This window comes from Aquarana catesbeiana, linkage group LG08, assembly GCF_042186555.1.
Source record: "Aquarana catesbeiana isolate 2022-GZ linkage group LG08, ASM4218655v1, whole genome shotgun sequence".
NCBI classification, from domain to species: Eukaryota; Metazoa; Chordata; class Amphibia; order Anura; family Ranidae; genus Aquarana; species Aquarana catesbeiana.
Genome location: NC_133331.1, coordinates 161,604,094 through 161,748,272, shown reverse-complemented (window position 1 = coordinate 161,748,272; position 144,179 = coordinate 161,604,094).

Here is a 144,179-nt window from a genome sequence, read left to right as displayed (position 1 = left end):
ATCTGGGGTCAAAAAAGACCTCAGATCTCATATTTACACTAAAATTAAAAAAAAAAAAAAAAAAAAAGTAATTTAAAAAAATGACATTGAAAAAAATGTGCCTTTAAGAGGCGTGGGCGGACGTGAAGTTTTGACGTCGCTTCCGCTCAGCAGTGTCATGGAGATGAGTGGGCGCCATCTTAGCCTCACTCATCTCCAGGCACAGAAGGGAGACGTACGCGATCGCCTCCACCGCTACCAACGGCTCCGGTACGCGGTGGAGGGCACTGGATCGCGCCGGGAGGGGGGCCCCTCTCCCGCCACCGATAAAAGTGATCTCACGGCAAATCCGCCGCAGGGACCACTTTTATCTGAAAGCCAACCGCCACACAAAAACGGGGATACTGGGGTTATGGCAGCTAGCTGCTGCCATAACAACGATATCCACCGCCAAAGTTTGGACATATATAGGTATGCGGCGGTCGGCAAGTGGTTAGAGAGCGTCATTGATCACCTATTGTTATTAACACAATGTCCACTAGATGGCTCTGTCCATTACTTTATTATTGTATGTTCACCTTTGGCCACTAGATGGCACTTCTTATTGAGAGCCATCTTTGTATCAATTCTATACATGCCCACCAGATGGCCCCTCTTCACACATTCACTCATTCATTGATGGTTCATTCTTTCACCACTAGATGGCCTTTCCTAACAGTAATGAAGGCATCTTTATTAAATTTGTTTTATTTTCATATCTGCTATTCTTCTATTAGCCTTATTGATGTTTCCCATATCTAAACTGTCTACTGTTTAGAGAGTAGATTGTAAGCACCCTTGAGCTATTAGCAGGTGGTCAACTCATTTAGAAATCAGGAGATCTGAAGTAAGGGTATAAATGTCCTCATCCAATATGGTGGATTTAGAGATTTCTGATTATGGCCCATTGATTGGCTGAAACGCGCCGAGCCATTATCGTGTCACCACGGCACACTTCTGCACACACTTCTCCCTGGGATTCGAGCCGGAGCGTGGCTAGTGGCACAATTTGTGGTCTGATTTCCCAAACAATCACCTGCTATAATATAAAGGTAAGTTACTACTGTGCTGTCAAGATGAAGGTGAAGAAAGGGGGCTAAATACACTGCAGCAAGCACCTGATTAACTGACCCTAAACAGAAAAAATATATAAATGTATACGTCATGACGTTGCGCTGTGTGTGGTATACAAATATGTATCAACTCAATATACAATATATAAAATACCATGTGATGAAAAAAAAAAGTCTAGAACCAAATATATCAAATCTATATAACAAAATGTGACATTAAGAAATAAGTGAACAAATGAATAAACAGTGTAATAAAGTCCAACATGCACCACTGAGTGTGCAATAAAGCTGGATAAAACCAATATAGTCTGGTAGTGAGAGTGATAAAACAAGAAACAATCTTCTAATGGTGGCACCTCAGCTAATCTTTTAATGGTGGCACAAGCCTCTCACCTTACTGCCGTAAGGTATACGGCATTGAAGGAGTTATAGGTGATGTTCAAGCGTCCTTTTGCCCAGCTCCAGTGAACTTAAACGATCGTGGTCTCAGTATGTGGGGTTTAGATAAAAAAGAAAAAAAGACAGCCCATAGCGTAATCCCATATGACGTAGTTTGTGGTGACACGCATAATAAATGAACTCACTTATTATACAATAATAGCTGGCATCAATCCACGAGCGCCGAACTGGTATCCTTATGCCCAGATTTTGTAGTTAGATGTTCAAGTCCCTCTGTTAAAATCCTCAGTATGCAGGGGGAGTTTTAGGCACAAAAAAAGGAAATGCCCATAGTGTAAGCCCGTATAACAAGGTTTATTAAACACTAGCAGAGTAAAAGCAAACACTCACGTTTAAAAGCAGCAAAATAGCAGCAAACCAAGAGCACCAAGCTCGTATGTACAGCCAGTTCCTGGTAAACCTATTGCTCAAATCCTGACACGTATCATCACATCACGTGACTTCATCAGAGGATCACCTGCTATACACGCTGGGTGCCAGGATTTAGGCACCATTTCACATGAGTGTAACTTTTAACTGGTTTTACCAATAAACTTTTCTACGGTATTGCACAATGAGGCTTTTTTATTATTCCATTCATATATATGAGGCAACTTACTGCAAGAGGCACCAACACGGATCTTTCCAGGGCTCTCCCTACATTCCTGAACGATCATACTAGAGATAGTTGGTCAACTCCTAGGGGTGAGTGTACATCTATGTGGGGCACCCAGTCTGAGCACCTTGGAACACGAATTTACTAATGAGCACGAGCACTTTATACATCACCATATTAGGACTGTTAAGATTTCATATATTGTTTACACCTAGCACGGTGGATTGTTCCCTTTTTCATAAAAATAAACAGCCACAAGGGCCTCATTGTTCCAAGCAACCTCTGCTGGCAGAGTACAGGATTCAATGGCGGACATGAGGCTCTTGGCAGCAGAAGTGGAGCAAGCAGGAATGTCAAATACCCTTTTAAAGGACACCACAAACTCAGGGGAACTCAGCACAAAGCTCTATCAGAAAGCAAAAAAATAATGAACTTTGCTTCTGTCCGTGGGGAATGCCTGGGGCAGCATCACAAAGTATATACCAACCTGGTCGAGAAACCCTCTGCATTAAACTGGATCTCCCCCAAATCGCTGGGGGAAGCAGAGGGGAACCAGACATATCTCTTATAGAGGTAATATTCAAGGTGGGTGCGTGCACAGAGCCTGGAGCAGCAGCAGGGACAACCTGCAACACTGGTTGTACCGGAACAGCCACAGTAGGAGGATCCAGGTGAGCAGTGCGAATCAGTAGCATCTGTAACGCTATGGCAAACTGATCCATGCGGTTGTCCTGCTCATCCAATCTGGAAAAAATATTACCACTAGGTGAATTACCTGCATCTTCTGAATTCACGACCTTTGCCTACTGTTAGGAACCATGAATCAGACTGAAAAAGAAATACAGTAAATATCGCACCTTTTAATATAATGGTAAAAATGATACAGATCAGTAAACGTTGTCTAAACATAAGCCAGGGATCAGTACCAAAGCGGGAAGTCAGTAACATGGAAACCAGAGATCAGCCTAGTCGGAGGCAGTAGAACAGGATCAGGAACCAGAAGGGACGTCAGCCAGGCAAAGTCTTTCACAGGAACACAGCAAAGATTCTCCAGTTATGTTGACCAAGGTAAAGGCAGGAAAGTAATGAACAAGGCAGTTTAAATAGCCAGAAGGGGCTGGCTGTAGGTGGGACTGACAAGCAGATGATGATAACCAGGTGAGCCACTGAGGGATCAATGATTGCTGATGATTATCCGGCAGCTGAGCAGCCTGAGCACAGAGAAGGAAGCTGCTAAGAGCCCAGCCCTGACATATGAATCTATAAGGTAATAAGGTAAGTGTCTGGGCCTTCTTCACACTGACATACTAAGGTGAGCCCATTATTGTGTTCAAGGTTTCCTATAAGAATGATTTAAAGCTCACCGCAGGTGAGGTGAAGCCTGGTGCTTGTGTCACCCTCAATTGGTAAATCCATCTCACTCCCTCTGCAAGATGAGGCGATCCCAGTCGCCTCCTCATGCATCTTTGTGTATCCATTCTAAGGCAAAGAACCTGATACAGTTTGGATTTTTGTTGTGTGTCCATGTTCCATGCCTCCCAATAGGTGACATAATGTCAATGCCCTTGATGGCAGATACATGGTCGTATATTTGTTGGCAAAAATGGCACTTGGTCTTACCCATATATTATCTGCCACATAGGCATGTCTTTAGAAAAATGCTTTGCTTGATGAGTTTCCCCATTTGGTAGTGTGTGTGTGTCTTTCCAGGCCAGATGTATTGGTAGTATGAACATCCGCTACATCTGTGAGTGCCTGGATATTTGTAATTTCTGCCATTTTTGTTGTAATGTCTTTGTACTAACTGATCTCGTATTGAGTTGTTTTTGCAGAATACAATTTCCGCTCTGTCCTTAATGCAGTCCGCTATTTGTGGGTTGGCCTTCAATGGATACCAATATTTCTCTATAATGTGTCTAATTTGGTATTGTTGTCTAGAGTATCTCAATATTAATTTAGTCGTTTGTTCTGTGTCTTTATTGTGAATAGTTTGTTGAAAAATGAAGTCATCCCTTTTCTTACTCTTAGCTCTTTGATATGCTTTTTTGAGGATTTTTTTGGGAATATCCTCGGCCAGAAGTCTATCTCTTAGATCAGGGATAGGCAATTAGCGGACCTCCAGCTGTTGCAGAACTACAAGTCCCATGAGGCATAGCAAGACTCTGATAGCCACAAGCATGACACCCAGAGGCAGAGGAATGATGAGACTTGTAGTTTTGCAACAGCTGGAGGTCCGCTAATTGCATATCCCTGTCTTAGATCATTGGCTTGTTTATGAAAGTCCTCTTCTGATGAGCAATTGCATTTGATACGCAAGTATTGCCCATAGGGGATGGACTTAACCAAACTATTCAAATGCCCACTGTTTGCTCTTAGAATTGTGTTTCCTGCAGTGGGTTTCTAAAAGAGATTTATACCCAGGGTCATATCTGTCTTGACATACAGTATCTCACAAAAGTGAGTACACCCCTCACATTTTTGTAAATATTTTATTATATCTTTTCATGTGACAATACTGAAGAAATTACACTTTGCTACAATGTAAGGTATTGGGTGTACAGCTTGTATAACAGTGTAAATTTGCTGCCCCCTCAAAATAACTCAACACACAGCCATTAATGTCTAAACCGCTGGCAACAAAAGTGAGTACACCCCTACATGAAAATGTCCAAATTGGGCCCCAAGTGTCAAAATTTTGTGTGGCCACCATTATTTTCCAGCACTGCCTTAACCCTCTTAAGCATGGAGTTCACCAGAGCTTCACAGGTTGCTACTGGAGCTACTGGAGTCCTCTTCCACTCCTCCATGACGACATCACTTCCATTTGAGGATGCCCCACAGATTTTTAAAAGGGTTTAGGTCTGGAGACATGCTTGGCTTGACAACATCATGGAGCTGGTGGATGTTAGAGACTTTGCGCACATTTCAGGATGCCCCACAGATGCTCAATAGGGTTTAGGTCTGGAGACATGCTTGGCCAGTCCATCACCTTTACCCTCAGCTTCTTTAGCAAGGCAGTGGTCGTCTTGGAGGTGTGTTTGGGATCTTTATCATGTTGGAATACTGCCCTGCGGCCCAGTCTCTGAAAGGAGGGATCATGCTTTGCTACAGTATGTCACATTACATGTTGGCATTCATGGTTCCCTCAATGAACTGTAGCTTCCCAGTGGTGGCAGTACTCATACCCCAGACAATGACACTCCTACCACCTAGCTTGACTGTAGGCAAGACACACTTGTCTTTTTACTCCTCACCTGGTTGCCGCCACGCACGCTTGACACCATCTGAACCAAATAAGTTTATCTTGGTCTCATCAGACCACAGGACATGGTTCTAGTAATCCATGTCCTTAGTCTGCTTATCTTCAGCAAACTGTTTGCAGGCTTTCTTGTGCATCATCTTTAGAAGAGGCTTCTTTCTGGGATGACAGCCATGCAGACCAATTTGATGCAGTGTGCAACGTACGGTCTGAGTTCTGACAGGCTGACCCCCCCATCCCTTCAACCTCTGCAGCAATGCTGGCAGCACTCATACGTCTATTTCCCAAAGACAACCTCTGGATATGATGCTGAGCATGTGCGCTCAACTTCTTTGGTCGACCATGGTGGGGCCTGTTCTGAGTGGAACCTGTCCTGTTAAGCTTCTGTATGGTCTTGGCCACCATACTGCAGCTCCGTTTCAGGTTCTTGGCAATCTTCTTATAGCCTAGGCCATCGTTATGTAGAGCAACGGTTCTTTTTTCAGATCCTCAGAGAGTTCTTTACCATGGGGTGCCATGTTGAATTTCCAGTGACCAGTATGAGAGAGTGAGAGCAATAACACCAAATTTAACACACCTGCTTCCCATTCACACCTGAGACTAAGACTAAAGAGTCACATGATACCGGGGAGGGAAAATGGCTAATTGGGCCTAATTAGCCATTGGGCCCAACCTTGTCATCAACCTTGTCCTCAAAGCCCACTGACAGGCCAGGTTTTATGTATTACCTTGGGGAGATGCAGACTAGAATACTGCAATCACTGAGCAGCAAATTATATCACCTGTGATGTATTTCAGTTATCTTGCAAACCTGGCCTGTTAGTGGTTCCTGAGGACAGGGTTGATGACCACTGCCTTGGACCATCCCAGAGGATAAGTATGTCATCGATGTACCTGTGCCATGACAGTATATGGCACAGGTACATCGAGAGGGACTCATCACTCATATGAGATGCTCCCACCCCCCCAGGTACAGGTTGGCATATGATGAGGCACAGGAAGTCCCCATCGCTACCCCCTGTATCTGAAGGTAGTGGAAGCCATCAAATAGAAATAGACTGGGATTGCCTCATCTTGAAGAGGGAGGAGAGATGGATTTACCAATTGGGGGCGACACAAGCACCAGGCCTCAATGATGTGGGGAGCTTGGTGAGGAACCCCTCAACACAATAATGAGCTCACCTTAGTATGTCAATGTAAAGAAGGTTCAGACACTTACCTTATAGATTCATATTGGGGATGTATATGTTTTGTATTATATGATGTTCATTAATGTAATTTCCGTGTTCTATTTTAGTTCTATGTTTGTATCAATGTTGCTGTATTTGTTGACAGGTATAATAAATTTTGTGATCCTAATCTGAAAATGACTAGCTGTTGCCTCCTTTTGGGATGGTGAGGTCCATAATCTCTTCATTTGTTTTTGTGGGTGTCCTCTTTTTCCTGGGATAGAATTATGGCCCTTGGGGTGAGTCTTTGGGTTTGGCTGTGGGGAGTCTATGCATTTACTGGCCTAATTCTCGAGACGCCGGAAGTGGGAGTGGCTTAGAGTATTGGACTTGACTGCCCTACTGTTGCACTGGAATGGCTGGGCGGTCTCCATGTGGATGTCGGCCTTTGCCAGTGTTCACAGGAGCGCATGCATGTATTCTGGCTGGCAGATGGTTGGCCGGGATGCGTGGAGTCCAGGACTGGCCTCGCATTGCCGGTGCACTGTAGTGTTACTGTGGCTGCGCATGCGTGAACATATGGACACATTGCTTGGCCACGCATCATGGACGTCCTTGGATGATGCGGTTGCCGCGCATGTGCGGCATTGATTGTGCCAAACGTTGAATCAATGGTATGACACACACGGGTGCGGCCCATCAAGCAGCACCTAATGCAGGTGCCCACCTCCTCCCTATTTATAAATCTAGGTGATCTGTAACAGCTAGGAACTGCATTATCATGCTGGCAAGGAAGGGGGATACTGAGTAGCTCACCCCTCCTCATATTACCAGCTGACAAATAACTCTAGGATCACACCAACTATCTTTTGATCTTTGATTTGACATATCAGGTAAAGGGGCACTGGATTGCTTTTCTCTCCTTGCACACATGTATAGAGATTCCCATGTATATTTTTTTGCATAGGAGGTGGTATAGGGATATATGGATAATTAGGCTTTTGGTGGATTACATATTGTGAGAGGGCCATGTACTAATCAGTAGGACAGAATTTTTATTTTAAAAGATTAGAGATGATAGACATCATAGTATCATAATAACCCTGGATAGCCCATATTGAACAGTTTTTCTCATGATGGGGAGTAGAGGTGTAGTTGGAAATATAAAAGGCTTTCTATCATGGAGGATTATTGGAAATGTCCTAACTAAATTTCTGAATCCCCTCTATTTTATACCTATATCTATTTATCCACTAGAAAACCTTGGTATTACTTCATAAAACTTGCTGTTGTAGATAATCACAGCTTCACGTGTGTTGGTGACTTAAGCTTTGATGACTTATGCATGAGGCCCTTTCTGGATCACTCCATCAACCAAGTGAGTTGGCAACAGCTGGTCATAGAAAATAATGTTTGACACTGTTTATGCTGATGTTTATATACACTGAGGTATGTGTAGTGCCTACATCTGAGGCTTCATACTCTAGTCTACAATGAAAATATTGAAATTGCTAACTGTATATGTTCTATTTTAGAGCTTGACTATAATCTCCTTGCCTGAAGAAGTGGGCAGCGACCCATGAAATGCAACTGTGTCGGAAGTCACAGCAAGCCATTCATCACCTGATTCCAATAGGGTTGAAGATTCAGTTTTATACTGTTTAGCACAAATACAATCTATATATGGAATTGTGTGTTATGTTATGTCTTGAATATATGTTTTAATGATTTAAAGTTTTGTACAATACATTTTTGACACTTTTTAATCAAGTGGTACCATTAAAGTCCTTAATACCAGTCTTTAGGTTTTTTTTGTGTAACTTCTTTGATAGGACATTGTACCAGACATTTTTGTCCAAACTTTAGAGGGGCCTCCTTGGTGGACTCTCCTCCCACTTTTTTTCCTGAGTAAAATAAGTATTTGATCCCTTACCAACCAACCGTAATTTTGGCTTCCACAGACTGGCTATGGAATGTGCTCATGTGGTACACAGATTAGTCCTGTCAACTTAAGAAGCTGCTCCTAATGAAAACTCATTATGTGTATAAAATACACCTGTCCACAGAATCTCTTTCTTCTATTCAACCCTCAACATCATGGGCAAGACCAAAGAGCTGTCAAAAGACGTCAGGGACAAGATTGTAGACCTATACAAGACTGGAATGGGCTACAAGACCATCAAGAAGAAGTTGGGTGAGAAGGAGACATCTGTTGAATTGATTATTCACAAATGGAAGAAATACAAAATAACCATCAATTGCCCCCGGTCTGGAGCTCCATGCAGGATTTCGCCTCATGGGGTACAGATGATCATGAGAAAAGTGAGGGATCAGCCCAGAACTACAGGGGAGAAGCTTTTGAATGATCTCAAGGCAGTTAGGACCACAGTCACCAAACAAACCATTGGTAACACAATACATCACCATGGATTGAAATCCTGCAGAGCCCATAAGTTCCCCCTCCTCAAGAAGGCACATGTACAAACCCATTTGAAGTCTGCCAATGAACATCTAAATGATTCAAAGAAGGATTGGGAAAAGGTTATGTGGTTAGATAGGACCAAAATTGAACTCTTTGGCATTAACTCGACTTGCTATGTTTAAAGAAAGAAAAATGCTGACTATGACCCTAAGAATGACATCCCTGTAGTGAAGCAAGGAGGTAGAAACATTATGCTCTGGGGCTGTTTCTCTGCTAAAGGTACAGGCCGACTTTGCCGCATTGAGTGGCCAATGGATGGGGTCATGTATTGTAAAATCTTGGATGAGAAAATATACATATATATACTCATATCAAAAGCAACACATTCCGCCCTTGATTTTTTTCTCAGACTAAACACAGACAATCTCTTCATTACTGGCAACTCATTCTACACATTAATTTTCCTTGAATGCAACCCCTCCCATATTTCTGTCACGGAGAAGGTGTTTCAGTCGTTGGATAAAAGTTCATTAGAAAGTCCATTCTAAAGTATTTTAGAAACAACAAGTCCAAGCTTGTAATACATCAAAGGCCTTGCTCTCCACAGCTCTTGTAGTCTTCCATTATTCTGTCCATCATGAAAACACTTTTCTCTGGTCTTCCTATGGATCAAATCGGAGACAGCCTGTGAAGTGGAAAACAAAGTGGATTATCTGTTCCTTCTAATAATACATAAACAGTAGATTCCAGTCCGTCAGCTACAATCTCTCCTCTAACTGGCTTCTTGCCTGGATATCTGACCAACACTTTGCCACCTGCCTGTATCCACTTCTCATCCTCCCAAAGAACATCAATAGGGAGGAGAGGAAATATACTGATAATTCCCAGAAGATCACTGCTGTTTATTTTGGAAGGCTTGATGTTATGTAGCCTCACTTTCCACTCTTGCTGAGAAGTATCCACTAACCAGTCAGAGTCCCAGCCACTGTCTTGAAGCTCATCTGCCAATGCAAATAGAACTTCAAACCTTCTTGCCAGATCCCATCTCATTCCTAGATAGGCTTCAGCTTCAGAAATGTCACTCTTGGTTTCTATGTCATGGGAAGCAGTAACATGGTATCTGTTAAGCCCTGTTCTTTCAGGAACCTTACATAAATACTGAACTCTGCACTCCAGCTGTGGAATCTGGGCCCCAGCCCCTACCATCCCCTTATATGGTGTGCTTTTGGCCATTGGCCTAGAATTTAACAACATGACTGCCTGTGTGAGGACCCGATCCCACACCCTTAGTGTATATGTGGGTGTAAGTTTGCATATCTGGTCCTTCAATAGCCCGTTGTATCTTTCAATCAAACCAGCTGCCTGTGGATGGTATGGAATATGGCACAACCAGTACACTCCTGAATCTTTGGCCCACTACTGTACCGTTGATCCAGTGAAGTGTGAGCCATTATAACTTTGGACTTGTTTGGGACAGCCATAAGCAACGACAAGTTTCTGGAGCAGTTGAAGCATGGCAGCTTGATCTGCACATTTTGCAAAGATGAACAAGCAAAAGTCCTGAATAAGTGTTCACTGCAGTACAACAATATCTCAGTCCATTCTTTCCCCTGGGCAGGTGACTGATGAAGTCAATCTGTCAGTTCTCTGCAGGCCTCTCACCCCTCTTAATCGACCCAGTGGAGTACTTTTGCAATGGCCATTGTTGCACTTTTCCACACACTGTGCAATTCCCTATTACAGTCTTTATCGTTTCCATGGATATAGGCGATCCTCTCTGCTGTGCCCATTCATATGTCGCTTTCTGCCCCAAATGTCCAGATTGCTTGTGGGCCCAGTTGGCAGGATCAATTGGCACAAATGCTTTCACTTTGGCAATTTCACCTGCCACACTGTTATAGTTCTCAAATTCTGGGACCAGGGGCACATGCGCGTCAACATGCCCCACTTTTATGGTGCGGGCGTAAGCTTCCTTCCAGATGTAGTCCGAGACTTTCTTGCCTCCCCACACCACCTTTCCATGAATTATCTATTCATTGGACTTCCACATGGGCATCCAAGTTGTCAGTCCTTTAAATACCGTCCAGAGGTCATTTACGCCCAGACGAGGCAACTATAGCTGAACCATCAGTGAACCACGCTGATTCCTTCATGTCTTCTGACAGAGACTCCAGAGACTCAAAGGATGGAGCCTCTTGAATGGGGGATGACTGCAGCACAGGAGTTTCTTCTTCTGGCTGGGTGCTGGTAAAAGTAACAAGCCCTGCCAACTGTTTTGAAATGTCTCTAACTTCCACAACTGTAATACCCCCTCTTTCTTGAAGGTACCACTTCCATTTCATCAGTGTCTGGTTCTGGGCTACAGCTGTCCTAGTGGTCAGTCCATTATCTCTCACCCATCCTGCTATTGGAAATGCAGTATATGTGGTAACTGTGTCCTTTCCTGTAATAGTCTCTACATGTTGAAGTGCTGTGTAGGCCCCAAACAGGTACTTCTCTAGGGGTGTATCTCTTCTGTGCCCCTGTCAGTTGTTTGGACCAAAATCCAATGGGTATTGCTCTCAGTTCTTTCTTTTCATTTGGCTGCCACAGACTCCAAGATATGGTACCATTCTGTTCCACTACATCTAGCTGAAACGGTACTCCTTGTCTCACGGGTCACAATCCCTGATGCTGCAAAATGGCTTCTTTAGCAGCAAGAAATGCGGTCCACTGCTCTGGACCCCATGAGAACTCAGTCTTTTTCATTGTAACATTGTATATAAGCCTTAGAATCAGTCCAAGATGTGGGATGGACGATCTCCAGAATCCCACAACTCAAATGAACTTCTGTGCCTCCTTTTTGGTAGTAGGGGGCGACAGCACCTGAATAGTTTGCACAACTGTCTCTGGAATTGTTCTCTTTGGCCCAGTCCATATCATTCCAAAGAATTTCAGCTCTGTGGCAGGTCCTTGGACTTTGTCTCTGTTGGTAGCCCACCCTTTGTTCTCCAAGTGCTGTATCAGCAGCTACAGTGCTTCAGTTATATATTCTTTTGTCCTAGAGATCATGATGTCATCAGTGTAGTGAAACACATTAACTTTTCAAATTCAGGGTACCTAATAGGGATGAGCTTCGTGTTCGAGTCAAACCCATGTTCGACTCGAACATCGTCTGTTCGATCGTTCGCCGAATTGCGAACGATATGGGCCATTCGCGCCAAATTCGTGTGGTGCGTCACGGCCCATAATTCACTGCGGCATCGCAGTGCATTGCTGGCTGATGATTGGCCAAGCATGCACTATGACCCGCATGCTTGGCCAATCACAGCGCCGTCTGAACAGAGAGCCGTAATTGGCCAAAGCCAAGGAGGCTTTGGCCAATTATGGCTCAGGGGATTTAGTACACGCCCCACACTATATAAGGCCGCCTGCACAGCGGCCCTGTGTAGTGTGTGTTCCGGCGTTGAAAGAGATAGACGGAGAGACAGTGTCATTTGATTTGAGTTAGATAGATTAGGCAGAACAGTCAGTCAGTTTAGCTGCACTTACAGTGTATTGTATATATATATGCATCCCAGGTGTTGCATATATATATATACACTGTATTCAGTTTAGCTAGATCCGTTCCTGTTATCTTCCTACTGACAGGCAGGCTTGTCTTGTTACACTATTTACAGCTACCTGAAGAAAATTGCTGGTGTTCTTTTGATCCTATTAGTACCACAGTCAGGCAGCCTGACTATTTACAGTTAGTGCAGTGCGTCCTGCTCACAGTGTTCAGCTAGATCCGTTCCTGTTATCTTCCTACTGACAGGCAGGCTTGTCTTGTTACAGTATATACAGCTACCTGAAGAAAATTACTGGTGTTCTTTTGATCCTATTAGTACCACAGTCAGGCAGCTAGACTATTTACAGTTAGTGCAGTGCGTCCTGCTCACAGTGTTCAGCTAGATCCGTTCCTGTTATCTTCTTACTGACAGGCAGGCCTGTCTTGTTACAGTATATACAGCTACCTGAAGAAAATTACTGGTGTTCTTTTGATCCTATTAGTACCACAGTCAGGCAGCTAGACTATTTACAGTTAGTGCAGTGCATCCTGCTGAGAGTGTTCAGCTAAACCTACAAGTTAGTGGGGTGCGTCCTGCTCACAGTGTTCAGCTAAACCTACAAGTTAGTGTGGTGCGTCCACCTCACAGTGTTCAGCTAAACCTACAAGTTAGTGTGGTGCGTCCTGCTCACAGTGTTCAGCTAAAACTACAAGTTAGTGGGGTGCGTCCTGCTCACAGTGTTCAGCTAAACCTACAAGTTAGTGGGGTGCGTCCTGCTCACAGGGTTCAGCTAAACCTACAGGTTAGTGGGGTGCGTCCTGCTCACAGTGTTCAGCTAAACCTACAAGTTGGTGTAGTGAGACCTCTGCACAGTGTTCATCTAAAGCTACAAGTTAGTGCAGTGCGTCCTGCTCACAGTGTTCAGCTAGATCCGTTCCTGTTATCTTCTTACTGACAGGCAGGCTTGTCTTGTTACAGTATTTACAGCTACCTGAATAAAATTGCTGGTGTTCTTTTGATCCTATTAGTACCACAGTCAGGCAGCTAGACTATTTACAGTTAGTGCAGTGCGTCCTGCTCACAGTGTTCAGCTAAACCTACAAGTTGGTGTAGTGAGACCTCTGCACAGTGTTCATCTAAAGCTACAAGTTAGTGCAGTGCGTCCTGCTCACAGTGTTCAGCTAAAACTACAAGTTAGTGCTGTGCGTCCTGCTCACAGTGTTCAGCTAAACCTATAAGTTGGTGTAGTGAGACCTCTGCACAGTGTTCATCTAAAGCTACAAGTTAGTGCAGTGCGTCCTGCTCACAGTGTTCAGCTAGATCCGTTCCTGTTATCTTCTTACTGACAGGCAGGCTTGTCTTGTTACAGTATTTACAGCTACCTGAATAAAATTGCTGGTGTTCTTCTGATCCTATTAGTACCACAGTCAGGCATTGAAAGAGATAGACAGAGAGACAGTGTCATTTGATTTGAGTTAGATAGATTAGGCAGAACAGTCAGTCAGTTTAGCTGCACTTACAGTGTATTGTATATATATATGCATCCCAGGTGTTGCATATATATATATACACTGTATTCAGTTTAGCTAGATCCGTTCCTGTTATCTTCCTACTGACAGGCAGGCTTGTCTTGTTACACTATTTACAGCTACCTGAAGAAAATTGCTGGTGTTCTTTTGATCCTATTAGTACCACAGTCAGGCAGCTAGACTATTTACAGTTAGTGCAGTGCGTCCTGCTCACAGTGTTCAGCTAGATCCGTTCCTGTTATCTTCCTACTGACAGGCAGGCTTGTCTTGTTACAGTATATACAGCTACCTGAAGAAAATTACTGGTGTTCTTTTGATCCTATTAGTACCACAGTCAGGCAGCTAGACTATTTACAGTTAGTGCAGTGCGTCCTGCTCACAGTGTTCAGCTAGATCCGTTCCTGTTATCTTCTTACTGACAGGCAGGCCTGTCTTGTTACAGTATATACAGCTACCTGAAGAAAATTACTGGTGTTCTTTTGATCCTATTAGTACCACAGTCAGGCAGCTAGACTATTTACAGTTAGTGCAGTGCATCCTGCTGACAGTGTTCAGCTAAACCTACAAGTTAGTGGGGTGCGTCCTGCTCACAGTGTTCAGCTAAACCTACAAGTTAGTGTGGTGCGTCCACCTCACAGTGTTCAGCTAAACCTACAAGTTAGTGCGGTGCGTCCTGCTCACAGTGTTCAGCTAAAACTACAAGTTAGTGGGGTGCGTCCTGCTCACAGTGTTCAGCTAAACCTACAAGTTAGTGGGGTGCGTCCTGCTCACAGTGTTCAGCTAAACCTACAGGTTAGTGGGGTGCGTCCTGCTCACAGTGTTCAGCTAAACCTACAAGTTGGTGTAGTGAGACCTCTGCACAGTGTTCATCTAAAGCTACAAGTTAGTGCAGTGCATCCTGCTCACAGTGTTCAGCTAGATCCGTTCCTGTTATCTTCTTACTGACAGGCAGGCTTGTCTTGTTACAGTATTTACAGCTACCTGAATAAAATTGCTGGTGTTCTTTTGATCCTATTAGTACCACAGTCAGGCAGCTAGACTATTTACAGTTAGTGCAGTGCGTCCTGCTCACAGTGTTCAGCTAAACCTACAAGTTGGTGTAGTGAGACCTCTGCACAGTGTTCATCTAAAGCTACAAGTTAGTGCAGTGCGTCCTGCTCACAGTGTTCAGCTAAAACTACAAGTTAGTGCTGTGCGTCCTGCTCACAGTGTTCAGTTAAACCTACAAGTTGGTGTAGTGAGACCTCTGCACAGTGTTCATCTAAAGCTACAAGTTAGTGCAGTGCGTCCTGCTCACAGTGTTCAGCTAGATCCGTTCCTGTTATCTTCTTACTGACAGGCAGGCTTGTCTTGTTACAGTATTTACAGCTACCTGAATAAAATTGCTGGTGTTCTTCTGATCCTATTAGTACCACAGTCAGGCAGCTAGACTATTTACAGTTAGTGCAGTGCGTCCTGCTCATAGTGTTCAGCTAAACCTACAAGTTAGTGGGGTGCGTCCTGCTCACAGTGTTCAGCTAAAACTACAAGTTAGTGTGGTGCGTCCACCTCACAGTGTTCAGCTAAACCTACAAGTTGGTGTAGTGAGACCTCTGCACAGTGTTCATCTAAAGCTACAAGTTAGTGCAGTGCGTCCTGCTCACAGTGTTCAGCTAAAACTACAAGTTAGTGCTGTGCGTCCTGCTCACAGTGTTCAGCTAAAAATACAAGTTAGTGCTGTGCATCCTGCTCACAGTGTTCAGCTAAACCTACAAGTTGGTGTAGTGAGACCTCTGCACAGTGTTCATCTAAAGCTACAAGTTAGTGCAGTGCGTCCTGCTCACAGTGTTCAGCTAAACCTACAAGTTGGTGTAGTGAGACCTCTGCACAGTGTTCATCTAAAGCTACAAGTTAGTGCAGTGCGTCCTGCTCACAGTGTTCAGCTAAAACTACAAGTTAGTGCTGTGCGTCCTGCTCACAGTGTTCAGCTAAAAATACAAGTTAGTGCTGTGCGTCCTGCTCACAGTGTTCAGCTAAACCTACAAGTTGGTGTAGTGAGACCTCTGCACAGTGTTCATTTAAAGCTACAAGTTAGTGCAGTGCGTCCTGCTCACAGTGTTCAGCTAAAACTACAAGTTAGTGCTGTGCGTCCTGCTTACAGTGTTCAGCTAAAACTACAAGTTAGTGTGGTGCGTCCACCTCACAGTGTTCAGCTAAACCTACAAGTTATTTTTTTGCGAGCTCTGCACAGTGTTCACCTAAAGCTACCTGTAGAAAGTTGGTGGTGTTTTCCTGATCCTATCACTACCGCAGGCACACGCAGGGACACGCAGGCAGCTGAAAAAGCTACAAGTTAGTTTTTTGTGAGCTCTGCACAGTGTTCAGCTAAAGCTACCTGTAGAAGGTTAGTGGTGTTCTCATACTACAGGCAGGCAGTTGATGATTTTGCTAGCTGCAGTATCAGTACATATATATATATATATATATATATATATATATATATATATATATATATATCCCAGCTTAGTGCAGCTACAGGCCATTAGTATGTCTGGAAGGCCAAGAAGGAGAGGCAGACAGTCACAAGCCAATAAGAGAGGGCAAGCAGGCTCTGTGTCTAGTGCTGGTCGTGGAGACGGTGCATCCTCATCAGCACGTGGCCGTTGGACACGCTTGGCCTTTTTTTCGGCAGCTGGCCGTGTTGAGCAGCAACATGCGGAAGACTTGGTCGAGTGGATGACCAAGCCGTCCTCATCCTCCTCATCCTCTCTCACCCATGCCCAGGGTACTTTGTCTGGCAAAGCAGCGGCCTCTTCCCTCAGCTCAATGTCATCAGTGACTCCTTGCCTAGCCGCACCATGTCCTTCTGAGGAGTCCCTCGAACTGTTTGACCACAGTGTTGGGTACATGCTCCAGGAGGATGCCCAGCATTTGGAAGGCTTTGATGATGATACTGAGCTCGATGAAGGCAGTAACATGAGCACGGACAGAGGGGGTGCCCAAGAAGGACAGCAATCTGGCAGTCATGCTCCCCCTGCTGCAGCATACTGCCAGGTTTGCTCCAGTGATGAGGAGGGAGGGGATGATGAGGTCACTGACTCAACGTGGGTGCCTGATAGGAGAGAGGAAGAGGAGGAGGAGGAGCACATCACCAACGAGGCAGGATGCCCTCCAGGGGCCAGCCTAAGGGCAGCACATTGACTGCATCACACCCCAAAGCTCCACATTTGCAGGGCGCTGCAGTCTCTGCGTGTTATTCAAAAAGTTCTTTGGTGTGGGCCTTTTTTGAGACGAGTGCATCAGATTGCACCGCTGCTATTTGCAACATATGTCTCAAGCGTATCTCGCGTGGCCAAAACATCTCCCGCTTGGGTACCACATGCTTGACCAGACATATGTTGACCTGCCATGCAGTTCGTTGGCAAGCATATCTAAAAGACCCACACCAAAGAACAAAGAGGACCTCTCCTTGCTCCTCATCAGCTGAGATCTCCAACCCCACTATACCTTCAGTCCTCTCTGAGACCTGCACTGAGAGGAATGAAGGTGTAGAATTAGGTGTGTCACAGCCAAGTACTTGTGGGCAATCTGCTTTTGGTACACCGATGTCAGATTGTACCAGGCAAATTTCCCTGCCCCAGCTGCTGCACCGCTGAAAGAAGTTTGCTCCCAGCCATCCACATGCGCAGCGGTTGAATTCTAGCTTGGCAAAATTGCTAGCACATCAACTGCTGCCTTTTCAGTTGGTAGACTCTGCCCCCTTCCGTGAGTTTGTGGAATGTGCGGTTCCTCAGTGGCAGGTACCCAAACGCCACTTTTTCTCACGGAAGGCGATTCCGGCTCTCTACTGCCATGTGGAAGGCAATGTCCATGCCTCGCTGGACAGGGCGGTCAGGGTAAGGTGCATATTACCGCTGACTCATGGTCCAGCAGGCATGGACAGGGACGTTACCTAAGTTTCACCGCGCATTGGGTGACTCTGCTGGCAGCTGGGAAGGATGCAGGACAAGGTGCAGTAGTGTTGGAGGTTGTTCCGCCACCACGCCTCCAAAATGCTAATGATTGTGACACACCTCTCTCCTCCACCTCCTCCTCTTCTTCTTCCTCTATGGCCTCTTCCTGTGCTTTGTCCTCGGAACCAGCGGTGCTCCGTAGCCGTTCAAGGGGCTACGCAAGTACGCAGGCCAAAAGATGCCATGCGGTGCTTGAGCTGGTGTGCTTGGGGGACAGGAGCCACACTGGGGCAGAGGTTCTGTCAGCTCTGCAGGGGCAGGTTCAGAGGTGGTTGACGCCACGCCAACTTAAGGCAAGAATGGTGGTTTGCGACAATGGCACCAACCTCCTCTCTGCCCTCCGACAGGGACAAATGACCCATGTGCCCTGTTTGGCTCACATCCTTAACTTGGTGGTGCAGTGGTTCTTGGGCAGGTACCCGGGCTTAAAGGATGTCCTGAGGCAGGCCAGGAAAGTCTGTGTGCATTTCCGCCGGTCATATAATGCCAGTGCTCGGCTGACGGACCTCCAAAAGCAGTTTAACCTGCCCAAGAACCGCCTAATCTGTGACATGCCCACCAGGTGGAACTCAACGTTGGCCATGCTGCAGCGGCTGCACACGCAGCAGAGGGCCATCAATGAGTACCTGTGCGACTATGGCACCAGGACAGGGTCAGGGGAGCTTGGTTTTTTTTCCCCACGCCAGTGGGCCATGATCAGGGATGCATGCACTGTCCAGTCACCATTTGAGGAGGCCACGAGGATGGTGAGCAGTGACAGTGCATGCATCAGTGACACTGTCCCCCTTGTCCACCTGTTGGAGCACACACTGCATGGAATAATGGACAGGGCACTTGAGGCAGAACAGAGGCAGGAAGAGGAGGACTTCCTTAGCTTTCAAGGCCCCCTTTATCCAGACAGTGTTCCTGTGTGCCCGCCGATCACACAGGAAGAGGACGAGGAGGAGGAGGAGGAGGAAGATTGTGTCAGTATGGAGGTGGAGCCTGGCACTCAGCATCAGCAGCAGTCTTTAAGGGATCAGTCCCAAAAAACACATGGACTTGTACGTGGCTGGGAGGAGGTGGCTGCGCACCATGTCGTCCTTAGTGACCCAGAGGACTCCGGACCGAATGCCTCAGCAAACCTACGCTGCATGGCCTCCCTGATCCTGCAAAGCCTGCGTAAGGATCCTCGTATTCGTGGTATCAAGGAGAAGGACCAATACTGGCTAGCAACCCTCCTTGATCCACGTTACAAGGGTAAGGTTGCAGACCTTATCTTGCCATCGCAGAGGGAGCAGAGGATGAAACATCTTCGGGAGGCCTTGCAGAAAGGTCTGTGCAACGCATTCCCAGAGACTGGGAGGTTACAAACTCCTGTTTCTGGACAACGTGTTGCTGAGGCTTCGGGCAGTCAAAGAAGGAGCGGTGGAGAAGGTGGCCGTCTGACCGATGCGTTCAGACAATTTTTTGGTCCGCAGCCCCAAGGTATGATCGGTTCCAGCAACCATCGCCAGCGTCTATTTTACATGGTGCAGGAATACCTAGGGGCAAGATCTGACTTGGACACCTTTCCCACCAAAAATCCTCTGGGTTACTGGGTCTTGAGGATAGATCACTGGCCAGAGCTTGCACAGTATGCATTTGAGCTACTGGCCTGTCCTGCATCCAGCGTTCTTTCGGAATGCACATTCAGTGCTGCTGGAGGCTTTGTAACCGATCACAGGGTGCGTCTGTCCACCGACTCGGTCGATCGACTGACCTTCATAAAAATGAATCAGTCTTGGATCACCACCAGCTACCAACACCTGATGCTGATGTAACCGAATAATTTTTTTGAAATCTCAGATCCCTTCAAAGACTGCCTATACTGATGCTGATTGACTATCCCTGAGAAATTATCCTCTGCCTTCTCAATCATCACGCTGATAGCTTGTAAGAACATTTTTGGTTCTGGGCGCCACCACCAGTGCCTAAGGCCCAATTTTTCAGCCCTTGTTTAACAGGGGCGTGTAATTACAATTTTTGATGCAATACTTTGCAGCAGGGCTCGTTCCTGCGTTCCAACTAGAGTGTCTGTGAGGGGTTGCAGTGTTGTGGCACCAGCACCAGTGCCTAAGGCCTAATTTTTCAGACCCTGTTCAACAGGGGCATGTAATTACAATTCTTGATCTAATATTTCACAGCAGGGCCCATTTCTGCAATCACCAAGAGCGAGTGAGGACTTACAGTGTTGTGGCACCAGCACCACCACCACCACCACCAAAGGCCCAATTTTTCTGCCCCTGTTCAACAGGGGCATGTAATTACAATTCTTGATCTAATATTTCACAGCAAGGCCCTGTGAGGGCTTACAGTGTTGTGGCCACAACAACACCTAAGGCCCAAATTTCTGCTGATTATATAGGGCAGGCCCCTACTTTCAAACATCTAACTTACAAAGGACTCCTACGGAAGGAGACAACAGGAAGTGAGATGAAATCTACCCCTAGGAATTCTCTCCTGTAAGAGTTAATATGGGAAAAACATTTCTCCTTTCCACTGATGCTTTCCAATCCTTGTTCCACAAAAAAACCCAAATTTTCAAAAAAAATTTGTCATTGGGACAAAAAGTGAGGTGAAATCTTCTGAAGAGGAGGAAAGACAGCAAAACAAATGTCACAGGGGTGATAACCCTTCCCTATGTTTTCCAAAAAGCTTAAAAAAGATTTTTTGGCTGGAGCTAAACACGTTAAAAATGTACCCTTTCAAAATTACAAACAGATTCTACTTAACAACAAACCTACAGTCCCTGTCTTGTTTGCACCGCCTGTATACTGCTGCTCAGAGTATATAGGGCCTGGTGGCCCCACACCTTTCCTTATTTTAATTTGGGTGCGGGGTTTAAGACCCAAAGGGCCTGGTAATGGACTGGGGGGTACCCATGCCGTTTGTCTCACTGATCATCCATATTGCCAGGACCGGACATTACATTAAACCCGCAAGCAGTTTTAATGACATTTGATGCAGGGACTGTTCTAAACACGGGAAACACGCGCCACTTTACAGGCATACTATAGACACCCCCAGGTACGATATTTAAAGGAATATTTCACTTTTTTTTTTTTACTTTAAGCATCATTAAAATCACTGCTCCCGAAAAACGGCCGTTTTTAAAAGTTTTTTGTGCATTGATACATGTCCCCTGGGGTAGGACCCGGGTCCCCAAACCTTTTTAGGACAATACCATGCAAATTAGCCTTTAAAATGAGCACTTTTGATTTCGAACGTTCGAGTCCCATAGACGTCAATGGGGTTCTAACGTTCATGCAAATTTTCAGTCCGTTCGCAGGTTCTGGTGCGAACCGAACCGGGGGGTGTTCGGCTCATCCCTAGTACCTAAATCTCAGGCAATAAGTCCATGACAAGTCGTTGGAGAATGAACATAGTCTTCAGGAAGCACGGTGAAAGTGTACTGGCGGCTGTCCCACACCATAGCAAACTGGTCTTGACACTCTGGGTCTATCAAAATCGAAAAGAAAGCATTAGCCAGGTCTATCACAGCATGATATTCTCCTGCCTCTTTAGCAATTTTCTCAACAATTGAGATCATATCAGGTACAGCTGACTTCAATGGAGGAGTGTCAGAAACCATGAATCAGACTGAGACAGCAGTACAGTTAAATCACACTTGTTTAATAATAATAAAAAAAGGTCAACAGAGTAAAAGCAGTCAAAACATAGCCAGAGTTCAGGAACTGCAACAGATAGTCAGACAAGCAAAAATGTCAGGGAGCCAGAGATGAGCAAAGAAGAACAGCAAGCAGGATCTGGAGCCAGAAGGAATGAGAGCCAAGCAAGTCTTTAACAGGAACACAGGAGAGCGTCTCTAGAGATTTGACCAAGGCGAAGGTAGAGATCATCTGGACTGGACAGCTTAAGTAGACAGGACTGACTAACAGGATATCATCAACAGGTGAGTCATTGTGGAGAGATAGGAGCTGGCAATTAGGCAACAGCTGAGCGGCCAGCTTTGAGAAGGAAGGGCTGAGCCCACCCCTGACAGTACCCCATCCTCAATGACCCCTCCCCCTCAGAGGACCACCAGGCTTGAGGGGAAAATGTCTATGGAAATCACAGAGGAGGATAGGGGCATGTATGTCCAAGGATGAGACCCAAGAGCGTTCCTCTGGACCGTACCCTTTCCAATGCACCAGCTACTGTATGCGCCCATGGAACCTATGGGAGTCAACAATGGACTGTACTTACTCCTCATGATTCTCAACCTGTACAGGATGAGGACGAGTCACCAAGGTGGTAGATCGGTTGCAGACCAAAGGTTTTAATAAGGAGACATTAAAAACATTTGAAATATGCATATGAGAAAAAGCAGCCACAAAGGCCTCATTGTTCCAAGCAACCTCTGCTGCCAGAGTACGGAATTCAGTGGCATAATCGGCAACAGTTCTCATACTCTGATGGGAATGAGGCACTTGGCAGCAGAAGCAGAGCATGCGGTAACGTCACATACCCTTTTAAAAGAAGTCATAGACTCAGAGTAACTCAAAACAACGGGTTTTTGCATCTCCCATTGAGGGTTTGCCCCCAAGGCTCTCTCAGAAATCAAAGATATCACAAAACCTACTTTGCTTCTGTCCGTGGGAAACGCCTGTGGCAGCATCTCAAAGTATATCTCAACCTGGTTGAGAAACCCTCTGCATTGGCCTGGATTGCCCCCAAATTGCTGGGGAAGTGGAGCGGAATCAGACATACTTCTTATAGAGGTAATACTCGAGGTGGGTGCCTGCACAGAGACTGGAGCAGCAGCAGGGATGGCCTGCGATTCAGGTTGTACCAGAGCAGCCACAGTGGGAGATTCCAGCTGAACCTTGTGACTCAGGAGCATTTGTAATGCCATGGAAAACTGATCCATGCGGTGATCCTGCTCATCCAATCTGGAAAAATTTTACCAACAAGTGGATTGACTGCATCTTCTGAATTCATGGCCTTTGCCTACTGTCAGAAACCATGAATCAGACTGAGACAGAAGTACAGTTAAATCACATTTGTTTAATAATAAAAAAGGTCAACAGAGTAAACGTAGTCAAAACATAGCCAGAGTTCAGGAACCAAAACGGATAGTCAGACAAGCCAAAACGTCAGGGAGCCAGAGATGAACGTAGTAGAACAGCAAGCAGGATCTGGAGCCAGAAGGAATGTCAGCCAAGCAAGTCTTTAACAGGAATACAGGGGAGCGTCTCTAGAGATGTGACCTGGGCTGGACGGCTTACATAGGCAGGACTGATGAGCAGGATATCATCAACAGCTGAGTAGCTGGGAGCTGGCAATTAGCCGACAGCTGAGCAGCCAGCTTTGAGAAGGAAGGGCTGAGCCCAGCCCTGACAAGGAGCCACTTTGTTTAGACCTCTGTAATCCACAGTCATTCTATATGTCCCATCAGGCTTCTTTACTGGGAACTAGGGATGAGCTTCGATTTCGAGTAAAACTCATGTTCGACTCAAACATTGGCTATTCGCCAGTTCGCCAAACAATTTGAGGTGTTCGCGGCAAATTCGAAAGCTGCGGAACACCCTTTAAAAGTCTATGGGAAAAATCAAAAGTGCTAATTTTAAAGGCTTATATGCATGGTATTGTCATAAAAAGTGTTTGGGGACCTTGGTCCTGCCCAAGGGGACATGGATCAATGCAAAAAAAAGTTTTAAAAATGGACGTTTTTTTGGGAGCAGTGATTTTAACAATGCCTAAAGTGAAACAATAAAAGTGTAATATTCCTTTAAATTTCGTACCTGGGGGGTGTCTATAGTAGGCCTGAAAAGTGGCGCATGTTTCCCGTGTTTAAAACAAGCTGACAGCAAAATGCCATTTCAAAGGAAAAAAAGTCATTTAAAACTACTCGCGGCTATTAATGAATTGTCGGTCCGGCAATACACATAAAAGTTCATTGACAAAAACGGCATGGGATTTCCCCACAAGGGACCCTGAAACAAAATTAAAAAAAAAAATAGCGTGGGGGGGGTCCCCCTAAATTCCATACCAGGCCCTTCAGGAATGTATGGATATTAAGGGGAACCCCGCGCCAAAATAAAAAAAAAAATGGCATGGGGTCCCCCCAAAAATCCATACCAGATCCTTATCCGAGCACGCAACCTGGCAGGCCGCAGGAAAAGAGGGGGGTGAGAGAACGCCCCCCCTCCTGAACTGTACCAGGCCACATGCCCTCAACATTGGGAGGGTGCTTTGGGGTCCCCATGGGGACAAGGGCCTCATCCCCACAATGTCATAGGGGCGGGGTCATCCGGTTACATAACGAGTGACCCCGCCCCCCTCTGACATCATGGGGAAACCCATAGTGAAGTCCCTGTCAAGTCCCCGTGCGTCAGAGGGGGCGGGGTCACTGGGTGGCCCCACCCTTCGTTATTTAAGAAGTGTCAGAAGACGAGAAGTGTCACACAGCGGGAGCCTCCCATCATAGATGCAGAGTGGCCCGAGAACGAAGAAGGGAAGAAGGGAAGGGAAGGGAAGAAGACACCGCCGAACGAGAACACCAGAGCAAGAAGCAGAGGATCGGAGGAAGAACCAGAGGAAGAAAAAGATGGAGGAAGAAACCGAAGTAAGATAGAAGAAAGAAGATAGAAGAAAAAAGATGGAAAGAAAAAGACTTTAAATAAAGGAATTGTCAAAAACTATCTCTTGTCATTTTTAACATTTTTGACACTTTTTTGTGAAATGGTAGGGGTACTTTTGTACCCCCTTATCATTTCACACAGGGGAGGGCCAGGATCTGGGGGTCCCCTTGTTAAAGGTGGCTTCAATATTCCGATAAGCCCCCTGCCCGCAGACCCCCACAACCACCAGGCAAGGGTTGTGGCGATGAGGCCCTTGTCCCCATCAAAATTTAAAGGAATATTACACTTTTATTGTTTCACTTTAAGCATATTAAAATCACTGCTCCCGAAAAAACGTCCGTTTTTAAAACTTTTTTGCATTGATCCATGTCCCCTGGGGCAGGACCCAGGTCCCCAAACACTTTTTATGACAATAACTTGCATATAAGCCTTTAAAATTAGCACTTTTGATTATTCATGTTCGAGTCCTATAGACTTTTTTTGTACTTCAAGTTTTATTCAATTTTCAACAGTTACAAAAAGGTAACAAAAAGATTATTACAAAGATACATATTCAAGCTATGGTATGTATACACTTAGGTGCGTATCTAGAACATGCAAAAAATGTGTTGCATATATGTGCTAATAAAGGAGCTATAGCATGCATATACTTGGTCTTATATAGGTAGTAACCAAAAGAGAAAACAACGTTATCGATTTTAGATTTAACTTAATCCTTATTCTTGCTATCTACAGGGAGTGGGACCAGCAGACAGTCACACATGTAGTTATATTTTACTACGTGGGGAAACTGGTCGCATAATGCTGAGATGTGTAGACTGCCTACTAATTATTGAGAAATAAAGATTATAAATGGAGTCGTGAGATTTTTGTGAGTAAAGGAGGAATCAGTCCAGCTGTATACTTCTAGGGTCATTGATCCATAAAGTCTAATTCTTGAAGAATTTTTCAGTGGTGAGATGGGCTTTGGAGAAGCCGTGTTCCATTTTGAAGTTTTCGTTTAGGATTGTGATTGCTTCCTTGATGTCAGGAGGATGACTACTTTTCCATTTCCTTGCAAGTGCCAACCTTGCAGCGATGAGGATGTGGGTGGCCACTGTTTGAAATTTCCTGGGTCATGTGGGAATCATCAGATCCAGGAGAAGGTCAGTGGGAGATAGATTATTTGTTGTGAGTGTTAATGATTGGAACATTTTTAGTACTTGGTTCCAAAAGACTTTGAGGTGTGGGCACTCCCACCAAATATGGAGTAGAGTTCCTGAAAGACCGCAGTTTCTCCAGCATAAATGAAATGTGTTGGGGTGCATCTTGGCAATTCTGGTGGGAGTGTAGTACCAGTGTTGAAAGAGCTTTTGTAAGGATTCCCAATGCGTGGTGCAGTGAGAGAGTTTCGATGGTAAGGATAAAGCCTTGTGCCATTGATTAGATGGAGGGGCTGAAGGAATGTGTTTAGACCACTGCAGGATTTGGGTTTGAGTTGATTTCTTAGCAGGCTGAGAGAGCAAGCCATAAATATATGATATTCCCTTAAGTATGCTTTTAGTGGAAGCAAGATATTGTATCATGGGAGATAAAATCTCGTCTTGTGTTATCCATTGTGTTTTATTGAGAAGAGATCTGATCCTGAGGTATATATGGAAAGTTCTTGTTGAGAGACCGAAGGTATCTTGAAGGTCGTTGAATGGGATTAAACTGGACGCATTGAAGAGTTGACCAATGGTGTGAATACCTGCGTCAGTCCATGTACATAGTTGAAGATCTGGTAGAATTATTGAGCAAGCTTTGATTGGAATGAATTGTAGAATGGCTTGAGGTAACCCCTGCAGAAATTGAGGAATAGATGTCCATACTCTTAGGGAGGCCGTTATTGTGTCCATAGGAAAGCATTTGGGGTTTGGGGCAAGAAGTGAGGCACAAAGGTATAGTTTCAGGTCTTTGGTTAGCATTTCTGATTCTATTTGTGTCCAGTTGGAAGGAATGGATGAGTTCCACCATAATTTCAGTTGGTCTAGAATGACTGCTTTGTAGTATAGGCTAACGTTAGGAGCTCCCAATCCCCCCATTCGTGCTGGAGTCATTAAATTGTGTTATTTTATCCTGGCCCGTTTGTGCTGCCAGATAAAGGAGTTGATGAGAGATTGGAGATTTCATAATTGTGTTGAAAGGAAAGGCACTGGTAACGTGCAGAAGACATATAGAATATGTGGGAGCATGAACATTTTAGCTAATGCAATTCTACCAGCCCATGATACGAAGGGATGATGTATATCACTAGAAATTCTTTTAAGCTTTTCTACCAGGTCTACCAAATTTGTGCGTATAGTATGTCTGCATGTTGGGAGCATGCTTCTTTCCAAAGAAAAGTTCTCTTAAAGGGGGAATTAAGCCCTTTGGCATTTATAGATGTGACCTTGAGTGTCATAATTGTAGGCGTTAGAGGTTGGTCTGCAGGAATTGAGCGCGACTATAATCTTGTATACAGCTGGCTGCTATAAAGAATAGTTATTGGACAGTAGTAAGAATTGAGAGTTATAACAAACAACTTAATAGCTCTTAGTAACTGAAAGAAGGTAACACAACCATTGCAACTCAAAGTGTGACTAATACAGATTATGGATATTTCACACTATTAGAAATAAGAACAAAAGAAAAACAATATAGACAGTTCTCAGATAACGTATTGAGTGAAAAATTGTAAATAAACGTTTGACTAAGTGTGCACGGCAAACTATAAAGTGGTGGGAGGTGGATACTAATAAATCGCCCAAGCAGGATATATTTGAGCTGGGGACTAGTAGCCCTAAGGTAGCATTAGGTTTTATCCGCCTTGTTTGGTTGGCGTTGAGCAGGAGAATTTGGAGATGCATCCTGGTTGTGTGGCCAGTGGGACGTCGCAGGGATGGGTAGTAGGCCCCAGTTAGTTAGTTTCTTATATCCATCTTTAGGCGATAGATTTGGGACTGTTTTTTGCTGGTATGTGACCAGAAGCTTGGTGGGGTATCCCCAGCAATAGATGATTTTATGCTCCTGTAGAATTGAAGTGACCGGGGTGTATGCTCTATGTAGTTCCATAGTAGCTGGTGACAGATCCACAAAGAGGGCTATTTTAGAGTAGGGTGCTGGTAAGGGTCTGAGATTCCTCGCCGTGTAAAGGATTTGTTCCTTTATGTGGAAAAAATGGATTCTGGCTAGGACATCTCTGGCAATCTCTGCTGGTAGGTGGTCTGGTTTTGCGATTCTGTGTGCACGATCGATGAGTAGGTCGTGAGGAGAGGGATTAGGAAGCAGGGTGATAAAGAGCTGCCGTAGGTATTTTTTGAGCTCATTGGGTGGCACTGACTCGGGGATCCCTCTGTTTTTTAATATTATTTCTTCTGGACCTGTCCTCGAGGTCTGCCAGCTTCAGTTTAATTTTTTGGATCTCATCCTTGTGATGATCATGCGCATCGAGAAGCTCATTATGAGCTTTACTCATTTCAGATATATGTTCCTCAGTGATGTCAGCTCTGTCTTCCAGACAGTCAAGCCTGTCATGTGCCTGTGATAAAGATAGCTGCAGCTCCCTGTGTAAATCTTTTTGTAGAGTGAGTAGCATTGACTTTAACATGCTTTCTGACACTGGGTTGTCAGTTACAGGGATATTTTCTAAGGAGGATGGGATTGTGGAGCTGAGAGAGGTGGATTCTGAGGAGTTCCCATGGTGTTTTTTGGCCTGGGGGGTTTTGGTAGGTAAGTTGCAGGGAGAAGAGGCGAGTCTCTTACCTCTGTCCTGCTGTATCTCTGTTCCATGGGGCCGAAATATTCAGTCAGGCGGCGGGGTTGTGGCGGCGGATTATGCCTCCTTGACATGCCGGTTCGTGTCCTGCTGTTCTCCCCTCGCTACTCGGGGAGAGGGGAGAAGCTTGTAGCTGTGTGTTGCTGTATATCCCAGCTATGGAGCAGGGCTCGTGATTCAAGCTTCCATCTCGCTCCGTGGCTAGCGACGCCCCCCGAGTCCTATAGACTTTAACGGTGTTCGCGTGTTCGAACAAATTTTTTGCCTGTTTGCATGTTCTGGTGTGAACCGAACAGGGGGGTGTTCGGCTCATCCCTACTGGGAACACCGGAGATGAGAAAAGACTTACAGCAGGTCTAAGGGTCCCTACTCTCAACAGTTCTTGAATAGTCTCCCCAATTCTTTTGTGGCCTCCAGGAAGTCTGTACTGCTTGAGACAGACTGGCTTCTCTGGTGGAGGAATGTAGACAGGGGTCCATTTCTCATGACCTCTGACCACAGCCTTCACCGTCCTAACCAGATACGCTTTATCAGGATACCCGAATGTGAATGTACCTCTTTCAGTCTGAATTGACTGACCTTGAAGTACATCCATCCCAAGAATATTTTCGGGTAACTGATACCAAAATATTTGTCATAATTCCTGATCCCTTGCCAATAGCTAATTCCACCCGTATCCTAACTGCTGGTGTAGTTTGCCCTCCCAAACTTTCTACATAAATTAATTCTCCATTGTGATGGGAAGGATTTCCTTGCAAAAGTGTAACTTCAGCTCTGCTATCAACTAAAGCCATTACATGTGTAGGAGAAGATGACTTCCCCCACCATACAGTGACAGGTGCATATGGGCGCCTGTTTCCTCCTGTCACTGTCCTCACTGCTATTACAGGAGACTCACCTTCCCTTCATAAAGGATAAGGAACCTCCCAATCCCCTTTTTTGATTCTCTCTAACTCCTCCCCAGGATAAAGGGATTTGGGTTTGGGTTCATCTTCAGTTTTGGGAATTGGTTTGGGGCTAACAGGAGGGGTCTGTTCTGTTTTCTCTAGGTCTAGGCTGATGTTATCTTCACTAGGAGTAGTGTTTCTAACCCTATCAGTTTTCCCCACTAAATGTTTCCACCTCTTCAGCATTTCTGCAGTAGAAATCCCATCTATCTCATCTTTAGGTACTCCTGCCTTTAATAGGTCCACATTTCTTTCCTAGAAATAACTAGCCTGATTTTCTCTTCACCTCCTGTCTTCTCTCCCACATTCCCTTTGTTCTCAGTAAAAGTTATTTTCTGCTTGTATTCTTCCTGTCTGACCTTGACCTTATCTACTGCCCTGACAGGTTTTGTTTTAGTCTCCTCTAGCTCCCCCAACTAGCTTAAAAAAAGGGTAGTGGCTTCATGAATCTTGCTGTTTAATCTCAGGCCTCCCAGCAATGACAATAAAGGAGCCCTGAGATTAAATGGCGCAGACTTCATCAGCTTAGAGCGCAGAGCAGACATAAAGGGTTCCATATCTGGACCCATCCATTCGGGAAATGTATTTAATCTGGTTATACAACCCATCTCACATAACCTTCTCCCATTGTTCTCCAGGAGTAAGTATTTAATAGATCACTAGGACTAGCGTATACTCTTTTTTTTAAATCAGAAAGGTTTTTATTATGCATAATAAACAAAAATATATAACATACAGGTTAAAATACACAATGTATACACATCTTGGAGTTCTCCCACATCACTTTATGGATACAGTTATCAGCTTCCCAAGGTTACTATAAGGAGGCTCTATTTACATTCTATCAAGAGTATAAACTAGTATACTGTCATCTTTTAACAGTAGACCCAGTGTGTAATATAACTCGCAAAGAGTATGTATCTAGATATAGTGTAATATAATCAAGTTCCAACTAAGATAGTATTACCGCTATATAATGAGAACTCCAATGATCTACAGTAGCCTTAAGCTATGAAAAGAGAACATAACGATCGTCTGACCAGATCATTGGGATCGACTCCACTACATTATGACTCTATTAACCCTGTTTAGGTTCGGTATATTTAACTCAGTATAATATTCAGTAGTAGAGGAGAAGAAGTGAAAGAAAAAGAGAAAAGAAGAGAAAAGAGAAAAACAGAAGCAAAACAAAACAAAACTATGCCATACATTACAATATAACATACTCTGCCTTGTACCTCACAGGAAATGTATCGTCCTGTATATCTTTCTCCTTTGCATGTGCTTAATTTCCATACGATAGTCAAGTCTGCATCAACCCAAGAGTAATCTGTCTTTAATTAATTGGTGTGGGGCCAGACCAGGAACGTCTAACCACGCCTGCCATATTGAAAGAAACTTTTGTGGGACCTTTCTATGTTGGTAGGCAATCTTTTCTCTTATTAGGAGTCTGTTAACACTGTCTATCCATTGCCTCCTGGTGGGAACTCGTGGAGTAATCCACCACTGAGCAATTAGTTTCCTTGCCATGTATAATAGGCGAATAAGCGCTATGCGAATGGGTGGGGGTGCTAACTCATCGTCTATTCCCCCCAGTAGACAAATTACTGGGGTTCTTGCAAGAGGTATCATATATACTTCCGAGATCGTGTCCAGTACTTCCTTCCAATATCTGAACAGTTTGGGGCATTTCCAGACCATATGGAGCAAGTCCCCATGGTCGTGTTCACATTTTGGGCACAGAGGTGAATCTCTAATTCCCCATTTATAAAGTTGAAGGGGGGTTCTGTATGCCCTATGCAGTAAATAGAGGTGTGAGAGTTTCTGGGACGCAGATATGGATACCAGGGGGGCATTCGCAAGACATATATCCCAACTGTCTCCATCCATCACACCTATATCCTCCTCCCAGCGCTGTCTACATGGTAGTCTAGAGGGGTCCTGTATTCGTGCAAGGAGAATGTTATAACATCTAGATATCATACCCTTTTTAACTTCATCCATAAAAACATCCTGAATAATCGGATGTTCTGTTTGTTGAATCCTGACAGTTCTATTCTGAGTTTGCAAGGCATGACGCAGTTGGAGATATTTATAGAAATTATTATGCGGGATCTCAAACTCCATTTGGATCTGCTGAAATGATTTGAGGGTGTTATCTTGGTATAATTGTGAGATATATTGAATACCTGCATCCTCCCAGCTCTTAAAGCCTTTTAATTTTTGTATTTCTTTAAGTTGTCTGTTTCGCCAAAGAGGCGTGCAGGACAAAAAACCTGTAATGCCTAGCAATTTCTTAACAAAGGACCAGAGCAAAATCAACAATTTAATCGTAGGAGCTTCCGTGTCTAAGTGTAAGAATCCCGCCTCCAAATTTGCCAGTGCTGAACAATTATTTTCATCTAATGTTATAAGCCTACGAATCGGGTCTTTTGGATCTAGGAAACCCCATCCTCCTAGCTGTTGTAATTGGGATGCTAGATAGTACATTCTGGGGTGAGGGACTGCAAGTCCCCCCTCCTCCTTGCCGTATTGTAATGTCGATAATTTTATCCTTGCTATTTTTTTCCTCCAAATTAGCTCTCTAAATTGGGTCTCTATCCTATCGAACCATCTTTTAGGTATCCATATCGGGGAGTTATTAAAAATATATAACAGTTGTGGTGCCCAAACCATTTTAATAAGGTTAATTCTACCAACTACAGACAGGGACAGTTTACACCAAGCTCTGCACTTTTCTCGGAATTTAGTTAACAAAGGTGTCAGATTTTGATCAATATAGGTAGCCGGGTCTGAAGTCACCTGAATCCCCAGGTAACGAAACAAGCTCACCTGTTGTACCATCTCTGCACCTAAGGGCAGTGGAGTATTCAGGGGGTCAAGCGGCATCAGCACCGACTTATCCCAATTGATGGAGAAGCCCGATAATTCTCCAAAATCCTTAATGAGGGACATGACCGTCTGTAATGTATCTTTTGTGTCCCCTAAATACAGTAAGGTATCATCCGCATACATGGACACTACATCCTTATCCATACCTCTCTGGAAACCTGCTGTTCTTGAGTCTCCTCTAATTTTTGCCCCCAAGGGTTCCAGGGCCAAGGCAAACAGCAGGGGCGACAGTGGGCACCCCTGTCTGGTGCCCCTAAATAATGGAAAAGGTTCCGAAAGTTCCCCATTAATCCATATCCTGACAGTGGGTGCGGCATACAGAAGCTGTATCCAGCGAATAAAGGTGTCCCCTAGTCCCATGTTTTGTAACGTCTTCCACAGATAAGGCCATTCGACACTGTCGAAGGCCTTAGCTGCGTCTAGTGAAAAAATTGCTCTGTTGCCTGTATTGTCCACTGGGAGTTGTAGGTTCAGGAATAATCGTCTTATATTTTGGGCCGTGGATCTCGTGGGGATGAACCCGGATTGGTCTCTATGTACTATTTTATGGATTACCTTGGCTAATCTATTTGCTAGCACCCGAGCCAGCAGCTTGATATCAGATGTGAGCAGAGATATGGGTCTATAGGAGCCAGGGGAGTTCGCATCCTTACCCGGTTTTAATATGACAACAATTATCACCTCATTCATCGAGTTTGGGAGGGAGCCCTCTCCTAATGCCTCATTGTAAACTTTCAGGAATGTGGGAAGCATGGAGTCTGCATAGCGTTTGTATATCTCCGACGGGAGGCCATCTATACCTGGTGATTTGTTATTTTTAGTTTGGGATAAGGCAATGTCTAGTTCCTCTGCTGTTAAAGGGGGATTAAGCATGGTCCGATCTTCTATTGGCACATTGGGGAGCTCACAGCTTCCTAAGAAATCTTCTATTGCACTGTCAGTGGGTGTAACTTTGGAAGTGTAGAGATCAGCATAGAAATCGCTAAAAACTTTTAGGATATCAGAAGTGGAGCGTTTCAAAGTTCCCTGCTCATCACAGATGGCGGGGATGAGAGAGGATGATTGCTGAGACCTTGACAGTACTGCAAGCATATGACCAGTTGTCTCCCCCTCCTCAAAATGTGATTGTTGCAAAAAAAACGTTTGTTCTCCGCTAACTGCAGCACTAGCTGCCCAGACATTGTCTGCGCGCTTAACCATGCTCTCTTGGTATCTTCTGTGGGGTTATTAGTGTAAGTGTTCTCAGTCTCGGTGACCATATTCCGTACCAATAATTCCCAGGCCTTAGTGTCAGTTTTAATCTGTGATATTGTTTTGATAAGCTGTCCTCTCAAAAAGGCCTTCGCTGCATCCCAAATCACCCCTAATTTAGCAGTACCAATATTATCCTGCAAAAACAGCTTGAGCGCGCTTCGTATGGGGTCTGGTTCAGCGAACAGCGAAAGCCAGAAGGGATTAAGCCTCCAGATTGGGCGTCTGATCTTAATTGGCAATGAAATGGTCACCCAGAAAGCGGAATGATCAGATACATGTCTATCTGCATATCCCGATTCCAATATTAAATGTAGCATTTTGTCATTCCCCAGGCCCAAATCTATTCTAGATAATCCACCATATGAGGCTGAATAACAGGAGTATTTTTTGTCATCGGGATGTTTACACCTCCACACATCTATCAGTGCCATTTCTCCAAGCATTTTAGCGAAGGGGGTATTACCCTTTACCTGACATGCACTAGTAACGGGTACAGGTAATTTATCCTTGATGGAGTGTAGAAAGTTGTTATAGTCTCCCATTGCTAGTACGGGTACCTCAGGGTATTGGGCCATGAAACTTGCCAGGTGCCTGATAATCTCTGAGGTATACGGTGGGGGAATGTAAATGCTGGCAAGAATACATCTTAGGCCCGAGATTGTGCATAGAAGAAATACATATCTGCCAGCCGGGTCTATGCATTTTCTGATACAATTAAATTGAACATCCTTCCTGATCAGTATACTTGCTCCCCTAGAATAGGTGGAGTAAGTTGCATGAAACTGATGCATATACAACTGTGGGCTAAAGCTGGGAGCAGGGTCTGCAGAGAAATGGGTCTCTTGAAAGTAAACCACACCCGCATTTAGCAACTTGATATGCCTAAGGACCGCCATCCGTTTCACAGGATTACCCAGTCCTCTGACATTCCAAGTCACAGTGGTCAATTTAGCCATCCCTATCTTGTTTTAAAAACATTGGCCAGTCTAGCATATCCCCCATTAGGTCTCTCAAGTTACATATCAGCATAATACCTGGAAGAAAAAAAAAAAAGGGGGGGGGGGGGGGGCTATAAACATGGACCTGTAAACATGGAATCAGATTACAAAGCAAAAAAAAATACTCTAGCAGGTTAACGTACAAGCACAGAGGACAGTAAATTTTTAACCTAATGTACATTGCTCTGTATGGCATAACTCTAACGGTCTGCAGTTCACGCAGCCGCAGTGACTGCAGTATTAACATTTCCAACACAACAGGTGTGGGGGGGGGTAAAAGCCTTGAAAACTCCCAGTTAACCAATAAGTTAGTTCTTGCAGGGGTTTTACAACTATGGCAGGCACATAGTCCTTCCTTGATTGCAATCAAAAAAGAAAAAAGGAGTTGAAACAAACAGTACTCCTCGTCCGCCTGAGCAACGAATGTGAGTGCAGGAACTGTCCACATCAATCAGCAAACTCAAATCTTAAGGCCCTCCCACAACCCAGGCATCCACCTCAGAAGGAGAAGCCGGGCCTTGTCGGCCTGTTGCAAATATATGACTCATCACTTAAGCAGGAACATCTCTTTGTGGTCTGGCAGCTTTAAGGGCTCGGTCTTCTCGATCTAGCCATTGAGCCGCCATGTCCGGGCGATCAAAAAAACGAGTTTCCCCGAGTGCGACCACACAGAGGCGGGCAGGATACAGCATCGCATATGACAAGTTAAGGTCTCTTAATCTTCGCTTAACATCCGTGAACTTTGCACGCTGCTTCTGGAGTTCAGCCGAGAAATCTGGGAACAGGGATTTCTTGGAGTTGTCAACAGCTAGCTTACCTCCCATGGTTCTGGCTTTGGCAAGAATGGCATCTCTACCTTTGTAGTTGAGGAGCTTAAACAGAAAAGCGTGAGGGTGGTTGCCAGGGGGTAGTGGGTGGGATGGCACACTATGCGCTCTTTCAACCGCAAATAGCGGAGAGAAAGCCTCTTTTCCAAATGTAGTGAGAAGCCATTGTTCAATGAAGGTGACCGGATCTTTACCCTCTATCCTTTCCGGGAATCCCAGGGCACGGATATTGTTGCGACGCATGCGATTTTCTAAATCATCCAGGCGAGCTGCATGCTGGTCTGTGAGATGACAGTTATACTTTAAGTCTCTCTGCATGGGCACTAAGTCATCTTCAATCACACTAACCCTACTCTCTATTGCAGCTGTGCGCTCTCTTAACTTTTGCATGTCCTGTCTCACAAAGGATATCTCAGCTTTAACGCCTTTAACTTCATCTGTCAGAGTTGAGATGGATCTGTTACATATAGTCACTGCTGAGAGTATGTCTCTGAGAGTGGGTTCAGCATTATCCAGGGGCAGGGTTGGTGTCTGAGTGCCCTGATATGAGTGTGAAGCTGTACTTACTGCGGCCCAGTCAGCAGGAGATCCAGTGCCATCCTCCAGTGGAATAGTATTATGCATCTCCAGCTGGCCTCCTTCCTCTTCACTAAGGTCGGATGTGGGTGAGGGTAGTTCCTTGGAGGTTTTATTACCAAATAGGAGTCTCTGGGCAGCCTCCTTGTATTTCTCCTTCTGCGATCTCTGTGGCAAAGCACCATCTTGGGCCTGAGCCGCGGGCGGGCCGCCGCCATCCTTGCCCCGTTTTGGCATGTTATTCAGCCGCAGATCGAGCAGTGAGATGGACCGGCTGGGGCACAAATAGTGTGCGGTTCCGACCGGGGGTATCGTCGGGTTGGATGGGCAGTCCGCAGGATTAAGAACAGGATTCTCGGCGGAGCAGAGGAGACTTGCGTCCTGCTACATGCGCTGCCTGGCCACGCCCCACTAGTGTATACTCTGACTATTCCATCTCTCACAAGGTCCACCAGTGAAAAATTCACACTAAACTCTCTGGCTTTTCACATTGCCTGACGCAATTGTGGATCACGGGTTAACACTCCCATAGCCACTGCTTCCTTACCTGACAAAACAACACTGTCATCCCACAAGAGTAGGAACCAACTCAATATGGGCTCCCCGAACCTTTGTTTGTATTGTTTTGCCAGCTCATGGAGTTTAGTTTGTGTAAATTCCCATACTTTTTCAAATTCAACATCTCTGGGGTTGTGATAATGTATCTCCCCATCTGCCATATCCTCTCTATCATGTTGCCGTTTCCTATGCTTAGTAATGCGAGGTCTCGCATGTTTTTTTATTTCCCACTAGCAGATCATCATCTGAATTATCAAACTCTATCTCCTCATCCTCACTATTATTTGAGGAGAGCACATCCTCGCAATCCCAGTTTTGGGATGTGACAATGGCATACACCCTGGCTTTACTAACAGGTTTACGGCCCTTCCTTTTCCTTAAAGCATTTATTGATTTGGTCATGAGGGCTGCACACCGCTCTTGCAAATCATCAGCCCGACTAGAAGTTGAACATAAACACTCTGAAGCAACTGCTAGCTGGTCTTTTAATACCCTAACTACTGCCTCTGCCTTCTCCCTTCTATGTGATTCAGTATAAATAACATTAAGAAAGTACCAACCCACTCTGGACACTGTCCTCTTCTCTGCTTTACTTAAATCCAACCCCTTAAGGCTAAAATCTACAAAATGATCTGAGACTTTATCACCCCAAGTCTTATTCAAGGGAGAAGCGTACTTCACAAATTCTTTAGCAAGAGGCTCCCACTCATTGGCTCTGGCCCAGATAGGTAAGCTGCACATTTCCTTCTGGCCGCCACAACCCTCTGCAGCCTTGCTTTTTCTATGCAGCATTTCTATATAGCACAAATTACACATCACACCACAGAAAAAAAACAGGTCTGCCTCAGTTGAATTATAGCACAGATCACGACACAAGCCCCCAAATGTTTTACTTGCGTCTATCTAGCAAGGTTACTTTGTGGTATAAGCAAGAAAGCAGAGACCTCTGCAGTGTGTAAATGTGCTTTTACTAAACAAAAATGCTGTACATACAAAGCTATCACAATATTAGGAATACAGTACAAGACTGACAGATATCTATAACAAGCAAAATGCCTAGCAAAAAAACAGCCTATGGTCTGTAACAGTAGAAATACATTTAAAAGTTACTTAACTCCAGTTACTGTGTTCGTGATCTCCAGTGACAACGAGGACTCAGTTGGTAGTTATTGGAGAATCAGGCGAAAGCATCTTTTTCCTTCAATGGCTGCTTACAAATGAGTCTTTTGGTGTTAAAGCATGATGAGCCCTCCTAGCTTATTCCTGAAACCCCCTTTTATGTGTCAGGCTGTTTGCCATAGTAACCAAACAACAGAAAGCATACCTATTTACTGTAGCTGTAGAGGCAATGGACTGCTGAAACTGTCAACAGTTCCCATTTTTTTGGACAGCCAATGTATTCGTTACCAAAACATTTGTTTGAGAAACAGCCTCAAACAAACTTGAACAAAACCTTATTTCTGTTTCTGTGAAAACTGATTGAGAAAAATAATTAATTCAATATATATATATATATATATATATATATATATATATATATATATATATATATATATACACACACACAGTATCTCACTTTTGTGCGTACACCCCTCACATTTTTGTAAATATTTCATTATATCTTTTCATGTGACAACAAAGGAGAAATTACACTTTGCTACAATGCAAAGTAGTGAGTGCACAGCTTGTATAACAGTGTAAATTTACTGTCCCCTCAAAATAACTCAACACACAGCCATTAATGTCGAAACCGCTGGCAACAAAAGTGAGTACACCCCTAAGTGAAAACGTTCAAATTGGTCTCAAAGTGTCAATATTTTGTGTGGCCACCATTATTTTCCAGCACTGCCTTAACCCTCTTGGACATGGAGTTTACCAGAGCTTAACAGGTTGCTACTGGAGATACTGGAGTCCTCTTCCACCCCTCCATGACGACATCACTTCCATTTGAGGATGCCCCACAGATTTTTAAAAGGGTTTAGGTCTGGAGACATGCTTGGCCAGTCCATCACCTTTACCCTCAGCTTCTTTAGCAAGGCAGTGGTCATCTTGTAGGTGTGTTTGGGGTTGTTATCATGTTGGAATACTGCCCTGCGGCCCAGGCTCCAAAGGGGATCATGCTCTGCTTCAGTATGTCACAGTACATGTTGGCATCCATGGTTCCCTCAATGAACTGTAGCACCCCAGTGCCGACAGCACTCATGCAGCCCCAGACCATGACACTCCCACCACCATGCTTGACTGTAGGCAAGACACGCTTGTCTTTGTACTCCTCATCTGGTTGCCGCCACACACGCTTGACACCATCTGAACCAAATAAGTTTATCTTGGTCTCATCTAACCACAGGACATGGTTCCAGTAATCCATGTCCTTAGTCTGCTTCTTTTCAGCAAACTGTTTGCAGGCTTTCTAGTGCATCATCTTTAGAAGAGCCTTCCTTCTGGGATGACAGACATGCAGACCAACTTGATGCAGTGTGCAGCATATGTTCTGAGCACTGACAGGCTGACCCCCACCCCTTCAAACTCTGCAGCAATGCTGGCAGCACTCATACGTTTATTTCCCAAAGACAACCTCTGGATATGACGCTGAGCACGTGCACTCAACTTCTTGGGTCAACCATGGTAAGGCCTGTTCTGAGTGGAACCTGTCCTGTTAAACTGCTGCATGGTCTTGGCCACCGTGCTGCAGCTCAGTTTCAGGGTCTTGGCAATCTTCTTATAGCCTAGGCCATCTTTATGTAAAGCAACAATTCTCAGATCCATAGAGAGTTCTTTGCCATGAAGTGTTGAACTTCCAGTGACCAGTGTGAGAGAGTGATAACACCAAATTTAACACACCCGCTCCTCATTCACACCTGAGACCTTGTAACACTAATGAGTCACGTGACACTGGGGAGGGAAAATGGCTAATTGGGCCCAATTTGGATATTTTCACAGGGGTGTACTTCTGTTTCCAGCTCTTTAGACATTAATGACTGTGTGCTGACTTATTTTGAGGGGACATCACATTTACACTATTATACAAGCTGTATACTCACTACTTTATATTGTAGCAAAGTGTCATTTCTTCAGTGTTGTCACATGAAAAGATGTAATAAAATATTTTCAAAAATGAGAGGCGTGTACTCACTTTTGTGAGATACTGTATATATATATATATATATATACTCATATCAAGCGCAACTCACCATATAAGGTCTAGACAAGCAGACCTTTGTATTGAAATTGGTATTATTCACTCATATAATTACTGCTTTCTTTTTTTCCCATACGTGTCTGACATGCTCAATCTCGCGCCTTGCCAAAATTTACTGTCATGTTCTTTTGTTTGAATCATGTTGTTCCACTGTTTAAATAAAGGCTTTGTACATTTTGTATAAATGTTTTCATAATTTACTTTAAAACTCAATAAAGATATATTGTTCTAAATTATCATCTGCTAAAACATTGAGTATTATATTCCTAATCTGCCAGGTAGGGAGAAGACACATTGTATTCGTTTAAAATTAGCCTAGAGTTAGGCTTTAAGACATCAGAGGTTTCAAAGTTTGCTTGTTGTAGACTTATACAGTACATCATTTATCCTGCCTGTTTTTGTTCTCCTTTTGAAATACAAGTTAAGACCAGAAAGGGAAATATATGGAAAGAAACTTTTTTATTTGTAGAACCAGAGACAAAAATATATTGTAGGATACGATTTTGATTTTTTTTTTTCATTTTCAGGCAGAAATATGAGTGAGAGTAAATTTGCCTGTAAATTCAACTCATTTTCTGATTCATAATGGGTTCACAGCACAGGCTGAAAAATAGGAGAGAGCATATTTCTTGTGAAGTGCATTGCTTAGGTCTGCAAATTATAGAAAGCACATTACTAAGCTCCTACAGTAAAGAAAAAAATGAAATAAAAAGCGGAGCCCTATTGAATAGACTTCTATTGCGATCCGCTGGGCTGTGAAATCAGTCAATGTGGAAAGTGAAAGTGCTATTGTAAGGAATTAAGAGCCTTAAACTTGGTTCAAGAGCACTCTCTCGTCTATTGGATTTAGTCATGGGGCTGGCGTTCAAGAACAAGATTATGGAGTAATTCAATATGCTCCATGGTGGCTGATTGTGGTATTCTAATCATTATACATGTCCTCAGATGTAATGTAACTCATACCCTTGGAGAGCAGGCTAAGAATTTTAGCTACTTAAGGATTCTGAATATACATATTTACTTATAGCTTGAAAATGTAAGACTACTGAGTTTTTGGAGAACCAAATAGCAGATCCATACTTACATAAAAAAAAAAAAAAAAAAACTTAAATGTGATTTTCTAAAGTATCTGAAACATTAAGGGAATTTTAAACATATATTGCAAGTTGATCACATTTATACACACTCGTGTATACAAAAAATGCCTATAAGTTGTTATACCTCATATATTAGAAAAGATATTAGTAATATAGAGGATGGAGATTCCAACACATAGTTAACTTTCTGTCTAGTGATCCCACAGAAGAATATTAGCTACTGTCAATTCTTACTTTTGCATGACATGACAGCAGAGACAGCTGAGAGGCGCTACAGTTGTTAAATAGCTAATTTTCTGTGCATCTGTGGGTACTTTCACACTTATTTTTTCGTGTGACCAGGCTGCACTGAAACTACACTTAAAAATATGAGATGTGTACATCTTCAATTAAAGTTTTTTGGGGGGAAGCTATTGCATTGCCTGGTGGTCATATGTAGCAAGAGAGTTTTAACACATTAAACATCAAGTCACATACAGTAATCTATCACAATACTCTGAGACATCTGCATGTGTGTGTTGTGTATGTCTGCATGGCTGTATGCTCCCAACATCTCTAATGACTTGGAGCAGCCTTGCTTCAAGATACATCTGTCTTGCAATGAGCTCTGCTTCTTTGCTGTCAGATATCTATAAATCACTCTGCATAAGGTTTTTCAGTAATAACCTAATCCCTCTTTACCATATTGTTCTAATTCTTTTGCCATATTCTTTTAAAGACAAAGCAAAAAAAAAAAAAAAACGGAAGCTGTATTTTCATTTTACAATAAAAGACAAGACAGCTAAAATAATAAATGTGAGTATTGATGTGATTGCAAAAGATCACTTTGTAAAACAACCCATTCCATTTAAAATGGAAATAGATGGCAAAACATTTGTGTATAGATATTTAAAAAAATAACAAATACCCTTTTCCCCCTTTTTTATAAGTGATCACATAATCTCTATTATCAGCTACATAAGAGCTGGGGAGAGGAGAAACAGCATTACACTTATCTTCCCAGTGAAAGATTGTTTGGGGGGAGTAGGGGGTGTCAAGACAAATCTGATCATTGGAGGAGAGCAGGATGAGTTCCCAGCATAGCTAGAGAACTGACCACAGTGTGTTCTTCTGCTTAGTGTCAGTTTATAATAGGACAGAGGGACTGGCAGGAACACCAGGGATTTCACACAAAGAAAGCAATACAAAGAGAACAGGATACTTTTTCATACAAGTACATGGTACAGCAGGCACAAATCAGGAATATGAAATGTTAGGGTTGAGGGGAGATGGGCGGAGCCTAGCGGAGCAGACATGCATTGTTAGAGCTCCGCACCGCTGAGGAGAGAAGAGAAGGACAAAGTGGAGCCTGCAGGCTCAAAAGGTATCCATTTGAACCTTTTTGCCCCAGGGAACAAACTGTGAAAGTTTGGGCAGGAAATATGGTACTGGGAGGAAACGGTGGCAGAAATAAAAATCACCTCACAAAGAGCTCACAGGCACTCACTGCAGCTGAAGCAGCTCCAGTCACCTCACAAGATACAATTTCAGGGCGCTCTCACAGACAGAAAATGTCACAGCAAGACTCTCCATTTGAGTCAGATACAGAACAAATCCTCTCACAAACTTCTCCACAAGCCTCCTCAGCATCCCCAGTAATATTATTACAATTTGAAAAGATGCTTCACAAGGCTTTAAAACAAACCTCAGACCAAATAACAAAAAGCCTAACCAAAGAAATAAGAGAGCTGGGAAACCGCACCGCAGCCTTAGAAATAAAAATGGATGAAATTGAAATTACAACCCAAGAAAATATAACAGAATTGGAACAATTAAAAAAAGAGAATTTAATACTTCAAACTAAGCTCGAAGATTACGAAAATAGAGCCAGACGTTCAAACTTGCGCATAAGGGGAATACCTGAAACTGTGACAGACCTGCAATCTACTATTACTGCTCTATTACAAGAACTAAAGCCAGATATCCCTATTGAACATTTAGAACTGGACAGAGTACACAGAGCCCTCACAGCCAAAAAGAAAGATGGACCCCCACGTGATATAATCACAAAATTTCATTATTACAGAACGAAAGAACAAATACTAATTGCTGCAAGAGAAAAAAAGGAACTTCATTTTCAAGGACACAATTATCAAATTTTTGCTGACCTATCCCAACTTACTATTACTAAAAGACGATCCATGAAACCCCAACTAATGGAACTGCAACGCCACAACATTATGTATCAATGGGGCTTCCCCTTTTCAGTCAGATTTAACTACCAAGGTACAATTTACAGAAGCAGATCAGCAGATGAACTACAACAAACCCTTTTAAAATTAAATCTGACAGAACCCACAAGCAGCAACTCTCCCACACGCAGAAGAATGGCATCATCTTCACCTTCAAGCAGCACTCAGAAAATTTCAGAACAAAATGGGAATCATCATTCTCACAAAAGAGGCCGTTATGCCACATCATCCATGGACCAAGAAGATTCAATGGACTGACATCCTAATTCCTGATATCTCTTCATTTATTATACTAAGAGATGGTTCTCTATAAAAAAACCTGTATTTATAACTGAATGTAACTGCATTCTGATAGTCACACACTGTGTGGGATCATGTTACATTCCAGTTATATTTCTTATTACTTCTGATTCATATAGCCTTAGAATATATAAGTGAAATAAGGAAATTCTTGTTCAGTTATATATTATCAGGTAATAACAATAGATTTATTACTTTTTAGGACAAATATGTTCAATAATCCAGAAGTAATGGAAGCTTTTTCTTTCTTTTCTTAAAACAAATATATTATTACCTAACTAGTTCCTAGAATTATGTTTTTGTTTATTCTAATCTGAAGCAATACAACCTCAATTTTATGAGTTAACATATCTAAACAGTTACATATGAATAAAATATGTAATTGTTTACTCTAAAAGGGTTAAAATCCCAAAATAATTCAAACTATCTTCATCAATACCAAAGTTATTAACAGTACCTTTCTAACTGAATTATTTAGCCTAGGGCAAGACTAACCATATACAACCACCCTGGAATAAATAATTTCAACAAAAACTATATTCTGCACTCCAATTAATGAAACATCATTTTGATGTCTTTTGACATAGCACTTCTCTCCTGTAAGCGGAAGATCCGTGCACCCCCATTAGCCCTCCTCATTCTCCCAACCATATTATGTGGGAGTGTGACGAAGGCACTTATTCCCCTGAGAGAGATATTTATTCTCTTTCACGGGTAAATTGTGATTACTTGCAAAAAATAATTTATACAATGTATCATCTAATCTCATATGTTTTTTGTTTACTCTTTACTCCAGAATTCACTGGTTTCTTTTCTATCTATTCATCTCTTCAGTCCACACAGGTTGATCTGCGCAGTCAGCTCTGCATAACAAAAAGTAAGTCAAAACTATTTGATCTGTTGCCATGGCACCACTGAATATACTTTCCCTGAATGTTCAGAGAATAAATGTCCCTCAAAACAGGACCAAAGCCTTCCGTACTTTCCATAACAAGAAGGCTCACATAGTATGCCTTCAAGAAACACACTTCACCAAAGATTCTACTCCAAAATATATTTCTCCTTTTTATCAACAAATTTACTTGGCTTCTGCCTGTACCAAGCAAAGGGGAACTCTAATTGCATTTCCCCGATCCACACCATTCACCTTATCATTAGAAATTAAAGACCCAGAAGGTAGATACCTGATACTCATGGGTTATATAATGGATACAGCAATCACGGTGATTTCCTACTACGCTCCTAACAAACAACCTACACCATTCCTCTCACATATATTACAAGTGATTAATACACACAAAATAGGAACAGTGATAATGTGTGGGGATTCGAACCAGGTCCTCCTCCCATTTCTAGATAAATCACCTTTTACACCATCCAAAATAACCTCTAGATTACCTTTTTCTCAACTTCTTTCCAAATACAATCTGGTAGATTCGTGGAGAGAAAGTAACCCAATGAAAAAGAAATTCACTTATTTCTCACACCCTCATCAAACCTTCACCAGAATAGATCATATTTTTCTAACAATAGGAATGATACCAGAAATTATTGCATCAGATATAATTCCGATTCCGTGGTCTGACCATAATGCAGTATACACTACTATAGCCTCAGCCATACCAAAAGCGCATGACCCAACGTGGTACTTACCGGACATAATGCTCAAACACCCACTACATCAGATGGCCATTGAACAAGCTTTAAAGGAATACATATCAATTAATAATACAACAGACGTCTCCCCAATAACACTGTGGGAAGCTCATAAGCCTGTCTTGCGTGGTACAATACAAAGACAAATGGCAATATTTAAACGGGAATGCAAAAATCTAGCAAAAAAACTAGAACTCAATTTTAATGCAGCCTACATATCATTTCAAGATAATCCATCTCAGAGTACAAAATCTCATCTGGAAAAATCTAGATTGGAATACGATCTATTTCTCACTGAGTCAGTTGATAAATCCCTCAAACGCTCAAAACACAATTTCTACATGAATATAAACAAACCAGGTACATATTTGGCTCAGGCATTAAATTCAACTAACAAATCTTTCAAACCAATACGTTTGAAATTATCAAAAAATGTTTACACTTGTAATCCAGTTAAAATAGTCCATAAATTTCACTCACATCTCGCAACTTTATACAAGACAAACAATGAATTTAATCCTACAGAGGCTGAATCCTTCTTCTCAAAAATAACCTTACCTGAGTTATCTCAGAATCAAAAAAGCAGTTTGGATGAGCCTATAACTATAGATGAAGTTGCTAACGCCATAAAAGACCTAAAACTTAACAAAAGACCAGGCCCAGACGGCTACTCGGCTTTATACTATAAAACATTCTCAGAAATACTCTCTCCCATTCTCACTGAAACTTTTAACAAACTTCTAGATGGACATTCTTTTCGGCAAGAAACACTAATGGCAATTGTTTGTATGATCCCAAAACCCCTTTCTGATGATACTTCCTGTGTGAATTATCGGCCTATCTCTCTGTTAAACCTCGATATTAAATTATTAGCAAAAATAATAGCAAAACGCCTCAATAGCATTATAGGAAAATTAATACATAGAGATCAAGTAGGCTTCATGCCAAATAGACAGGCAGGCGATAATATACGCAGGGCAGTGTTCTTGGCACATATTGCTAAAAAACGGAAAATCCCTTTATGTTTTCTATCTCTCGATATTAAGAGGGCATTTGACACAGTATCCTGGCAATATATGCATTATTCATTACAAAAATGGGGTTTTGGACCCCACTTTTTAACATGGATCAAAGCATTATATAATAAACCCAAAGCCTATATAAAATATGCTGGATACAAATCTGATGCCTTTAATATCGAAAGAGGTACCCGACAGGGTTGCCCATTATCTCCATTATTATTTGCCCTTATACTCGAACCCATGGCCCAATACATCAGAACAAACCAAACTATAACTGGCATTGAAGTAGGAGGTATTACACACAAATTATGTATATTTGCAGACAATATATTACTTTTTCTATCATCACCACAGGTCTCTGGTCCTAACTTAATACCAGCTCTTGATGGATTTGCAGCCCTATCCGGCCTTATGATTAATCCTAAGAAATGCCTAGTGCTTAATATTTCACTCACAAACATGGAATTGATCCCGGCTAGGGCTGCACTCCCATTCACATGGGCAGAAAAATCAATCCCATATCTTGGAATTCATTTAACAGCATCTCATTCTGACTTATTCTCAACCAATTATCCTCCTGTATTAAGACAGATCACAAATCTAATAAAACAATGGTCGCAACTTCCTTTATCCTGGATAGGGAAGATTAATGCAATCAAAATGACTATTCTACCCAAATTGCTTTATCTATTCAGAGTCCTCCCTATTCCAATTCCTTCCTATTTTTTGAGAATAGTACAAAAAAGAGCAACTTCGTTTATATGGGGCTCTTCTAAACCACGTATACCTATACACACACTACATCTTCCCAAAAATAAAGGAGGCCTGGGATACCCTAATTTTACTAACTACTACAGAGCAGCACATTTGGCCAGTCTGTCCAAATACCATGCAAAACAGGAAATCCCATTATGGGTATTTATAGAGGCTTCAGAAAATGACCCTCTATTAATATCAAATTTATTATGGCTTGATCCTAAAGACCGCTTTAAAATTCATAATCCCATAACTAAACACTTCTTATCTCTCTGGGATAAACTAAAAACCAAATATCAGTTACAATCTCCACACAATCCTCTCCTTTCTTTTATCAGAAATCCGGCCTTTTATCCGGCATGGATCTACCCAAATTCTTTTAAAGCTTGGACAACATCAGGCATTCAGACACTAAATGACTTCATAGCATCTAAATCATTCCTTTCATTCCCATCGCTTAGAGAAAAATATGATCTACCAAACTCTAAGATATTTAGATATCTCCAAATCAAAAATTTCTATACACCATTCCTAAAGGGGGATACACCATTATCCCAATTATCCATTTTTGAATCAATCTGTACAAAAGATCCATTTGCTAAAGGTGCAATTTCATCACTTTATAATCAATTATATGGAGTAGCAAATCTTAACAGACCCTCTTACGTTCAGAGGTGGGAGGAGGACCTGGGACGAACTTTTGAAGACACGGACTGGTCTAACATATGGCTCACATCTAAGTCATCTTCACCCAACATCTTAGCACTGGAGACAAATTATAAAGTCCTAACTCGCTGGTACCTTGTACCCGCTAGAGTGGCAAAATATTCACCTAATACCTCAGCTCTTTGTTTTCGAGGATGCCCAGAAATAGGCACATATTTACACATATGGTGGACGTGCCCAGTAATCCAAACCTTCTGGAAGGAAGTCTTCGTGATTGCATCTAAAATATTTAAAAAAATAATACAACCAGATCCATATTTAACTTTACTTAATCTAAAACCGGAATGGTTAACACTCTCTCAATTCAAACTTATGATCCAACTAATAACGGCTGCAAAACAAACAGTGGCCAAGGCATGGAAATCTCCTACATTGGTACTAGCAGAAACAATTCACAGAATGAATAATACAATGTCCCATGCTAAGATGGTAGCCATCGATCAAAATCAAATTCCAAAATTTGAAAAACTTTGGCATCCTTGGATAAAACAACAGTTCCAGTCAAACTTCAATGACTCTGTCCTGATGCCATGGTAACAGATTAAATGACTTACAGAGACACCCATTCTAAGGCTTCAAAGAGAACTAAAAAGAATAATAAACTGACGAGCGGGACAACCTTGTGGACCATACCTCTACCTTTCAACCCTTTTTCTTCTTTCTCTTTCCTTTTCTCCACCTTACGATTAAAGCTCATTATCAGAATTTATTTGACCTATATACACTCTACTTGTAAACAATATGTATAGTAGGTATAAATCATTTAAATACCTACAAAAGTAACTAAGGAAATGATATATATCTTTAATTTAGGTTTACGTGAACCCAATGTTTAATATTTGAAATTTCATGATATTTACCTATATAAACCCTACTGTAAAACAATGAGCTTACTTTATAGATCCTTGTAAACTTACTTTATGTATCTTTATAATATTGTATACTCAATAAACTTCTTTTGACAAGGAAATGTTAGGGTTTACATATTCTTTAATGTACAATGATTTTTATATTCACTATTTATTTTGCACACAACTCCAGAAAACAGCATGTTATCCATCTACTGTATCTGTGGGTTTACTTAAAACACAGAAAGACGTGCATAAATTTGCTGTCATGTGATCCTCTGTGGTGCAATTTTCGATAGTGGTGACCAGTGATTCAAAATTGCTCTCTAGCTGTCCAGTTCTGTTGTCGTGGTCAGGGGTCAGGCTCAGAGACCAGTAGCTATAGCAGTAGAGAGGCTCCCACCAACCAGCAGGATGGGTACACAAGCAGGTTACTGTGGCAGATGGCGCAGGCTCACCCATGGTTCGGGGTCTAAGCACTAACTGGTATTTACCAGAGTTCCTGATGGTGGAGATGTTTTGCTGCATGTTAGTGCCAGGTTATGGTCCTCAGAATCACCCTACCAAGAATTGTGCAAGCTGCTGTTCAGTAGCAGATATAGCAGGTAGGGATCAAGCAGTCAAACACAATAGAAATCTCTCCTGCGCTCAGTGGTCTAGTTCCTCAATGTGTGGTGTGACCGAATACATTCAGTAGTATCCGCCATCTTGCAGCCCTCCTCAGAATAATGGGTATTCACAGGCTAAAGAAAAAAGAGAAAAGGAGGGCGAACCGATGTAGTGCATTACCACTGGTAAAACTTTATTGAAGTAAAAAACAGCAAAATATATACGGACAATGTTACAGGTACGCAGTTCTGAACATTGACAGATCAGGGCCTGACGTCAAGTGGATATAGCGATGGCTGACGCGTTTCAGGGGAGAATCCCCTTTCTCAGAGCCTAAGCGGGCAATGGCTGCTCACATGTACGGTCTCCTCTATATATGTGTGTGTGTGTGTGTCTGTGCATCCCAATCACCACCAGCACCCACCCACACAAGTCACGCCCACCTACACAAGTCCCATTCCCCCACACCTCTCTACATTAAGGGCACTCCCTGAACTGCACCCAGTCTTCAGAATGTAGCACCATAGAGTTTAAGGCCAGTAACCCCATACATGCATGGCCAGTGATTAAATTGGTGAATTACCATAATCCTAATGGACTGGTGAAGAATCCATGGGGAGGCTGTTTGGCCTCCCATTCGGAGGTGGTCAGGCATAAAATATACCTGTACCACCCCCACATCTACCACATAATATGGGGATAGTGGGGTGACACATACCAGATAGAGTGGCGCCTTCTGCTGCCGTCCTTCGCCGGTGGAACGCGTGCAGGTATATATGCGTACATGTGAGCAGCCATTGCCCGCTTAGGCTCTGAGGAAGGGGGTTCTCCCCTGAAACGCGTCAGCCATCGCTATATCCACTTGACATCAGGCCCTGATCTGTTGATGTTCAGAACTGTGTACCTGTAACATTGTCCATGCCTGTTATCCATGCTCGTTTGTGAGTATATATTTTGCTGTTGTATACTTCAATAAAGTTTTACCAGTGGTAATGCACTAGGTCGGTGCGCCCAAAAGGTCAGTAACAAGTAGTAGGAGATAAGGACAACTGCAGGTACACAAAGGAGAAAGATATTAGCTGGAGAGAGCACAATAATCTGGCAAACAGGAAGCACAGAGGCATGGCTTAAATCAGGAAGTTCATGTTCAAGGTTAACCAGAAACAAGAGACAAGGCAAGGTTGTCCTAAGAGATCAAACAGAGAGCTATCCAGCATCTCAGGTGGTACAGCAAGAAGAGCCACAGCCAGATGTTGCAGGTTCTGATCCAGACCCTGACAGTACTCTTCTCTTTCCATGACTGCCCTGGACATCTTAGGGCCTGGTCTGTGGGGAAACCCCTGGTGGAAGTCTTTTGTCAATCTGGGAGCATGAAGGTTTTCCTCATGTTTCCAAGAATTTTCCTGTGGTCCATATCCTGTCCATTGAACCAGATATTGTAATTTGTTCCTAAAGATCCTGGAATCAAGAATTCTTTCAACCACAATTTCTTCTTCACCCTGCACCTCAACAGGTAGAAGAGGTGGAAGAAATCTTCAAAAAAAATGATTTTTTATTAAACAGTTTGAGTAGGGATACGTGAAAAACAAGGTGAATCTTCATACTGTCATGAAGTTTCAAGTGAAAGATGACTGGGTTGATTGGAGCAGAAACTTGGAAAGGTCCCACAAATGTTTGACCCATCTTAGCAGATAGAACAAGAATATTCACATTTTTGGTAGATAAACAAACTTTGTCACCTACATGAAAAGTAGGGAATGGTTTGCAATGTTAGTCAGCAGCCTTCTTGTAATATTCCTGAGCTTTCTTTAAAGTATCGATCATTTTGAATTCCAAATGTTTATAACCAGTGTAAACAGTTACAGGATGATTAGTCCCTTCCAGCAGATGCCTCCATTCAGAAAAGGCTTCCTTATTTGCCAGCAACTCTTTTATTTGCCAATGGCATAATTGTTTTTAGCTGAAGACAAGCAAGAGAAATACACACAAGAATGAAGCCTCCACTTCCATGATAAAAGGTAGTTCAGGAATAGGATGTACCAATATTGGTGCAGAAGTGAAAAGAGTCCTTAGCTTACTAAAGGCAGTCTTTACCTCAGGTGACCACACAAAGGGTATTCCTTTCTTTGTCAACTGTTGCCTTAAATGCGCAAGCCAAGCTGTGCTTTGTGAATGGTCCTGCAGTCTTCTGGGACCTTTGATGTGTCCCAGAAGGCTGTGGGGGAAGGAGGGGGGCTGAAATTCTGCAAAGATCACCACGGCGATCTTACCTGAAGTGAGATTGGGTACCTGTTAAAACCAGGGAGGATGCAAACAAGTGCAACTTCCCCTTTTGGGTGAAGTTTTGCTGTAAATATTGTGGCTACATAAATTTTCTCTCTTAAGGCTAGGAACATTTTTCAAGGCCACTTCTTGAGGAAGGTGTGCAAAAACACTATATAAAAATTGTATAAGGTGGCAAAGAGAAAACAGTCCATTGGGAGAAAATGTCTATAAATAATACAATTTAATTATTTGGCGTTGGTTCTTTTAAGAAGCAAAAGCCTATAATAAAAGGAATCACAAATGTCATTTGTGTATTGTAATTCATATTGCAGAAAGATAGTTCATGGGAATATATAAATAAATACTGTTGTATTATGTTTATATCTATATCTATATATTTATATCTTAGAGGAATTACATTTAAACAATGCAGATGTTGAGGTAATAAAATGATAATTTTGAAAATGATGAATAAAATATGTTTTGGTTAAAAAAAAAAAGAAATATTAAGTATAACACACTATTTCTATGGCTGGCTGATGATACATTTGTATTCAAAAAAAGAAAAAAAAAAGTACAATAGAAAGGGGGATGAATTAAAGAGCTAATTTATTTATACACAAACCAACGAATAAACAATAATGTAATAAATGTTTTAAACATATGTCAAGAACTATTTTATTATAGAGTAAGGGCCAGTTCACACCATTGAAACACAGTCTGGATGCGTTCCAGATGCTTTTTTGCATGGGCGTTTTTGACACGTTCCAGTGTGGTTTTGGTGTGTTTTTTATGCAGTTCAGTGCAGTTTTTATAAATAATGATATTTGAAGCGCTTCACAATGTGCATGAAAATGAATATATAAGAATAAATATAAATATAAATAGTCAAATAAATCCAGCGGTGAGTAAAAATTCCTAAAAAATCCAGCAATCAAAATAGTGTAAAATTATAAAAAATTAGTGACACCAAATGTGTAAAAAAATTCACATAAAAAATCCACATAAAAATAAATATATAGGGATGTATTCAGAAGGTTCAATTATACAGGTGTAGAATCCTGATTGGTATAGAGCTTTTGATCACTAGCAAAGCTGTTTAAAAACACTTGCTTAATCAAGGTGCTCATTGACCTTCATAGAAACAATGTGCTTTTTGCTTCTATTCACAACCAATGTGAGAATCATAAACAAGCAGATAAGAGAAAAAAACCAATCATTGTGCAATAGTTAGGATACCAAGGTACACAGGCAAACTTCAATCCACTCACGTGTGCCTTATAATGATAAGGCATATGTAGGTTTTACTATAGCAGTCAGCCGCCTTAGACAGGAGCAGATTCAGTGCAGTACACTGTGTGATACTGCTGATCTGCACAGAGCGTCCTTGGCTCCTCCCACACGTTACATCACAGTCACGTGACTTTTTCAAGGATAATACAAGCTCTGACGGACTCAGCTTTATAGCACAACAGAAGAGTGGTTGCCATGGCTACAGCATGAGTTTGTCATCATTCTGCTTCCTGCATATACTTCAATCCTGTTAAAACCTACTTTTATTAGACATGTAATTCATATGAATATCATTGGTTTATCAAAACCACGATTCCATGTGTAAAAAACACAGTGTGTAAAAAGTAAAAAATATATATATTGATATCTCTAATCACGTTTACTTTTTCAACTCCCTCCAGTGGTCACAATTGGTATAACATCTCACAGAGGGAATATATGGCAAAGCGTTGTCTCTAATGGTTTTGATAATTGACCAGTGCCCCATGATATCACAAAAATGGGGTATCCACATGCTCTGCTCATAAATGTATGGAAAACGGAGTAAACAAGATGACATGATATATATATATATATATATATATATATATATATATATATATATATATATATATATATATAAAATATACATATATAGAATTAAAATAAGATATGATATAAGAAATAGGGAAATAATATTAAAATGTAAAATTAAAATCTAAAAATTCCATGATAGAATATTGCAAAAATGGATGATGACCATTATTTATATGCTAGAACTGAACCAAATATTGCCACTCAGAAAAAACTGGTATTGGACAAATAATGAGAATATTGGACCAAAAAATAAAAAATAAAAAATAAAATATAAAAAATAAAATTAAAATATATATCATAAAAATATATATATAAATCTGAAAAATCTCTAAAAATCAGAAATAAAACAATTCAGGTCGAATTCAATGTTCAAACCATGGGGTTCTAATGTACCCATCTGGAATATCCATTTGGATTCATTCTTGCTGAGTTCCCTCACTTTATGGGAACCCCTCCAATGAGCCTTATACTTTTGAATAGCCCAGAATTGGAGACCCCTAGGGTCTCCGTTATGATACCTATCAAAATGTTTTGAAACACTGTGTTTTGGATAGCCTTTTCTAATGTTCTGGATATGCTCTCTTATTCTCTTCCACATTGGTCGCTTCGTTCTGCCAATGTATTGGAGGGAGCAGGAGCACTGTAAAGCATATACCACCCCCTCAGTCCTGCAAGATATAAAATCCTTTATTTCAAATTCTTGTCCAGTATTTGTTGAAGAAAATTTCTGACATTTGTATCCATTTTGATTAGTATTTATGCAGGCATAACACCTTTTACAGGGATAGAATCCTTTACCCTGAAAAAAGGTTAAATCAGTTATTCTCTTGGGTGGGTTGGGTACATTTTTAGCTATGATGTCCCTTAGAGTTGGAGCTCGTCTATAAATGAATCTCGGTTTTTCTGGGAGTATATTTGCCAAAGTAGTGTCAGTTTTTAAAATAGACCAATGTCTTTTTATAATCCTCTCCATCCTCCTGTGTTGTATACTGAAGTCCATTATCAGAGGTATGTCATCTGTTTTGTCATTTACCTTGATTTTATCTTGGATTAGCGCTTCCCTTGAGGTTTGATTGACTTCTGTTATTTTTTCTTCTATAAAACATTTATTGTACCCCTTTTCTTCAAACCTCTTACCTATCCACTGAGCTTGTTTAAGATAGTCACTATTTTCTGAACAATTTCTCCGTAAGCGAATAAACTGGCCCTTCGGAATGTTGATTAACCATGGCTCATAGTGGCAACTCGTTACTGGTATATAGCTGTTCCTTTCCACCGGTTTGAAGAAAGTTTTAGTGCTGATGATATTGGCTGTTAGTTTTATTTCAAGATCAAGGAACTGGATTTTAGTCTCACTAATTTGATGTTCAAGTTTAATATTTTTTTGGTTCATATTCAAACGTTGGAAAAAGGATCTTAAACTCAGTTCATCACCCTTCCAAATAATAATACAATCGTCTATGAATCTTTTATATAGAACCAGTTCCTTCGGAGTATTTAAAAAGATGGCATCCTCCTCCCATTTTGCCATGAATATGTTGGCTACACTTGGGGCATATTTAGCTCCCATCCCAATACCCGTTAGTTGTCGAAAATAATTGTCATTATACCAGAAGTAGTTATGTTGAATACCAAAGGCCAGGCTTCTAAGAAGAAATCTTTTCTGTTTAGAAATGAGATGGCTGAATGAATCCATAGCCCATTTAGATGCTTCTATTGCATCGCTATGTTCAATTATTGTGTACAGTGAAGCAACATCAGCAGTTGCTAACAGATATCTTCCATTAGGGTCCAGGGTCAGAGATTTTAATATTTGTAATAAATGTTTGGTATCACGCAGATAGGCTTTGGTGTTAGGTACTAGGGGTTGCAAGAATTTGTCCACATATTCCCCTAGTCTTGCATTGATCGATTGAATCCCATTAATGATGGGTCTTCCTGGTGGTGCCTCAGCATTCTTATGGATCTTCGGGATGGTGTAAATGATTGGAACTCTACATGTATCTGGTACTAAATATCTAGATTCTTTTTTGGATAGAATATTTTTGTTGATTCATTTTTGAATCAAAGAGGACTGATCTCGTTTGTATTCTCTAGTAGGATTGCTACTGAGTTTCAGATATGTGTTATTATCGTTAAGTTGTCCCATCAGTTCCTGGTGGTAGTATTCCTTAGTTAGTACTACAATGGCGCCCCCTTTGTCGGCCGGTCTAATTATAATATCTTTATTTGCTTCCAATTGTTTTATACCTTGTTGTATATGCTGGGATTCCGAGATTCTACTGAACTTGAGTTGTTCCAGGTCTTTGATCACCATTTTTTAAACACCTCAATATGTTCATTATTTGTAGAGGGTGGATTGAATAGTGACTTATTTCTTAAATCACTATGCTGTACTCCTCTGCCAAGTTCCACTCCTTTGTTCAATGTAGATGGTGGTCTGGATAATAAGTATTTCTTGATATTCAATTTCCTGGTGTATTTTTGTATGTCAATATACATCTGGAATTTGTCCAGATTCTTTTTTGGTGCATATTTAAGGCCTTTGTCCAGTGTGATTAATTCCGCTCGTGTGAGCTCTTTGCCGCTGAGGTTGTAGATGCCTTCCCCTAGTGCTCTCTTTTTCTTTTGGGTTTGCCATCCTGCTCTGCATCCCCTTTTATGGTGTTTGGACTTCTTTCTCTGTTTGTATATTCCTGTAGGGGTGGGGGATCTTCGTTTCTGCGGAAATCTAAAAAAGATCTTGACTGTTCTTCCTCTATGTAATTTCGAAGAGGCTCGTATCTATTGGTGGTAGGCAATGGGCTCCTCCTATCAGGATATCTGTATTGGTGGTATTCTCTGGTCCCATTCCTATTACCATTGGACTGGTGGTCTCGAGATTCACCATTGCTCTGTTGATAGTCCCTATGATCTCTCCTATCCTGATCATACAGATAATCCCTTGGCTGATCCCTATAAGGTTGTTGGTAGGAGTTTCTGGGGTCATTTCTGGAATTATATTGATTTTCTCTTGGTTCAGTTCTAGTTGAATGTTGATAGTATCCTTGTTCCCCATACCTGGGGTACCTGCCATTTTCCACCTGATCATATTGCGATTCATTACCTGATTGGTGCGATCTTGATTGATTGTAGGGTGGATAGTGGGGTTTGTTTGGTCTTTTATTGGCATTATTTTTCCAGTAAGGTCTTCTTGGTGATTTATTTTTTGTTTTGTTCCTCCACCAAGGTTTTGGTGTTCTTGATCCATTGTCATGTGTGTTACTTTGTTCCCATTGTTTCTGTTGGTTATATCTTGGGGTTTCTGGTGTCCTGGATCTCCTTTCTGGAGTCCTATAATATGTATTTCTCCTGGGGCTAACTATCCTCACCTCTCTATCTGGTGATGAGGCTATAGACCCAGTTTTACCTTGTTTGGCATTGATTTGCCAATTGAAAACCTGTTCTAACTGATAATCATTGGTATCTCTGAGGTATTTTCTCTTTTTCCTTTGTTTCAATTCAACATCTTTCTGTTCTAACACTTTATTCAGTTGTTGAGTTAGTGATGAAAAAGGTGCTGTCTCTTTAAAAGGGTCCAGTGTGGTTTTGCATTCAGCAATTTGCTGGTTAATCATGTTTAATTTCCTTTGTTTCCTTTTTAAGGCAAAATGTACTAGATCCAGACCTTTATCGTTAAAAAATTTATACCACTCATTAGTTGCGTCTTGATCTGTCAAACCATCACAGATAGGTACATCCCATCTCAATCTTCTCGGGACAATTTTATCTTTAATGTATTGTTCATGAGCAGCTATGTCCCACCATAGGCTCACCTTTTTTTCCATTAGGTGGCCGAATTTCCTAAAATTGGTGTCTAGATCACCCTTATCGGTGCTAGGTGCAGTGGAAAAAACATTTTCCAAATTAATTGTGCGTTTTTCAATAAAATCAAAAATATCCATCACTGCAGCTATATGTGAAAAAACTGAAAAATAAGTGGAAAAAATATATATAAAACACAAAGCGCTGTGATGCTAAATAGCTGATAATTACACATAAAACCAAGTGAGGCTGCTATCAAAAGAGAGTGTTTTCAGAGTCACTTAAAAAGAATAAATAATGATATTTGAAGCGCTTCACAATGTGCATGAAAATGAATATATAAGAATAAATATAAATATAAATAGTCAAATAAATCCAGCGGTGAGTAAAAATTCCTAAAAAATCCAGCAATCAAAATAGTGTAAAATTATAAAAAATTTGTGACACCAAATGTGTAAAAAAATTCACATAAAAAATCCACATAAAAATAAATATATAGGGATGTATTCAGAAGGTTCAATTATACAGGTGTAGAATCCTGATTGGTATAGAGCTTTTGATCACTAGCAAAGCTGTTTAAAAACACTTGCTTAATCAAGGTGCTCATTGACCTTCATAGTAACAATGTGCTTTTTGCTTCTATTCACAACCAATGTGAGAATCATAAACAGGCAGATAAGAGAAAAAAACCAATCATTGTGCAATAGTTAGGATACCAAGGTACACAGGCAAACTTCAATCCACTCACGTGTGCCTTATAATGATAAGGCATATACAGGTTTTACTATAGCAGTCAGCCGCCTTAGACAGGAGCAGATTCAGTGCAGTACACTGTGTGATACTGCTGATCTGCACAGAGCGTCCTTGGCTCCTCCCACGCGTTACATCACAGTCACGTGACTTTTTCAAGGATAATACAAGCTCTGACGGACTCAGCTTTATAGCACAACAGCAGAGTGGTTGCCATGGCTACAGCATGAGTTTGTCATCATTCTGCTTCCTGCATATACTTCAATCCTGTTAAAACCTACTTTTATTAGACATGTAATTCATATGAATATCGTTGGTTTATCAAAACCACGATTCCATGTGTAAAAAACACAGTGTGTAAAAAGTAAAAAATATATATATTGATATCTCTAATCACGTTTACTTTTTCAACTCCCTCCAGTGGTCACAATTGGTATAACATCTCACAGAGGGAATATATGGCAAAGCGTTGTCTCTAATGGTTTTGATAATTGACCAGTGCCCCATGATATCACAAAAATGGGGTATCCACATGCTCTGCTCATAAATGTATGGAAAACGGAGTAAACAAGATGACATGATATATATATATATATATATATATATATATATATATATATATATATATAAAATATACATATATAAAATTAAAATAAGATATGATATAAGAAATAGGGAAATAATATTAAAATGTAAAATTAAAATCTAAAAATTCCATGATAGAATATTGCAAAAATGGATGATGACCATTATTTATATGCTAGAACTGAACCAAATATTGCCACTCAGAAAAAACTGGTATTGGACAAATAATGAGAATAATGGACCAAAAAATAAAAAATAAAATATAAAAAATAAAATTAAAATATATACCATAAAAATATATATATAAATCTGAAAAATCTCTAAAAATCAGAAATAAAACAATTCAGGTCGAATTCAATGTTCAAACCATGGGGTTCTAATGTACCCATCTGGAATATCCATTTGGATTCATTCTTGCTGAGTTCCCTCACTTTATGGGAACCCCTCCAATGAGCCTTATACTTTTGAATAGCCCAGAATTGGAGACCCCTAGGGTCTCTGTTATGATACCTATCAAAATGTTTTGAAACACTGTGTTTTGGATAGCCTTTTCTAATGTTCTGGATATGCTCTCTTATTCTCTTTCACATTGGTCGCTTTGTTCTGCCAATGTATTGGAGGGAGCAGGAGCACTGTAAAGCATATACCACCCCCTCAGTCCTGCAAGATATAAAATCCTTTATTTCAAATTCTTGTCCAGTATTTGTTGAAGAAAATTTCTGACATTTGTATCCATTTTGATTAGTATTTATGCAGGCATAACACCTTTTACAGGGATAGAATCCTTTACCCTGAAAAAAGGTTAAGGTCAGTTCTAGCATATAAATAATGGTCATCATCCATTTTTGCAATATTCTATCATGGAATTTTTAGATTTTAATTTTACATTTTAATATTATTTCCCTATTTCTTATATCATATCTTATTTTAATTTTATATATGTATATTTTATATATATATATATATATATATATATATATATATATATATATATATATCATGTCATCTTGTTTACTCCGTTTTCCATACATTTATGAGCAGAGCATGTGGATACCCCATTTTTGTGATATCATGGGGCACTGGTCAATTATCAAAACCATTAGAGACAACGCTTTGCCATATATTCCCTCTGTGAGATGTTATACCAATTGTGACCACTGGAGGGAGTTGAAAAAGTAAACGTGATTAGAGATATCAATATATATATTGTTTACTTTTTACACACTGTGTTTTTTACACATGGAATCGTGGTTTTGATAAACCAATGATATTCATATGAATTACATGTCTAATAAAAGTAGGTTTTAACAGGATTGAAGTATATGCAGGAAGCAGAATGATGACAAACTCATGCTGTAGCCATGGCAACCACTCTGCTGTTGTGCTATAAAGCTGAGTCCGTCAGAGCTTGTATTATCCTTGAAAAAGTCACGTGACTGTGATGTAACGTGTGGGAGGAGCCAAGGACGCTCTGTGCAGATCAGCAGTATCACACAGTGTACTGCACTGAATCTGCTCCTGTCTAAGGCGACTGACTGCTATAGTAAAACCTGCATATGCCTTATCATTATAAGGCACACGTGAGTGGATTGAAGTTTGCCTGTGTACCTTGGTATCCTAACTATTGCACAATGATTGGTTTTTTTCTCTTATCTGCCTGTTTATGATTCTCACATTGGTTGTGAATAGAAGCAAAAAGCACATTGTTACTATGAAGGTCAATGAGCACCTTGATTAAGCAAGTGTTTTTAAACAGCTTTGCTAGTGATCAAAAGCTCTATACCAATCAGGATTCTACACCTGTATAATTGAACCTTCTGAATACATCCCTATATATTTATTTATTTATTTTTTTTTAAATTTATTTTTATTCAAATTTTCCTTATAAGACACAAAGACATAAAGACATATACAAATTGGTTGTCTAGCTTGTACAGGTAATATCGCAAGTACATCAGGTAAAAAAAAAGAAAAAAAAAAAAAAAAAAATGAAAGGGAAAGAAAAAGAGAGGAATACATCCATGCAATACAATTTTAACATGTAAGTGAAAAGGGGATTTTTGGAATTTTTGGGCCGCCCCCCCACTGCCCATAAAGGCCTATACCTATTAACTAGGAATTACATTTAATCGTTGATTCTTGGTATCGTAACTGAAGCTAGTCCAACATTAGTAAGCAATGTTCATTTCCTCCAGCCACCCACTCCAAACCTTATTAAATTTCAATTGGCAGCCTCTATTAAGATAGGTATCTTTATATAGTGGAAGATTATCGTTAACCAAACGTTTCCACTGGACATTTGTGGGGGGATAGGGCTTCTTCCATTGAAATGTTATGGTTTTCCTAGCGTAAAATAGAAGCAAGCCAATCATCGTGCGTTTAGCTACAGCAGGAACTAATTTTTTTATAAGGCCCAACATACAAATCTCCATAGACAGTGGTAGATTAGTGGATGCAATTTTATTGATTAGGCCTAGTACCTCCCCCCAGAATTGTTGTATCTTTGGACAATGCCAAAAGATATGGGAAAAATCTCCGGGGGTGTAGCTACATCTCCAACACTTAGGGGAGTGGGCAGGATTTATCAAATGAAGTCTGTGGGGAGTGAAATACGCCCGGTGGACTATTTTAAATTGGACTAACTTGTCACGTATAGAGACTAGCGAACTAAAAGGGAAGTCCCAAACACCATCCCAATCTTCGCCACTCAAAGCTGGAATGTCACGCTGCCAACGGGACAAAAGGCTGTCCAACGGAGGCAAGGACTCATAGATTAAATGCTGATATATGTGAGATATAGGTTTTTTTGTACAACCGGATCTAAGAGTAGTCTCCAGTTTAGACTGTATTAATATACAGGACGAACGTGGGAATTGGGCTTCGAAAGCATGCGAAAGTTGAAGATAACGGAACTGATAGTGCTGCGGAAGATTATACTGGGAGGAAAGCTGACAAAAAGAAAGCAGTGAGGTGCAAGACACCACTTGTGAGATTAATTTTATACCATATCTAGTCCATATCTGGGGGTCAATAGATTTGTAAAAATGTGGTAAATTGGGGTTTAGCCATAGGGGTGTATTAGGGGAAATTCCCATCTGGCTGTGTTTTTCAATAGCCAAGCCCATTTTCCAGGCCCGTAAAGTAGTAAGCATAGACGGAGTTAATAAGTGTGGGGCACATGGGCCTCTGTAAATTAGGTATTGAAGAGATTCCCAGGAGCCTGCCACAGTGGCCTCCAAAGCGGAGGCCACATTGGTTTTATCAGGATTTAGCCACCAGACCACTGTCACCAGCTGTGTCGCCAAAAAGTACTTATAGCAATCTGGAAAGGCCATACCACCCTGCGATAGTGGCCTCATTAATGTAGTTAACTTATATCTCGGTGGTAAGGAGCCCCAGAGAAACTCTGAAAAGCGTTGGTTTAGTTTAGTAAAGAAGGATTTAGGAATCCACTGCGGGGAATGGCGGAATAAATATATGAATTTGGGGATGACCTTCATTTTAAGCAAGTTGACCCTTCCCCATACCGATAGGGGGAGATTATTCCATGCCTTGAGTTTAGCTTTCATATCCCCCACTACCGGATCCAAGTTTAATTTAAGAAAATCTGAGGCTTGTGCAGAGACACAAACCCCAAGATATTTAAAGGAGTCAACCCACTTTAATGGGCTATCTGGAGAGGATGTCAATTTGGCTGCTTGATCTATTGGAAATAGAGTAGATTTTGGCCAGTTTACCCGGAGGCCCGTTACCATGGAGAAAGTGTTGAGGAGTGACAGAGCACCCTGAAGTGATGGACCCGCGTCCCCCAAAAATAAAACCATGTCGTCAGCATACAGGGCTACTCTCTCCTCCAGCATGCCTATCCTAAGCCCCTTAATATGAGGCGATGTACGGAGAGCCTCTGCAACTGGCTCTATAGCTAGAGCAAATAGAGCCGGAGAAAGAGGGCAGCCCTGTCTAGTTCCCCGAAACAGTTGAAATGGAGTTGAGAGTCTGGAGCCCAAACGAATCGATGAGATGGGACACCTATAGATCACCTGCAACCATGATATAAACCGTAGTGGAAAACCCATTCGACGTAGAGTCTCCCACAAAAAGGGCCACTCCACAGTGTCGAATGCCTTTTCTATATCTAGTAGGGCAATAGCTCTGGTACCGGAGTTATTGTGTTGGGCATGAATATTGGTAAAGAGTCTCCTAAGATTAACGTCGGTTGACCTTTTAGGCATAAATCCTGTTTGATCAGAGTCAATAACCGAAGGTAATAATGGATATAGACGGGTAGCCAGCAGTTTGGTTAAGATTTTCAGGTCATTATTCAATAGGGCTATTGGCCTATATGAGGCACATAGCTCTGGGTCCTTAAGGTCCTTATGGATCAAAGTAAGATAGGCCTGGTGCATTGAAAGGGGCAGATCACCCTTGGATAGGCAGAGGGTGTATAATTGGGCCAGGATGGGTGCCAAAAATGCTGCATGTGCCCTATAAAATTCTATAGGAAGACCATCCGGCCCTGGCGCCTTGCCCAAAGGGAAGGATCGTATAATTTTTAAAACCTCTAAGGCCGAAATAGGGCGTACCAACGATTCTCGTTCCTCATTCGACAGCCAGCCAAGTGCTAGTGGATCTAAAAGGTTTTGCAACATCTCTGGCTGGAAGTCGGGGGGAAGAGCAGAGGTATAAAGAGTTTGGTAAAAGGCTTTAAACATTTGTAAGATTTCTACCTGAGAGGTCACCTTATCCCCAGTTGAAGACCGCAGGCCCGAAACCACTGTGGATGGATATTCATGCTGTGCCAACATGGCCAGGAAACGACCATTCTTGTCCCCCTGTTCAAATAGTCGCTGTCTACCTTTATGCATATCCAATCTTGTAACTTCCGTTAAATGTAAATTTAGTGAACTGCGGGCGGCATTTAATGCGTCAAAATGAGCTGCTGTAGGATCTGTACTATAGATTAATGTTTGATCCTCTACCATCTGTTGTAACCTGTAAGTTTCCCGGCCCTGCTGTTTCTTGACACTAGCGATAATAGAGATATATTGCCCTCTTGTATAGGCCTTAAAGGTGTCCCAGACCGTCTGTGGGGTCGAGGAGCCTTCATTAAGTTCCCAAAACTCAACTAGTCTGGGTGGGATAGTGTCAGCCACCTCAGGGTGGGAAATCCACTGTGCCCCCAGCCTCCACAGGGCCGCATCTCGGCGTGCAGGCGAGCGAAGCTCGATTACCAGTGGGCTATGATCGGACAACCCACTGGGTAGGTATTTAGCCCCTATTACATCCGTCAACAGGATTGAATTAGAGAAGGCTAGGTCAATCCGTGAGGCAGTCCTATGTGAGGCCGAAAAGCATGAGTATGCCCTAATAGCCGGGTGTTTCCATCTCCATATCTCCTGTAGCCCCATTGCCTGTGCCCATATAGATAGTTCAGAGCTATAGTTTTTTGATGGGACTGGTCTGTCCAAATCTGGGGAGATAGTAGAGTTGAAATCCCCCATCACCAGCAATTTCGCTGGATAAAAAGGAGCTGCTTTTTCCAAAACCTTATATAATAAATCATGTGTAAAAGGTGGAGGAATATAAACATTTATGATTATATATCGCTGAGACCAGTGTGAAAACACCACCATTGCAAACTTGCCCTGGGGGTCCGTGCACACGTCCTCAATAACACAGGGGAATTTCTTGTGTATTAGGATTGAGACCCCTCTAGCATAAGAGGAGTAAGTCGCATGGATGGCCCTCTGAATCCAGGGTTTTTTTAGAGTTAAAACCTTGCTGCCTGTGAGGTGGGTTTCCTGTAGGAGAATAAAATGTGGAGAGTGGGTTTTTAGATATCTCATCAACAGTGCCCGTTTAAATTTAGAATTAAGACCTCTCACATTCCATGAAAGGACCGAAAAGGTTTCAGCTAAGGAAGTGGCCATATAGGTTTAGGAAGCCATGGCCAAGTAAAATGACTAGGGGAACACCATTTGGGGTAACTCACAAGCAGCAAGATTTTTACAATATACCATGTACCAGCAATGTTAATTTTTAAGGCAATTTTTGAAACAAGCTTATACAAACCATGACAAAGACCAACATAAAACAACAAAAAAATATATATACCCAAGCACGAAGTGCTTATCCGACTAAGTCCCATCTCCTCTCAAAAAACAAAAAAAGGAGGAGGAGAGTTGGGATTAGTTTTCTCCCAAAAAAAAAAAAAGAACACACACGCAAGCTGCAACTGTATTGCAACTATATTGCAGATATACCCCTAAAAGGGGATATCGTACTACTACTACTATTTGTTCAGGCACCCCATGGCCGAACAAATATATAAAAAAGAAAAAAAGGAAAAACCTATCCAATACCTATCCAAAAAAAAAAAAAAAAAAAAAGGGGACGGGATGGGGAGAAAAGGGCAGGAGGGGGAAGGAAAAAAAAAAAAAAAAAAAGAAGAGAAAAAAGGAGACAAAAAAGGAAGCAACAGAGAGTAATTGAGGTGGGGTTGGGTTCTAATTTTCTAACTCTTGACTCTTAGTGTAAGAGATATAGTCCAAGTCCAAGTCCAAGTCCAAAGGGCTGAGCATTCCAACTCCAAATAAAGTACATTTATCTAAGCATTCATTAGGAGACCACAGAATAGCAAGAAAATTTTAGACACTATAGGGGTGCACTATAATGGACTATAGTAGACTATAGTAGACTATAGTAGTAAGGATGGTACAAAAAAAAAAAAAAAAAAACACATGCGTCACCCACGGCCATCTAACCAGGATATAGCGGCCTCCGGATTGGTGAAAAAGAATGTTCGGTCCCCGTCTGCAACTCGAAGCTTGCTGGGATATAATAAGCTAAATTTAAGACCTTTATCCCTTAGGCGTCTTCTGACCTCTGTAAAGGCCCGGCGTCGCTGCTGGACTTCAGGGGAGTAATCAGGAAACAACATGATTTTTGCATTATTAAACCGCAGTTCTTGTTTATCTCTAGCTGCAGCTAATATCTTATCTCTGTCTCTGAAATTCAAAAGTTTCAATAAAAGAGGCCTGGGAGGATTACCAGGGGCTGGAGGGGTTGGTGGAATCCTATGCGCCCTCTCTACCACGAATGTAGGGGGCATAGCAGGTAAGTCCAACAATGATATAAGAAAGGATTCCACAAACTCAGCTGGTTTATTACCTTCTGTTTTTTCCGGTAGGCCTACGATCCTTAGATTGTTTCTCCTCATGCGATTTTCTGTGTCTATCGACTTATCTTGTAGGGCTTTTACCTGCAGCTGCAAAGCGCGAAGGTTCCTGGAGTCTGCACTGGTAACGTCCTCCAGTTGTGAGATCCGACTCTCAGCCTCTACGAAGCGGGATCTAAATTTGTCCATATCATGCCGAATTAAGCTGATATCTGAAGCCAAATGGTCTATTTTAACCATCACCTTTTCATTTCCAGCTTTAATTGCTGCCAGCAGCTCAGCATGGGAGGCCGCGTGAGAGGCTACAGGTGGAGACGGATCAGGGAGCGTCTGCGTGCTAACTGACATGTTTGGTATGGGAAGCCTCGGAGGTAATATCGCGGCGGCGGCAGCAGGCACAACAACAGCAGCAGGCTTAGCAGGCTTAACAGAGCCAAGAGCAGCAGCAGCAGAGGCAGCAGAGGCGGCAGGGGTGGTGGTGGAGACCGCAGGCACTGTGGAGGACCGGAGCCTACCCGGAGATATGGTGGGACCTCGCGGTGCACCGAAAGCCTTTTTCTTTCCCAGGGTGCCTGTATACGAACGGATCTGGTGAGAATCGGAACTGAGAGTCGCTGGAAGTCAGAGAGTCAGCCCGGCCAGTGCCAGAGAAATTTCAGGATGAATGGTTGGAGCGGAGCTCAGCCCGCACACGTCCTCTCACTCACTCACTCTCTCTCACATCCCCACAGTCGATTTTTAATTTTTTATAATTTTACACTATTTTGATTGCTGGATTTTTTAGGAATTTTTACTCACCGCTGGATTTATTTGACTATTTATATTTATATTTATTCTTATATATTCATTTTCATGCACATTGTGAAGCGCTTCAAATATCATTATTTATTCTTTTTAAGTGACTCTGAAAACACTCTCTTTTGATAGCAGCCTCACTTGGTTTTTTGTGTAATTATCAGCTATTTAGCATCACAGCGCTTTGTGTTATATATATATTTTTTCCACTTATTTTTCAGTGCAGTTTTTCCCCCTCTTTTGTAACCTTAAGAACCAGTTCACACCACATGCAGTCCAGTGTTTTTATGCATCAAAAATACATGGAATGTAGGTAATATGGTTTTCAATGGCATAGTTCACACCAGTGCTTTCAGTTTCAGTGCATTCCAGTTCCAGATAAAAAGTAGAACATGTTGCATATTTCCTGCACTGGACTCTACGGGAACTCTGTCAAATGCATCAAAAAAACACTGGAATGCTGTAAAATGCACCAAAAATGCACTGGAACACACATGTCCTAATTTAATTTAAGGTTAAGAAAAAAGAGGGGGGGGGGATGAACTGGACTGCATCAAAAACGCACTGAAACGCATCAAATAAGTGTCAAAAACGCACATGCAGAAAAGCATCTGGAGCACATTTGGACTGCATTTCTATGGTGTGAAATGGCCCTAAATAAGAACATGTGTGTTTCAGTGCATTTTTTGGTGTGTTTTTATGTGTTTTACAGTGTTCCAGTGCAGGAAAAATGCAGCACGTTCTACTTTTTTTCTGGAACGCCCTGGAATTGCAAGCACTGGTGTGAACTATGCCACTGAACACCATATAACCTACTTTCCAATGCATTTTTGATGCAGAAAAAAATGAACTGGACTGCATGTGGTATGAACTGGCCCTGAGACTAGTATAGGATCAGGATTTGGAGATAAATATGGAATAAGGTATTTTAGACAGTTTATTCATAAGTAAAGTGCAGTTCTTCTCTGCAGCTTCTTAATGTGTCTAGAGGCATGCTGTTTTACCAGCTAGTGTGCTTTTCAAGGGGAGGGCAGATCCAGGTGTGTTTTGCATCACAGCCAAATCATGCACATAGTTGAAGCTGGCTCACAAAGGAGGGGAAGGTTTCCTGGGAAATCTCATGTATACAATGCAAGATCACAAGATTTCTGGCAAAGACATTTTTTTCTTTACTCAGATGATATCTAGTGTCACATGGGCAAGGTGGATGGGTTAGAAATCCAATGCCTTTTAAAAAAAAAATGACAGCAGAGAAGCGAGTGCTGGAGAGATGGTGAGAAAATCTTCTGAATGAATGGGTTAAAACAGGGAAAATCAACACTTCATTAAATTAGAAGTGAAGTGAAAATTCACTGACTCGCCCCTATTGAGGAGTGGGGGATCCCGGAGTTCAGTAATAGGCTGAAAAAGATGGGAGGAAGAACTTGGATATAGAAATATACCAAGAGAGAGTAACTGCAAAAGGAAACACACAGCTGTGTAATAGTCACAAAAATGACTATGATGAAACTCACATCATGTGAGTGAAATGCATTGGTGTTTCAACATCATCTGACTCGGTCTCACCTGCATCTGCACGGCTCCTTTCATCTGCCTCCCCACCTGATCAATTGATCAACTCTCAGCACGTACAGCCATCTGCTTTTATGGCGCACACCAAGCTGTTGAAGCTTTAAAGATTGGAGAAGTGCTATCAGCATCTTATACACCTCCACGTCCACATCAGCTCTCATGCTAATCCGCTGACTCGGCAGTCTGTGGAACTCTGAAAGAGACTACACTGGCGGCCCACTACCTACATTAATAGATCTGTCAGTGAGGAAGGAGCATTAGCGTGGCCTTGGGTGAGCTTGTTCCAGGGACACAGTTCCCATTCTTTTCATACTTACTGCACTGCGGAAGGATTGGTTATACTCATTGTTTTCAAGGACTATTTTTGATGTGTCTAAACCATTGGTCTAGCTAGATTCATAATTGTTTCAGCAATTCCTTGCCCATCAGTGCTTTCAACTAAGTGCCTCATCCCTGCATACAGTTGACTGCTGGTATGATAGTGGGTAATGCATGTGAGCCCGGGTTTTTTCTTTGCTTTTAAAACTAATGACAATGTTGTCTTTTATGTTTTAAAGTTTTATTGGTTTTTCAAAAGGATAACATGGAATATCATAACAATCAGAATATCAGTTGGAAAATAGGTTCAATGTACAAAATAGGTCAATAACTTCTAGGTCAATAATGTTCACCACGGAGAGGACAGTCTTTAGGAAGACCTTGTGCGACCTGAGTGATTTAAAGAGGCGGTTATTAATCCGTCTCAGGCCTCTAAATGTCCGATGACTTTATTTACCACCTCGTCTCCTAACACCCCAGTAGGGAGCTCACTGTGTCAGGAGAGGAAGACCACATCTTGCTACTAGAGGCCTCGAGTCGGGCAAGGTATTAGTTATGTCTTCTATTTTTCTGGTGTGGATTGTCTGAGTTATTAACAATCAAAACCAGATATAGAGATCAATCCAGAGTTAATCCAGGTAAAGTAACAAAATACAGAGAAATCAGTATATAATTAAAACAACGAAAATATGTCCCGGTTTCAACTTAACACACGTTCTGATGTTGGTTATAATTACCATGGGACATGACCCGAGTTATCCCGTAAGGGGATAAGGAGGCAAGTGGGGGGGAAGGTAAGAAGGAAAAGAGGTGAAAGATAGACAGAGAGAGAGCGATAAGAGTTAGTCATCTGCCCGTCCATTCCTGAGTTTATTCATTACTATTAACTTTTAGTGAGGAAACACCCACTCCGACGTATTTAGCCCATGGTTCCCAGGTCTTCTCAAACTGTACTGAGGTGTCTAGCATGGAACTCACCATCTTCTCTTGGGCCATTATCCATGAGATTTTGCGTTTCGCTGCTATAACAGAGACCTTAGGAAGCTTCCATGCTTTGGCCAAAGTGAGTTTGGCACCAAGCAGGATGAAGAATATTAGTTTATGCTTGTATTTCGGTGCCCCTGGAATTTGGTGGTTGAGAAGAGCCGTCAGAGGAGACCTGGGGACCGTCAGGGCTGTGACTTTAGAGATTATTTGAAAGATTTTAGTCCAAAAGCTTCTAATTTTAGGACATTCCCACCAGATGTGTATCATGGTACCCTTCATGTTGCAGCCGCGGAAACAAAGTGGAGATACCGAGGGGTACATGATGGAAAGTCTGGAGGGAGTTAGATACCATCTAGTGATGACCTTCAAGCTAGCTTCAATTAAAGAGATGTTTAGTATGCCTTTAAAGGATCTAAAGAAGGTTTTGTGCCAGTGTTCCAGGTCCCAGGATTCCTGAAAATCCTTCTCCCATTCCAGCATGAATTTTGTTTTCCTGTCGTTTGTTGCAAGCGAGGAGTAGATTATGGAGATCCCCCCCCTCTGCTCCAGAAGCTGCCCACACCATAATTCATATGGGGTAAATTGGGGAGGGTCCGGCTTAGAGACCCAGATGGAGTGAAGAAAATGTGATAGTTGCATATATCTGAACCTCTCCGACATGGGCAGGTCCAGATGTTTAATGCAATGGGCTAGAGAAATTGGTCCGGCTGAGGTAAAATAGTTCCCGATCCGATACAATCCCCTATCCAACCACCATCTAAACGCTTTAATATCTAGGCCCGGGGGGAAATCTGGGTTACGGAAAACATGAGCCAGAGGTTTGCTTTGTGAGACTAGAGAGGGGTCCTTCCTAAGGGTATCCCAGATTCTCAATGACTGTGACAAGGAGGGGGATAGGATGGGAGGCCTAGACTGTGGGGGGCACCAGAGGAGAAAATCTATCGTGTAAGAAGGAGCCGCTTGTCTCTCCATTTCTACCCAGTCAGGTTTGGCTGATTTAGCATAGACAGTGGAAAGCTGAGCTAGCCTGGCAGCTTGGTAGTACCAAAAGAAGTTTGGAAGGCCTAGGCCCCCCCTTTTCCTCAGATTATATAAGGACTGTCTTGCCAGTCGGTGGCCCAACTTTCCCCAAATGAATTTAACCACCTTATTTTGGAACGCTAGGAGATGATCCTTGTTGATGGCAATCGGGAGCGAGCGAAATATATATAATAATCTTGGGAGTAGGGTCATTTTGATAGAATTTATCTTACCTAGCCAGGAAATTTTGTGCGGGGACCATTGTTTAAGATCTGATTCCAATTTTTTGTAGATTGGGGGGTAATTAGCCTGGTATAGTTGTTCAAATTTAGGTGTGAGATTGATACCAAGGTATCGTATGGAGGACTCGCTCCACGGAAAGCGGAAGGAGGTCTTTAACCGGGAAACTAGTGACTCTGGGAGTGACACATTGAGCGCTTGAGATTTAGAATAGTTGACATGTAGTCCTGAAGTCTTGGCAAATTGTTCCAGGAGTTTACAGACCACAGGGAGGGAAGTAATCGGGGACGTAAGGTAGAGAATGAGATCATCGGCAAATAAGCCGCATTTGTGAATTTTGGGGCCACACCTGACCCCTGCTATGTCTGGGTTAGAACGGATAGCAATTGCCAGCGATTCAATTGCTATCGCGAATATGAGTGGCGACAGTGGGCATCCCTGGCGAGTCCCTCTCGCTATTTTAATGGGTTCTGACAATTGCCCTTGTAATTTAATCCTAGCCTCTGGGTTAGAATATAATGATTTAAGTAGGCCGGAAAATCGGGGGCCAAAGCCCCATCTTTCTAGAATAGTAAATAGATAAGACCAGGAGACAGAGTCGAAGGCCTTTTGTAGGTCTAGCGACAACAGCATACCTTGTTGATCACCACCGCCATCCCATCCCGACTGTAAGATCGAGACCACATCAACAGTTCTTCTGATTTGGTCTGGACCCTGTCGTCCAGGAATGAACCCTACCTGGTCTTTTCCTATATAAGACCCAATAAAGGATGCTAAGCGGTCAGCCATAACTTTGGTCATTATTTTAAGATCATTATTGATCAAAGAAATGGGTCTGTAGTTGGACACTTCTCCCGGATCTTTATCCGGTTTGGGGATGACGGTGATGAACGCAGTATTCAGCTGTGGGCCCAGAGGTTCCCCAGTAATTTTGGAGTTAATAAATCTAGCTAGAAACGGCGCTAAGGTGTTCGCAAAAGCTTTATAATATGGCGTGGAGAAGCCATCTGGACCCGGGGCCGAGCGTCTCTTTAGGTTTTTTATTACTTCCAGTACTTCCTCAGTCGAGACTGGGGCCTCCAGTCTATCTCTGTGTTCTGCCGACAGAGTGGGAATCGGCAAGTCATCCAAGAATTTGTTAACATCCCGGGTCCCACTCGACTTATGGTTGCTATAAAGATTCGCATAGAAGCCATGGAAGGCTTCCATGACTTTCAGAGGATTTGCCGTGTGTTGTTGGCCTGCTATTTTAATTCTGGGGAAGGCGTACGAGTGAGTGCGAGGTGTGAGTCGGGAGGCCAAGAGAGACCCAGGTTTATCTTTTTGGTAGTAGTATTTTGCTCCTTGCCATAAAATGCGTTTTTCTGCCTTAACTGTGAGAGCTAGATTGAGCTCCAAACGTGCAGCATCCAGTCTGGATACCGGAACCCTGGCTGGGTCTCTCTTGTGCTCCGAACACAGTTTGTGGAAGGTCTTTTCTAGATTATCTATTTCCACCCTATGTTCCCTTTTGATTTGGGTTGAAAGTTGGATTAGTTTCCCCCGAATGGTCGCCTTATGAGCCGCCCATAAGGTTTCAGCAGAAACATCAGCAGTATTATTTAATGTAAAGTATTCTGAGATAGCTTTTTCGATTTCAACTTTCCTGATAGGGTCAGAGAGAATTGTTTCTGGTAATCTCCAGAAGGTAGGTTTGGTATGTGTGGCAAAGTTATTTATTGTTACACTCAACAAGGAGTGATCTGACCATACTGTGTCTGAGATTTGTGCTTTTCTGGCTGACGGAATTAGGCTATTGGAGATTAATAAATGGTCCAGACGGGCATATGATTGGTGTGCATGGGAGAAATGAGTGTAGTCTTTTTTTGTTGGGTTAAGTTCTCTCCAAATGTCCGTGAGGCCATGTAAGTATATTAATTTAGCTATCTTAGAGCTAGTTCTGGTTGGGCGAACGGACTGAGCCCGTGGAGGTTTGGACCTATCTAGACCTTGGTCGAAGGCAACATTCGAGTCTCCGCCTAAGATTATGGAACCTTCCAGTAGGGGGTCAAGAGTCTTGAATAGATTACTGAAGAATTTCAGTTGTCCTGTGTTCGGGGCGTAGTAGGATACCAGGGAAACTAATCTACCCTCTATAGATCCCTTCACCAGGACAAACCTCCCCTCTGGATCCTGCAGTACCTGTTGTACAGTGAATCTACAACTCTTGGAGATGAGAATAGCTACCCCTCTAGTTTTATCTTCCGCGTTAGCTAAATAGAATAAGGGGAAATGGGCATGAATGAAGGGGGGACTGTACCGGATCGGGAAGTGCGTCTCTTGAAGAAACAGGATATCTATTTTGCGGGACTTCATATAATCCAGGACCTTCCTTCGTTTAGAAGGTGAGTTCAGCCCTTGAGCATTATGAGTCGCCACCCGAAGTGGGGGAGGTGAAATATTGTCAACAGCCATGGAGCACAGGGGGTGGGCCCGCCCCCAATCCACCAACGCTTACCTGATCCACGAAGCTGAGGGAAATCGTAGCGAGTGTAATGAAAGAAACCTTTCGCATCTCGTGTGGAACATGGACACCCACAGGCAGACGACCAACTGCAGGAACAAGAGAAGTTAGAAAAAAGAGAAGAAGGGAGAAAAAAGGGGAAGTTGAGGGAAGACATTTCAGGCCTCCTAGGGGCCTGAGGGAGTAGTGAAGGCTTAGGAGCCAATCACTCAATGTAGAGCCATACATGTCCTGTCCCTGTGTATCGGGCGGACACCTAACCCAGGGAGAAGGAATTACCAAAACCTCGGGGTAGGGGGAGGCACAGCAGGACTGCCTCAGCCCCGGCGCACCTTAGGTTAAACAACCAAACTGTAAAAATATAATCACTCTAATTTGGGGGATCCGGTGTCCCCAACAGCCCACCACCCACCAGACCCCCCACCCCCGGGTCAAAAGGAACCCGGGGGTGGGGGGACGGACTCGTTAGTAACTAGCCTAGAGGGAGTGGGACCGGGCCCATCCAGCAAGCTTTTCAACAACAAATATTAGATATAAAACTTTCACGGATTTTAGCAGTAGTAACTGCATGCCTAGAACCACCAGGGTGCCAGTGCTATACGAGGAAATAACAGTAAGCCCTGGACACCAGCAAGGAGAGCCCACAGCAACGCTGTTTTTCTATAGTGAGCTTCCCGCAAGAGGGACCCCTAAGGGTGTAGATGTCAATAAACAATTAATTAGGCAAGAAAAAAACAAAAAAGAAAAAAAAAGGGGGGGGGGGGGGAGACGAATAAAACAGGCAAAAGGGGGAAAAAGGCATTCTCTCTGTCTCTACTCTTCCCTTCCCTGTAAAGCAAATCCCCCCTAGAACTCATCCCCCCTCCCTCCCCATTAAGGAGACATCTGTCCCCAAGTCTCCCTGAGCTCAGACTACACACTGAGGAGAGAGATCAAAAACAAAGTTAGTGTTATTAGAAAAAAGAAAAAAGAAAAACTCTTGACTCGCTGTGTCACGGGGGTCTGGCCTCTTTAGAGCGTTTGTATTTGGGTTTGTCCCAAACCGGCTGAAGTGGACTCGCTGGAGAAGGGCGTTTGAAAGAGCTTGCAGACGAATTCGTTAAGTCCATTGCTGATTCTTGTGAGATGAGACGGAGGTCCAGGAGGAGCCGTTCTCCATCTTGTAGATTACGAAAGGAGTATGTCTTGCCTTTGTAGTCAAACTTCAGTGCAAAGGGGAAGGCCCATTTATATTTGATATCATGTTGAGCCAGAACCGTTAGCAGGGGTTTCAGCGACCTTCTTTTCTGTATTGTGGTTGGTGAAATGTCAGCAAATACTTGTATTGCATGGCCTCTGCATGTGAGAGGGTGCTGATATCTGCATTTTTTCATAACTTCTTCCTTCACTGAAAAGTAGTGAAGTTTGACCACTATGTCCCTAGGTAGGCCATCTTTCCTGAGGGGTCCCAGTGTCCTGTGGGCTCGGTCAATCTCCAACTTATGGGAAGGTATGTCAGGGATAAGTAGTTTAAGAAAGTCTTGAACAACTGGTATTGTGTCTGTTATCGATTCTGGGAGCCCCCTTATTCTGAAGTTCTCCCTTCTAGACCTGTTTTCAAGATCATCAATACGGGAAAGCGCAATGTCCAGCTGATCCTGTATTACCTGGATGTGTGCAGAATTTTGCCTGGTCTTAGAGATAGTCTGATCCAGTTTGTCCTCAATTGCTTCCATCCGGGAGCCCAGTACTTGGAAATCTTCCCTAATGTCTCCCGTGATTTTAGCTGCAGTTTGTGCTAGGCCTCTGTCCAGAAGTGCTGACAATTGGGAGAAGAGGTCTGGAGCAGAGAGCAATGTGTGAGATGATAAGTCAGTCAAAACAGGCCCTGTTCCTGAGGTGGGAGAAGTAGGCCCCATGGACAGGTGCTGAAGCTCCTCCAGCGACTGTGTAGTGATGGGCTCTATAATTGCAGGGGTGGGAGTAGCAGGTTTAGTTGTACTCACTGGTGTTCCAGGATGGTTAGAGCGGGTGACTGCAGCATAGGACAGCTTGTCTCCCTGTCTTTCCTCGGCGTGCTGTACAGCATTCTGTGCCGTCTGCAGCATGGCGTCGGCCATCTTGGATTCGGCCCGTCCCGCCGAAGCTCTAAATCGCGGCTCCAGGTCCCTCCTGCACGAACCTGCCTTCATAGGCTCGTGCCCCAGCTGTTCTGCCCGCGGTGTGTGTGCAATTTGCGGCCTCCGGGGCCCCGGATCCCCTGCTATGTGCGCCGTATGGCTGAGGCAGTGCGGAGCTCCGGACTTAAGCAGCCATCTTGGAGCAGACCGCGCATGCGCCCCCCAATGTTGTCTTTAATGGTTTTTACTGTGGTGTGGTGAATGTTGCCTTTTTGTGGAAATCTTTTTAATAAATAGGGAATAGCTTGATGTTCGGGTCGCACAGCAAACATTTTGGGGCATTCGCGGGAAATTTGAGTGCCGCGGAACACCCCATAATGCACTGTGAGATTGCTGTGCATTGCTGTATGATGATTGGCCAAAGCATGCTTTGGCCAATCACAGTGCCCTCTGCTAATAGAGCCATAATTGGCCAAAGGCAGAGTGCCTCTTGCCAATCATGGCTGAGGGGGACTAAGTCCACCCCCCATACTATATAAGGCAGCTTACACGGCGTCCCTGTGTAGTGTTGTTGGCGTGGATAGAGAGATAACTTGAGTTACATTAAGCAGAAAAGCAGTGTAGCCTATAGCTACAGTGCATTCTGTTGTGCATGGTTTCTAATACACTTCAGGTGGTGTACAGAGTATCTAATACAGAGTGTACAGTTTCTACTACACTTCTGATGGTGTACACAATACAGTGCAGCAGTAGTACAGTTGCTAATACAGTGCAGGCAGTATACACAGTATCAAATACAGTGTGTACAGTGCCTACTACACTTCTGGTGGTGTACACAGTATAAAATACAGTGCAGCCATAGTACAGTTGCTAATACAGTGCAGGCGGTGTACACAGTATCTAATACATTGTGTACAGTTTCTACTACACTTCTTGTGGTGTACACAGTATAATACAGTGTAGTGTGGTGTTGCAAAACAAAATATACATCATATCTGGAAGGCCACCAAGGAGAGGCAGACACTCACAGGCCACTAAAAGAGGGCAAGCAGCCTCTGTGTCTATAGTCAACAGTGCTGTTCATGGACATGGTGCATTCTCTGCAGGTGGCACACTTGTCCTTTTTTTCTGCTGCTGGCCGTGTTATTGAGCCAGAACATGCAGAAGAGTTGGTGGAGTGGATAACAAAGCTGTCCTCATCCTTCTCATCCTCTGTCACAAAGGCTCAGAGTAGTTTGCCTTCCAACGCAGCTACCAAAGCGGCCTATTCCACCGGCTCCTTGACCACAGTCACTCCTTCCGTAGCCCCACCATCATGCACAGAGGAGTCCCCAGAATTATTCGATCACAGTGTCGGGTACATGCTTTTGGAAGATGCGCAGCAATTTGAAGGCTCGATGTTGGTTCCCAGGTTGAGGAAGGGAGTAACGTGAGTCTAGAGAGAGGGGGTGCCCAAGAAAGACAAGAAACTGGCAGACATGTCCCCCCAGCTGCAGCATACAGCCAAGTTTGCTCCAGTGATGAGGAGGGAGAGGATGATGAGGTCACTGACTGTACTTGGGTGCCTGAGAGAAGAGAGGAGGAGGCACAACTCCAACGAGGCAGGATGTCCTCTAGGGGGCAGCTTAAGGGCAGCCACCCTATTGCATCACACCGCAGAGCTCAGCAGGTGCAGGGCGCTGCTGACTCCCCACTGACTATTAAAAGTTCCTTAACGTGGGCCTTTTTCGACACTTGTGCAGCAGATCGCACCATTGCTGTTTGCAACCTATGTCTAAAGCAGATCAAGCATGGCCAGAACAGCAGCTGCTTGGGCACCACATGCTTGACCAGAAATATGACGACCTGCCATGCAGTCCATTGGCAACAGCACTTGAAAGACCCACATCAAAGAAAAAGGCAGACTTCTCCTTGCTCCTCATCTGGGATCTCCAACCCCACTATACCTCCAGTCCTCTCAAAAACCACTGAGAGGAATTAAGGTATAGCAATGGGTGTCCCAAGTACTTGAAGCCAATCTGCTAGCAGTACACCACCATCTGATTTTAGCAGGCAAATTTCCCTACCCCAGTTACTGAACCGTAAAAAGAAATTTGGTCCCAGCCATCCACATGCTCAGCGTCTAAATGCTAGCTTGGCCAAATTGCTAGCACTGCAACTGCTGCCTTTTCAGCTGGTAGACTCTGCCCCCTTTTGTGAATTTGTGGAATGTGCTGTACCTCAGTGGCAGGTTCCAAAATCAGATCAGTGGCAGATTGGCAGATTTGTCCTCTGAATCAGCGGTGCTCCATAAGCGTTCAAGGGGCTACGCAAGCAGTCAGACAAAAATATGCCATGTGGTGCTTGAGTTAGTCTGCTTAGGGGACAGGAGCCACACTGGGGCAGAGATCCTGTCAGCTCTGCAGGGGCAGGCTCAGAGGTGGTTGAAGCCACACCAGCTTCAGTCAGGAATGGTTGTATGTGACATTGGCACCAACCTTCTCTCCGCTCTCTGACAGGGACACTTGACCCATGTTCCATTTTTTGGCACACTTCTTGAATTTGGTGGTACAGTGGTTCTTGAGCAGGTTTCCAGACTTACAGGATCTCCTGAGGCAAGTCAGAAAAGTCTGTGATCATTTCCACCTCATTTGTGACATTCCCACCAGGTGGAACTCAACGTTGGCAAAGCTGCAGTGGCTGCACACGCAGCAGAGGGCCATCAATGAGTACCTGTGTGAGTATGGCACCAGGACAGGGTCAGGGGAGCTTGGCTTTTTTTTGCCACTCCAGTGGCTACTGATCAAGGATGCATGCACTGTCCTGTCACCATTTGTGGTCCTGTCACCATCAGATGAGAAAAAAGGATAGGTTTACCTGCGAATAAGGTATAGTTAGATTGATTCAGATCGTTGTCAAAGCAGTGGCAGTATAACAGAATGTGTATTCTATAACCCTCAGGAGTGGAAGCATTCTTATTATTATCAGAGAGAAGACTGGAATAGGTGTTAGGAACATAACCTTATTTATAATGTTATTGAGTGAAGATATCCGTCTTGATACAGTGGTTTGTCAATGGGGAGCTCCTATCTGTAAAGATTGGGAAGTATTAAGCGGGTTGCTTATTTTGAGTTTGCCCAGGGTGTTAGTGAGATCACGTTTCAAATACCAGTCTGTGAATCTGAACGGATGGATGATGGGTACTAGCTCCTCAGTATCAAACGTATGTTCTATATACTTTCTCCATCTAGCAAAGAAGCGGTTAGTGGATCGGAAGTGCAAAAGTATGGTGTCCAGTCTCTCAATATGGAACAATGATAGCAGAGCTTGCTTTACAGCTTGTAAGGAAGGTGAAGATGGATTGATCCAGTGGCTCATTATTGTTCTACGAGCCGCCAATAGGCATATGTGAGACCATTGAGTAGGGGTGGGCGACCCTGTTGGAATTGAGGGGGACACCGGTGGAACACAGCCAAACAGACATAAAAGTGGATCTTTGATGAGCCGTGTGCTGCTAACCTTGAAAATATATTTGAGTACTGTGTCTCAAAATGTAGAGATTACAGAGCAGTCCCACAGGCGGTGTATCAAAGTGGGGTGAGCCAAGGAGCACCAGGGGCATTGAGCTTGGGTAGGTTCCAAGATGTTGGTGCGAAATGGGTAGTAGGCTCTGTGTATAATTTTAAATTGAGTTTCCCGCCATGTCTCAGATATAGTGAGTTTGTGTAACTGGCGATAGCTTTGTAGTATCTTTTCTGGTAGATCAGCATCATTAAATATTGAGGACCACTTTTGGAACGGGGCAAGATTATATTTTTCCGATTGGTGTGGAATTAGATGGGAGTATAGGCTGGAGATAGAGTAATCATCTTTTTGGAGTACAACATCTAGGTAGGATTTTTGAAGGGGATCTGTTTGGGGTCCATGACACGTTCGTAGATAGCTGAGTAGCTGATGATGATGGAAAGCATGAGATGGTGGAAGCAAGTATTCTCTGGAAAGGATCTGGTATGGTTTAAATTTTCCCAGCCTATCACTATATAGAGGAGTAACAGTAGTGAGGCCACGCTTGCTCCAAAGGTTAAAGGCCGTGTAAACAATGGAAGGTAGAAACATGGGGTTTCCTTAGATGGTGAGATGATTGGATATGGTCGAGGGTAGTCCCAGCAGTCTCCACACCTCTCTCCAGGCAATCACTGTGTCTCTGATGAGGACATTTGATTTAAGAGGTAGAGGCAAGGCTCTTAGAGTGGAGTGAAGAATAGCTGGGAGGGTGTACTGGAAAACCAAAGCCCTCTCGAGCATATGGCTGGAATACCGGGATTTACCCGATAACCAATCCAGACCTTGTCTAAGTAAGCATGAAATATTATAAAAGCATAAATTGGGTAATCCTGCACCACCCTCAGCCTTTGGGAGACAAAGTTTTTGGAGAGCGATACATGGCTTCTTGTTAACCCATAGGAAAACGGTTAAAGCCTTGTGTATCCTCTGAACATCTGAGTGTTTCAATAAAAGCGGGATAGTCTGCATCGGATATAATAGACGTGCAAAGGATACCATTTTGAACAGGTGACATCTCCCACAGAGTGAGAGGGGGAGACCCACCCAAGCTTCCAACTCCTTTACAATCTTCGTTATTAAGGGAGGGTAATTGAGAGTGTATAGAAGGGATGGCTGTCGACCTATGTGTATCCCCAAGTATGTGATGTAATGCTTGGCTAGGGTGAACGGTAAAGATACTCGCCATTTAATAGACATTCGGGGATTTAAAGCTAGAACCTCGCTTTTATCGTAGTTTATTCTGAAGCCACAGCTAAGTCGAAAGGCCGCAAACAAGTCACGTAATGCATTAAAGTCTGAGAGAGGATTAGATGAGAAGAGTAGAATATCATCCGCAAACAGAGCGGAACGTACTGTTTGGTGTAAAAAACGCGTGATTGAACCCAAAAAACCAAACGCTGTCATCACCCTAAATAACCATGAGAAACTAATATTATCGAAAACCTTTTCGGAGTCTAATGATATGATGGCGGTGTCTAGATCAGGGTGTAATTTGGCATACTCCAGAGCCATTAAGACTTTGCGGACGGTCAAAGTCGCTGAGCGTCCCGATACAAAACCCGATTGGGCTGGGTGAAGCAGGGAGGGGAGTATGGTAGCTAGGCATGAGGCGACTATTTTAGAAAGAATTTTCACATCGGTGTTTATTAATGAAATTGGCCTATATGAACCTGGGTTTAACGGGTCTTTCCCTTTTTTGGAGATTCATTTAATGTGTGCTTGGGTGCCTGTGGGAAGATATGGGCCCCCTTCCCACACGGCAGTAAATACATGTTTCAAGGTATCGGGGATGAAATCACTGGTTAATTTGTAGTAGATCTCGGCAGTGTATCCATCAGGGCCTGGGGCCTTCGATGAGGCCAGGGATTTGATCGTTAATCGGATATCATCCGCTGTAATGGGAGCATTAAGGCCCTCCAATTGTTCAGTTTGTAAGTTGAGGCAGTCTCACCTTGGATAGCAGATTCTCAGCCATTGTGTGATCAATGGGATCCTCAGAATAAAGGGAGGTATAGTAATCAGTGAGTAATTTATTAATTTCTGCAGGGGAGGTGACAAGGGAGCCAGCATTATCCTTTAGAGCTGAAATATAGGTGTGTCGTTTGAAACCTGTACATAGTCGGGATAAACGTTTGCCCGCCTTGTTTCCGTATCTATGCAATCAAAGTGAATAGTAAGATGTTTTAGCTGTTTCTTGTTGCTCAGCCCATAGATCAAAGTTTTGCTTCGCAGATTGCCAGGCTTTGATGTTATCCAAGGTGTGACTGTGCGTCATAATACAGTGTGCAGATCTTAGCCTTTTACTAGCCTGCAGGAATTGCTGTCTGGAATGCCTTTTAAATTGTGCTGTGTATGAGATAATTTTACCTCTAAGGAAGGCTTTGCCTGCCTCCCAGAAAAGGTTTGGGTCAGTAAGGTGCGCACCATTGGTGGAGGTATATTCCTCCCAAGAGGTATATAGCATGTGGCGAAAGTCCCCGTTTTCGGCTAAATATGATGGGAATCACCATATGGGCGATGGTGAGGATGGTTTGGCATTGGTTAGGTGTACGGTGATTGGACTGTGGTCTGAAATTACTGTGTCACTAATCTCTGAATCGCTAATTGATGATAGTAGTGCCTGGGTTACGAAAAAATAGTCTATTCGTGAAAAAGAATTGTGGGGGGGTGAAAAAAAAGTAAAGTCTCGGTCAGTCGGGTGGACTAGTCGCCAGAAGTCTATAAGGTTAATCAACGAGACGGCCTGAGCAAGAGGTGTATGTCTGTAGTAGAGGGGCTATGGTTGTGTGTTGTTCGGGAACTATGGCTCGCCCGATCCTCTGATGGGCGCATTACAGAGTTAAAGTCCCCTCCAACTAGGTGTAGAGCCTCAGGTGTGTCTAAAATCCAAGCCACCATATCTTGGAAAAATGCAGTATCGGGGGAGTTAGGAGCGTATATATTAGTGATAGCAATATCCTTAGATGCTATTGAAAGATGTAGCGTTATTTGCGGCCAGTCGAGTCAGCCCTAACATCTCAGATAGTATGTCTCAAATTTTTGTGTAAAGTATAGCAACTCCTGCTTTGCGGCCTATCGCCGACGATCCATAGACCTCTCCAGCCCATAATTTGCGAAGACGTGGTAAATCGCTTACGGGTAGATGGATCTCTTGCAGGAGTACCACATCAGCCCGGAGGCGCTTTAGATGTCTAAGGATTTGCATACGCTTGTTGGTAGAGCGAAGCCCCTTGACATACCAGGAGATAATCTTCAGGCGATCTCTGTCAGTATGAGCCATGTCTGTTTAATTTGGGTGTGATTATGAGCTAGCATGTTCTCTATTCCTGTAGTATTCAGTGTAGTAGTGGAGTGTGGGATACACATACATCGGATAACTTCTGAGGGTAAATAAGCGTAACAGGTAAATAACGCAGCACAACGTACTAAAAAACAGTAGAACAAAAATAACAAAGTCAGGTGGAAAAACCACCCAGTGCACAAAACTGACTTCACCTTTTTCCACGAGGATCATCACCCATGCAGAGCTCCCGCTTAATGCACGGTCCTCTCTTGGGGGTAAAAACAACACCTAGGGGGGATGGAGGGGAAGGAGAGAGGGGGAGAGAGACCGAGGAATGGCTCCCGTAGGGGGAGGGAGAGGGAGGGCAGGGGTGGGAGGGAGGGGGGATGGATGGGTAAGACTCGCTGACAGCAATAGTGCGCCACCAGAATATGGGCAAGAGCTTAGAGTGTTGTGTTCTCACCCACGAGGAAGTATAAGAGCAGCTGGAGCTTTGAAGACTAAAAATAAAAAACATACTTAATAAACTAATTGCTACTAAACCACAACCTATATAACAGCAAACATGCTATCAGTGAAGTTACTCATGAAATAACAGAGAGTAGAAGAGGAGTTAGAGATTAAGTTACCAACTCCCAGCAAGGCCCATTTATTCAGATGGCATCAGAAATACGTCAGCGAATTTCTGAGCGATGTGTTTGGTTAGTGAATCGACTGCGCTTGTACGGGGGTTTTTCAGGATTTAGTTGGTTCTTGGTTGAAGTACGGGAGTCCTTAACAGTGCTTGAGGAAGAGTCCCCCATCAATTGATCATGCTCCATATCCATGTCTGTAGGATGGTTGAGAAAGTGTTCCGCTTCAGCTGGAGATGAAAAGGTACGATGTGCTCCTGTTGGAGATATGACATGAAGAACCGCCGGATATGCCAAGGTGAATTTAACATGGTTTTTAAACAAGGTCGAGCAGATTGGCAAGAATGCTTTGCGCTGTTTCATCACCTCTATAGAATAGTCAGCGAATAGTAGCAGATCCGTGCCGTCAATGGAAAGGGTTCCCTTGCTGCGGAATTTTTGCAGGATGGCATGTTTGTCAGCATAATTGAGGTATCTGACAATGGCTTCTCTGGGTTTAGCACGGTGTTCAGTGTGCTGGCCTATGCGGTGTGCACGTTCAATGGTACATGGTGTGCGAAGGCCCAGTTGTTCGGGGATTGTAATAGCACATATGTCTGCCAACTGTACATTAGAGAACGATTCTGGCAATCCGATAATCTTTAGATTATTTCTTCTTGAACGATTCTCTAAATCCTCTAATTTTTCCCATTGTTCTTTATTGGAATGAGTGAGACGTGCAAGAACAGCAGCATGTGCCGTGGTGTCATCCTCCATTAAGGAGATTCTTTCCTCTGCATATGAGATACGCTGAGCCTGGCTCTGGAGCTCAGTATGAAAATGTTCCAGCGCTCTCTGTACTGATGTATCCACTGGTAGCAGCCAGAGTGTGTGTCAGGAGAGTAACAACTGCCTGGGCTATGCCTGCAGGGGTGGTAGGATCGATGGCTGGTGTGCCTAAGGAGGGCTGCGCTGTGTCTACGAGGCTGGGTCCGGGCTCCATCTTAGTCACGGCTGCCACATCTGCCGAGGACTGCATGCTGGTGGAGAGCGATCGGTTGTGGGAATGCTCCACAAACCGGTCCATGTGAGTCTCACCCATCTCCAGAGATAGAGGGGGGTGTCCCCGAGGTGTTCGCCAGCTTTTATAGCGGTTTTAAAGAGGAGTGCAGTGGGAGCTGTCTCTGCCTACCTCCTTCTCATGTGGCACCGGAAGCGGAAGTGTCGTGATTCTTAGTGACCCAGAGGACTCAGAATCGAATGCCTCTGCAAACTTACACTGCATGGCCTCCCTGATTCTGCAAAGCCTGCAAAAGGACCCTAGGATTCGTGGTATCAAGGAGAGGGATCATTACTGTCTGGCAACCCTTCTTGATCCATGTTACAAGGATAAGGCTGCAGAACTCATCCTGCCTTCGCAGAGGGAGCAGGGGATGAAACATCTTCAGGAGGCCATGAAGAAAGGTTTCCAGACCCTGGGAGGTTACAATTTCCTGGTGCTGGTCAACATGTTGCTGAGGCTTCGTTCAGGGGAAAAACGGTGGAGAAGGTGGCCGGCTGACCCATGTCTTTAAACAATTTTTCAGTCCTCAGCGCCAAGGTCTGATCGGTTCAAGCAACCATCACCAGCATCTGCATTACATGGTACAGGAATATCTAGGGGCAAGAGCAGACTTGGAGACCTTTCCAACAGAGCATCCACTAGGTTACTGGGTCTTGAGGATGGACCACTGGCCAGAACTTGCTCAATATGCAATTGAGCTACTGGCCTGTCCTGCATCTAGCATACTTTCTGAACCCACATTCAGTGCTGCTGGAGGGTTTGTAACGGATCATAGAGTGAGCCTGTCCACAGACTTGTTGATAGGCTCACATTCATAAAAATGAATCAGTCTTGGATCAGCAGCTATCAAGCACCTGATGCTGATGTAACTGATTGAATTTTCTGTGGATATGGGAATCCTTGAAGGCTGACTATCCTATTCCTCCTCAATCTTGATGATGCTAGCTTCCAACAATATTTTTGGTTTAGGGCACCATCACCCAAGGCCCAATTTTTCTGCCCCTTTTTAACAGGGGCATGTAATTACAATTTTTTAAATAATATTTCAATGCAGGGCCCCGTTCCTGTGCCCAACAAGAGTATCTGTTACGGGTTACAGTGTTGTGGTACCACCACCACCACCCAAGGCCCAATTTTTCTGCCCCTGTTTAACAGGGGCATGTAATTACAATCCTTAATATAATATTTCATAGAAGGGCCCGTTCCTGCACCCAACAAGCGTAACTGTGAGGGCTTTACAGTGTTCTAGTACCACCACCACCAAAAGCCCAATTTTTCTGCCCCTGTTCAACAGGGGCATGTAATTACAAGTCTTATATTTTTGACTTAAACAGAGATCCTGTTCAAAAATAAAGAAGAATACATAAGTGTTGTTTACATTTCGATTACATAGGAGTGCAACAGAATGTGTTTCAAAATGTCATGCACTTGAATGGGGAATAGCATAAATGGGGACTCACATCTAGGAGAGACCTGTCAAAGATGACGTACCAGGTGTCAAAAGAGGGACGATGCAACAACCAGAATCTTTAAACAAAGAATTATTACTTAATCATTATGAGTAAAACAAGCAAACAATCGTGATTTATTCTGAAAGTGCCAATAAGCATAGAATGAAATAGATGAGACATGAGTTAGTAACTTAGCCATAATCATAAAATCCTTACAATAAATGAAATCCTAGTTGGAAAAGGAAGGAGAAAATGTATAGGAATCAACCAGACAACAGATCACAGAAGATCCTGTAGTTATTCCAACAACCCATCCCTAGATAGATCTATTGGATATACAGTATCTCATAAAAGTGAGTACACCCCTCACATTTTTGTAAATATTTTATTGTATCTTTTCATTTGACAACACTGAAGAAATGACACTTTGCTACAATGCAAAGTAGTGAGTGTACAGCTTGTATAACAGTGTACATTTAGTGACTCCTCAAAATAACTCAACACACAGCCATTAATATCTAAACCACTGGCAACAAAAGTGAATACACACCCTAAGTGAAAATGTCCAAATTGGGCCCAATTAGCCATTTTCCCTCCCTGGTGTCATGTGACTCATTAGTGTTCTCAGATGTGAACGGGGAGCAGGTGTGTTAAATTTGGTGTTATCGCTCTCACTCTCTCATACTGGTCACTGGAAGTTCAACATGCCACTTCATGACAAAGAACTCTCTGAGGATCTGAAAAAAGAACACACAAAACAATGTATGTGATAAACCTCAAATAAGAATATAATCAAATAAATAGTGTCCAAAGGTGAAAACAAAAAGTCCAATAAAACTAGTGTAGGTGCGGTGAATCAGGGACACAACTCTATCCGTGGAAACACTGAATTAGATGTGGGTGCTCTTACCGGAGAAGGTGGACTCACGTGTCGTGCTCTTTGTTTGTCACGTGACTCGTGACTCACGACCCGCATTTTTGCAGGTTTTTTGATATGACGCTTCTCATCTAGTTTGTCAGGTGACCGCTCGGTCACGTTGGTGTGTATTCCTTCGGTTGGGTAACACCAACACGTGTTCCAAGCTCCTGACCCCCCATTGGACTTCATAGCGAGGCTTGGTCAGTGTTTGTCATGTGACCATCCTCTGCCCAATCCTAGGTCTCTCTGTATCCATTTTCGCTGATTGGTCTTGTGTTTTAATTGTTTATCTAACAGTATTTATACTGTGTGTATATATATATATATATATATATATATATATATATATATATATATATATATATATGTGTGTGTATATATATATATATATATATATATATATATATATATATATATATATAGGCAGTGTGGAAGAGGTGATTTATGCCCCTGTTGAAGGCCCATTGGTCAAAACGCGTAGGGCCATTGTCACTCTCTACATTGCCTTCCATTTTTATCATTTGTGATCACTTTTATCTGTATGGTGGTTTTAGCAATAAACAACCATTTTTGACCTGCACTATGTGGAAGCATATCCTTTTTTTCCACATATCATCTGGATGTGAGTGGATGTCTGTACTTTGAACCTACCATCAAGATCCAGCCCTGACGGTCCTGAGATCGGGCCGACCCGGAAGTCATCCATTGTCCCCTTGGATCCTTCCCTGGAGGCTTGAACTACCTGGCTATCTACACACTTGCCCGATGTGGCATATTGCCTGTTTGACTCTATTCCACCAGCATTAGAGTCCACCTTTTCTGGTAAGAGCACTCACATCTCATTCAGTGTTTGATGATCCTCCCATTGGATGGTTCCTCCACAGATAGAGTTGTGTCCCTGATTCACCGCACCAACACTAGTTTTATTGAACTTTTTGTTTTCACCTTTGGACACCATTGATTTGATTATATTCTTATTTGAGGTTTATCACATACATTGTTTTGTTTGCAGATGGACGTTTGCACACACCACTTATTTTAATTAATTTTTTTTTTTTACACACAGTGTTCATCATTTGTGTATATTTGTCAGCACTACATTCTGTATTTCTCTGTATTCACATGTTTGTCACATTTTTATGTAGCTGCTTTTTGTTCTCCTTTTGTTTGGGGTTCAGCGCAGTAATTATTTCCCATTCTATATAGCGATTTAACAGAACAGGTTCCACTCAGAACAGGCCTTGCCATGGTCGACAAAAGAAGTTGAGTGCACATGCTCAGCGTCATATCCAGAGGTTGTCTTTGGGAAATAGACTTATGAGTGCTGCCAGCATTTCTGCAGAGGTTGAATGGGTGGAGTCAGACTGCCAATGCTCTGACCATACGCCACAAACTTCATCAAATTGGTCTACATGACTGTTTTCCCAGAAGGAAGCCTTTTCTAAAGATGATGCACAAGAAAGCCCACAAACAGTTTGCTGAAGACAAGCAGACCAAGGACATGGATTACTGGAACCATGTCCTGTGGTCTGATGAGACCAAGATAAACTTATTTGGTTCAGATGGTGTCAAGCGTGTGTGGTGGTAGCCAGGTGAGGAGTACAAAGAAAAGTGTGTCTTGCCTACAGTCAAGCATGATGGTGGGAGTGTCTTGGTCTGGGGCTGCATGAGTGCTGCCGGCACTGGGGAGCTACAGTTCATTGAGGGAACCATGAATGCCAACATGTACTGTGACATACTGAAGCAGAGCATGATCCCCTCCCTTCGGAGACTGGGCTGCAGGCAGTATTCCAACATAATAACAACCCCAAGCACACCTCCAAGATGACCACTGCCTTGCTAAAGAAGCTGAGGGTAAAGGTGAGGGACTGGCCAAGCATGTCTGCAGACCTAAACCCTATTGAGCATCTGTGGGGCATCTGCAAATGGAAGGTGGAGGAGCGCAGGGTCTCTAACATCCACCAGCTCCGTGATGTCATCATGGAGGAGTGGAAGAGGACTCCAGTGGCAACCTGTGAAGCTCTGGTGAACTCCATACCCAAGAGGGTTAAGACAGTACTGGAAAATAATGGTGGCCACACAAAATATTGACACTTTTGGCCCAATTTGGACATTTTCACTTAGAGGTGGACTCACTTTTGTTGCCAGCGGTTTAGACATTAATAGCTGTGTGTTGAGTTATTTTGAGGGGACAGCAAATTAACACTGTTATACAAGCTGTACACTCACTACTTTACATTGCAGCAAAGTGTCATTTCTTCAGTGTTGTCACATGAAAAGATATAAAAATATTTACGAAAATGTGGGAGCATGACTCAGCATTGTACCAAGTTGGACACGTAACTCTGGAGCTCCCATCCTCGAGGTCCAGCAACATCAGCGTTCAGCAACCATTCGGATCCTCCACTGCTGAAAAATGGAGAGATCTCCCAGGAGTGTGTCAGCTACAAGGTCCCGCTCCCCTCGGGAGCAGGACACACAGCTCAGCCAACAAATCCTCAATATATTCCGGACAAGGCCCAGAAACAGGATGCAAGCCTCACAATCTGCTTCTTCACGGCTGAACCTGGATGATCTCCGAAGTGTCGCTTCTGATATTAAGAGCACTCTATCTGCTGCCATCTCTGATTTAAAAGCAGACATACAGGCCATAGCCCTGAGAGTGGAGGAGGTTGAAATAACACAGGCCCGCCATGATGTCTCCCTCCGCCATGTACAACTGACCGAATCACACGCCATGCATTTGAGGGAAATTAACCGCCATATGGAAGATTTGGATAACAGAGGGAGACACCAAAACCTCAGGGTAAGAGGGATCCCTGAATCCATAGACCCCAGCCACCTCTCACAAGCTGTCACTAATATCTTTAACAATCTCCTGGAAAGACCCCCGGACACAACGATCATCTTTGAACGCATACTAAGAGTGCTCCGCCCGAGGGGAAGAGACACAGACCCTCCTAGGAACTCGGTCTGCTGCCTCGTGGATTTCCCGCTCAAGGAGGAAATCCTCCACAAAGCCAGAGGCAGAAATCAATTATCCTTCAGGGGAGCTAACATCAAGATCTTCCAAGATCTTTCAAATATCACTTTGCAACGCAGAAGGGAACTGAGACCCCTACTCGACACCCTGCGGGAGAGATCCATCCTGTACCGCTGGAAGTTCCTCTTCTGCCTGTCAGTATCGCAACAGGGGTGCACAGCGAACCTTAGAGTCCCCGAGGATTTGGACCACTTCTGCTCTACCCTGGATATACCCCTCGTAGACTTGCCGGATTGGTATAGTGAATTCAAGCTACCCTCACTCAACAGAGCTACATCCAAGGACGGAGTGGACGGAGCCGGCAATTTCAGCATTAGACATCGCTGCCGCCATGCACAACATCCTCCTCCACACCACACCTCTCAGAATGCCTCAGAAGTCCCAAGGAATGGCAGTCCCACGGCTTCCCCGCCACACCGAAGGGCACGAATCAATTGATCAGGTAACATTTACTAAATATGCTACTTACATGACACGGGAACGTTATCCTCTTAGTCTACCCCCGTATACCTGACTGTATTTAACACTGCTGCAAATATGCCATGTTATATCTACCCAAGCCAGAACCTCAAGTCCTAAACAAAGGCTCCAAAACCCAGCTTAAATTTGCCTCAGATAGTCCAGAAGTGACTCATGCACTACTTATCCCACTGCCTATCAATATGAGACGACAAAAAGAACTTTCATTATGCTTCCCCCTTCAATAACATACGAGTGCAATCTGCAAATCTTACATTCTTAGTAAACTTCACTGATAAAAAGCCCGAGAACATTACTCACTTTCCAGATATCTACCCACAGAGATGTCCGGTACATGTCAGACTGAAGAACTATAGATCATAGCTTGGTAACACGACTCCACTTTTCACCACCTAAGTATTGGGCAAAGCAACCTAATAGAGAATTGAGACTTACTTCATCTCGTCGCACATATGCTTGTGCTATGAACTATGACCCCAGAAACATAACAACCTTACTGGAGACAACCATTCCTGGACTATCATACATTTGAAACTCCCCCCGGACTTTCATTGCACTGACCCCTTATTAGCCACACTGGAGAATCTCTCTCCAAAACCCCCCTCCAAATGCTCAGACTCAATACTTAAAGTCTATGTAACAAATTGTTCACATGAATGGACCAGGGAAACTGAACACCTCCCTTCACTATTTTACCTTACAACAGACTGCCGACCAAGTCACTATTGCTTGAGAAAAAAAAAAGATAAGGATATTCTAACCTTCATCTCCCTCTTGTTTAAACCTCTCTCTCTGTATTTCTGCTAAGCCTCCCTTTTTATCTGTCTACCACGCTCCTACTATCATTCCTCCCTACCTACTACACCTTGCACCTTCTCTACAACTTCTGGCTCTCCCTGACTGCGACCCGAGCAAGGTTGCATTAATATTGGTTGCTTTGATAACAGGTTTCTTTGCTTTCTAGTTAATTACTGACTGAGGGGTTCTATCAAAGGTACGCCAACCCATATCCAGCCTCTGGTAACCCGAGAGGGCGGTGTCCATTGTGAGGAGTATACACACCTCACAATACACACAATGAGTAGTGATATGGAAATACATAAATAATTTAACAAAATGGCACTTCAGCTATACACTCGCCCTTTCTCCCATTGGGACAAAGATGAATAACCCACACAACCTAAATTGAGAGAGCTGAGGCTGGACGCCTCCCTCTCGAACCTGGAGGACTCACAATTGTTAACAGCAGGTATTGTTGCATTAGTTATCACGTTTGTTGAATTTATATGGTTTTCCTTGTGTTAAGTGTCATGTAAAGGTTACGATTTGAGTTACTTAGTGTTATATTTCTGAGGCTGATACGCAAAACCTGATTACCCATGATATTCACGTGCTACCACACAAACCTAACCACTCCCCACACAATATTGAACTATCACCTTAATAACAAAATAGACTACACCTCCTCGACACACTTCTTTCACATTACCATCGTTAACCCAGAGACATGTCCTTTTGTCTGGAGGTTAGTATGTTGCTAGCAATCTACACACTAATCCCCGTTTGACGCCATAAGCCCATCTCTATTCTAAACCAACACTACTCCCTAACGCTATAGAATAGATCCTGAAGAGGAAAGGGGACTTCCCCTTCCACCCCCAAACATCAGACAACACTTATGATATGCCGAACACACACTCCCTTTGACCTCATAGGGACACAGAGCACACACCTCTTGTGATACTTTATCTACCACCCCCACACAACAGATTTTGGTAATCACCGTTGACCTTACCGGATCCCCATCCCCTTGCATAGAGGGCTTACAGGATCAACCCCATAGCCGGTATTTACTCCTGATACTCACACCTCCCCTTTCAGATCCTACCTGACCTTTCACGCTCCCTTTTCACATAATCCCGCCTGACCACCCAATCCCTATCTTTCTACTCTCTCCCTCCCTTTCCCCCTTTTTTTTTTTTTTTACCTCCCTCTTGCCCCCAATTCTTCCCTCCTTCCCCCTCCTTCTTTGACTCCTCCTTCTCGGGGTATTTTTAAAATAATTCAACTCCCCTCTACCATTACCATGACCCCAAAAAACACATATCACCAATTCCACACTGAAGATCATCTCTCTGAACATAAAAGGCTTAAACACCCCTGAAAAAGGTCACAAGTACTATCCAACATGCGATCCTTGAAGGCAGATATCGTTTTTCTGCAGGAAAGCCATTTCTGTACGAAATCTGTTCCCAAACTAGCCAACCACTCCTTCCCCCATATTTTCCACGCCACCTCCCCTACTACAAAATCTAAGGGGGTCTCCATACTTCTTTCCAAAAGGGCAGGTTTCTTTTTCTTAAAGGGGTGTTCAACAACAAACGAATAAAGTCAGCGAATATTTACAGCCGCAACTCCTCCCAGGTCCCCTTTATTTGAGATATAGCAAATCGACTAGCCACCTTTCAAGAGGGGACGCTAATTCTGGGGGGCGATCTGAATGTCCCACTAGACCCCTTGTTAGACACCTCATCATGCACCTCCCACCTACCTTTTAGAGCCATTAAACAAATCAGGAAAAGTCTCCAAGACTTACTACTCCACGATACTTAGCGTATGCTCTATCCTTAAGAAAAGGACTTTACCTTCTTCTCTATACCACGTAAAAGATATTCACGCCTCGATTATCTCTTTGTCACACAACAAGATCTCCAAAACTTGTCCAAGGCAACAATAGAACCGATGATATTGTCCATTCATCATCCCTTCTCCGCCACATTTACTTTCCCAGATAAAATAGCGCACACAAGCATTTGGAGACTGGATTCAACTATCCTGACAGACCACACTAGAGAAATGGAAATTCGTAAATGCCTAACCCAATACTTCACTGAAAATAACACTCCTGATGTCTCCCAGCTGACATAATGGGAGGCTCACAAGTGTGTAGTGAGAGGCAAACTTATCTCCCTAGCTGCAGCTATCAAAAAAGAGAAATCTGCTAAACTTGCAGATCTGTTCACAAAACTTAAAACTCTAGAGGCGACAGATAAGCGTACTTTAGCCCAGGAAACTCACAAAAAACTTACTGAAATTCGCACTTGTATACAAGAAGAACTAGGCCGCAACCTAAAAAAAAATGTTTTCCTCACCCAGGAAACTCTTCTAGGAACACAAGAACAAATCAGGCCATCTGTTGGCCCAGGCTCTCCGATCGAAAGGAGCTAAGCAGACAATACACCAAATACATTCTCCGATGGGTAAAACACACGAGAAGAACACAGATATCGCACACAAATTTGGAAAATACTAGGGTTGTCCCGATATCACTTTTTTAGGACCGAGTACAAGTACCGATACTATCTTTCAAGTACTCGCCGATACCGATTACCGATACTTTTTTTTTAAATGTCACGTGACAGTGTTTTTTGTTTTTTTTGTTTTTTTTTTAACAGTGCTTGCTTTTTTTTTGGGGGGGGGGGTGAACGGTGTATGTGTGTGTTTTTTTTTTTTTTTTATTTACAACTTTTATTTTTTACAATAATATTTTTTTTATTCTTTATTGTTTTTTTTTTTGTTTTTTTTTAATCAGCCCTTTTGGGGGGCTTTGGTGAGATATCAGGGGTCTTAACAGACCTCTGATATCTCCCCCTTGAGACAGAGAAAGAGACAGAGGATAGAGATTCCCCAGTCCCTTTCTCTGCAGCCTCAGCTGCACTGAGAATGAATGGAGAGAAGACAGCAGCTTCTCTCCATTCATAAACTGACACATCGTAATCACAGGAGATTACAATGTTTCAGTTATTGTGAATGGACAGAGTCAGCTGACTCTATCCATACACAAAGGAAGGAGGAGGAGGACTGAGGAACGGAGGGGGAGAACGGAGGGGGAGAACGGAGGGAGACAGATAAGGAGAGCAGAACGGAGGGGACAGATAAGGAGAGCAGAACGGAGGGGACAGATAAGGAGAGCAGAACGGAGGGGACAGATAAGGAGAGCAGAACGGAGGGGACAGATAAGGAGAGCAGAACGGAGGGGACAGATAAGGAGAGCAGAACGGAGGGGACAGATAAGGAGAGCAGAATGGAGGGGGACAGTGGAGAGGCACAGAGGAAAGGAGGGGGCACGGAGGAGGATGCAGTGACAGTCAGCGGTGAGCGATCACCGCTGTATGTCACTAAAGCTGGTGAAAGCCGCTGGGGGAGAATCTTGTATCTTTTGAAGAAGCACAAAGAAGCAAGGAATGTTGAGGACTGTAGACACGGTGGTGTTCAAAGGAAACTTAAAGTGGTTGTAAACCCTTACAATCCACTTTTTACTACAGGTAAGCCTATAATAAGGCTTACCTGTAGCTACCCCTGGCATCGCCTAAACCTGCACGGTTTAGGAGATATCCCCTGTATCAGCAAGTGCAGACGTAATCGACACATGCGCACTGAAGCAATGGCTCATTCCTGCCGTTGCTTCAGCTAGTGTGCCATTACTGGTGGCTCCCACACGTATGTGTGGGAGTGATGTCATTGCAGCTCTGGCCAATCACAGCGCTGGAGCCTGCGATACCCAGAGGCTACTCCGGGAGCGATGTTGCCCGCATAGCATACTAGCTCATTATGCTTTTGTCTTGCAGGGTTTTTGTTTTTAGTGGGTTTACAACCACTTTAATGCAGCAGATAAAAGACAAATCATGCTTGCTTCCCTTTAACATCTGAAGATGTCCAGTAGTGCCATCAGCACTGAACTGCAGAAAACCAGTGTGTCCCAGGTACGCCCATTTACTGTCCGGAGGAGTCTGGCCAGAAGTGTTCTTCATGAAAGAATTGCATCCAAAAACCATACTTCCAACATGGAAACAAGGCTAAGCGACTTAACTATGCATGAAAACCTAGGAACTGGGGTGCAGAAAAATGGAAGCAGGTGCTCTGGACTGATGAGTCAAAATTTTAAAATAGTTGGCTGTAGCAGGAGGCAGTTTGTTCACCAAAGAGCTGGCGAGTGGTACAATAATGAGTGTCTGCAGGCAACAGTGAAGCATGGTGGAGATCCTTGCAAGTTTGGGGCTGCATTTCTGCAAATGGAGTTGGAGATTTGGCCAGGATCAATAGTGCCCTCAATGAAGAGAAAAACAGGAAGATACTTATTCATTGTGCCATGCCATCAGGGAGGCATGTGATTAACCCCAAATTTATTCTGCAGCAGAACAACAACCCCAAACATACAGGCAATGTCATTAAGAACTATTTTCAGTCTAAAGAAGAACAAAGAGCCCTGGAAGTGATGGATTGGTCCCCACAGAGCGGTGATGTCATCATCCAGTCTCTCTGGGATTACATGAAGAGACAGCAGGGTTAACTGCAGACTACATCTACAGAATATCTGTGGTTAGTTCTCCAGGATGTTTGGAACAACCTACCTGCTGAGTTCCTTCAAAAACTGTGTGCAAGTGTACTTTGAAGAATTAAAGAATGGATGCTGTTTTGAAGGCAAAAGTTAGTCACACTAAATATTGATTTGCTTTGGATTTCTCTTTTGTTCATTTACTTGTCATTTTGTTAATTGCCAAAAAATAAACAATTAACACTTCTATTTCTGAAAGCATATGTAGAAAGGTCCCAGGCCTCCTCTAGTCTAATGAGAACCTTTAGAGCCAAGAACTGCTGACATCCTTCTGTACAGAGTGGGTTGTGAGGCATTGTGGGTGTAATGCAAGTTAGATTCATGGGCACCAGACACTTCTTGAATACAAAGAGATTTTGTTTATCCTAAACAGAATGTTGGGAGAGAGGGTTAGGGCCTGGACACCCTTAAGCAGTTGCAATGTTAATTGGCAGACTCTGAGACTTCTACAGCAGGACAGCCATGCAGGGAAAGGCATCCAGCAAGACACCACATCTGCATTTGTAGGAATGCTGTCTCCTATGGCAATAGTTAAGTCACTTCCACTACAATCACTTCTTGTAGCTCTTCAACCCAATGAGCTCCCAGTCTCTCTGACTAGACTAGAGGATTCACTGCCACTGAATCCTTTGAGCTCTTCCAATCTTCACTGTAGTATCTTCCTCAAGCATCACCCCGCTTCTCTGCTGGGTCCCTAGCTTGGCACTCCAGATACTTATCAAGCTATACATCACTGGCCTGATCGGTCCCTGGCTTGACACACAAGGCTGCTCTGCAAGCGTCACCTCCACTGGCTGGGTCCCTGGCTTGACACCTGCTGAAGTTTCCTGATTCTTCACCATCCCCAAGTGGTGAGAATTCTGTTTCCGGTACTTGCTTCAGCTACTCACTGTGGTCCCTGGTAATAAGGTGGATGGCCCCTAGTGGTGACAGCTTCTCCTCTACCTCCAAACACGACAGTTTCTCTGGCCAGCAGAACCATCACTTCTGGTTGGACTGCAAGCCGCAATCCCAACCCTGCACTGCTTGCTTGCTTCTGGATAGGCCCTAGCAACCAGATATGCCCGGGATGTCCCAAACCCCGGCCTAGCAGCCCGGATAGTACAACACATGTCCACCCAGACAGCTGTCCAGGTGGCACAGAACCCTGATCACATGACTCCACCCAAATATATAGGTTCTCACAGCAGGCCAAGAGATTTAAGAAAACCCCTGCCCATTGGCTAAGATGCCCCATATACTCCTAATCTGTCCTTGCTTTGCCCTTATCTAATGTTGCCAGTAGGGATGTGCTTCGTGTTCGAGCCGAACCCATGTCCGACTCGAACATCGTCTGTTCGATCGTTCGCCGAATTGCGATATGGGCCGTTCGCGCCAAATTCGAGTGGCGCATCACGGCCCATAATTCACTGCAGCATCGCAGTGCATTGCTGGCTGATGATTGGCCAAGCATGCACTATGACCCGCATGCTTGGCCAATCACAGCACCGTCTGTACAGAGAGCTGTAATTGGCCAAAGCCAGGGTGGCTTTGGCCAATTATGGCTCAGTGGGTTTAGTACATGCCCCACACTATATAAGGCCGCCTGCACTTCAGCCCTGTGTAGTGTGTTCTGGCGTTGAGAGACAGAGACAGAGAGACAGTGTCATTTGATTTAAGTTAGATAGATTAGGCAGGACAGTAAGTCAGTTAGCTGCACTTACAGTGTATTGTGTATATATATGCATCCCAGGTGTTGTATGTATGTGTGTGTGTATATATAATATACACAGTATTCAGTTTAGCTAGATCCGTTCCTGTTATTATCTTCCTACTGACAGGCAGGCAAGTGTTGTTACAGTATTTGAAGAAAATTGCTGGTGTTCTTCTGATCCTATTAGCCCTATTAGCTACAGTATTTACAGTTAGTGTAGTGCGTCCTCTGCACAGTGTGCATCTAAAGCTACCTATAGAAGATTGGTGGTGTTTTTCTGATCCTATCACTACCGCAGGCAGCTACATTATTTTTTAGTGCAGTGCGACAGCTGCACAGTGTTCAGCTAAAGCTACAAGTTAGTGTAGTGAAACCTCTGCACAGTGTTCAGCTAAAGCTACAAGTTAGTGTAGTGCGACCTCTGCTCAGTGTTCAGCTAAAGCTACAAGTTAGTGTAGTGCGACCTCTGCACAGTGTTCAGCTAAACCAACAAGTTAGTGTAGTGCGACCTCTGCACAGTGTTCAGCTAAAGCTACAAGTTAGTGTAGTGCAACCTCTGCACAGTGTTCAGCTAAAGCTACAAGTTAGAGTAGTGCGACCTCTGCACAGTGTTCAGCTAAAGCTACAAGTAAGTGTAGTGCGACCTCTGCACAGTGTTCAGCTAAAGCTACAAGTTAGTGTAGTGCGACCTCTGCACAGTGTTCAGCTAAAGCTACAAGTTAGTGTAGTGCAACCTCTGCACAGTGTTCAGCTAAAGCTACCTGTAGAAGGTTGGTGTTGTTTTCCTGATCATATCACTACCACAGGCAGCTACATTATTTACACATTAGTGTAGTGCGACCTTTGCACAGTGTTCAGCTAAAGCTACCTGTAGAAGGTTGGTGGTGTTTTCCCTGCTCCTATCACTACCGCAGGCAGCTACATTATTTAAACGTTAGTGTAGTGCGAACTCTGCACAGTGTTCAGCTAAAGCTACAAATTAGTGTAGTGCGACCTCTGCACAGTGTCCAGCTAAAGCTACAAGTTAGTTTAGTGTGACCTCTGCACAGTGTTCAGCTAAAGCTACAAGTTAGTGTAGTGCGACCTCTGCACAGTGTTCAGCTAAAGCTCCAAGTTAGTGTAGTGCGACCCCTGCACAGTGTTCAGCTAAAGCTACCTGTAGAAGGTTGGTGTTGTTGTCCTGATCCTATCACTACCGCAGGCAGCTACATTATTTACAGGTTAGTGTAATGCGACCTCTGCACAGTGTTCAGCTAAAGCTACCTGTAGAAGGTTGGTGGTGTTTTCCTGATCCTATCACTACCACAGGCAGCTACATTATTAAAACGTTAGTGTAGTGCGACCTCTGCGCAGTGTTCAGCTAAAACTACAAGTTAGTGTGGTGCGACCTCTGCACAGTGTTCAGCTAAAGCTACAAGTTAGTGTAGTGCGACCTCTGCGCAGTGTTCAGCTAAAGCTACAAGTTAGTGTAGTGCGACCTCTGCGCAGTGTTCAGCTAAAGCTACAAGTTAGTGTGGTGCGACCTCTGCGCAGTGTTCAGCTAAAGCTACAAGATAGTGTGGTGCGACCTCTGCACAGTGTTCAGCTAAAGCTACAAGTTAGTCTAGTGCGACCTCTGCACAGTGTTCAGCTAAAGCTACAAGTTAGTCTAGTGCGACCTCTGCACAGTGTTCAGCTAAAGCTACAAGTTAGTGTAGTGCGACCTCTGCACAGTGTTCAGCTAAAGCTACAAGTTAGTGTAGTGCGACCCCTGCACAGTGTTCAGCTAAAGCTACCTGTAGAAGGTTTGTGTTGTTGTCCTGATCCTATCACTACCGCAGGCAGCTACATTATTTACACGTTAGTGTAATGCGACCTCTGCACAGTGTTCAGCTAAAGCTACCTGTAGAAGGTTGGTGTTGTTGTCCTGATCCTATCACTACCGCAGGCAACTACATTATTTACACGTTAGTGTAATGCGACCTCTGCACAGTGTTCAGCTAAAGCTACCTGTAGAAGGTTGGTGGTGTTTTCCTGATCCTATCACTACCACAGGCAGCTACATTATTAAATGTTAGTGTAGTGCGTCCTCTGCACAGTGTTCAGCTAAAGCTACAATTAGTGTAGTGCGACCTCTGCACAGTGTTCAGCTAAAGCTACCTGTAGAAGGTTGGTGGTGTTTTCCTTATCCTATCACTACCGCAGGCAGCTACATTATTTAAACGTTAGTGTAATGCGTCCTCTGTACAGTGTTCAGCTAAAGCTACAAGTTAGTGTAGTGTGTCCTCTGCACAGTGTTCAGCTAAAGCTACAAGTTAGTGTAGTGCAACTTCTGCACAGTGTTCAGCTAAAGCTACAAGTTAGTGTAGTGCAACCTCTGCACAGTGTTCAGCTAAAGCTACAAGTTAGTGTAGTGCGACCTCTGCACAGTGTTCAGCTAAAGCTCCAAGTTAGTGTAGTGCGACCCCTGCACAGTGTTCAGCTAAAGCTACCTGTAGAAGGTTGGTGTTGTTGTCCTGATCCTATCACTACTGCAGGCAGCTACATTATTTACAGGTTAGTGTAATGCGACCTCTGCACAGTGTTCAGCTAAAGCTACCTGTAGAAGGTTGGTGGTGTTTTCCTGATCCTATCACTACCACAGGCAGCTACATTATTTAAACGTTAGTGTAGTGCGTCCTCTGCACAGTGTTCAGCTAAAGCTACAAGTTAGTGTAGTGCGACCTCTGCACAGTGTTCAGCTAAAGCTATAAGTTAGTGTAGTGCGACCTCTGCGTAGTGTTCATCTAAAACTGCAAGTTAGTGTAGTGCGACCTCTGCACAGTGTTCAGCTAAAGCTACAAGTTAGTGTAGTGCAACCTCTGCGCAGTGTTCAGCTAAAGCTACAAGTTAGTGTAGTGCAACCTCTGCGCAGTGTTCAGCTAAAGCTACAAGTTAGTGTGGTGCGACCTCTGCGTAGTGTTCAGCTAAAGCTACAAGTTAGTGTAGTGCGACCTCTGCACAGTGTTCAGCTAAAGCTACAAGTTTGTGTAGTGCGACCTGTGCACAGTGTTCAGCTAAAGCTACCTGTAGAAGGTTGGTGTTGTTTTCCTGATCCTATCACTATCGCAGGCAGCTACATTATTTGCACGTTAGTGTAGTGCGACCTTTGCACAGTGTTCAGCTAAAGCTACCTGTAGAAAGTTGGTGGTGTTTTCCTGATCCTATCACTACCGCAGGCAGCTACATTATTTAAACATTAGTGTAGTGCGTCCTCTGCACAGTGTTCAGCTAAAGCTATAAGTTAGTGTAGTGCGAACTCTGCACAGTGCTCAGCTAAAGCTACAAGTTAGTGTAGTGCGACCTCTGCACAGTGTTCAGCTAAAGCTACCTGTAGAAGGTTGGTGTTGTTTTCCTGATCCTATCACTACCGCAGGCAGCTACATTATTTACAAGTTAGTGCAGTGCGACCTCTGCACAGTGTTCAGCTAAAGCTTCCTGTAGAAGGTTGGTGGTGTTTTCCTGATCCTATCACTACCGCAGGCAGCTACATTATTTTTTAGTGTAGTGCATCCTCTGCACAGTGTTCAGCTAGAGCTACAAGTTAGTGTAGTGCAACCTCTGCACAGTGTTCAGCTAAAGCTACAAGTTAGTGTGGTGTGACCTCTGCGCAGTGTTCAGCTAAAGCTACAAGTTAGTGTGGTGCGACCTCTGCACAGTGTTCAGCTAAAGCTACAAGATAGTGTGGTGCGACCTCTGCACAGTGTTCAGCTAAAGCTACAAGTTAGTGTAGTGCGACCTCTGCACAGTGTTCAGCTAAAGCTCCAAGTTAGTGTAGTGCGACCCCTGCACAGTGTTCAGCTAAAGCTACCTGTAGAAGGTTGGTGTTGTTCCCCTCTTCCTATCACTACCGCAGGCAGCTACATTATTTTTTAGTGTAGTGCATCCTCTGCACAGTGTTCAGCTAGAGCTACAAGTTAGTGTAGTGCAACCTCTGCACAGTGTTCAGCTAAAGCTACAAGTTAGTGTGGTGTGACCTCTGTGCAGTGTTCAGCTAAAGCTACCTGTAGAAGGTTGGTGGTGTTTTCCTGATCTTATCACTACCACAGGCAGCTACATTATTTAAACGTTAGTGTAGTGCGTCCTCTGTACAGTGTTCAGCTAAAGCTACAAGTTAGTGTAGTGCGACCTCTGCACAGTGTTCAGCTAAAGCTACAAGTTAGTGTAGTGCGACCTCTGCGCAGTGTTCAGCTAAAACTACAAGTTAGTGTGGTGCGACCTCTGCACAGTGTTCAGCTAAAGCTACAAGTTAGTGTAGTGCGACCTCTGCGCAGTGTTCAGCTAAAGCTACAAGTTAGTGTGGGGCGACCTCTGTGCAGTGTTCAGCTAAAGCTACAAGTTAGTGTAGTGCGACCTCTGCGTAGTGTTCATCTAAAACTACAAGTTAGTGTAGTGCGACCTCTGCACAGTGTTCAGCTAAAGCTACAAGTTAGTGTAGCGCAACCTCTGCGCAGTGTTCAGCTAAAGCTACAAGTTAGTGTAGTGCAACCTCTGCGCAGTGTTCAGCTAAAGCTACAAGTTAGTGTGGTGCGACCTCTGCACAGTGTTCAGCTAAAGCTACAAGTTAGTGTAGTGCGACCTCTGCACAGTGTTCAGCTAAAGCTACAAGTTTGTGTAGTGCGACCTGTGCACAGTGTTCAGCTAAAGCTACCTGTAGAAGGTTGGTGTTGTTTTCCTGATCCTATCACTACCGCAGGCACCTACATTATTTGCACGTTAGTGTAGTGCGACCTTTGCACAGTGTTCAGCTAAAGCTACCTGTAGAAAGTTGGTGGTGTTTTCCTGATCCTATCACTACCGCAGGCAGCTACATTATTTAAAAATTAGTGTAGTGCGTCCTCTGCACAGTGTTCAGCTAAAGCTATAAGTTAGTGTAGTGCGAACTCTGCACAGTGCTCAGCTAAAGCTACAAGTTAGTGTAGTGCGACCTCTGCACAGTGTTCAGCTAAAGCTACCTGTAGAAGATTGGTGTTGTTTTCCTGATCCTATCACTACCGCAGGCAGCTACATTATTTACAAGTTAGTGCAGTGCGACCTCTGCACAGTGTTCAGCTAAAGCTTCCTGTAGAAGGTTGGTGGTGTTTTCCTGATCCTATCACTACCGCAGGCAGCTACATTATTTTTTAGTGTAGTGCATCCTCTGCACAGTGTTCAGCTAGAGCTACAAGTTAGTGTAGTGCAACCTCTGCACAGTGTTCAGCTAAAGCTACAAGTTAGTGTGGTGTGACCTCTGCGCAGTGTTCAGCTAAAGCTACAAGTTAGTGTGGTGCGACCTCTGCACAGTGTTCAGCTAAAGCTACAAGATAGTGTGGTGCGACCTCTGCACAGTGTTCAGCTAAAGCTACAAGTTAGTGTAGTGCGACCTTTGCACAGTGTTCAGCTAAAGCTACAAGCTAGTGTAGTGCAACCTCTGCACAGTGTTCAGCTAAAGCTCCAAGTTAGTGTAGTGCGACCCCTGCACAGTGTTCAGCTAAAGCTACAATTAGTGTAGTGCGACCTCTGCACAGTGTTCAGCTAAAGCTACCTGTAGAAGGTTGGTGGTGTTTTCCTTATCCTATCACTACCGCAGGCAGCTACATTATTTAAACGTTAGTGTAATGCGTCCTCTGTACAGTGTTCAGCTAAAGCTACAAGTTAGTGTAGTGTGTCCTCTGCACAGTGTTCAGCTAAAGCTACAAGTTAGTGTAGTGCAACTTCTGCACAGTGTTCAGCTAAAGCTACAAGTTAGTGTAGTGCGACCTCTGCACAGTGTTCAGCTAAAGCTCCAAGTTAGTGTAGTGCGACCCCTGCACAGTGTTCAGCTAAAGCTACCTGTAGAAGGTTGGTGTTGTTGTCCTGATCCTATCACTACTGCAGGCAGCTACATTATTTACAGGTTAGTGTAATGCGACCTCTGCACAGTGTTCAGCTAAAGCTACCTGTAGAAGGTTGGTGGTGTTTTCCTGATCCTATCACTACCACAGGCAGCTACATTATTTAAACGTTAGTGTAGTGCGTCCTCTGCACAGTGTTCAGCTAAAGCTACAAGTTAGTGTAGTGCGACCTCTGCACAGTGTTCAGCTAAAGCTATAAGTTAGTGTAGTGCGACCTCTGCGCAGTGTTCAGCTAAAGCTACAAGTTAGTGTGGTGCGACCTCTGCGCAGTGTTCAGCTAAAGCTACAAGTTAGTGTAGTGCGACCTCTGCACAGTGTTCAGCTAAAGCTACAAGTTTGTGTAGTGCGACCTGTGCACAGTGTTCAGCTAAAGCTACAAGTTAGTGTAGTGCAACCTCTGCGCAGTGTTCAGCTAAAGCTACAAGTTAGTGTAGTGCAACCTCTGTGCAGTGTTCAGCTAAAGCTACAAGTTAGTGTGGTGCGACCTCTGCGCAGTGTTCAGCTAAAGCTACAAGTTAGTGTAGTGCGACCTCTGCACAGTGTTCAGCTAAAGCTACAAGTTTGTGTAGTGCGACCTGTGCACAGTGTTCAGCTAAAGCTACCTGTAGAAGGTTGGTGTTGTTTTCCTGATCCTATCACTATCGCAGGCAGCTACATTATTTGCACGTTAGTGTAGTGCGACCTTTGCACAGTGTTCAGCTAAAACTACCTGTAGAAAGTTGGTGGTGTTTTCCTGATCCTATCACTACCGCAGGCAGCTACATTATGTAAACATTAGTGTAGTGCGTCCTCTGCACAGTGTTCAGCTAAAGCTATAAGTTAGTGTAGTGCGAACTCTGCACAGTGCTCAGCTAAAGCTACAAGTTAGTGTAGTGCGACCTCTGCACAGTGTTCAGCTAAAGCTACCTGTAGAAGGTTGGTGTTGTTTTCCTGATCCTATCACTACCGCAGGCAGCTACATTATTTACAAGTTAGTGCAGTGCGACCTCTGCACAGTGTTCAGCTAAAGCTTCCTGTAGAAGGTTGGTGGTGTTTTCCTGATCCTATCACTACCGCAGGCAGCTACATTATTTTTTAGTGTAGTGCATCCTCTGCACAGTGTTCAGCTAGAGCTACAAGTTAGTGTAGTGCAACCTCTGCACAGTGTTCAGCTAAAGCTACAAGTTAGTGTGGTGTGACCTCTGCGCAGTGTTCAGCTAAAGCTACAAGTTAGTGTGGTGCGACCTCTGCACAGTGTTCAGCTAAAGCTACAAGATAGTGTGGTGCGACCTCTGCACAGTGTTCAGCTAAAGCTACAAGTTAGTGTAGTGCGACCTCTGCACAGTGTTCAGCTAAAGCTCCAAGTTAGTGTAGTGCGACCCCTGCACAGTGTTCAGCTAAAGCTACCTGTAGAAGGTTGGTGTTGTTCCCCTATTCCTATCACTACCGCAGGCAGCTACATTATTTTTTAGTGTAGTGCATCCTCTGCACAGTGTTCAGCTAGAGCTACAAGTTAGTGTAGTGCAACCTCTGCACAGTGTTCAGCTAAAGCTACAAGTTAGTGTGGTGTGACCTCTGCGCAGTGTTCAGCTAAAGCTACCTGTAGAAGGTTGGTGGTGTTTTCCTGATCTTATCACTACCACAGGCAGCTACATTATTTAAACGTTAGTGTAGTGCGTCCTCTGTACAGTGTTCAGCTAAAGCTACAAGTTAGTGTAGTGCGACCTCTGCACAGTGTTCAGCTAAAGCTACAAGTTAGTGTAGTGCGACCTCTGCGCAGTGTTCAGCTAAAACTACAAGTTAGTGTGGTGCGACCTCTGCACAGTGTTCAGCTAAAGCTACAAGTTAGTGTAGTGCGACCTCTGCGCAGTGTTCAGCTAAAGCTACAAGTTAGTGTGGGGCGACCTCTGTGCAGTGTTCAGCTAAAGCTACAAGTTAGTGTAGTGCGACCTCTGCGTAGTGTTCATCTAAAACTACAAGTTAGTGTAGTGCGACCTCTGCACAGTGTTCAGCTAAAGCTACAAGTTAGTGTAGCGCAACCTCTGCGCAGTGTTCAGCTAAAGCTACAAGCTAGTGTAGTGCGACCTCTGCACAGTGTTCAGCTAAAGCTACAAGTTAGTGTGGGGCGACCTCTGTGCAGTGTTCAGCTAAAGCTACAAGTTAGTGTAGTGCGACCTCTGCGTAGTGTTCATCTAAAACTACAAGTTAGTGTAGTGCGACCTCTGCACAGTGTTCAGCTAAAGCTACAAGTTAGTGTAGCGCAACCTCTGCGCAGTGTTCAGCTAAAGCTACAAGCTAGTGTAGTGCAACCTCTGCGCAGTGTTCAGCTAAAGCTACAAGTTAGTGTGGTGCGACCTCTGCACAGTGTTCAGCTAAAGCTACAAGTTAGTGTAGTGCGACCTCTGCACAGTGTTCAGCTAAAGCTACAAGTTTGTGTAGTGCGACCTGTGCACAGTGTTCAGCTAAAGCTACCTGTAGAAGGTTGGTGTTGTTTTCCTGATCCTATCACTACCGCAGGCACCTACATTATTTGCACGTTAGTGTAGTGCGACCTTTGCACAGTGTTCAGCTAAAGCTACCTGTAGAAAGTTGGTGGTGTTTTCCTGATCCTATCACTACCGCAGGCAGCTACATTATTTAAAAATTAGTGTAGTGCGTCCTCTGCACAGTGTTCAGCTAAAGCTATAAGTTAGTGTAGTGCGAACTCTGCACAGTGCTCAGCTAAAGCTACAAGTTAGTGTAGTGCGACCTCTGCACAGTGTTCAGCTAAAGCTACCTGTAGAAGATTGGTGTTGTTTTCCTGATCCTATCACTACCGCAGGCAGCTACATTATTTACAAGTTAGTGCAGTGCGACCTCTGCACAGTGTTCAGCTAAAGCTTCCTGTAGAAGGTTGGTGGTGTTTTCCTGATCCTATCACTACCGCAGGCAGCTACATTATTTTTTAGTGTAGTGCATCCTCTGCACAGTGTTCAGCTAGAGCTACAAGTTAGTGTAGTGCAACCTCTGCACAGTGTTCAGCTAAAGCTACAAGTTAGTGTGGTGTGACCTCTGCGCAGTGTTCAGCTAAAGCTACAAGTTAGTGTGGTGCGACCTCTGCACAGTGTTCAGCTAAAGCTACAAGATAGTGTGGTGCGACCTCTGCACAGTGTTCAGCTAAAGCTACAAGTTAGTGTAGTGCGACCTTTGCACAGTGTTCAGCTAAAGCTACAAGCTAGTGTAGTGCAACCTCTGCACAGTGTTCAGCTAAAGCTCCAAGTTAGTGTAGTGCGACCCCTGCACAGTGTTCAGCTAAAGCTACCTGTAGAAGGTTGGTGTTGTTGTCCTGATCCTATCACTACCGCAGGCAGCTACATTATTTTTTAGTGTAGTGCATCCTCTGCACAGTGTTCAGCTAGAGCTACAAGTTAGTGTAGTGCAACCTCTGCACAGTGTTCAGCTAAAGCTACAAGTTAGTGTGGTGTGACCTCTGCGCAGTGTTCAGCTAAAGCTACCTGTAGAAGGTTGGTGGTGTTTTCCTGATCTTATCACTACCACAGGCAGCTACATTATTTAAACGTTAGTGTAGTGCGACCTCTGCACAGTGTTCAGCTAAAGCTACAAGTTAGTGTGGTGTGACCTCTGCGCAGTGTTCAGCTAAAGCTACCTGTAGAAGGTTGGTGGTGTTTTCCTGATCTTATCACTACCGCAGGCAGCTACATTATTTAAACGTTAGTGTAGTGCGTCCTCTGCACAGTGTTCAGCTAAAGCTACAAGTTAGTTTAGTGCGACCTCTGCACAGTGTTCAGCTAAAGCTACCTGTAGAAGGTTGGTGGTGTTTTCCTGATCCTATCACTACCACAGGCAGCTACATTATTAAATGTTAGTGTAGTGCGTCCTCTGCACAGTGTTCAGCTAAAGCTACAAGTTAGTGTAGTGCGACCTCTGCACAGTGTTCAGCTAAAGCTACCTGTAGAAGGTTGGTGGTGTTTTCCTTATCCTATCACTACCGCAGGCAGCTACATTATTTAAACGTTAGTGTAGTGCGTCCTCTGTACAGTGTTCAGCTAAAGCTACAAGTTAGTGTAGTGCAACCTCTGCACAGTGTTCAGCTAAAGCTACAAGTTAGTGTAGTGCGACCTCTGCATAGTGTTCAGCTAAAGCTACCTATAGAAGGTTGGTGGTGTTTTCCTGATCCTATCACTACCACAGGCAGCTACATTATTAAATGTTAGTGTAGTGCGTCCTCTGCACAGTGTTCAGCTAAAGCTACAAGTTAGTGTAGTGCGACCTCTGCACAGTGTTCAGCTAAAGCTACCTGTAGAAGGTTGGTGGTGTTTTCCTTATCCTGTCACTACCGCAGGCAGCTACATTATTAAATGTTAGTGTAGTGCGTCCTCTGCACAGTGTTCAGCTAAAGCTACAAGTTAGTGTAGTGCGACCTCTGCACAGTGTTCAGCTAAAGCTACCTGTAGAAGGTTGGTGGTGTTTTCCTGATCCTATCACTACCACAGGCAGCTACATTATTAAATGTTAGTGTAGTGCGTCCTCTGCACAGTGTTCAGCTAAAGCTACAAGTTAGTGTAGTGCGACCTCTGCACAGTGTTCAGCTAAAGCTACCTGTAGAAGGTTGGTGGTGTTTTCCTTATCCTATCACTACCGCAGGCAGCTACATTATTTAAACGTTAGTGTAGTGCGTCCTCTGTACAGTGTTCAGCTAAAGCTACAAGTTAGTGTAGTGCAACCTCTGCACAGTGTTCAGCTAAAGCTACAAGTTAGTGTAGTGCGACCTCTGCATAGTGTTCAGCTAAAGCTACCTGTAGAAGGTTGGTGGTGTTTTCCTTATCCTATCACTACCGCAGGCAGCTACATTATTTAAACGTTAGTGTAGTGCGTCCTCTGTACAGTGTTCAGCTAAAGCTACAAGTTAGTGTAGTGCAACCTCTGCACAGTGTTCAGCTAAAGCTACAAGTTAGTGTAGTGCGACCTCTGCATAGTGTTCAGCTAAAGCTACCTATAGAAGGTTGGTGGTGTTTTCCTGATCCTATCACTACCACAGGCAGCTACATTATTAAATGTTAGTGTAGTGCATCCTCTGCACAGTGTTCAGCTAAAGCTACAAGTTAGTGTAGTGCGACCTCTGCACAGTGTTCAACTAAAGCTACCTGTAGAAGGTTGGTGGTGTTTTCCTGATCCTATCACTACCACAGGCAGCTACATTATTAAATGTTAGTGTAGTGCGTCCTCTGCACAGTGTTCAGCTAAAGCTACAAGTTAGTGTAGTGCGACCTCTGCACAGTGTTCAGCTAAAGCTACCTGTAGAAGGTTGGTGGTGTTTTCCTTATCCTATCACTACCGCAGGCAGCTACATTATTTAAACGTTAGTGTAGTGCGTCCTCTGTACAGTGTTCAGCTAAAGCTACAAGTTAGTGTAGTGCGACCTCTGCAGTGTTCAGCTAAAGCTACCTGTAGAAGATTGGTGGTGTTCTCATACTAATAATACTACAGGCAGGCAGTTGATTTTGCTAGCTACAGTATCAGTATGTGTATATAAAAACACATATATATATATATATATATATATATATATTCCAGCTTAATGCAGCTACATCTCACTGCAGGCCATTATTATGTCTGGAAGGCCAACAAGGAGAGGCAGACAGTCACAAGCCAATAAAAGGGCAAGCAGGCTCTTTGTCTAGAGGCAACAGTGCTGGTCGTGGACACGGTGCATCCTCAGCACGTGGCCGTGAGACACGCTTGGCCTTTTTTTCGGCAGCTGGCCGCGTTGAGCCGCAACATGCGGAAGACTTGGTCAAGTGGATGACCAAGCCATCATCATCCTCCTCATCCTCTCTCACCCATGCTCAGGGTACTTTGGCAAAGCAGCTGCCAACGCAGCCTCTTCCCTCTGCTCAATGCATCAGTGACTCCTTCCCTAGACCCACCATGTCCTCCTGAGGAGTCCCTCGAACTGTTTGACCACAGTGTTGGGTATATGCTCCAGGAGAATGCCCAGAGTTTAGAAGGCTCTGATGATGATACTGAGCTAGATGAAGGCAGTAATGTGAGTACGGACAGAGGGGGTGCCCAAGAAGGACAGCAATCTGGCAGTCATGTTCCCTCTGCTGCAGCATACTGCCAGGTTTGCTCCAGTGATGAGGAGGGAGGGAATGATGAGGTCACTGACTAAACGTGGGTGCCTGATAGAAGAGAGGAGGAGGAGGAGGTGGCACATCACCAATGAGGCAGGATTCCCCCAGGGGCCAGCCTAAGGGCAGCACACTGACTGCATCACACCTCAGAGCTCCACATGTGCAAGGCGCTGCTGTCTCTGGCGTTATTCCAAAAGTTCTTTGGTGTGGGCCTTTTTTGAGACGAGTGTATCAGATGGCAACACTGCTATTTGCAACATATGTCTCAAGCGTATCTCGCTTGGCCAAAACATCTCCCGCTTGGGCACCACATGCTTGACCAGACATATGTTGACCTGCCATGCAGTTCTTTGGCAAGCGTACCTAAAAGACCCACACCAAAAAACAAAGAGGACCTCTCCTTACTCCTCATCAGCTGGGATCTCAAAACCCACTATACCTTCAGTCCTCTCTGAGACCTGCACTGAAAGGAATGAAGGTGTAGTATTAGGTGTGTCACAGCCAAGTACTTGCGGGCAATCTGCTATCGGTACACCAACGTCAGATTGTACCAGTCAAATTTCCCTGCCCCAGCTGCTGCACCGCAAAAAGAAGTTCACTCCCAGCCATCCACATGCCCATCGGTTGAATGCTAGCTTGGCAAAATTGCTAGCACTTTAACTGCTACCTTTTCAGTTGGTAGACTCTGCCCCCTTCTATGAATTTGTGGAATGTGCAGTTCCTCAGTGGCAAGTTCCCAAACGCCACTTTTTCTCACGGAAGTCGATTCCGGCTCTCTATCGGCATGTGGAAGGCAATGTCTTGGCCTCGCTGGACAGGGCGGTCAGCGGTAAGGTTCATATTATCGCTGAATCATGGTCCAGCAGGCATGGACAGGGACATTACCTAAGTTTCCCGGCACATTGTGTGACTCTGCTGGCAGCTGGGAAGGATGCAGGACAAGGTGCAGTAGTGTTGGAGGTTGTTCTGCCACCACACCTCCAAAATGTCACTACTAGCGATTCTGACACACCTCTCTCTTCCACCCCCTCCTCTTCTTCTTCCTCCGTGGTCTCTTCCTGTGCTTTGTCCTCAGAACCAGTGGTGCTCCGTAGGCATTCAAGGGGCTACGCAAGTACGCAGGCCAAAAGATGCCATGCGGTGCTTGAGATGGTGTGCTTGGGGGACAGGAGCCACACTGGGGCAAAGGTTCTGTCAGCTCTGCAGGGGCAGGTTCAGAGGTGGTTGACGCCACGCCAACTTAAGGCAGGAATGATGGTTTGCGACAATGGCACCAACCTCCTCTCCGCCCTCCGACAGGGACAAATGACCCATGTGCCCTGTTTGGCTCACGTCCTTAACTTGGTGGTGCAGCGGTTCTTGGGCAGGTACCCAGGCTTACAGGATGTCCTGAGGCAGGCCAGGAAAGTCTGTGTGCATTTCCGCCGGTCATATAATGCCAGTGCTCGGCTGGCAGACCTCCAAAAGGAATTTAACCTGCCCAAGAAATGCCTAATCTGTGACATGCCCACCAGGTGGAACTCAACGTTGGTTATGCTGCAGCGGCTGCAGCATGGCACATTCAGTGCTGCTGGAGGCTTTGTAACCGGTCACAGGGTGCGTTTGTCCACCGACTCGGTCGATCGACTGACCTTCATAAAAATGAATCAGTCTTGGATCACCACCAGCTACCAAGCACCTGATGCTGATGTAACCAAATAATTTTTTTTGAAATGTCAGATCCCTTCAAAGACTGCCTATGCTGATGCTGAGTGACTATACTGTTATACTGAATAATTATCCTCTTCCTCCTCAATGATCATGCTGATAGCTTGTAAGAACATTTTTGGTTCTGGGCGCCACCACTAGTGCCTAAGGCCCAATTTTTCAGCCCCTGTTTAACAGGGACGTGTAATTACAATTTTTGATGCAATTCTTTGCAGCAGGGCTAGTTCCTGTGCTCCAACTAGAGTATCTGTGAGGGGTTGCAGTGTTGTGGCACCAGCCCCAGTGCCTAAGACCCAATTTTTCAGCCCCTGTTCAACAGGGACATGTAATTAGAATTCTTGATCTAATATTTCACAGCAGGGCCCATTTCTGCGCCCACCAAGAGTAACTGTGAGGACTTACAGTGTTGTGGCACCAGCACCACCACCACCACCACCAAAGGCCCAATTTTTCTGCCCCTGTTCAACAGGGGCATGTAATTACCATTCTTGATCTAATATTTCACAGCAGGGCCCTGTGAGGGCTTACAGTGTTGTGGCCACAACAACACCTAAGGCCCAAATTTCTGCTGAGTATATAGGGCAGGCCCCTACTTTCAAACATCCAACTTACAAATGACTCCTACTTGCAAACGGAAGGAGACAACAGGAAGTGAGATGAAATCTACCCCTAGGAAGGGAAATTCTGTCCTGTAAGAGTTAATATGGGAAAAACCTTTCTCCTTTATACTGATGCTTTATCACCAATCCTTGTATAACTAAAAACCCCACATTTTCAAAAAGCATTTGTCATTGGGACAAAAAGTGAGGTGAAATCTTCTGAAGAGGAGCACAGACAGAAAAACAAATGTCACAGGGGTGATAACCCTTCCCTATGTTTTCCAGATTTTTTGTCTGGAGATAAACACGTTAAAAATGTACCAGTTCAAAATTACAAACAGATTCTACTTAACAACAAACCTACAGTCCCTGTCATGTTTGCACCGCCTGTATACTGCTGTTCAGAGTATATAGGGCCTGGGGGCCCCACACCTTTCCTTTTTTAATTTGGGTGCGGGGTTCCCCTTAATATCCATACAAGACCCAAAGGGCCTGGTAATGGACTGGGGGGTACCCATGCCATTTATTTCACTGATTTTCATCCATATTGCCAGGACCCGACATTACATTAAAGCCGCAAGCAGTTTTAAATGACTTTTTTCCCTTTAAAAATGTCATTTTGTGCAGGGACTGTTCTAAGCACGAGAAACATGTGCCACTTTACTGGCATACTATAGACACCCCCCAGGTATGATATTTAAAGGAATATTTCACTTTTTTTTTTTTTTTTTTACTTTAAGCATCATTAAAATCACTGCTCCCGAAAAAACTGACGTTTTTTTAAACTTTTTTTTTAAATTGATACATGTCCCCTGGGGCAGGACCCGGGCCCCCAAACCCTTTTTTAGGACAATACCATGCAAATTAGCCTTTAAAATGAGCACTTTCGAACGTTCGAGTCCCATAGACGTCAATGGTGTTCTAACGTTTGTGCAAATTTTCGGTCCCTTCACAGGTTCTGGTGCGAACTGAACCAGGGGGTGTTTGGCTCATCCCTAGTTGCCAGGTACCTGGCCACCTATTGGCAGAAGAGAGAAGTGCAGCAATTCCAGACTTAGGGTGAATTATCACAGCTCATCCTAACTAACTAACTACCCCCCCAGTGTCCATGACGTGTCATAGTCCATCAGATTTCGCTCAAGGTGGACAATATTTTCCCAGCAGTCCCCCTTCTTCTTTAGGGACAACTCTGGGGACAAGAGGGCACAGCTGCATTCAAGCAACAAGCAGCTAGGCCATGGTGCAAGGGGCCGCACTTTGGGACATAGGTTCCCTTGCAATGATGTCCTCATTCTGTCCATATGACAGCAGGGGACTAAGAAGATTTTCTTCATCATTTGAGGAGACAACAACCTGCGGAAGATCACAGGTCACTCTTCAGGGTGAAGCACCCCAACAACTTCTATCATTAGCCAATGTGGCTCAGGTGGGCACTCCCTGTATCTGCCGGCAGCATTCAGTCCAGCACAATCCTTGCAGTACAGCCCTCCAGAATGTTCTCCACAAGCAACAAATTGTAGATGAGTGTGAAGTGGCTTCCAGCATAGCGCCTTTGACATCACACAACACACATTTGTAATCCACAGTAGTATCTGGGATCGGGCAGTATTAAGGACTCTCCCTTTGCATTCACCGTAGTGATAAAGCACTTGAAGAAAATAATTATTCATTCATTCTATTAGCCAGTGGCTCCTGCTTACAACCTCTACATGATCAGTTTAGTAGGAAATCTTTTCAGAGGAACTTTCTCCAGATCTCTTGGGGCTGCAAAATTTAAACACCTATTACATTTTTGGTGCAGGTAAGCCATTTTGCCCTAACCTAGGTTGTCAAGTTCATGGGTAAAGAAAGCGTTAGGGGCTATTACAGCTCTATCTGAATGCTATATATCCCCTTTTTAAGGTAGAGTTGTAGAAATGCCTATGTGAAAAATAAACTGCTTGGACAAAAAAGGGTTAATTTTCTTCAATTGGGCTGGCATGTTTTACTACAATTAACTAATTTCATACAAATTGTGGCAGGGTGACCCCGTGCCACTGTGTAAGATGGTGGTTTATGCCAAGTTTTCTGGGTAGCAAGCACATTAATGATGCAGTTGTGTGCTGCATTTATATTAGAGCCAGAGATAGAGCTCAGAGCCCCATCTTCCTGAGGGAAGTCAGAGTGTGTGAAGGGAGCAGTGTGAGATGCTGCCATGCATCAAGGTGTCCAGGTTGGGACAGAGGAAGACTTGAGCTACTGATGGGCATCGATAGGCGGCACTGACGGGCACTGATATTCAGCATTGATGGTCACTAATAAGCGGCAGTGATGGGCACTGATAGGTGGCAATTATAGGCATCACTGATAGGCACTGGCAGGCTGCACTAATGGGAACTAAGTGGCAGCACTGATTCGCACTGGTTGGCTGCACTAGTGGACACCGTTGGGCTTCACTGACAATCCTTGCACTGATGATCAGTGCCCTGATTATCAGTGTAGATGTCCCCTGTGTGGATTTGCTGGTTATCGACTTTCCTCTCCTCACGCCTTCAGCATGAGGAGAGGAATGCCAATAACCAGCAAATCATGTTTACATTGTGATAAACTGTGAATGGACACAGCTGATCACGTGGTAAAGAGATGCTGTGATTGGCTCTTTACCACGATCTGTGATCATCTGTATCCTGAGGACACAGCGATCATAGATGCCTGCAGATGCACGCTGCAGGGGGCGCACAAGAAGAGCAATCATGGGAGGATGTCATATGATGCCATCCCGGCAATGTGCTACCATGCTGTAGCCGTCATTTGGCTATGATTATTGGCTCATGAAGAGCTTATGGGGAGATATTATCAACATCTATAAATACATAAGTGGTCCATATAGTGAACTTTGTGAAGAGTTATTCCCTTTAAGGTCATCACAGAGGACAAGGGGGCACTTTTTACATCTGCAGAAAAAGAGATTTAATCTCTAAATACAGAAAGGCTTCTTCACAGTAAGAGCGGTGAAAATGTGGAATAGACTCCCTCCAGAACTGGTTCTGGCCAACTCAGTAGATTGTTTTAAGTAAGGCCTGGATTCTTTCCTAAATGCACATAATATAACTGGAAACTAATATTAATAGGTAAAGTTGATCCAGGGAATATCCGATTGACTCTTGGGGGATCAGGAAGGAATTTTTCCCCCCTCAGTTGATTGAACTGGATGGTCTTTTTTCAATCAGATTAACTATATAACAATCTGGTTGCAGAGGGAGGGGTTGGCCAATGCTGGGTGTCACACACTCAGAACAGAAGTAGAGTGGTGTTCATTGACATGCACAAAGGTTCTGAAGTACAGGGAGGAGAAGGTGAATGTAGCTCATAAAGCTGATATTACATTGCCAGAACTGCAAAAATAAATAAAGAGTTAGAAGGTGAGGCTTAACTTGAAATTTAATGTATAGCTTCTGTATGCTCAGTATGACCAGAAATTATCAGTTGCTGCTATATTTTAATAAAACACTTGCTCCTTGGTGATTATATTGAAATAAATACTTTTTTGTATCCCCAGATTTAGCACAAATGCTTTTGAAGATGCCAATAAATGGAAAAGTAACGGTAACACAATAAGGAAGAAAAAATATATATTGCTAGAAGCAATACTGCCGATAGTGGTGACACTAACATTAACAAGAATGTAGCAGCAGAGGAGTTAAGATAGACTTCATCAGCCTACATCCTTTGGTAGTAAGACACACATTTCTTATCTACGTAAAAATGTACTAGTTGCGGGAAAACCTGATATAATCCCTAAACTCTAGGATACAAGCAACCTCTGCTATTGGATTTTTTTGTTCAATATGAAATAATATGTCCCTTTCCTATGCCAACAGATCTGGATTATAAAACAAATTAAACCACACTTTTGCATGCATGAGTTAAAGGGGTTTTAAACAGGCCCACACTGGAATAAAAAATAGGCATTTTAGACTGAGCAGACAATTTTTTTCAGGGACCCGGGGGGTGGGGGGTGTAGGTCCTCCATGCTGTAATGTGCAGGGATACTGTGATATAAATATAAAGGGGACTGCACTGTAATGATTACAGTGCCCCTTTACATTACAGTGTCCCTGCAATCATCCCCCCCCTTTTACTCTGCTTCCTTACATCAGAGTCCGCACAGACCCCCCTTACATCAAAGTCCGCACAGACCTCCCTTACATCAGAGTCCGCACAGACCCCCCCTTACATCAGAGTTTGCACAGATCTCCCTTACATTAGAGTCCTCACAGACCTCCCTTACATCAGAGTCCACACAGACCTCCCTTACATCAGAGTCCGCACAGACCCCCCCTTACATCAGAGTCCGCACAGACCCACCCTTACATCAGAGTCTGCACAGACCCACCCTTACATCAGAGTCCGCACAGACCCCCCTTACATCAGAGTCCGCACAGACTCCCCTTAGAGTCTACAGAATTTCCACTTACTGTAAGAGGGAGCTCTGTGGACTCTAATGTAAAGGGAGCCCTTATTTAAGGGGGGGATCTCATGTAAAGTGGTGTTCTGAGAACCCTGATTTAGAGGGGAATGCTGTGGACTCTGGTGTAAAGGGGAACTCTGATGTAAGGGGGTCTCTGCTCCCCAAAGCCCCCCTCTTGCATCAGAGTCCACAGAGCACCACTTAAATTGTTTTATATATACACTGGGAGGCAGGAAAGAGGGTGAGCTTACTCACCCCAGGATGGAGGCTCAGGCGCAGGTTGCCTGCAGCTTTTAATCTTGTGTTAAATCTTCCTTCACATCTCCCCCGGGATGTGTGGGCAGGGCAGACACAGGGAGCGTGGGTGGGGAAGACACAGGGGGCATGGGCGGGGCAGACACAGGGAGTGTGGGTGCGGCAGACAGGAGTATAGAGGCTGGAGGCTTGACCATGTAGCGGTAGGTGAGCGGCGGCCTGTGTTGGCCCTCTCCAGGCCATGGGTGCCAAATACCTCTTGCTGTGCGGCCTGATCATCAACAGTCCACCGTGCAAATGGTCTGCCCTATGGCCAGTCCAGGCCTGGTTGCAAACCCACATGTTCTTTCACCTTATGCCCATGTCTCAGCAGAATTTTAACCCTACACCTAAGCCTTAAACATAACTCCTACCCTCTCAAACAAAGAATAACTGCCATTTAAAGTATATGTTACCTCAACATTTCATATTTCTGTCTATTACTACAAACATTTTTGTTATTAACAAAGTATCCTGTTCTTTTTCCATTGTGTGAAATACCTGGTGATCCTGTCAGCCCCCTACTTTACTATTTCAAACTGACTACAACAGGGCATTGAAGCACATCATGGTTAATTTGCCATTGAAGCAAATCATGGCCAATTTGCTTCTTTGCATTCTACTTAAGAGCACAGCCTACCTGTACTCCAGTGGTCAGACTTCTGTCTCAGAAGTCCCCCCCCCACACACACACACAGCTTTTCACCGGGAAGATCAGTGTACTACTGTTTCTGTAACACCTGCTGACACATCCTCCTGAATTGATCCTCAGTGTATTTCTGTCTCTGCATTGTGCAGTTCAAGCAGCTGCTGCCATGCCCCTGAATTGTCCCAATGAGTCTCCACTCCCACCTAAGTCCCCTATGCAGTCGAGAACAGAGGTCATGTGATCAAGGAATAAAATGTATTTTGAATGTTATATATACAGTATAAAAAAATGTTTTGAAACTGAACAGCTTGTTTTACAAGGTAAAGGCTTACTTTACATATTCTTTAACCTTAATGTACTACCTAAGGCTAACTTATTCCCTAAAAGAAAAATTATCAACTGAGCTATCACATTAATAACTAGTAGCTACTTTGTATCATGAGAGTAGCAGCACCCAATCATAATAGTACTTCGCCAAGAAGAACTAGAACACCAATTACCTGTGTTGTGGCAATGTACACAATGTATATTGTATAGTGTATAGTATGTATTGTCTTTTTGACAGCTGCCACCCTGGAGATACCTAATGAATCTGTTTCTTTAGTAATGCCATTAAATATAGATATATCCATTTAATATAAGTATATCCCCAATGTCTGTGTGCTTTAGCCAACAGAAAACAAGAACATAAAGTACAGATTAGAGAATATATATAGCAGCCGTTCTCAACCATGGTTCTGTGGATCCCTGGGGTTTCTCTAGAGATTGCCAGGGGTTCCTTGCATTGAGCAATGTAATGGGGCATTTCTTTCACTGACCACCAATACATGGGAACAGCTCTCACTTTGATCACCAATATGAAGGGACACCTCTGCCACTGACCACTAATGAAAGGCAAAACTATTTCCCTGATTTTCAGCACAAGAGGCAACCGTTATACTGACTACCAATATAAAGGGGCACTTTTCCACTCCCCCCATGTGTTAGAGGAGCATTTTCCACTTCCATTTATTCTGTAAAGGAGCATTTCTCCACTGAACACCAATGTACAGGTACCCTGCAATTTTCCTCTGCCTGTGTTTTTTTTTTCCTGGCCCCTATTTGTTTCATTTGAAGAATGATTTATTACTGAAAAGAAAAACAGCAGGGGTGTTAAAAAATGATCTGCTCTTGGTGTCATATACAGTATCTCACAATAATGAGTACACGCCTCACATTTTTGTAAATATTTTTTTATATCTTTTCATGTGACAACACTGAAGAAATTACACATTGCTACAATGTAAAGTAGTGAGTGTACAGCTTGTATAACAGTGTAAATTTGCTGTCCCCTAAAAAAATAACTCAACACAACCATTAATGCCTAAACTGCTGGCAACAAAAGTGAGTACACCCCTAAGTAAAAATGTCCATATTGGGCCCAGAGTCTCAATATATTGTGTGACCACAATTATTTTCCTTGCACTGCCTTAACCCTCTTGGGCATGGAGTTCAGAGCTTCACAGGTTGCCACTGGAGTCCTCATCCAATCCTCCATGACCACATCACGGAGCTGGTGGATGTTAAAGTCCTTGCTCTCCTCCACCTTTCCTTTAGGGATGCCCCACAGATGCTAAATAGGGTTTAGGTCTGGAGACATGCTTGGCTAGTCCATCACCTTTACCCTCAGCTTCTTTAGCAAGACAGTGGTCTCCTCAGAGGTGTCTTTGGGGTTGTTATCATGTTGGAATACTGCCCTGCGGCCCAGTCTCAGAAGGGAGGGGATCATGCCCTGCTTCAGTATGCCACAGTACATGTTGGCATTCTAGGTTCCCTCAATGAACTGTAGCTTCCCAGTGCTGGCAGCACTCATGCAGCTCCAGACCATGACACTCCCATCACCATGCTTGACTGTAGGCAAGACACGCTTGTCTTTGTACTCCTCATCTGTTGCCACCACACACGCTTGACACCATCTAAACCAAATAAGTTTATCTTGGTCTCATCAGACCACAGGACATGGTTCCAGTAATCCATGTCCTTTGTCTGCTTGTCTTCAGCAAACTGTTTGAGGGCATTTCATGTGCATCATCTTTAGAAGAGGCTTCCTTCTGGGACGACAGCCATGCAGACCAATTTGATGCAGTGTGCGATGTATGGTCTGAGCACTGACAGGCACCTCTTCAACCTCTGCAGCAATGCTTGAAGCACTCATACGTCTATTTCTCAAAGAAGACCTCTGGATTTGAAGCGGATCACGTGCACTCAAATTCTTTGGTCAACCATGGCAAGGCCAGTTCTGAGTGGAACCTGGCCTGTTAAACCGCTGTATGGTCTTGGCCACTGTGCTGAAGCTCAGTTTCAGGGTCTTGGAAATCTTCTTATAGCCTAAGCCATCTTTATGTAGAGCAACAATTCTTTTTCTCAGATCCTCAGAGAGTTCTTTGCCATGAGGTACCATGTTGATCTTCCAGTAACCAGTATGAGAGAGTGAGAGCGATAACACCAAATTTAACACACCTTCTCGCCATTCACACCTGAGACCTTGTAACACTAATGAGTCACATGACACCAGGAGAAAAAATGGCTAATTGGGCCCAATTTGAACATTTTCACTTAGGGGTGTACTCACTTCCAGCAGTTTAGATACTAATGGCTGTGTGTTGAGTTATTTTGAGGGGACAGCAAATTTACACTGTTATACATGCTGTACGCTCACTACTTTACATTGTAGCAAAGTGTAATTTCTTAAATGTTATCACATGAAAAGATATAATAAAATATTTACAAAAATGTGAGGGGTGTACTCACTTTTGTGAGATACTGTATGTCGTATTCTGCATTCCTTATTCATTTATTATTACATTTATAACACATTGATCATGTTAATGTACCATGAGCTTTAGAAATAATTTTCAGCAGGAGTTCCTGGAGGCCCACAAATTATTTCAAGTGTTCCTCTGTGATTAAAAGGTTGAAAATACTTTGCTGTCCTTTTCCATAAACAACTCCTTAATTGCAGTGTTCCAACATACACTTTAAAAGGTTTATTTCTTTTAAAAATCCTCACAACCTGAACTGATACTGTCTCTTTAGAGTAAGAACATCAGTAAGGTCAAAAGACTTGACCTCGTAACTTGGAAATGAACATCTTTCTGTTAAAAAGTATTTTAAAGACGGCAGAACATTCCTTTAGTTCAGTGAACTATTGTATCTGTAATTACTCTGTTAAAAAAGGTTTCCTGGTAGCATGAAGGTACATTGCATAAATTAATTATTACCAAATGTGACAGCTCTAAACAATCTGATAAAAATAGAACTGGTTGTGTGCCTATCAAAGAAATGAATTCATATATGCTAATGAATCCAAGAATTAGACTAATGATGAAGTTCATTCTTCATTCATTACTCATAATATTTCAGTTATGTCAAATGGCTTTATCTTTTTAACCACAGTCAGTTTTAGCTTTATGCTAATCATAAGGGTTTTTGGTGTTTAGAAAAAAGGTTCTCTTACATATACCATAGAGAATCTGCTCAGCTAAAGCTAAATACTGGGCAGTGTGACAGTGTGAGGCCCTGACACAATGAAAAGTAGAAGTGACACACAGAGTTTGCACGTATGCAGAATGTGGGGTTTTAAAATATTGATTTACAGTTTTGAAAACTGATCTTTTGGTTTTCTCTGGCTTTTAGTATTCCTGGATTGGGTTCCGGAGACTTTGAAGAGCTCTGGGAGGGAGGAAGGCTCCAGCCCAGTGTACAGGTCTTGCTTAAAACCAACAGGGTGTGTGTGCATCACAGATAAAAAAGACATATATTAATGCAGTGTGGTATTAATACATCATTAAATGTATATCTTTTAACCACTAGCCGACCAGTGCACAATGATGTGCGTCAGCACAATGGCACGGCTGGGCAAATGGGCATACAGGTACTTCCCTTTTAAATCGCGGCATTGTGGGCGTGCGTGTGCCCGCCACGTACTCCGCGTAACCATGGTCCCTTGGGCTCAATGACCGCCGGGGGCCTGCGATCGTGTCACGGAGTGGGAGAATGGCGAGATGCCTTTGTAAACAAGGCATTTCCCCTTTCTGCCTAGTGACATGATAGGGATCTACTGCTCCCTAAGATCGGGAGCAGGGCTTGCTGTCATGTCAGTGGTAGCTTGTAAACTAAAGACAATCAGCGCAAACTAAAGAATAAAAGGATGCAAGCTGAACACTATAAGGATTCACCAACCTATGTAACAAACAATAAAGCAATGTAAGTGCAGCACAAATAATAAAAAGTCCTTGTGGACACACAAATAATCAATTCCTCTTGGCAAAGGGAGGCTGATCCTTTTCCATAAGGCACCAATATTCTCCACCACAGCCATAAGAATGCGCTTACCGGAAAAGGTGGACCTCTTAATTACAGGAGGTCATATGAGCATGGATTCCATAGGGACTGGATGGTGCTGTGCAGCTTCTCTGGATCTCCTCTGTGGTCACCGCAAATCAGCTCATTGCATGCATTTGAAGAGTTAAAATATGGAATAAACCAACCTGATGCGCATTGGCTAATTATGCTGCTGAGTGCAATGCACGCTTTCAGGAGGTGAGGCTATCAGTGGGATTTGAACTCATGGCTCCTCCTCTTTAGCAAAGAGGAGGTGCTGCTGATTTGTGGGCATGTGCTCAGCTCTGTAGCATAGTGGAATGCCCTGCTTCCCTCAAAGGTTCAAGCCATGAGTTCAAATCCCACTGATAGCCTCACCTCCTGAAAGCGTGCATTGCACTCAGCAGCATAAAGGACTTTTTATTATTTGCGCTGCACTTACATTGTTTTAATGTCAGTGGTAGCCCATCCCCCCCTACAGTTAGAACACCTCCCTAGGACAAACTTAACCCCTTGATCGCCCCCTTGTGTTTAACCCCTTCCCTGCCAGTGTCATTTCCACAGTAATCAGTGCATTTTTATAGCACTGATCGCTGTATAAATGACAATGGTCCCAAAATGGTGTCAAAAGTGTCCGCTGTGTCCGCCATAATGTCGCAGCCATGATAAAAATCGCAGATCGCCGCCATTACTAATAAAAAAAAAGAATTAATAAAAATGCCATAAATCTATCCCCTATTTTGTGGACGCTATAACTTTTGTGCAAACCAATCAATATATGCTTATTGGGATTTTTTTTTAAATATGTAGAAGAATAGATATCGGCCTAAAGTGAGAAATACATTTTTTTAATATATTTTTGGGGGATATTTATTATAGCAAAAAGTAAAAAATATTACTTTTATTTCAAAATTGTTGCTCTTTTTTTTGTTTATAGCACAAAAAATAACAATCGCAGAGGTGATATACTGTATACCACCTCTATAAATACCACCAAAAGAAAGCTCTATTTTTGGGAAAAAAGGACATCAATTTTGTTTGGGTGCAGCGTCGCACGACCACGCAATTGTCAGTTAAAGCGACGCAGTGCCGTATCGCAAAAAGTGCTCTGGTCAGGAAGGGGGTAAATCATTCCGGGGCTGAAGTGGTTAAATGCAAGTAACAGAGAGATGAGTTTCATCTTCCTCAGTCCAGTAACAGGCTGGGGCAGTCTGTGATGACCTTGGCTCAAGTGAGTTAATTGATGCGAGCAATCAGACATCTGGTGCCAGTAAAAGTACTGTTGGGAAAATCTCTGGATTGAAGGTGAATTTTACAGCAAAAGCTGGTTTTGTTCTTTTATCTTTTAATGGACTATTCATTTATATCTTGTTACTTTTGCCTGGAGTTCTGCTTTAATATAATAAACTGATCATATGCTTACACTTGATACGCCAATAAAAATGCAATCATTTGCATCATTTGCTTACCTTTGGGAATTTTCTTAACGTTTAGACAATTTATATTTAACTTTCAATGGCCCTTCACATAAAAGCAGACCACTAAGTATGAAATGTATTTAATGGTGCTCAAATCCTATAGTATAAGAAATACCTTTTCTTTTTGTGAATGAGTACATCCCAATGCCATTTAAAAGTGTGTAAGATTACAATAAGTAGCCACCCTACACAGGAATACTAGATACACAAATTTGGGTAGAAAGGATTTTACAGGAGTTCCACCCAGACTTATGGGCTTAGGGGCAGCTCCACTGCCATCAAGGCTTTTTTTCTCAGAAAATTGGTGCAGGAACTCAGCCACGACCCCCCCCCCCCCACCACCACCACCACCACCACCACACACACACTCCAGACTGCATCAAATAGTGAGTGTGGTCAAATTTCACTAACAGTGGGAAAATCTTAAAGGGGCATTAAATACCAGGAGTGCATTACGTAAAGAGTGCAGAGTTTGGGGGATGCGCTACACACAGAGTGCAGAGTTCAGCCTTTTTCTACAGCTGCCTACCTCTGCTTCCCCCATCCACATCTCACTTTCACCCCTCTTCAGCTCTGACCTCTGCATACAAACCCCCCTCCACTGTCCCCATCTTCTCCCCCACTTTAAAATCTCCACCATCTTACACGTGTCTTAAGTTTGTTGCTGTATTAAGCTGAAGTACCCAGCCAGCTCTAGTACCTCCTGCACACTGTAGGTGATGTCGCCTCTCTCACTTGCAGGGAGATCATCCAGTCGGGCACCTGCATCTCCCTTGTCCCCATCTTGCACTCAGAGGGAGACAAGCTATCACTTGTAAACACTGAAGCAGACTCCTGTGTTTACAAGTGATAGTGGTGAGTAGGGAGCAGAGGGTCTGAGCCAGAGATGGTGGAACTGAGTTCCACCAAGTTCCAGCTGAAACAAAAACCCTGAGTACAAGCAGTCATTTTTAATAGACTAGGGGTAGGTTAGGATGCCTGTTAGATTTTTACTTGTGTCCCTGTTGCAGATTTGTTTTCAATTCCTGTCTAGTGAAACCATTGCCACAGTCACAGTAAGTAATAGAAAATCCCTTTTTTTTATTCTTTATTTAAGCATTGTGCAATTACAAAGGCTGTTCTGGCCCAACAGTACAAGTCATGTAAGAGCATTACCAATACATAATACTGATATAGGCTTTTTGGATTACACCTGAGCCGTGTGTTTTCCAGTACAGATTAACAGTAAAAATCATAGGAACATACAAAGTGACCTTTAAACAGAAATTCACTACGTCGTAGTACCCCTCAACTTTCACAGATAGGTTATATACAGCACATGTGAATAACTAGTATGGCTCGGTACAATAATTCAGGCAGCTGAAATTACAGAATAATGTCATTTAAATTGCACTGTGTAGGCTTTAACAATATGAATGACCTTGTTCCCTTCAGGGGCAGGAACAAGGAAGATTACCAAAACAAGGGATCAGGAAGTCAAGGTAGTCTCAGAGTTAAATGAAAACAAAACTGGAACTGTAATGTCAAGATCAGGGCAGAAGTGTTTAATAAAATTGTAAAATTGTTTTAGAGGTTTTATTTTAATTACCAAGAATGTTTAGGAACTTCTAGCATTGTTTTATAACTGTATTAATAAGCGCCAGGATATATGTAAACACATGTTGTCTTAAATTCTCAGCGAGCGTCATTGTGCTCCCTAGGAAGTCACATGACCAGTGATGCACCACATCAGGTGGAGCTGGTGACGTCACTTCTGGTATGGACCCTAAACCAGAAGTGTGGTGAGAGGTGTACTGTGTAATGGATATTAACATGAATGCTTTTTAATATGTGAGTGCAAACTCTTAATAATAAAGGGCTGGAAGCTTCTATGGTGTTGCACTATGAGAATATTTTTATTCTATGTTTGAGAACAATTTGTGATTGGAGGCTGGAAGGTCCTGTCCCTTAAAGAGAACCCGCATATGAAGTGGGTACAAATAGCCAGGAGGTGGATCCACAAGGATTACATTTTAAAGAGCTTTTGACCTATATTGCATATGGGTCTAGGATTAGGGTGAGCAAGCATTTCACTTAATGTCGGAACATGATGGTGGTGTCTCGGAGTGGTGGCACTGAAGCACAGTATTGCGCTTGTAATAATCTCTCAAGATTGATGCACCATACTTAGAGTCACGCCTGAACTGTTGTGAATATTTGGACTTTGCACAAGATATTTAGCACTATTATGGTGGAAAGGTACAGTATAATTGTTTGATTGTATTTGTTTATTAAGTTTCTTTTATAGTAGAAAGAAGTGTACAGTATAATTGCTTTGACTATATTTGTTTATTTATAAAGTTCTTTCGGGTGTAGGAGGCTATGCTTATAATGGTTACACATATATAAATGCACAGTCACTAGTTATTAAATTCACATATTATGTGAATAGTGTTTATTTCTTAAAGGAGCACAGACTTTGTGTAAAGCAGATCCCTCCAGCAGCATTCTGTCCCTGCTGACAGGTGACAGGGGTTCCATCTTTACCTGGGCCTCTTTCGGGGGTTCACACATTTAAATTGCTGGGCCACGATGGTGTCACTCTCACGCAGGGGAGTGAGGATTGCAGCTAAGCGATCAGAATGGACAGCACACTCTAGTGTGCCATCCATTTAGATTGCAGGGCGCATCTCCCGATGACGTCACTGGCCGCTACCAATGTGAATAACTCCTAAACAGTGCACATTTAGAAAATATTCATTTTTTACCTACCAGGTAAGGCTTATTATAGGCTTACCTGTAGGCAAAAGTGAAAAAGCAGACTTTACTACCTCTTTAATGAGGCTTTTGCCTCCTAGATTGACTTGACTGGCTGCAAAATTCTACAGAATTATGCATTTATGTGTACAGCCTTGCAATAGCTCCATTGAAAACTGGAAATGTAGTATTGGGCAGTACTTGAGATGTTATTTATAAATGGTATTAAGACCTCTGTAATATTCAGAATCTCCTATTGGATCTGCCATCCAAGTTTTTGCTCAGTTTTGGCCTGAGAGAAGCCTATAGGGCATACTTCTCTCGCAAATGTTCTATTCACTTCAATAGACATGACAATTTTCAGCCTCGGGAACTGTATAATTGATGCGCATATTATACATTATACACAAGATACATAAAATACACAAGATACACAAGATTTGGATGGATTTATTCTTTACGTGTGGCCCCCAACTCATGATCAGGTCTAAGATGCTTCCCTATTAAATTACTATACAAAATAACTGTGTTTTGTGTTAAATTAGTTTCAGTGTTGCTTAATTCTGTTTGTGCAGTATTTACTTCTTGTTGCTCACTTGAAACACCTTATGCCCTGTACACACGATCGGACATTGATCGGACATTGATCGGACATTCCGACAACAAAATTCATGGATTTTTTCCGACGGATGTTGGCTCAAACTTGTCTTGCATATACACGGTCGCACAAAGTTGTCGGAAAATCCGATCGTTCTGAACGCGGTGACGTAAAACACGTACGTTGGGACTATAAACGGGGCAGTAGCCAATAGCTTTCGTCTCTTAATTTATTCTGAGCATGCGTGGCACTTTGTGCATCAGAATTGTCCACACACGGTCGGAATTTACGTTGTAGGAAAATTTTATAGCCTGCTCTCAAACTTTGTGTGTCGGAAATTCCAATGGAAAGTCAGATGGAGCCCACACACGGTCGGAATTTCCGACAACAAGCTCCGATCGCACATATTCCGTTGGAAAGTCCGACCGTGTGTACAGGGCATAAGACTGTTATGCTTAAACTTCAACCCAAGTACTTTTTATTCTTCTAGTAAACAATAATCTTCCCAAAAAAAAAAAAAAATTCTTAAAGGAGCAGCGGGCCCCTAATTTTATTAAATACTTTTGGTCAGCAAGTGTGGGAGTACACTTTTGGGTGGTAGCAGCAGTTCCATACACATATTCACACTGTAGTTTACCAAAGTGGGCAGCACAGGAATAATTTTGTCTTTTATTAATACTCAAGCTCAAGGCAAGGCAGGGATAGACAAAAAAAGTGGGGGGGGGGGGGAGTAATCTAAGAAGGTGGGACGGGTGGGGAATTAAAACATTCCTCCACTCCATCTTCTCCCACCCCCCTCAAGAGGAAAAAAAAGTGGATGACAGATGGTAAAGCTCAGCTCATGATGTGTTAAGGGGATATGTTGTAGCAGGCGTTAAATCCTGGTACTGCAAGGAACATGTGTAGGCCATCCATGGCAGCCAAGTATTCACTATTTTTGTCTTCCCATTTTAGAGCATAGCTGTCAGGCTATCCATGGATCTAATTTCATTCAGCCCAGAAAAACAATGACTTAAGGTTGGTGAGGATGTTTGCTTCCATAAGTCAGGAATGAAGACAAGAGCCATATTCAGTAAATGAATGGCTAATGAGTGTTTGTAGCGATGTAAAGGCACTGAAATGAGGTGTTACAAATAGGCTAAGTCTGTGCTCAGGTTTACAAAGGAAAGAAAATTGCATAATCTATGCCCAGCCTTAGAAGAGAAAACAAATGTATCCCCCACATCTAAGGATTGGTAAGCTGCAATATATTAACATTTTTGGTTTTGGGTTTAATACCACTTTCATTTAATTAAGAGTCAACTCATTTAGAATTCATATTTGAACTATAGGTGGAGTTTATTGGACTGAATCTTTTGCTTTGTTTCTTATTTCTCTTAAGGACAGCAGTAGTTAGACCACTTACTTGAAGTTTCTTGCACTGCTCCCACACACTTTGGAGTTATTGGTCTTTCCACTGAGTGTTCTCATTCGACCTGTTGAATTCTCCATACTGTAAAACAAGTGTTGGATGCAACAGGGAGAGTGGGGCACACTCCCTATGGCAGGGCATATGTGTAGAACTGGTCGCTCAAATTTGGAGATCTCATTGCTGGAGTCCTTGAGAGATAGAGAACCTGTTATGTGCTTTAATGCTCTAGCATCCACAAAACATTCATATATCAGTTTTGGGTTGGGAGGGGGATTAACTCTTTAAACAGCAGTCTGTCTAGCTAATTGCACCTAGCTTTTGTCAAAATTTACCGTAGGAAAGGATAGTATACATATATCACTGTACCTGCTATTTTAGTATGCAGAGTAAATTGAGAACAAATTGAAAAAGTGAAAATCCACATTTTGATAACAAACTACCCTTCTTGTGTTCTGCGATTTGCATCAGCAGCATTCTGGGTAATTATTTTCAATAGGTCTAACCACTTCAATACCAGGCACTTATACACCTTACTGCCCAGACCAGTTTTCAGCTTTCAGTGCTGCCGCAGTTTGAATGACAATTGCGCGGTCATACAACACTGTACCCAAACTAAATTTTTATCATTTTATTCCCACAAATAGAGCTTTCTTTTGGTGATATTTGAGCACCTGTATGGTTTTTATTTTTTGCTAAACAAATAAAAAAAGACCGAAAATTTTGAAAAAAATAAAAGTTTTGCTTTTGTTTCTGTTAAAAAAATCTGCAAATAAGTACGTTTTCTCTTTCACTGATGGGCACTGATAAGGCGGCACTGATACGGTGGCACCGATGAGGTGGCACCAATGAGCTGGCACTGGCAGGCACTGACGATGGGCACTGATATGCGGCACTGATGGGCACAGGTAGGCGGCACTGATCGGTGGCACTGATATGTAGCATTGATGGGCATTGATAGGAGGCACTGATGGGCAGTCATGGGTGGCACTGGGTGGCACTGGTTGGCACTCATGGGCACTGATAGGCGACACTGATGGGCACTGAAAGGTGGCACTGCTGGGCACTGATGGGCACTGATAGGGTGGCACTGATAGGCGGCACTGCTGGGCACTGATGGGCACTGATAGGCGGCACTGCTGGGCACTGATGGGCACTAATACGTGGCACTGATACGCAGCACTGATATGAGGCACTGATAGGCATCCCTGGTGGCACTGGCAGTGGTAGGCATTGGAGTGGGTACTGATTGGCAGCTGCCTGGGCACATATTGGTATTTCCCTGGGGGTCTAAGGGGCATACCTGGTGGTCCAGTGTGGTGGCCATCCTGGTGGTCCTGGGCGGCTTCCCTGGTGGTCCTGGGCGGGATCTGAGGGGGGGCTGTGCTGATAAACAATCAGCACAGACCCCCCTGTCAGGAGAGCAGCCGACCGACTCTCCTCTACTTGCGTCTATCAGACGCGAGTGAGGAAAAGACGATCACCAGCTCTTCCTATTTACATCGTGATCAGGTATGATTGGACACAGTGATCACGTGGTAAAGAGTTTCCGTCAGGGACTATTTACCTAGATTGGTGTTGGGGGGTGTCAGACTGACACCCCGCAACAACGATCGCCGCGATGCGCGCCCCCGGGGGCGCGTAGTGGCTCATTATCCTGATCACGTCATATGACATCCGGTCAGGATAATGAAACCACTTTGCCGCCGTCATTTTGCTATATGGCAGGCGGCAAGTGGTTAATATGTGTCTTCCAGCAAACAATGTTTTCTAGCTGTATGATGCAGCTTCTACTTGCTAGGCTTCTCTGGGGAGTGTATTGCACTCTCTAGGCAGGGAGACAATCAATAATGGAGACATCTTATGATTCTGGCTTTCTCATTATTGGCTGCCTGGTAACACGTTTGCTGTGGAAGCACATAACAGAAGACATAAAGGCCACCATGGAATAAGTGCAGCAATAAAACGCTGCCTTTCTTCTCAGCGTTGTAGATGTGAAAAACTATTTTCAGAACTTAGGACCAGGTAGAATGTTATTTACCATGTGGACAATGACTAGAACTGCAATATTATCACACGCTGTCTGCCTTTTCTTTTTTTAAACATTCTTATTAACCAGGCCTTCTAATTCAGGGCCAGATCTTCATAATCACATATGCTGTGTTTATTACTCTCTTATTATTGGAGAAGCCATACTGTATATTTATGAATTTCATTTCATCCTTTATGTCCAATTATTGGGTGTTATGAATGAAGAAATAATGCATGTATTTCAGTGTCTTTTGTTGTATGCTTATTTATTTGTGATATGTGTAGTGGTCTTCCCGACTTCCAAGGACCTGATGGTGACCCCCAGAGCCAGGGAGAACTGACATTCCTCTTCAGGGTGCAGGTTATTAGGCACAGTGGGTGTGGTGCAAGGTGGAAAGATTGGGTGCCAGTCACTTTTTGTAAAAATGAACAAAGATATTATATTTCTCTTACCAGTAACGGTGGGAGAGAAGGTTAGGGCACAGGACATCTATAGGCAAATGCAATAGCAATTAGGCAAACTCTGCAGAAAAAATAGAACTCGGCAGACAGCAATACAGATAAAGAGCCTTTTGGGGACCAGTGACACTAATACAGTGATCAATGCTAAAAAATATGCACTCTCCCTGTACTAATGACACTGGATGGGAAGGGGTTAGCATCAGGGGTGATCAAAGGGATAACTGTGTGCCTAGATTGTGCTTATTCACTGTTGGGGGGGTGCTTTGACTAGGGGAAGGCAAAGATCTGTGATCCTGTTTAGCAGAAACAGAATCTGTTCCTTCCCTTCTTGAGCTTTTTCACCTTCCAAAGGATCTGTATTTCTGTCCATATAGTTCTGAGATTACCATGGCCCTGCCAAACAGCAAAGCTAAATTGCTGTGCTGACTTTTTACTATTGCACTTAAGTAATATAGCTAGGTCTTGTGCCCAACAAACTTTTAATGGACCGTGAATGAGAATGACAATTGATGATCTTATCACTCGCATTTTTCTGGTTTTGCATAAAGTTCATGTTGTCTGAGCAGGCAAAGAACATTCCTGATGTGTATACTGTGGAGTTCCAGGGAGATGGAAAAGATCAAGATGTCATCAAGATATACAGTGCCTTGAAAAAGTATTCATACTCCTTAAAATTTTACACATTTTGTCATGTTTCATTCAAAAATGTTAATGTATTTTTTGGGGATTTTATGTGATAGACTAACACAAAGTGGCACATAATTGTGAAGTGAAGAAAAATGATAAATGGTTTTCAACATTTATTACAAATAAATATTAAAAAGTGTGGCATGTATTTGTATTCAGCCCCCCTGGGTGAATACTTTGTAGAACCACCTTTCGCTGCAATTACAGCTGCAAGTCAAGGGATGAGCTTCGAGTTCGAGTCGAACTCATGTTCGACTCGAACATTGGCTGTTCGCAAGTTCGCCGAACAGCGAACAATTTGGGGTGTTCGCGGCAAATTCGAATGCCACGGAACACCCTTTAAAAGTCTATGGGAGAAATCAAAAGTGCTAATTTTAAAGGCTAATATGCAAGTTATTGTCATAAAAAGTGTTTGGGGACCTGGGTCCTGCCCCAGGGGACATGGATCAATGCAAAAAAAAGTTTTAAAAACGGCCGTTTTTTCAGGAGCAGTGATTTTAATAATGCTTAAAGTCAATCAATAAAAGTGTAATATCCCTTTAAATTTCATAGCTGGGGGGTGTCTATAGTATGCCTGTAAAGGGGCGCATGTTTCCCGTGTTTAGAACAATCTGACAGCAAAATGACATTTCGAAGGAAAAAACTCATTTAAATCTACCCGCGGCTATTGCATTGCCGACAATACACATAGAAGTTCATTGATAAAAACGGCATGGGAATTCCCCAAAGGGGAACCCCGAACCAAAATTAAAAAAAAAAAATGACGTGGGAGTCCCCCTAAATTCCATACCAGGCCCTTCAGGTCTGATATGGATATTAAGGGGAACCCCGGCCAAAATTTAAAAAAAAAAATGACGTGGGGTTCCCCCTAAATTCCATACCAGACCCTTCAGGTCTGGTATGGATTTTAAGGGGAACCCTGCGCCAAAAAAAAAAAAAAAAAACGGCGTGGGGTCCCCCCAAAAATCCATACCAGACCCTTATCCGAGCACGCAACCTGGCAGGCCGCAGGAAAAGAGGGGGGGACGAGAGTGCGGCCCCCCTCCCTCCTGAACCGTACCAGGCCACATGCCCTCAACATTGGGAGGGTGCTTTGGGGTAGCCCCCCAAAACACCTTGTCCCCATGTTGATGAGGACAAGGGCCTCATCCCCACAACCCTGGCCGGTGGTTGTGGGGGTCTGCGGGCGGGGGGCTTATCGGAATCTGGAAGCCCCCTTTAACAAGGTGACCCCCAGATCCCGGCCCCCCCCCTGTGTGAAATGGTAAGGGGGTACTTATACCCCTACCATTTCACGAAAAAAGTGTCAAAAATGTTAAAAATGACAAGAGACAGTTTTTGACAATTCCTTTATTTAAATGCTTCTTCTTTCTTCTATCTTCCTTCATCTTCTGGTTCTTCTGGCTCTTCTGGTTCTTCCTCCGGCGTTCTCGTCCAGCATCTCCTCCGCGGCGTCTTCTATCTTCTTCTCCTCGGGCCGCTCCGCACCCATGGCATGGGGGGAGGCTCCCGCTCTTCTCTTCTTCTTTTCTTCTCTTCTTCTCTTCTTCATTTTCTTCTCCGGGCCGCTCCGCAATCCATGCTGGCATGGAGGGAGGCTCCCGCTGTGTGACGGCGCTCCTCGTCTGACAGTTCTTAAATAACGGGGGGGCGGGGCCACCCGGTGACCCCGCCCCCCTCTGACGCACGGGACATGACGGGACTTCCCTGTGGCATTCCTCGTGACGTCACAGGGAAGTCCCGTCAAGTCACCGTGCGTCAGAGTGGGGCGGGGTCACCGGGTGGCCCCGCCCCCCGTTATTTATGAACTGTCAGACAAGGAGCGCCGTCACATAGCGGGAGCCTCCCTCCATGCCAGCATGGATTGCGGAGCGGCCCGGAGAAGAAAATGAAGAAGAGAAGAAGAGAAGAAAAGAAGAAGAGAAGAGCGGGAGCCTCCCCCCCATGCCATGGGTGCGGAGCGGCCCGAGGAGAAGAAGATAGAAGACGCCGCGGAGGAGATGCTGGACGAGAACGCCGGAGGAAGAACCAGAAGAACCAGAAGAACCAGAAGATGAAGGAAGATAGAAGAAAGAAGAAACATTTAAATAAAGGAATTGTCAAAAACTGTCTCTTGTCATTTTTAACATTTTTGACACTTTTTTCGTGAAATGGTAGGGGTACTTATGTACCCCCTTACCATTTCACACAGGGGGGGGCCGGGATCTGGGGGTCACCTTGTTAAAGGGGGCTTCCAGATTCCGATAAGCCCCCCGCCCGCAGACCCCCACAACCACCGGCCAGGGTTGTGGGGATGAGGCCCTTGTCCTCATCAACATGGGGACAAGGTGTTTTGGGGGGCTACCCCAAAGCACCCTCCCAATGTTGAGGGCATGTGGCCTGGTACGGTTCAGGAGGGAGGGGGGGCCGCACTCTCGTCCCCCCCTCTTTTCCTGCGGCCTGCCAGGTTGCGTGCTCGGATAAGGGTCTGGTATGGATTTTTGGGGGGACCCCACGCCATTTTTTTTTTTTTTGGCGGGGGGTTCCCCTTAAAATCCATACCAGACCTGAAGGGTCTGGTATGGAATTTAGGGGGAACCCCCTGTCATTTTTTTTTTTTTAATTTTGGCCGGGGTTCCCCTTAATATCCATACCAGACCTGAAGGGCCTGGTATGGAATTTAGGAGGACTCCCACGTCATTTTTTTTTTTTAATTTTGGTTTGGGGTTCCCCTTTGGGGAATTCCCATGCCGTTTTTATCAATGAACTTCTATGTGTATTGTCGGCAATGCAATAGCCGCGGGTAGTTTTAAATAAGTTTTTTCCTTCAAAATGTCATTTTGCTGTCAGACTGTTCTAAACACAGGAAACATGCGCCCCTTTACAGGCATACTATAGACACCCCCCAGGTACGAAATTTAAAGGGATATTACACTTTTATTGTTTGACTTTAAGCATTATTAAAATCACTGCTCCTGAAAAAACGGCCGTTTTTAAAACTTTTTTTTGCACTGATCCATGTCCCCTGGGGCAGGACCCAGGTCCCCAAACACTTTTTATGACAATAACTTGCATATAAGCCTTTAAAATTAGCACTTTTGTTTATTCATGTTCGTGTCCCATAGACTTTAACGGTGTTCGCGTGTTCGAACGAACTTTTTTCCTGTTCGCATGTTCTGGTGCGAACCGAACAGGGGGGTGTTCGGCTCATCCCTATGCAAGTCTTTTTGGGTGTGTCTCTACCAGCTTTTTACTTCTAGAGAGTGACATTTTTGCCCATTCTTCTTTTCAAAATAGCTCAAGCTCTGTCAGATTGGATGGAGAGCGTCTGTAAATAGCAATTTTCATGTCTTGCAACAGATTCTCAATTGGATTTAGGTCTGGACTATGACTGGGCCATTCTAACACATAAACATGCTTCTATTTACCATTCCATTATAGCTCTGGCTGTATGTTTAGGGTCGTTGTCCTGCTGGAAGGTGAACCTCTGCCCCAGTCTCAAGTTTTTTGCAGACTCTAACATGTTTTCTTCCAAGATTACCCTGTATTTGACTCCATCCATCGTCCCATCAACTCTGGTCAGCTTCCCTGTCCCCGCTGAAGAAAAGCCTCCCCACAACATGATGCTGCCACCGCAATGTTTCACAGTGGGGATGGTGTGTTCAGGGTAATGTGCAGTGTTAGTGTTCCGCCACACATAGCATTTTGCTTTTAGGCCAAAAAGTTACATTTTGGTCTCACCTGACCAGAGCACCTTCTTCCACATGTTTGCTGTGTTCCCCACATGGCTCCTTGCAAACTGCAAACAGGAATTCTAATGGCTTTCTTTCAACAATGGCTTTCTTCTTGCCACTCTTCCGTAAAGGCCATATTTGTGGAATGCACAACTAATAGTTGTCCTGTGGACAGATTCTCCCACCTGAGCCGTGGATCTCTGCAGCTCTTCCAGAGTTACCATGGGCCTCTTGGCTGCTTCTCTAACGAATGCTCTCCTTGCCCGGCTTGTCAGTTTAGGTGGATGGCCATGTCTTGGTAGGTTTGCAGTTTTGCCATACTCTTTCCATTTTCGAATTATGGATTGAACAGTGCTTTGTGAGCTGTTCAAAGCTTGGGATATTTTTTTTTATAACCTAACCCTGCTTTAAACTTCTCCACAACTTTATCCCTGACCTGTCTGGTGTGTTTCTTGGCCTTCATGATGCTGTTTGTTCACTAAGGTTCTCTAACAAACCTCTGAGTAGGGATGAGCCGAACACCCCCCTGTTCGGTTCGCACCAGAACATGCGAACAGGAAAAAAATTCGTTCGAACACGCGAACGCCGTTAAAGTCTATGGGACACGAACATGAATAATCAAAAGTGCTAATTTTAAAGGCTAATATGCAAGTTATTGTCATAAAAAGTGTTTGGGGACCCGGGTCCTGCCCCAGGGGACATGAATCAATGCAAAAAAAAGTTTTAAAAACGGCCGTTTTTTCAGGAGCAGTGATTTTAATAATGCTTAAAGTCAAACAATAAAAGTGTAATATCCCTTTAAATTTCATACCTGGGGGGTGTCTATAGTATGCCTGTAAAGGGGCGCATGTTTCCTGTGTTTAGAACAGTCTGACAGCAAAATGACATTTTGAAGGAAAAAACACATTTAAAACTACCGCGGCTATTGCATTGCCGACAATACACATAGAAGTTCATTGATAAAAACGGCATGGGAATTCCCCACAGGGCAACCCCGAACCAAAATTAAAAAAAAAAAAATGATGTGGGAGTCCCCCTAAATTCCATACAAGGCCCTTCAGGTCTGGTATGGATATTAAGGGGAACCCCAGCCAAAATTTAAAAAAAAAATTGACGTGGGGTTCCCCCTAAATTCCATACCAGACCCTTCAGGTCTGGTATGGATTTTAAGGGGAACCCCGCGCCAAAAAAAAAAAAAAAAAAACGGCATGGGGTCCCCCTAAAAATCCATACCAGACCCTTATCCGAGCACGCAACCTGGCAGGCCGCAGGAAAAGAGGGGGGGACGAGAGTGCGGCCCCCCCCCTCCTGAACCGTACCAGGCCACATGCCCTCAACATTGGGAGGGTGCTTTGGGGTAGCCCCCCAAAACACCTTGTCCCCATGTTGATGAAGACAAGGGCCTCATCCCCACAACCCTGGCCGGTGGTTGTGGGGGTCTGCGGGCGGGGGGCTTATCGGAATCTGGAAGCCCCCTTTAACAAGGGGACCCCCAGATCCCGGCCCCCCCCCTGTGTGAAATGGTAAGGGGGTACTTACCCCTACCATTTCACTAAAAAACTGTCAAAAATGTTAAAAATGACAAGAGACAGTTTTTGACAATTCCTTTATTTAAATGCTTCTTCTTTCTTCTTTCTTCCTTCATCTTCTTCTTCTTCTGGTTCTTCTGGCTCTTCTGGTTCTTCCTCCGGCGTTCTCGTCCAGCATCTTCTCCGCGGCGTCTTCTATCTTCTTCTCCTCGGGCCGCTCCGCACCCATGGCATGAGGGGGGAGGCTCCCGCTCTTCTCTTCATCTTCTTCTCTTCTTCATCTTCTTCTTCATCTTCTTCTTCTTCTTCCTTCTTCTCTTCTTCCTGTCTTCTCCGGGCCGCTCCGCAGCCATGCTGTGGCATGGAGGGAGGCTCCCGCTGTGTGACGGCGTCTCTTCGTCTGACGGTTCTTAAATAACGGGGGGCGGGGCCACCCGGTGACCCCGCCCCCCTCTGACGCACGGTGACATGACGGGACTTCCCTGTGGCATTCCCCGTGACGTCACAGGGAAGTCCCTCAAGTCACCGTGCGTCAGAGGGGGGCGGGGTCACCGGATGGCCCCGCCCCCCGTTATTTAAGAACCGTCAGACGAAGAGACGCCGTCACACAGCGGGAGCCTCCCTCCATGCCTCAGCATGGCTGCGGAGCGGCCCGGAGAAGACAGGAAGAAGAGAAGAAGGAAGAAGAAGAAGAAGATGAAGAAGAAGATGAAGAAGAAGATGAAGAAGAGAAGAAGATGAAGAGAAGAGCGGGAGCCTCCCCCCTCATGCCATGGGTGCGGAGCGGCCCGAGGAGAAGAAGATAGAAGACGCCGCGGAGAAGATGCTGGACGAGAACGCCGGAGGAAGAACCAGAAGAGCCAGAAGAACCAGAAGAAGAAGAAGATGAAGGAAGAAAGAAGAAGCATTTAAATAAAGGAATTGTCAAAAACTGTCTCTTGTCATTTTTAACATTTTTGACAGTTTTTTAGTGAAATGGTAGGGGTAAGTACCCCCTTACCATTTCACACAGGGGGGGGGCCGGGATCTGGGGGTCCCCTTGTTAAAGGGGGCTTCCAGATTCCGATAAGCCCCCCGCCCGCAGACCCCCACAACCACCGGCCACGGTTGTGAGGATGAGGCCCTTGTCCTCATCAACATGGGGACAAGGTGTTTTGGGGGGCTACCCCAAAGCACCCTCCCAATGTTGAGGGCATGTGGCCTGGTACGGTTCAGGAGGGGGGGGGGCCGCACTCTCGTCCCCCCCTCTTTTCCTGCGGCCTGCCAGGTTGCGTGCTCGGATAAGGGTCTGGTATGGATTTTTAGGGGGACCCCATGCCGTTTTTTTTTTTTTTTTTTGGCGCGGGGTTCCCCTTAAAATCCATACCAGACCTGAAGGGTCTGGTATGGAATTTAGGGGGACCCCCACATCATTTTTTTTTTTTTATTTTGGTTCGGGGTTGCCCTGTGGGGAATTCCCATGCCGTTTTTATCAATGAACTTCTATGTGTATTGTCGGCAATGCAATAGCCGCGGTAGTTTTAAATGAGTTTTTTCCTTCCAAATGTCATTTTGCTGTCAGACTGTTCTAAACACAGGAAACATGCGCCCCTTTACAGGCATACTATAGACACCCCCCAGCTACGAAATTTAAAGGGATATTACACTTTTATTGTTTGACTTTAAGTATTATTAAAATCACTGCTCCTGAAAAAACGTCCGTTTTTAAAACTTTTTTTTGCATTGATCCATGTCCCCTGGGGCAGGACCCGGGTCCCCAAACACTTTTTATGACAATAACTTGCATATAAGCCTTTAAAATTAGCACTTTTGATTTCTCCCATAGACTTTTAAAGGGTGTTCCGCGGCATTCGAATTTGCCGCGAACACCCCAAATTGTTCGCTGTTCGGCGAACTTGCGAACAGCCAATGTTCGAGTAGAACATGAGTTCGACTCGAACTCGAAGCTCATCCCTACCTCTGAGGAAGTCACAGAACAGCTGTATTTATATTAGGATTAAATTACACACAGGTGATCTCTATTTACTAATTAGGTGACTTCTGAAGGCAATTCATTCCACTATGAAGAGTGTGGTCCCTCCCCCTACCAAGTGAATAAACAATTTAAATAATGATAAATGAAACTGCTGCTAGACCCATAGTGTACACAGTGCACATAAATGAATAAAGTAGTGACAAGATCAGCGCAATTTATAAATAGTAAATATGAATGACTATATAAAGTTTCAAATAACAGTAACGTACTAAATGCCACAAACAGTAAGTGCAAAATGGTGAAGCTACAGTCCAAAAGATTTTTCCAAATATCTATGAGACAGTCCTTCAAAATAAAATTTCTGTACAAACAAACAGTGTTCCCGTGACTTCACACAATTGCTTAATGCTCACAGAACTCTCACTTCTGTGAAATGGTGAATCAGCCTTATGGGTATCTTTGGTGATGGCGGGCTTCCACTTCCAGGCTCCCAGCTACCAGGTCTTAATAGATCGCTCAGGGTTCCGGGTACCTCTATGAAGTGGTCAATCAGCCTTATGGGTATCTATGGTGATGGCGGGCTTCCACTTCCAGGCTCCCAGCTAATAGATCTTGATATGTCACTCAGGGTTCCGGGTACCATATGAGAATACAATAAATGCCTCTCATAGTGTAAACATTTAAACAAGTAAAGACTTATTAAAAAGCCAAATGGAATCTTACATAAAGAGTTTAAAAGCGCATCAAAGTGAAACAATGGCATTATAGACGCCTCTTATGTCACTTCCGGTCCGCTCTTTACTTCCAGCCATGCCCTACGTGTCACATCACGTGACTTCGTTAGGGGACCGGATTGGATCTCAAGTAATGCTTTTTATGTGCGGTAACAGGAAGTTGGTCAGTGGCCATTTTATTGAAGACAATGTCTTCAATGACATAGAGGCCATTTTCATAGAGGTGAGAGTTCTGTGAGCATTAAGCAATTGTGTGAAGTCACGGGAACACTTTGTTTTCACGGAAATTTTATTTGAAAGGACTGTCTCATAGATATTTGGAAAAATCTTTTGGACTGTAGCTTCACCATTTTGCACTTACTGTTTGTGGCATTTAGTACGTCACTGTTATTTGATACTTTATATCAGGGATATGCAATTAGCGGACCTCCAGCTGAACTACAAGTCCCATAAGGCATAGCAAGACTCTGACAGCCACAAGCATGACACCCAGAGGCAGAAGCATGATGGGACTTGTAGTTTTGCAACAGCTGGAGGTCCGCTAATTGCATATCCCTGCTTTATATAGTCATTCATATTTACTATTTAGAAATTGCACTGATCATTTCACTACTTAGTTGGTTCCACTAGATTTTAGTTAGGGGTATCAGAGTAAAGGGTGCTGAATACAAATGCACGCCACACTTTTAAAATATCTATTTTCTAAAAAATTTTGAAAAAAAAATGTATAATTTTCCTTCCACTTCACAATTATATGCCACTTTGTGTTGGTCTATCACATAAAATCCCAATAAAATACATTTAAGTTTTTGCTTGTAACATGACAATGTGAAACATTCCAAGAGGTTTGAATACTTTTTTCAAGGCACTGTACAATGACAAAGATATCCTTAAAGTCTTTGACTATATCATTAACAAAGTATTGAAAGGTGGCTAATGCATTGCACAGTCCAAAAGGCATCACAGGATATTCGAAATGGCCAAACCATGTGCAAAAAGCCATCATCCATTCATCCCCTTCCCTGATGCATACAAGGTTATAGGCCCCCCGCAGATCCAGTTTAGTGAATATTGCTTGTCATTCTTCTCTCCTCCAGTCAACATGAGCACTGCAGAACAACTGATTGACTCTTACTTCTTCCTCTCCTGTCCTAGTCTGAGATTTGCTGTGCACGCACCTGCAAAAGCCTGATACCCAGTTAAATTCAGATACTTACACTTGTTGCTTTTACAAACACACTTAGGCTGGTTATGCATTGCACACTGTGGCAACTTGCAGTAAAACGCATGTTTTACCACACATTACATTAATTCACGATAATGCCAGATAAGGTGTGTAGTGCACTGCAGCAACACTCATTTAGAAGGACGCTCTAACATACAGGTAAAGTTGCCTGCAATATATCTACTTTGCAGCACAGCAAAATGTACATGCCATTTTTGGTGCTTTTTCATTTCATTTCATAAAAAAGTTTTATAGCTATAGTGTTTTAAAGCAACACACATTAATACATGAAATGCCACATAGTATCGTGTATGACAACACACCGCAAGGCGTAATGCAAGTGTGAAGTGGCTGTTAATGTTGTTGTTGCCCCATACATGCATAAATTAGCCACTTAACCTCTGGAAGATTTACCCCCCACACTTCATGACCAGGCCATTTTTTGCGAAATGGCACTGCGTTACTTTAACTGACAATTGTGCAGTCATGCAATGCTGTACCCATACAAAAGGTATGTCTTTTTTCCCCACAAATAGAGCTTTCTTTTATTGGTATTTGATCACCTCTGTGGTTTTTATTATTTGCGCTATAAACAAAAGAAGAGCGACAATTTTGAAAAAAACACATTATCTTTTACTTTTTGCTATAATATATGAAAATAAGTGCAGCGCTGCACCAAATAGTATTGAAAAAAACAACAAAATTATATAGTGTACAATAAGCAGCTAACACACCTCTAGACACAGGCAAAAGCAATGAATAATACAAATATAGTGTAGCGCTATGTGCACATATAAATAATGTGTCAACTTTACCTTGACACGCTAACAATATTGTAACAATAAGTGATGCAAATAATGTAAAAAGTGACTCCAGTGAATAAATAACGTGGCTCAAAGAATATGACAAATATAAAATCAAAAAAATGAATTTTTGTTTTAAAAAACATACATGTGTGATGAATCAAATAATATAGTTCATAAAAAAAAAAAAAAAATTGACAATTATATTGATGATAAAATAGTGGGATAGAAAACCACCACCAAACAGTCTATAAATATATAAAGTGCCAAAAAAACTCCTAGAACTTCTACGTAAACGGAAAAGTTCACTTCTGGCAAATGGATATGGAGGAAATCGCAAATGGGTGGAAGATCAAAATAAGTGACAGGACCATCACCGGAGCATCAAGAGAGGCTTACCAGAGTCTGATGACCTGAAAAGACATACGTCTTACAAGTCTCAGAAAGCGTGATGACCACCAGGTCTGGCGAGAAGAATCGTCAAATAATCCTCAGCTTCCAGAAAGAGGGAGGGAGGAGGGATCTCACCAAGGTTTTGATCGTCCCCAGGATAGTCCAACAGGCCCAATAGATGTTTTTAAAAATCATGCAAGAAGAAAAACTTCACATGGCATGATATCGTTTAAAAACTACAATTTATTAAAATGGTAACAATAAAACACTCACATGATAGAAGATCAGAAACAGCTTATATAAAATCAGTTGCGGTAATCGTAGGGGGTCCACTTTTTGCTATAATAAATATCTCACATTTTTTATAAAAAAAAAACAAATTTTTTCCTCAGTTTAGGCCGACAATTTTGAAAAAAAAAAAAAAAAACAATATTTTTTACTTCCTGCTATAAAACATATCCAATAAAAAAAAATGAAAAAATCCAATTTCTTCATCAGTTTAGGCCAATATGTATTCTGCTACATGTTTTTGGTAAACAAAATCCCAATAAGTGTATATTGATTGGTTTGTGCAAAAGTTATAGCGTCCACAAACTATGGGATATTTTTATTCATTTGTTTATTTTTTTACTAGTAATGTCGGTGATCAGCGACTTATAGCAGGACTGTGATATTGCGGCAGACATTCTGACACTAACTGACACTTTTGACACTTTTTGGGGACCAGTGAACACTAATACAGCGATTGGTGCTAAAAATATGCACTGTCACTGTGCTAATGACACTGGTTGAGAAGGGGTTAAATATCAGGGGCAATCAAAGAGTTAACTTTGTGCCTAGCCAGTGTTTCTGTGTACTGTGTGAGGTGCTTTTACTAGGGGAAGAGATGGAATTTATTCCCTGCTTTGCAGGAACACAAACGCCATCCCTTCCCTCCTGTCAGGATGGTGATCTGCCTTGTTTACATAGGCAGATTGCAGTTCTGTGTCTTTTCCTCATGATCGGTGGGTACCCACGGACATCAAGTTCCCGGGACCCACTGATCAGCTCCCGCTGTGCGTAAAACTGCTATATTGTGGACCTGAACTGGTTGATGTTTTATCTGCCTGGAGTTCAGCTTCAAACTGCATTTGAACTTTGCAAATTCTTATTGTTTAGGGATGTTGCCATCAATATGCTCTGGGAACAGTTCTTTGTTACAGTAAATTGCATGTTCTGTAATAAGCTGTAAATACATTTATGAATCTATACCAGTGTCAGTTAAAATATAGGGAATGAGTCCAAACCATATGTTTAATTCTGCTGAATGACACATCAAGTTACAAGCAATTCTTACATCAAAAACGATTATCAAAAACCTAATTTATAATTAGTCTATGCAAATCATTACAGAGTACAGATGTATAATAATGCACGGAAATTAGATGTATAAAATAAAAATATAAAGACAAATTCTAAAAACGCTGATTATTGTAATGATGCGTGGGTTTTAAATCACAACTAAAACATTTCCCTTTCTTATACAGTAGACAAACAAAATAGTGGCTCCACTTTAAGGCTGACAATGTGTGCCTAGAGATGAACCAGCCGCAGGTGCCCAGGTCCACTGGGAAAATTCCATCCCTGAATGTCATGGCAATATTTGAAAAACGGGCTGCACCACTGTTATTTACTTCTTTTAATAAGCTTTATTGATGTTTGAGCGACTCCATCCCACTGGACACAGGCTCCTCTGATGTAGTTTCACCCTAACACAGGGCTCAGTCATAGAGATAGAATGTGTCAGATGTCTAATAATGCTTATTGAAAGAAGTAAATGGTGGTGGTATGGTCGTTGTTTAAAACTGGCAATTCCCCCTACAGCTGATGTTTTCTAGTGTGTTGTGGTTGGTAGATCAGCAACAGAGACATATATATAATATAAATTCAGCTTAGTGGTAGTGGCAATTTTGATCTGTTAAGTGCTTGTCAGCCCACTTTTATTTAAAAATAAAAAAGTCCTTCACCCCAGGTGTCTTCACCCCAAAAGAAGACACAGTCAAAATATTAATGAGCCACCTGACTTTCTCTTCAGCAGCGCCACTGCTTAGGCCCCAAATCTTGGCTTTTGGCTTTTGGTTTTTGATTGGTTCCTTAGATCATTTCACCCAGCTCTCCTGGCTCCATGGATTCTCCTGGCTCTCAGCCTTTATTTGTAGCACCCTGCTACACGAGCCTATGCCCTGGCCTCTCAATAGGGGATCTCCTGGCACCTGTCTGAGGCCCTTCAATCTCCAAACCTGAGACCTCCTGGCTTTTGGGTGAGCACACCAGTCCCCATGACAGAGCAGACTTGTCTCCTGGATGAAGCACAGCTGTCTCCCAATTGCCAGGCCTATCATTATATTACCTCCATACACACTCTCCTGGTCTTTAGCAAGACCTGGAGAAATCCAAATCAAATCCATATTGGTCTTCAAAATAGCATCAATTCTTCTAGGTACACTTGCACGCAGTTTTTGAACAAACTCGCCAGGTAGGTTGTTCCTAACATCTTGGAGAACTAACCACAGATCTTCTGTGCATGTAGGCTGCCTCAAATCCTTCTGTCTCTTCATGTAATCCCAGGCAGACTCAATGATGTTGAGATCAGGGGTCTGTGGGGACCACAGACCCCTGATTCTAGGACTCCTTGTTCTTCTTTATGCTGAAAATAGTTTTTAATTACATTGGCGGTATGTTTGGGGTCTGTGTCCTGCTGCTGAATAAATTTGGGGCCAATCACACACCTGATAGTATGGCATGATGTATCTGTCTGTATTTCTCAGCATTGAGAATATTATTGATCCTGACCAAATCTCCAACTCCATTTGCAGAAAGGCAGCCCTAAACTTGCATGAAACATAATTGCCTACAGATACTCATTATTGTACCACTCTCCAGCCCTTTGTGAACAAACTGCCTCCTGCTACAGCCAAATATTTAAACAGTACAATCCAATTCCTATGTTTTAATGCATAGTTGAGCCTTGTTTCCACACCATAGGTATGGCTTTTTGGGTTGCAATTCTTCCATGAATACCACTTCTGGCCAGACTTCTCTGGACAGTAGAAGAGTGTTCCTGGGCCCCACTGATTTCCACCAGTTCTGTGCTGATGGCACTGCTGGAAACCTTCTGATGTTGAAAGGAAGAAAGCATAATGTGCCTTTCATCTCCTGCATTGTTTTCTAGGCTGACCACTGCGTCTATAGTCCTAAAAGTTGCCCAATATTTTGGGCTTCCTCAAAAGGGCATGGCTAGTACTTCTTGAAACCCCAGCCTGCTTTGAAATCTTTTCCTGGGATAGACCATGCTGATGCAGTATAACTACCTTGTGTGCTCAGTTTTGTCATGGAGTATGTCCTGTGACATGAAACTGTCATCTATATTCTCACCTTAGTAGCAGAATTTGTCTGTTTCTCACCCAGTTTTAAGCCTCCCACACAGCAGTTTCTGTTTCAGTTAATGACTGTGTTTCAACCTACATATGAAATTGATGATCATTAGCATCTGATTGGTATAATGGGTTGATCACACACCCGACTCGTTACAAGACCCCTGACTTTGTGCAAGTGTACAAAATTTACAAGTATAAAAATGTATGCTAGTCTGAAGGGTAGTCACACCAAAAACTGAATACATTTTGATTTTTCTTCTGTTTGCTCACTTTACATTTTGTAAATTGATAAAAAATAAACAATTAAAGTGGAGTTCCACACAATTTCACAAATTAAGCTTATTCCCAAGCTGGCATAATAGACGGTGACAAATGGCAAGATTTTTTTTTTTTACCCTTAGACCCCTTTCACACCAAGGCGTTTTTGCAGCGTTTTAGCGCTAAAAATAACGCTCATAAAACGCTCATAATCCGCTCCCCATGCATCTCAATGGACCCTTTCACACCGAGGCGTTGCGCTGGCGGGGCGTTGAGAAAAG